Source organism: Eublepharis macularius, chromosome 1 (genome assembly GCF_028583425.1).
Source record: "Eublepharis macularius isolate TG4126 chromosome 1, MPM_Emac_v1.0, whole genome shotgun sequence".
In the NCBI taxonomy this organism is placed as follows: domain Eukaryota; kingdom Metazoa; phylum Chordata; class Lepidosauria; order Squamata; family Eublepharidae; genus Eublepharis; species Eublepharis macularius.
This window is the reverse complement of record NC_072790.1, coordinates 225,018,406-225,138,816: the sequence shown is the minus strand read 5'-3', so window position 1 is coordinate 225,138,816 and position 120,411 is coordinate 225,018,406. Positions and strand designations below refer to the sequence as shown.

The 120,411-nt window shown below is 48.7% G+C and overlaps 7 protein-coding genes across 9 annotated transcripts in view; 3 read left to right on the top strand and 4 right to left on the bottom strand.

Moving 5' to 3' along the window:
• The first annotated feature begins 5,650 nt into the window (after positions 1-5,650).
• On the top strand, positions 5,651-20,289 carry FNDC4 (fibronectin type III domain containing 4). 2 transcript variants are annotated; one of them, XM_054996713.1, is made up of 6 exons: positions 5,651-5,729; positions 14,305-14,420; positions 14,648-14,852; positions 15,487-15,576; positions 16,238-16,371; positions 20,037-20,289. In XM_054996713.1, exons 1-6 carry the CDS (start codon positions 5,651-5,653, stop codon positions 20,067-20,069), a joined length of 657 nt encoding a protein of 218 aa, XP_054852688.1. In that variant the 3' UTR covers positions 20,070-20,289. The 2 variants fall into 2 exon arrangements, with proteins under 2 accessions (XP_054852688.1, XP_054852681.1); XM_054996706.1 differs by having other exon boundaries at positions 20,034-20,289.
• A 3,013-nt stretch (positions 20,290-23,302) lies between these two features.
• On the bottom strand, positions 23,303-32,000 carry LOC129338780 (low density lipoprotein receptor adapter protein 1-like). The gene is made up of 9 exons (XM_054993269.1): positions 31,904-32,000; positions 26,987-27,129; positions 26,418-26,530; positions 25,337-25,451; positions 25,083-25,155; positions 24,583-24,677; positions 24,379-24,440; positions 23,998-24,029; positions 23,303-23,865 (listed from the first exon to the last, which is right to left on the bottom strand). The coding sequence occupies exons 1-9, from the start codon at positions 31,998-32,000 to the stop codon at positions 23,759-23,761; spliced, it is 837 nt and encodes a 278-aa protein (XP_054849244.1). The 3' UTR covers positions 23,303-23,758.
• Positions 32,001-32,222: 222 nt separating this feature from the next.
• Positions 32,223-61,687, top strand: IFT172 (intraflagellar transport 172). Its single transcript, XM_054989469.1, has 48 exons — positions 32,223-32,326; positions 33,140-33,283; positions 34,000-34,112; positions 35,855-35,894; positions 36,335-36,400; positions 36,588-36,667; positions 36,968-37,055; positions 38,255-38,469; positions 38,555-38,678; positions 38,870-38,965; positions 40,002-40,163; positions 41,140-41,193; positions 41,534-41,637; positions 41,737-41,822; positions 41,908-42,020; positions 42,128-42,295; positions 42,564-42,700; positions 42,931-43,038; positions 43,230-43,314; positions 43,625-43,717; positions 43,822-43,899; positions 44,036-44,284; positions 46,379-46,457; positions 46,665-46,785; positions 46,967-47,111; positions 47,195-47,284; positions 47,727-47,824; positions 48,044-48,179; positions 48,255-48,371; positions 48,900-49,042; positions 49,343-49,436; positions 49,532-49,596; positions 49,781-49,961; positions 50,592-50,701; positions 50,964-51,093; positions 51,371-51,469; positions 51,587-51,696; positions 52,101-52,164; positions 53,179-53,265; positions 54,095-54,211; positions 54,323-54,433; positions 56,160-56,279; positions 58,183-58,278; positions 59,734-59,793; positions 59,892-59,990; positions 60,212-60,365; positions 61,333-61,424; positions 61,598-61,687. Exons 1-48 carry the CDS (start codon positions 32,288-32,290, stop codon positions 61,685-61,687), a joined length of 5,250 nt encoding a protein of 1,749 aa, XP_054845444.1. The 5' UTR covers positions 32,223-32,287.
• KRTCAP3 (keratinocyte associated protein 3) lies at positions 60,625-66,110 on the bottom strand. Of its 2 annotated transcripts, none has more exons than XM_054989470.1 (6): positions 66,074-66,110; positions 65,318-65,502; positions 64,924-64,983; positions 64,257-64,448; positions 64,033-64,167; positions 60,625-63,851 (listed from the first exon to the last, which is right to left on the bottom strand). In XM_054989470.1, the coding sequence occupies exons 1-6, from the start codon at positions 66,099-66,101 to the stop codon at positions 63,756-63,758; spliced, it is 696 nt and encodes a 231-aa protein (XP_054845445.1). In that variant the 5' UTR covers positions 66,102-66,110; the 3' UTR covers positions 60,625-63,755. The 2 variants fall into 2 exon arrangements, with proteins under 2 accessions (XP_054845445.1, XP_054845446.1); XM_054989471.1 differs by lacking the exon at positions 66,074-66,110 and adding an exon at positions 65,647-65,955.
• A 4,181-nt stretch (positions 66,111-70,291) lies between these two features.
• On the bottom strand, positions 70,292-97,525 carry NRBP1 (nuclear receptor binding protein 1). Its single transcript, XM_054989467.1, has 18 exons — positions 97,322-97,525; positions 96,605-96,822; positions 90,428-90,550; positions 90,100-90,201; positions 89,906-89,995; positions 89,485-89,525; positions 88,785-88,879; positions 77,370-77,453; positions 77,120-77,178; positions 76,530-76,628; positions 76,304-76,436; positions 73,387-73,489; positions 72,972-73,022; positions 72,656-72,791; positions 72,511-72,564; positions 71,508-71,571; positions 71,370-71,425; positions 70,292-71,170 (listed from the first exon to the last, which is right to left on the bottom strand). The coding sequence occupies exons 2-18, from the start codon at positions 96,800-96,802 to the stop codon at positions 71,072-71,074; spliced, it is 1,587 nt and encodes a 528-aa protein (XP_054845442.1). The 5' UTR covers positions 96,803-96,822; positions 97,322-97,525; the 3' UTR covers positions 70,292-71,071.
• Positions 97,526-99,762: 2,237 nt separating this feature from the next.
• Positions 99,763-107,380, top strand: PPM1G (protein phosphatase, Mg2+/Mn2+ dependent 1G). Its single transcript, XM_054998745.1, has 10 exons — positions 99,763-100,005; positions 100,619-100,688; positions 101,434-101,519; positions 102,342-102,477; positions 102,952-103,406; positions 103,720-103,851; positions 104,121-104,355; positions 105,215-105,344; positions 105,610-105,712; positions 106,679-107,380. Exons 1-10 carry the CDS (start codon positions 99,886-99,888, stop codon positions 106,874-106,876), a joined length of 1,665 nt encoding a protein of 554 aa, XP_054854720.1. The 5' UTR covers positions 99,763-99,885; the 3' UTR covers positions 106,877-107,380.
• Positions 107,381-114,739: 7,359 nt separating this feature from the next.
• The window catches only part of LOC129325212 (E3 ubiquitin-protein ligase RNF19B-like), a 7,570-nt gene continuing 1,898 nt past the window's right edge, over positions 114,740-120,411 (bottom strand). The window contains exons 2-6 of the mRNA XM_054972824.1: positions 117,819-118,042; positions 117,415-117,565; positions 115,341-115,503; positions 115,064-115,178; positions 114,740-114,885 (exon numbers count right to left, since the gene is read on the bottom strand). Coding sequence (XP_054828799.1) covers positions 114,740-114,885; positions 115,064-115,178; positions 115,341-115,503; positions 117,415-117,565; positions 117,819-118,042 — 799 coding nt within the window. The remainder of the gene's footprint in view (positions 114,886-115,063; positions 115,179-115,340; positions 115,504-117,414; positions 117,566-117,818; positions 118,043-120,411) is intronic.

Sequence of the window (120,411 nt, the reverse complement as noted above, 5' to 3'; positions counted from 1 at the left end):
TGGAAAGCCAAAAGAGTGGGTGCCTTCCTGACCTGCTTAGGCAGGACAATCCTTAGGGTAGAGGCTACTACAGAGAACGAGTGTGTTGTTGATCTTGTCCATTTTCAGGGTGGCACCTGTAGAAGGCCCTGTTTACATGAATGAAGTTGTAGGGTCGGGGCATATGAGGGATTAAGGCCATAAAACACTTTGTATGTGATGGCCAGTACCTTGAACTGAACCCAGTAAGTAACAGGCAACCAATGGAGTGATTGCAGAATGGGTGTCATATGCACACCACCCACTTCCTGATATTAATCTGGTCACAGCATTCTGCGTTAACTGGGGTTTCCAAGTTGATTTCAAGGGGAGACCTATATAGAGCGTGTTACAATAGTCTAGACTTGACATTACTGTGGCATAGAGCCAGGTGGCCAGATCAGCAGAGACATGGTAAGGGACCATCTTCCAGGCTACACTAAGTTGAAAGAAAATGTTTTTGGCAGCTGCAGCTGCTTCTCCAGCTGTAAGGCATGGCCTTATATAACCCCTAAGCTCTTGTCAAGTCAGCAAAGCTCATCTGAACCCCATCAAAGGTTGGAAGCACGATGTCCATAGCCTCAGGCTTTCCAACCAGCATCCATCCTCCATCTTGTCAGGATTCAGTTTCAGTGTCTTCACTCTCAGCCATTTAACCACAGCAGCCAGGCAGTGGCTCAAGACCTCTACCGCATCACCAGGAGATTTGGATAGAGAGATACACAGCTGGGTGTTATCAGCATACTGATGGCATCCAATTCCAAAACTATGAATGATTTCTTCTAAGGGCTTTACATGGCGATTGAATAGCATAGGAGATAAGACTGCACCCTGTGGAACCCAGTAGGACTAATCCCATGCTAGTGACAACTGGTCTTCAGTGGCAAGCCTTCGAGACCAGTCCATACGGAACAATTTAAAACAATCCAAAGCACACACCCCACTTCCTGCTTCTACAGCAGTGGCTTCCTTCATTACACTAGTCCAGTTTCTGCAGAGATGATGTGACTGTTCAGGAAGAGGACATGGCTCAGTGGCAGACAGAGCATTGGCTCTGCACACAGACGGTCCCGGGTTCAACCCCCAGCATCTCCAGTTAGAAGAATCAGGTAAGCTGGCAATGTGAAAGATCCTCGCCTCAGAACTTGGAGAGCCACAGCCAGACAGAGTAGAGAATACTGACCTTGACAGACCAATGGTTTGACTAACAACAACAACAACTGTTCTTATATACCACTCTTCTGGACAGAGCAGTGAATGAAGTCGGTATTGCTATTATCCCCACAATACAGCTGGGAAACTGGGACTGAGAGGAGTGGTTTACCCAAGGCCACCTGCAAAGCTCATAGCAATAGAGGGAATCGAACTAACAGATGGGATGGAGGAGTTGACTTGCTGGTGAAGGAAGCTTGTTTGCACCTTTTAAAAAAGCCAAATTCCACAGCAGATAGGAGAGGTATATCTTTCAGGGGAGGGGATTCTGACATTGCAAGAAGGGGTGGCTTTGCTTGATTTCTGTGCTGTCTCTTAAGTGAGGGCCATTGCTCTAAACACATGCAAAATCATCTGTCCATCCATCCCCTGCCTTTCTCCCCAAAGAACGCCCAAAGCAGCTTATATTTTCCTCCTCCATTTTATCCTCACAACAACCGTGTGAGGTAGATTATGCTGAAATTGTGTGACTGACCCAAGGTGGCCCAGGTGAGAGTAGAACCCAAGTCTCCCAGGTCCTAGTCCATCACTCTAACCATTACATGGCACTGGTTCGCACAAATTGTGTGGGCACTGGGGATAGAAGGCTGTATCAGTTGTCACCAGTAACGTCACTAGCAATGATTCCAAACCCCAAAGCAAAAGGGTTGCTAGAGTGCACGCCAGTTTTATTTCAGAGGGCGTTGGCTTTTAGATTCAAATATCATTATCCTATCTTGTAATCCTCTTACTGATTGCCTGGAAAACATTTTTAATCACTCCTATAACTCTCCTTGATTCTCCGTGGGAAAGGCAGGTTATAAAAGAAAATAATAAATAAAGGTAAACTATTCTGGCAAATTCTGTACTGTTTTTGTCATGCTAATGGCGTTTGTTGTTTTGGTGTCCTCGCAACTGCAGAGCTAAGCTGAGCTATAAATGGTTTAAACATATAGTGACCCCCCGGACTTTCCAGGTGCCATGCTCACTTGTATCACAGCCAGGAAACAGCACCTACAATTACAATTACATTTTTTTCCACATCCATTATTCCAAGGACACTCCCGGTGGATGATTTTCCAGTATCTAAACGGGTTTGATGGTAGCAGAATTCTCCCCACCCCCTAGATGCTCCGTGGAACCTCAGTGAACCATTTCAGGTCAATGCTTCATAAGACTATGTTGTTCTGTTGACATGTCAGACAGATTCTGGCTCATTCCTAATATCTACAACAGGATGAAAGGAGCTGTACAGTGTCTTCATCACTAGGATGCTTTAAGCTCTCCGGAGCATCAGGAGGGAGGGAAAAAATCAAGCTACAAATGACTCTTTGGCAGTGTTGCATCGCTGCATAAGCAGGCAATTGTCTCCAACTCACTTCGCATTTTGCCAGAGCAGAGAAGCTGGTTTATTTGAGTAGTCAGCTGGAGGCATGGTGCCCAATGGAGGTTGGATACAGAGAGAGGCAAGGAAGGAGAGATGTCCGAGATGCTTTTTCCAGGAGGAGTTTTTTCAAAGAGCAAGGAGGAATTTGAGGCATCTCCTCCAGCTCTGTGATGGCTGTGACTCACCCAAGTTCACCCAGCTGGTCTCAAGCGGAGGAGTAGGGAATCAAACCTGGAATCATATGGAACAGCTTGCCAGAGGAAGCCCCCCCCCCCCAAGCACACACTTCTATCATTCCACAGATTGTGCCAAATGTTCCAGAGGACATATTTAGCAAGAGATCAGGATTACAGTAGAATGCAACAGTTCAGGAGGGAATGGAATTGTAGTCTATTGCAGCGTTTTATTCATCACTTTTTTTACCGCATTGTCTTTTATTTATATACCACCCTTCAGAACAACTTAATGCCCATTCAGAGCGGTTTACAAAGTGTGTGATTATTATCCTCACAACAATTGCCCTGTGAGGTGGGTGGGGCCAAGAGAGCTCTGAAAGAGCTGTGACTGACCTAAATTCACCCAGCTGGTCTCAAGCGGAGGAGTAGGGAATCAAACCTGGCTCTCCAGATTAGAGTCCTGCCACTCTTAACAACTAAACCCAACTGGCTCTACTCTTCTTTGATTTCGTCTTTAGTGGATGTCCTATACTGTCTGACTGAATTGCTTTTGATAAGTCCAGGTGTGTTAGCATGCTTTCTGGAAGGAATAGCAAGGAAAGACCCTGCCCACCTCAATGCCATTTTCCCACTGCCAGCCCCTCATGGGTGCGAATGATCAAAGAAGCTGTCTGTGCACTCATGGATTTGTGCACTGTGTACTCTTACATTTGTGAACAATGATAGCTGATTGTCTTATGCCGGTCACAGGTGGGGTGTGACCAGGGCTTTTTTTCTGGGAAAAGAGGTGGTGGAACTCAGTGGTGGAACTCAGGACCACACAATGATGTCACTTTGGGTCAGCTGGAACAAGGGGGGGAGTTTTTAAAAGTTTAAATTGCCCTCTGCAAAAATGGTCACATGGCCAGTGGCCCCGCCCCCTGATCTCCAGACAGAGGGGAGTTTAGCTTGCCCTCCGTGCCACACGGTGTAGAGGGCAATCTAAACTCCCCTCTGTCTGGAGATCAGGGGGTGGGGCCACCGGCCATGTGACCATTTTCAAGAGGTGCTGGAACTCTGTTCCACCACATTCCAGCTGAAAAATGCCCTGGGTGTGACACGGAGGGTGGAGGAAGAAAAGGGTGTGCTGGAAGGGGGGCTCAGTGGCAGATCTGGATTTGCCTCTGCATAATGTGCAAAATGGCCAAGAAATGCAGCCTGTTACAGACCACCAAAAAGACAAGTAAATGGGTTCTGCATCATATCAAGCCTACATTCTCTCTAGAAGCTAAAATGATGAAACTGAAGCTATCATACTTTGGTCACATCATGAGAAGACAAGATTAATCAGAAAAGACAATAATGCTAGGATAAAGGCAATAGGAAAAGAGGAAGATCCAACAAGAGATGGCTTGACTCAATAAAGGAAGCCAAGGCCTCCAGTTTGCAGCATCTGAGCAAGGCTGTCAATGACTGGACATTTTGGAAGTTGTTGATTCATAGAGTTGCCATAAGTCACATAACATATTATATATGCTATATATTTATCAATACTAAATATAAAAATATAATATACACTTGTTCAGTCTTAACAGATAAGTGATTCCTGCTTTTTATGCTAGCATAGAGAAAAGCAGTATGGATCTATTTTGTTACTGAGCCCTAAATAAGTGCAGTCTTGGTAGGTCGCCGAAACATTGTTTCTAGGGGAAATCAGCAATGACCATTCAAGCCTCCCATCCCTTGCATTTTCCCTGCTTCCAACAGCATCACCTCTGACAGGAAAGGTGAAGACCAGTGACATTGTTTAAAGAGCTTCAGAGGCAGAAATGTGTGCCAAAGCTTTGGAAAGACCCTTTGAAGTGACCCTTCAAAAAAGTTCAAGAAGAGACCAGGAGAAAAATGGTACTGAAGGAAGCATCACCCACCCCTTCCGCCAATGGGGGCCAGACATCTGCTGCTAGTCTGGCGAGCAAATGCAATTTGTTGGCTATAAGAAACTGCTGTCCTGTTAATGCTGAATTCTCCCACCCCCAAACCAGAAGCAAGAAAGGAAATGTGCGCTTTTTTAAATTGCTACAAAGGTGGGCCATAGCACAACTTTTGCGACGGCGGGCTGCAGAGATGTTCCTCTTATCTCTAAAGCCCAGCAGCCAGCCTAGGGGTGGCTCTGAGGGGGGAGGAGTAAGGCGTAGGAGAGGAAGAGCACTGGCTGGAATGTGCATGGGAGGCGCCCACCCTGGCACGGACTGGGGCTCGTCCCCGCGGGGTTTTCCTGGGTATGACTTCGGATCAGAAGCAGTCTGTTGAATGCTGCACCTTAACCCTTCCCTCCCGCGGCGGCATCAAGCTCAGCCCTGTGCAGACCCCCCCCCCCCACAACCTTCTGGTCTTTGGCAGCCCCCCCCCTCCAAAGCGCCTTGCCGGGGCCTGAAGCCCCCTCTTGTGCATCCTTGCTTGGGTCAGGGATCGGTGGAGCTGCCTGTGCTGGGAGGGGACGAGAAAGAGGCGGGCCGCTTCAGGGCGCCGGGCGGGCGGGGCTTGGCGGACCGGACTGTGCTTGGCGTGGCTCTGCCGGCGCTGCGGGACGCGGCCAGTCCCTCCGGTGGAATCGGGTCAGGTAGCACTGCAGCGGCTCGGCTCTCGGGGCGCTGGGCCGTCGGGGCTGCTGGGCACCGCGCCTTGGGGCCCGCCTGGATGGAGCAGCGCGGAAGAGGCGGCGGCGGCACCCCTCCGGGCCCGGGCGAGAGGAGCGCGGCGCTCCCCCCTGGCCCCGCGCGCCCCTTGCCTTGAGACCCCGACGCCGGCGACCGGGACGCCCGCCCCTCCCGCGGGGCTCCGCCGCCGCAGCCGCCGCCGCCTGCCCCGGCTCGATGAGCAGCTGCGTCTGGCCGCGGCCATGGCTCCGATCCCCGCGTACCTCAACCCGGCCGCCGTGCTGGTGCTGGTCAGCTGCGACCTGTGCCTCGTGCACGCAAGTAAGTGCCTCGCTCTGGGTGGGGGGCCGGCCCGGGCCGCTCCGCTCTGGGATCCGCTTCCCCGGCCCGACCCTCGCAGCCAGACGCGGGGGTCGCTGGCCTTGGTGCTGAAACGGGCTCCCTTGACTGGGAGCGGCGGGGCCAAGACCAGCCAGCCCCTGGCGCAAAGGGGAGAAAGGCCGGGGACGCGGGCGGGCGGCGGTTCACAGGCTAAGCCCCGTGGGCCAGGGGACTGGGCGACGCAATAGCAGGTAAGGGTGGCGGCTGCGTCACCGGGAGTAGCAAAGCCCCCGGCCAGTGCTTGGATTCGGAGCGGCCCGCACCTCGGTCCAGCCTCCCCCTCCCCTGCCGAAACCTGCCATGCCTTTCTCGTGAAACCCCAGCCAATTTCATTAAGGTAAAAGCCTGACTCAAGGGAAGACCGCTGCCAGTTCTCCTGGCCAGCTCTTGAGCCTGGAACGTCTTCCCATCGCCTCCCCTGCCTCTGCGCTCACTTCACACCCTGCAGCATGCAACTAAGGCCTTGACCCCCCCCCCACCACCACCACCGGTGTTTGGCAGCTGGCTGAGCCTGAGGGCTCTCAGTCGGTCCTCTGCTTGGTTTTGCTGGCGGGGGGTGGTGGTGTCTGAGAATGAATTGTTTCCATGGTTGACTTTGGGTGATCGGTATTTAAGCTTCCTACTCTCTCACACACACAGGCATGCACACAAAATCTCTCAAGTTTGATCTGCTTTGTCAGGGAACGGGCCAGAAATGAAAAAGTGGACAGCTCACTTCATGGCATCCGCACCAAGACCTCTGGGGAGCCAAGGCCTCATAAACAGGGAGCCAAGGCACTTCCACCCGCCCCCCCCCCAAATCAGCATAGCTAAAGAGCTGACTCTGCCAAAGGGGCTCAACCACATTTTAGTGCAGCTCTCAGAGGAACTTGTCCTGGTTCAATCAGAGCAGAACATCTCAGTGGTTTGTACAGAGAGTACTTTCCTCCACATTCTTAAGCCACAGTAATTTTCCAGTGTCTGTGATCATCTGAGACCACCAAGCCTCTTTTTGTTTTGACAGGCAAACTTGAATGGGGCCACTTGGCTCATCCCACTGGGGATCTGCAGTCACTGGCAAGGCTCTGGCAATGTCTAGAGTGTTGTGCTGATCTTCTCTGTAAATATCATGCAAAAGTCACTTGTCACTGAAACGGCCAGTTGTGTTTTGTAAGCATCTGGTTTCTGTGCCTATGTGCACTTTGCCTTACTGTATCTTCTGGGTACACACAGTTCAGTTTTGCCACAAGGACCCAGAGCAAAACTAAACATTTGGATTCAAACACTATATGTATGTATATCTTTGCATCATAAAATAATGTTAATATGGCCCTCCTTCTTCAACCAATGCTGGACATGTCTCCTGCTTCCATGAGTCGTAGATAGACATGGATCACTTGAATTTTTCCACTATCACCATCATCCGTGTGCATAGAGCTTCACAAAACAACAGAAACCAAGTATCAAGACTCTGCCCCAAAGAACTTAAACTGAATTTTAACAGAGGCAGATAGAGGGAGGATCAAAAGAGAGGGAAACTTGCACCATTAACCCCCCCTCCAATATTTTGAACTATTTATCTGTCATATTTTTATCTTCCAAGGAGCTCAGGGTGGCATCCATGGCTCTCCTTTCCTACTTTTTATCCTTACAACAACCCTGCAAGGTAAGTTAGAGACTGATGGCCCGAGCGTTTCATGCCTGAGTGGTGATCTGAGCCCAGGTCTTCTTAGGCTGACACTCTGACCTGACACCACCCTGGCTCACTATTGTAAAATTTATGCCCTACTCACACCCTTCCCTCCTTTTCTCGGCTCCCTTCCTACAGCTTTCTCTTTCCTTTTCTCTGTCTCGTCTCTGTTGACTACATCCAGCCCTCCACATGCCACCTTGAGCCTATCCCCTCCAAGGTCTAGTTGCCATTTCCGCCCCACTGTTCTTCCTCCTCTCCAGGACATAACCATCCCATCCATCTCCTGTAGCCCTTCCTGCATTCAAACATACCACTGTCTCCTCCTTCCCAAAATGCCAATTATTGACCCAGTTTCCATCTCCCAAATTTCCCTTCTGCATCTACTTTCCTACAGCATGCTCCTTAGCCCAGCCCTTCCCTTCCTCTCCTTCTCCTTTCTCGGCCACCTACAATTTGTCTACTGCCCTCTTCACTGGCACTGAAACTGCCCTCACCCAAATCCCTCCCTCTTCAGTGCCTGAGCCAAAGGACTCTATTCCATCCTCTTCCTCCCTGACTTCTCTGCGGTCTTCGGTACAATTGACCCTTCTCTCCAGCTCAACTCCATTCACACCCTAGATCTGTCGTCTTCTTCTTCTCTTCTTTACTTCCTGTATCCAGTCTATTACCAAGTCAAGTCACTTCCCTTTTATAATGCTGCAAAAATATTCTCCACCTTCTGCAAGAACTCTGGCTCATGCTCTGGTCATCTCTTGCCTTGACCACAGTAACCTCCTCCTCCATGGTCTTCTGTTGTCACCTTCCTCTTCACCTCTGACCAGCACTCCACCACCAAAATCATTTCTCTCACTGCTCTCATTCCCTGCTTAAAATCCTTACACTGGCTTTCTGTTCACTTCCAGACTGGCTGTGGCTCAACAGTACAAGATCCCAGGTTCATTTCCAGCACTTCCAGTTAAAAAGATCAGGTAGCAGATGATGTGACAGACCTCCGCCTGAGCCCCTGGGAAGCTGCTGCTAGTCAGAATAGATGATACAGACTTTAATAGACCAACACTCGAATTAAGTATGAGGCAGATTCATTTGTTCTTGTTACAGAGAGAGGCTGTGGTTCAGTGGTAGAACATCTTCTTTGCATGCAGAAGGTCCCAGGTTCAGTTCCTGGCATCACCAGTTAAAAGGATCAGGTAGTCGGCAATGGGGAAAACCTCTGCCTGAGACCCTGGAGAGCAGCTGCCGGCCAGAGTAGACAATACTGACCTTAATGAACCAAAGGTAGATGTTCAGATCTTGCACAGACTCCTCCTCATTCATTTCAAAGCCCCGCATGTCCTTTCTCCTCTTTATTTCTCCTATCTTAATATCTCCCTTCAGTCCCCTGAACAATAGTTGCAAATCTAAGAAGGCTCTTGTGCGACTTGTCGACACAAATCTCCATTGCTCGTCAGGGTTGGAGGAGGAGGCTGCCAGCGTAGCCACTTCACCGGCTTGAGATGCATGGACTGACACTGCCCCACATCAGCCACAAAGAATGAATCTCTCCACCACCTCCCTTGGGTAACCAACCACTCCTTTTACAAGCATAAAGGTTTTGTTTCCTGAAGCTTTGACTCATTTCCTTGGTGGTTTCTGTAGTGAGTGAGATCACTGGTCATTTGTCTTCTTTACGGCGGTTGATAAAATATTCAGAAGTATCTCATGCTCCTGTCTTTTTCTGGGCTGCAAATGTGCAGTCCCGCCTCCACACACTGCAAGCTGTTCCAAACTCTCCTCAAGAGCTCCCCAATGTTCCTATCTTCATAAAAGGACAGCCAAACCTGAAATACATCCCTCCTCTCTGCAGATTAGTCCAGTGTAAAGCTGAAGAGGACTTTAGTTTAGATCCAGCAATGATCCTAAATAATACAGTTGCACCCCAGAGAGAACACATGCTGTCACAGTGAGTGCCTCTGATGGGACTAATGCGTGGCCAAGATGTTCTTGTTCCATGTTGCTTTCTTTCGCTTTTCAGTGGGGCAGCCCTTATCCATTTTGCCATCAGGCATGGTACGGTTAAGGCACCATTTCCACCCTATGTCCCCAGGACCCCTGTTTCCTCCCCCAAACCCACCACACCATCCCTTGCATCTGGCTGTTTTTCCCCCCAGCAGTGCTAATATGGAAATACTTCCAAGAAGGTGCTGGAAATGCACATTCCACATTCTGTAGTTGCAACCGGGAGGTGCCTTGCCCCTCAGAACAGCCAGAAGGGAGGGGCCTTGGCTCAATGGTACATCATGTGCTTTGCGTGCAAAAGGTTCCAGGTTCAATCCCCATCACGCACATGCACGCACGCACACACACACGCACACGCACACATGCACACACAAAGTTTAAAAAGAATCAGGTAGGAGAAGATAGGAAAGATTTCCACCTGACTCTGGAGCCAGTCAGCGTGGACAGTCCTTGTTAGCTTAAGACTCTGACTCGGTAGAATGCAGCTTCAGGTGTCCCCACATTGTGGGAAGCTTGTGTGCAATGAGAAAGCATGCTCCTCCACCACTATTGTCATCCCCATATCTCAGGCAGTTTTTTAAAGGCTTGTTGAGAGTCCCTGGGGGGGAAATAGACAAAATCTGCCATCCTTAATGGCATCCAGAAGCCAAGCCCCTCTGCTTCCATCATGGTAAAGCTGCCTGTGCTTTTGAGTTCCAGTTGTTGCACCTTTCTCTCATTTGTGCTCCCGTTGCCAGAACTACATTCTGGTGTAGGCATATACTGTGTAGTATAGTTGTTAGACAGCTGGACTGGGGAGTGGGGAGGCTTGGGGTCAATATCCTATTCAGTCCTGAATCTCAGTAACAGTGCATTCCTAAGAACACTTCCCTGGGAGTAAACCTCATTGAATAAAATGGTATTTAGTTCTGAGTAGACCTGCTTAGGTCCCCCCCCCATAAAGGCAGCCTCTGCAGTAATGAAATCTTCATGCCAATTATGCAATGTGTGAAGAAACACTTCACACAGTTGCCCACCAGCCAGTATTGACAAGAGACGGCTGAGGGTTCTTAAAACTATTAATACCAATGGCAGGAGACTGGAAATGTACACAGGTGGCAATGAACTAATGACTGAAATGAGCAGTGGTGGGTGTTACTACTACTCTTTGCTGCTCTTGTGAAGTGGCAAGAAAGCCAAACCAGGGGAAGGTCCCTTTCTGCTGGCAGCCTTAACTTGGAACCAAGAGCCACTTGAATGTGGGAGGGAGGATGACAAGGGGCACAGCTTCTTCCTCTTGGCTGTCAGCTCTGGTTTCCACTTGACGGTCATCCAGCCTTGACTTACAGCCATTTAGATGACCTTCCAGATCTCATGAAGGCTCACACCGAACTCCTTAAGTGCTCCGTCTTTGGCATGACTTTGGCTGACTGCAGGGGTGTTGGCTCACCATCCCCGCAAGCGGCACATCCAGGACAGCTGTGCGGTTGGGTTTCTGGAAATGCAAGGGGTGCTCCCTGCTCTGAGAAATACAGCCTGGGAAGGAACTGCTTCCCAGTACTGAAGCAGCCGGGTTGTTAAGCTGTGGCTCTGCAGTCACTCCACTGGTTCATTTCAGGATTCAGTTCAAGGCGTGGGTACCCAGGGCTCACACATCTAAGAGGCTGCCTCTCTCACTATGCCCAACTACAACACCTGTGCTCGTCTGAGCAAAGCCTGTTGAAGGCGCTGCTCTGCAGAGGGGTAAGATCAACAGCTGCCCGCACCTGAATATTCTCTGTTGTGGCAGCCTCTTAGTGGAATGGCCTGCCTGATGAGGGCAGGAAGAATGCGACACTGAATGCGTCCAACAGAATTGTTCAGGAGGGCATTTCTGTAAAGGGAATAGAGCTGTACTTCAGCAGTGCAGTCCTAAGAAGAGTTACACCTTTCTAAGCCCATTGACTTCAGTTGTGCAAGAAGGGAGTAACTCTGTTTGGGATTGTACGGTAAATGTCTGAAAAAATTAAGCAGCTTATTGCACTGTTTATTTATGCATTATACTGCTTTTACTGCGTTTAAAATGGTTGTAATCCCCCTTGAGTCTCAACAAGAAAGGCAGAATATAAATGAAGCTGTTGTTACTATCATTCGATCCGGAGGAGTTAGCTGTATTACTCTGTGGTTGCAAAACAGTAAAGAGTCCAGTAGCACCTTTAAGACTAACCAAAACTAAGACTAATCTGATGAAGAGAGCTGTGGTTCTCGAAAGCTTATGCTACAATAAAGCTGGTTAGTCTTAGAGGTGCTACTGGACTCTGTTATTATCATTATTATTCTTGTGCAAGCAGGAGCATTATTAATAATAATATCAAAAGTAGTTCCTCATTTTACATGGGTGCCCCCTTTAATCAGAAGGCAGGGTGAGGAGCATGGAGAAACAGATTGGTGCCATAGACTTTGGCTCAATCCGCTCTGCAGGTTTCTGTTCATCCACCTGGTAGGCAAACAAGCTAACAGTTCAGCCCTGGCAGGTTTGGAAGCATGCACCAGGAGGATCCCAGCAGTCCCTGAAAGGCCGCAAGGAGGACACACTGCAAAGCTCCCATTCTGGTTCAGCAGGCAGGATTCGGCCTTCACTCTGCCTGTGCAACCCCTGGTGCAAGACAGAGAGAGTTGCTTGAAGAAAGAGCAGTGTTCACGGAGGGTACAGTCCAAGCAATTGGCACAAGGTGGCTGCCAGCACTGCGTTCATCCTTGGCATGTCAGCCAATAGTGCAGAGAGGGTCTCATTAGCAAATTAACACTGGGCCCAGGAGCAGATCTGAAGTCTTGGCTCTGGGTAGGGCAGGCAGGCGGCTGCTTGTAATGCAGAGAGATGAATACCCGGAAAACTAATCAATAGGGGGAGGTGGTCTTACCAGCCTATCTTTAAAATGATAGAGTTGGGACATCATGACTCCATGCACCTTCAAAGAGTCCTGACTTGGTGCACCTATTTGACTTCAGAAGAAGGAAAAAGCAAACGGAAGATGACAGACGATGACTGCTCAGCTTTCTTTTTCTTTCAAGTTTAATGGAAGCATGAGAAGGGGTAGTTTCAATAGAAGTAAAGGATTAAAGTCTCTCTCTCTCTCCTCCCTTCACGCCCTCTGTTCAAATCAGGCCACTATGCCCTCCATAAAATTTAGCTTTAAAATGTACTGGAGGATCTGTGATCTCCATCTCTTCTAATCTGACCCTATAGCAGGTCTGTCGGTCGGTCTGTGTTTGCTTTTCTCTCAAATGGAGAACAAAGGCTCGCCACATAATTCTCCCCTCCTCCATTTATCCTCACAACAACCCTGTGAGGCAGGCTGAGAGTGTGTGACTGGCTCTAGTTCCCTTAGCAAGCTTCCAAAGTATTGTGAGGATTTGAACCTGGGTCTCCCAGATCCTTGTGTGACGTTCTGACCACTCTGTTCCACGGATTCTCATTCGGTCAATAAAATTCCTCTGAAATCAAACCTGTATGAATATACTTCCAAAATGATGACTGATGGAAACAGACTGTCAGTAAATGTTAGTCCACCAGCCCTGAAATTCAGGTTTCTACTGATTCAAGTTCATAAAGACTTGAGCTCTGTTCAAATGGCACAATCAAACTGCAGACTGTGCATGGTGAATATAAATTTGGTTTATTTCAGGCTCTGGCACTCCTTCTCTCTTCCTCATTCCTTGTCCCATCGCACATGAAGCCATTGTTGAAAACTTCCTGGTCCGGGGTTGTGTATAGAACTTTAATCTGTTGTGATATCCGAATGTTGTTGCTTTCAGCACACTGGGTTTGTTTCTTTCCCAGTAACCAAGACTGTGAACCATGCTTCCATTCGGTTTTAAAATCCCAGTCACTGGGAAAGAAACAAATCCCAATTGGAAAAGGAATCCTGCATTAAGATATCAAATTAGTTAAACTGGAAACTTCCTAAACCAGGAAGACTTCAAACATGTCTCTGTGCATGGAAGGAAGAGGGAGGGAGCATACAAAACAAAACAGGTTACTGCGTCTCAGAAAGAAACACTAGTTTGTTTTTCATGTCTGAATGCAGCTCACTAGGTTTTCAGAGGTTTTTCATGCGAAGGACAGGATCTGCCATAAGCATAAAGAGACCAAAGGAAGAGACTGGGGATGAAACAAAAATTGCTTCCACATAGGGGTGATGCCCTGATTCCCTCCTATCGTTGCTATGAATGCAATATATCAATTACTAATCATTAGAAATTTAAAAAATGGCAAAACTCTTGCTGGAGTTGTGGGAGGAATGGCAGGTAGGAAGAGAAAAAATGCTGGATGTGGCTTTGGATGTTGGTGGGGGAGGTCCCACCCTCCCCCAAACCCCACCCTCCCCAAGCTTCAGCCCCAAATCTTCAGGAATATCCTAAACCAGAGTTGGCAACCTTAGGGAGTGCAAAAATCTGCACCTTCTCTCCACACTTTCCCCAAACCTGCTTTGGGCATGATATTTCCCCAAATGTACCAAAGCATATTTGGGGAAACTCACAGCAGAGCCAGGGGAAACCTGGAAGGTTGGCAGAAGCATGACTACATCATGTGCAAGCCAAAATAAAATCTGCTGGGGTTTGGTGGGGGGGGGGAGTGCAGAGCAAGAGTTCTGTGCAGAAGTAATCAGAGACCCCCAAATCCCCACATTCTGACTGAGACTGTAGTGAAACTAGAGATTTATTGCAGGAGCAAGGCTGAAAAAGCCCCTCCAGTTCTCAAGAGCCAGTGTTCCTCAAACTGGAGGACATATCTCAGGCCTTGTCAAATCTGGAGTGACTACCAAACACCTGAACATTTTCCAGCCGTGCCCAGAAATGACCTTGTCCTCCTTTTCTCCTTGGCTGCAGACAGACCTCCATCCCCTGTCAATGTAACTGTCACCCAGCTCAAAGCAAACTCAGCAACCGTCTCCTGGGATGTCCCTGAGGGAGACGTCATTATCGGCTATGCCATCTCACAGCAGGTAAGTCTGAGATCAGGACTGCTGCTCCTGGCTGGCATCACGCTGAGCCTCCACCTGTCTGGGCTCCTTGTTTCTCCAAGGCAGGACTCTGAAATCCCTGGGAGGACAGATGTGTTGTTGTCCAAACTGGGCCCCCAGGCGAAGGCCAGGAGAGGCTCCATCCCCCCAGTGTGAGGGTTTACCCGCAGCCTGGCTGGCCCCTCTGACCACCTCCCTGGCTCTGGCAGCGACAAGATGGACAGATGCAGAGATTCATCCGAGAGGTGAACACCACGAACCGGGCCTGCGTGCTGTGGGATCTGGCTGAGGATGCAGACTACATCATCCAAGTACAGAGCGTCGGGCTTTATGGAGAAAGCCAGGCCAGCAAGAGAGTCCATTTCCGCACCCTGAAACAGAGTGATCGCCTCCCGTCCAACAGCTCCAACCAGGGTAGGCAGAGCAGAGCAAAAATCTCCCAGGAAGGATCAATTCTGCCCCCTTCCCTCTGCCCCCCTCCTTCTTCAAAGCCCTGCTTTGGCATGCAGCACCTCTAACTTCTGAGAGGTTGGCAGTTTGATTGGGGTACATGTGGATCAGGACCTGCAGATATATCCATCCACCACCTCTGCACATTTCCTACCAATCCATGGAAGAGTCGTGATGGGAAATAAAACCTGCCACCTCTGGGGGCCAGGCCCACCAGCGCTTGCCAGAAGTTCTCAGGCAAGATAGCAGAGAGGGTGGAGATTAGGGTGGGGCTGTGTCTCAGTGCCAGAATATCTACTTTGCATGCAGACGGTCCCAGGTTCAATTCCCACCATCTCCAATTAAAAGAGTCAGGTAACAGTTGAAGCAAAAGACCCCTGCCTGAGACTCTGGAGAGCAGCTGCCAGTCAGAGTGGATGATAATGATCTTGATAGACTAATGGTCAGTGTAAGGCAGACAAGGGGGCTGCTTTTCCAAGCGTGTGGATATTCTACTCCCCAAGCTCCAGAACAGAGTCACAGAGGTAAAGGCTCTTCATAGCTGAACTGCAGTTAAGTACTGGCTCTAGCTCAGTCATGTGTCTCTGTGTTTGTACAGGAGACATCACTGTGGAGGGGCTAGACAAGGAGCGCCAGTTGCAGACGGGGGAGATTATCATAATTGTGGTAGTGCTGCTCATGTGGGCAGGTGAGTCCTCACAGTCTTATGCACCCCAGACTCTCTTTCTGTGTTTCTTAGTATCTGACAGAGATCCGTGCCATTGCTATTGCAGCAAGAACATAGGTTGGAGGCCAGAGATTATCTGGCCATGCAGAGAATGTCCAACAGCAACATATGACAGCCAGTGATCCTTCTTTACCCATCGGGTTTGACTAGTCACTAACATGCAGTGGCATTCAGGATATGTCAGCCCCAAACAGGCAGCCAGTAGGGTTGGATCCTTCAGTAAATGCCTTCCATGAAACGAGTTTCAGGTAGGTAGCCATGCTGGTCTGCAGTAGAACAGCAGCATTGGAGGCCAGCGGCACCTTAGAGACCAATCCTGAAGATCTTGTTAGTCCAGGTGCCACTGGACTCAGATGCTGCTATTCAGTGAATGCTGCACCCATATTGCTGTTAAAAGAAAAACCAGTTGATTGATATTAGCCTTTTCCAAAGCTGCTTGATAGGGGGCGTGGCAGGAGTGGCATTACATGTGATAGGTGTTTTCAAGGAGTAGACAGCTCAGCACTTAGGGCCAAACTATATCACCTGTTTTCTTTGTGCCTTGCCTGAGTTCACCCAATTCCTTGCAAGTGATGCTGTTTCTTTCTCCCCCTCCCCCTGCCGCACTCTGGTGGTGTCCTAGCGGTAATTGCGCTCTTTTGCAAGCAATATGACATCATCAAGGACAACGATTCCAACAACAACAAGGAAAAGACCAAGCCTTCTTCAGAACACAGCACTCCAGAGCGACCAACGGGGGGGCTTCTGCGCAGCAAGGTCAGTGGGCCCACGGGGTGAGGGGCAGGCAGAGGCCGGACTGTGTACTATGGGGCCAGAAATAGTACCCTGTGCAAAATGTGTAAGAGGAGTTTGTTTACAAAATTTATATCTCACTTTTCTGCCCAGTTAGGGCTAACAGGGAAAAGCAAAACATTATAAAACGCACCATAAAAACAATTAAAATCTAAAGTAAAAACACACATAAAAACACAGAATAAGCTACTAAAACAGAGGGTAGGAAAGAGAGGCCATTGAGGGAATGCCAGATGAAACAAGCCCTCACTTGCTAGTAGAAGACAGTGATGGAAGGGGTCAGATGAATCACCCAGTCTACGAATCACTTGGTCTATGAAGGTCAGTATTGTCTACTCTGAAATAATTTTGGCACCACCACCAAGAAGGCCCTCTCTCAGGTTGCCACCTATGTGATCTCAAAATGGTCCCCAATTGTACGGGGATGGAGACCAGTGAGGCTGAGAGGAGCCCTCGGGTGGGCAAAGCTGCCACATAACTACCCCTGAAATTGCTTTATATCCTATGAAGGTCAGTATTGTCTACTCTGAAATATCTTCCCCACAATTATGATTCTCTGAGGTTTTCTCATTGCTGCTGTGGCTGCAAATCAAGCACAGTAGCAACAGGACTTCCACCTGGTGGCTTTACCTGCCCCGCCTGTCCACGGCCAACATTGCCCCCACCCAGGGCACCACTGAAGGGCCACAGCAATGAGGTAAGAAAGAAAGGGGTACTTGGGAAAAGAAAGAACTCCCCAATGCTTAAGGGAGGAGAAGGGGAAGACTTTCTAGGAATCCAGAGTCTTGCATTTTAGCACAACAAGTGCTCTCTTGCTGAAGGGAAGCATTTGCTATGAATTCCAGTCAAGCAAAAGGTTCTAATGAAACCTTTTGGATTCCTAAAGAGGATCCCAGCTGTTGCTGGAGCCCTGAGATATAAACTGTTGGCCTAGATCAACAGGTGCTAGACAGACAGGCATGGACAGTAGACTGCCTGGCTTCTCAAGCCCCAGGAATTTGGTATCCCAAGTCCCCCTCCCCTCTTGACAGCCCTGGTTCAGGTTTGTCTACCATTCCATGTGGTTTTGCTCTGGAATATAATCTACAGTCCTTCCTGTAGTCTTTTGGATCTCTGCTATAAAGTATGCAAGTAGAAGACCTCCCAGAAGATGGCAGCACATGCAACGTATGGGAGGCAAAAAATATAAAGTAGTTTGTTAGCTCTTCTTGATGGATTTTTGAGCCGTTCAAATGAAGAATTAAGATCATATTGATCGCTGCAGTGTCCAGGAAATGCTAAAAAGGGAAGAGACAAGGTGATAAGGAACTCATAGCTAAGCAAACAGTGAAGTCCAACACTCAGGGCTGTTAGCCTGGAACTGTTAGAACTGAGAGTCAAGCTACAAGTGACGCCTGACACAGGTTGGACACTTGTCAGCTTCCCTCAAGTTTTGATAGGAAATGTAGGCATCCTGGTTTTACAGCTTGGCTCTCCATTACAGCTGCAAGACCAGGATGCCTACATTTCCCATCAAAACTTGAGGGAAGCGGACAAGTGTCCAACATGTGTCAGGCGTCACTTGTAGTTTGGCTCTGAGACTACCCCCTGAGAGGTAAGTCCGACTGTCCTGAAGAAAAATATTATGTCCCTTAATAGAGTTTTTATACATGAAAATGCGCAGCTGAAGTTTTTCATGGCATGGAGCTAAATAACACCACCTGGTAAATGAAACCACTAAGCCTCTATTAAAGAGACAGATTTTTTTTCCCTCAAGGCAGTTGGCGACCCTACAAGTCACGTGTACTTCCACAGAGCCAACTTTGGGCAGAAAACAAATTAACATAACATTTTTAATTTTGTCTTAATTACTATTGCTTCTCCACAGAGGCCTGTACTTTCCTGGTTCTCCCAGCTCCCTTTTAAAACACCGGCATTACATTTGCTACTTTCCAATAAGTGACAAATAGTATATTTTTTGTTAGGAGAATGCCAATTTCACATCTGAGTTCTACAAAACCCCTTGAGGGGATATGCCATCCACGTAATGATCCTCCAATAAATCTTGCTGCTAACAGGCTCAGGACTGACAAAAGGAAGTATTTCTTCACACCATTTATCATATGCTATCCCCAAACAGCATTCATCATCACAAGCATTTAGAACTGTTTCAAACTTCAGGGCTTCTTTGGTGCGGCCTGGTTTCAGAGCAATCCAGTAACATGTAATCAAAAATCACAAGGGCAGTCAGGCCAGTCATTTCACACATAACTGTTATCCCATCCTACAAGGAAACAAGATTGGCACTAGGAAAATCCACGGCATCTCATTCTGATTTCCCCCAGCTAAATGCAGCAGGCCGCCTTCTGCTAGATGTCCTTAAATATGCATTCCTGTTGGGGGGTGGCAGCAAAATGAAGAAGGGAGTTAACAAACCCAGAACTTGGAAGATGCTGAGGTTGTGAATTGGGATGGAGGGGTGGTGGTGGAGAGATTTCAGTAGATTCTTTAGGCTTCTGCATAGGACTGTCTTGCTGCCCAAGGAACTATCCCTGAAGCCTATTCAGCTTTGTTGGTTTCATAGAATTATAGGGAAAATTGCTACCAGACCCGAAGATGGCGATTGGCATTACCCTGGGCATGTAAGAAGGGGTCACCTTTTTACAGCTGCCCCTACAGTGTTAGTTTTATATTCTCTCTCACTTCTCTTCCTCAGTGTATTTTTAAAAGTTGCACCTCTTCTCCCCTGTACTTGGGCTTTCTGTCTGTGAGTGTATGTACTGCAAAGGAGTGATGAATGCTGAAACGGAGGAAGGGGCTTGGACAGGAATTCTAATTTGATTGACAGGGGCAGACCAGAGTGTCTGCCTTGTGGAATTTGCTGCCAGCCAATACAGCGATGGACCCGAGTGTAGAGGAGTTTGAAAGGGGATTGGATAGATTTACGGAGGAGAGCTCCAACTCTACTAGCCCTGATTACTAAAGGAAATATCTATTTGCACAGTGGATTGTGGCCATGTACTGAGGCTGTAAACCTCTGATTATCAGTGCTGGGAGGCAACATTAGGGAAGGCCATGGCCTCGCTGTACTCTTTCCTGATCCTCCAGTGTTTGGCCACTATATGAAACAGAATGTGTGACTAGATGGATTCTAGTCACGGGCGTGATTCAGTAGGTTACTTTTTATGTTCTTAGCAGGGGGAGTAGAACAAAGGAGAGATGTAGAAAGATCCCTCCACCGGCCATTTGGGGGCAGCAATTGCCACGACTTACCTCCTGCTGTTTCATAAGGTTGTGTGTGTTATGTGCCGTCAAGTCGCCTCCGACCTATGGTAACTCTATGAATGAAAGACGTCCAAAACATCCTATCATTAACATACTTGCTCAGACCTTGCAAAGTGGAGGACATGGCTTCTTTTATTGTGTCATGCCATCTCAATTTAGGTCTTCCTCTTTTCTTACTACCTTCCACTTTTCCTAGTATTGATTTTTCCAGAGAATCTTGTCTTCCCACGATGTGACCAAAGTACAATAGCCTTAATTTCTCAAAAGGTACCCCACTGCAAATCTGCTGGTTTCTAGGCTCTCTCTTTTCTTTTTATTTTATTTTTTTTTTATTTTAACAATACTTTCCCCCTTTCTTGCAGAAGAAAACACCATCTGTCAATATCATCGAAGTGTAGCTGTTGCTGCAGGCCAAGAGACTTCTAAAGACTCTGGGACCTCACCATGCTCCTGGCCTGGCTCCCCACCTGCATGCAAAGAATTCATGCTTCTTGCCCCCTATCAAGGGAATCTGCATGGAGCAGCTGGCGCAGGGTGCATGCAGAAGCCAGTCTCTAACCCCCTGCCTGACAGCCGCAGGAAACTCTGGCCTGTGCCGAGGCCCTAAGGAGCAGCCATGAGAATCCTGTCGAAAGTGGTGCCCAGAACCATGGACAGCCACTGCTTGAACAGTTGTTGGTGTGGCCTTATTACTGGCTGGTGTGGGAGGCCAGCACTGCAGGCTGCAGCCATTCTCCCTCTTCCCCGTTGTCTGATGGAAGCTGAAGGCATCACCTCCCCTCACCGCTGGACTCAGACCCACAAGTTGTGAAGTTCGGTTCGGCAACCCAAAGAAAGAAGCTGTGCAGCTGGCAAAAAAGCAAATGACTTCTGTTAGGGCTTTTTTCGATGTAGCAACTTGATGGGGCCGGTGCAGGATGCAAGGAATGGAGTGGTTAGGGTAGTTGAGAGGGGCTGTAACATGGCTGGCAGGCAGCTACTTCCACTGGAGAAGCTAAGGAAAACAGACTGAAGCTCTGAACACGTGAAACTGCCATATAGAGTCAAAGTCAGTATAGTCTGCTCGGTCTGGCAGCAGCTCTCTCAGGTTGCGGTCTTTAACATCACCTAATACCTGATCCTTTTAACTGGAGATGCTGGGGCTCGAACCTGGGACTTTCTGTATGCAAAGCAGATGCTCTTCCATTGAGCCACACCCCACACCCCAAGCCAGCTATCTGGGCTAGTTAAATCTGAGGCCTTGCCCTGCAAATGCTCTGAGGAGCTAGATCCAGTAACTTTGGGCGGGGGGTGGGGGAGGTTCCGCTCATTTCCAGGTCCAACAGAATAGGAAGAAAAGATCCATTTGCCCAGGCAGGTGAGATCCGGTACAAGCATAGGCACACCAGGGGCAGCGCTTTCCTCCTTCCCCTCCCCAGTAGCAAGAGCTCACCAGGATTGCAAGATGCTGCCACCTTCCTGTGTACAAAAAATGAAAAGGCTCCCATTGAGCTTTTTGTGCCAAGGGCTGTGGCTGGTGGCATTTCCTGGCCCCAGTAAGATTCAGACCCCAGCTCAGAACGACGAGCGCCCTAGCCAGACCCTCTGCCTCAAGCCCAACCTGCATCGAGGCCCTCTGCCACTCTGCCTCCTCCTGGGCCAGAATTCAGAAGACCCGTTCCACCCTCTCCCATCAGCCAGGGGCAGCAACATCTGGAGCGTCCCCTTACAGCAGTGCAACAGCCCAGGTTGCACCCCAAGGGTTCACCAATCAGCATTCCCTAGCCCCACAAGCTCTCAGCCCTGCCAAAAGACAGCAGGAGAATCAACCCACCCGCCCATGCTCTCCTTCGCTCTCCCGCATACTGCCAGCTGGAGCCAGGAGGCTGCTGGGCCACCCCCCACCCCACCCCAGGCACGCACCAGCATCCACCGTCTTCCAGTAATCCAGCTCTTCCAGCCCAGGGCCACAGCTCAGAGTGTTGCATGGTGAGGTGGGAGGGATAAGCACCATTGGAGGAGGAGAGTGGGAGGAGCGTGCAGACGTGCACAGGGCAAGCGAGGGAGACATTGGGCCCAAGCTCTCCCTTGCCTTCTGGAGGGCACGGGCACGGGCAGGGGATGAGAGCGGATGGGACCGCTGTTGCTCAGTGAGGTCCTTTTCAATAAAAGACTCTTCCGGCAAAGGCAACACCACTGCCTGTGCTCTGCTCTCCCACCGTCTGGAGCCTCCTTATCAGGCAGGAGGAATGTTGCATCATGTTGCGTGTATTACATACCTGATCGCTGGAGCTGGTTTGCTGGGATTTGTTGCTTTTGGAAAAGGAAGAGGCTTGTCCTCCTGGCTAACCTTTTGAAGCAGTTGGGAGCCACACACACGTCTCTTTCTCTACTCTCCTTGCCAGGCTGCCTGCCTCAGGCCCTTGAAGAGGTTCCCCCCACTTTAGGTGCCTCTCCTCTCAAAATTGCCAATTCAGAGTTAGATCCTGTTAGCAAAACACCAGAAACCCTCCCATGACCATCCCTACAGAATGCAGATGGACACTCCACTCTGTGCCCGTTTCAATGATCTGACAGCAGTACTGGGGCTACTCAGCCCTGCAGAGCAGAGACCCCACCCCTACCCTCCCTTGCGGAAGTGGCCTTGTGCTTCAGGCCCAGCCTGGCACTCCAGTAAGCAGGGCTAGGCGGAGTCCTTCAGGCCTTTTATCAAGTCGGCCATTAGGCCACCTAGTTCATTGTTTATTCTGACTGGTGGCTGCTCTCCAGGACCACATGCAGAGAACAGGCCCTTCCTAAGGCTGGCTACCTTCTTCTCGCCAACTCTGCACTCCACCATTGAGCTGGAGCCCTCTCCTCAAAGTCCCACCTTAAAGGGAGGTGCCCCAGGGCCCAGTCTGCCATTTCCCCTCTCCTGCTGGACCAGAAGGCAAGCCCCGCACTGCCCTCAGCTCCTGGGGACCTTCAAAGGACGCAAAGCCGACCCTCCTTGGAATTCTCCCCTTCTTCCTCATTTCCCCAGACCCATGGCTAGTTCAGGAGGATGCTCCAGATTGCTTTCCCTAGCAACTTATGCCAAATGTGGAAGAAATGAAGGGGGGAGGGTCTGTGGACATGTCTGCCCTTTCCCTGACCACCTGAGTGTGCCACCCTTCCCCACGTGGCCAGGCCTGGATTTTTAGTCCCCTTCCTCCTCGGAACAATCTGTTCTTGGCACTGCTCCCCAGCATGCCCCTCCTCTCTCAAGGCGTCAAGACTATGTTCCACTGCAGCAGGCCAGCATCTTCCCATTAGGAGAACCTCATGCTGCCGGCACTGCTCTAGCAGAAGTAAAACAGTGGGAGAGGAGAGACGGTTTTGTGCCAGGCAGGGAGGAGGAACACCCCAGCCTGGGAAGAAGAGAGAAGCCACATCAGCCAGTCCCTCTGCAACACAGACCTTAAGAGCTGGACTTGGGTATATTGACACCTACCCTCATCGACCAATCTGGACTGAGGGTACTGCAAGGAAGGGAGCCAAAGTACAACAGTACAAATAGTTTATTTCCCTTTAGAAAAGGACATTTAAAAACTAACATCTTTTACTACAAAGCTGCGGTTTGGCAGTGATGAGAGATGGGGGGACGGGGGAGGGGTTGCTGCCTTCCCACCGGACCATGTGAAAAGCAAGCGGCAGAGGCCAGACTTCCTCTGTACCCCACGATATACAGCTCCCTCCAGAAAGCAGGGGAAAGGGGATCAGGACTGATCTCCCTGCAGGGCAGCATGCCTCGCTAGAGTCAGGATGCACCCCTTGGCCTGCACGGATGGGGGGCCTTCGAATAAGACCCAGCACCATTATCGGATACTCCCAGAGGAATCCTGGAACACCTTTTGCCGCAGGCAAAGCTTGGTGCAGTCCCACTTCAGGTGATTCAGGCCAAGCCACAGAACCTCTGCGGGTGACCTGAAGGCTACTGACACGTCCTGGCCTGAGGCTTAGGGAAAGTAAGCCAATGCCAACCCATCAGGGAGCTGCACCTGGAGGACTGAGGAAGATTGGCTGGTCCTTCGTGTGCTACATACGAGTGGTGCTGGAGATGGCAAGGATAGCAGAGTCCGAGCCGAACTTAGAACAGCGTCCCTTGAGACAGATGGCTGTTGGGGTGCCCGCTTCCCTCAGTTGCCTCCAACTGGAACTGTGTGACTGGGGGGCTCCCAAAAGGATGCCCCACATCTAAAAGAGACAGAGATAGGAACAGAGGCATTGAGAACAGTGAGAGAGATGGCAGGGGGTGAAATGGGGGGGGAGCATGCCAAGGGATAGAAAATGGGGAGATCAAGCCAGGAGAACCAAACAGCTTTTTACCTGTTGTGGAACGGCCGCCTTCCTCCATGCAGCTTGGTGCAGAGAAAAAGAGACATATCAGAGCAGCAACAGAGGGGCGCCCACCCCACCTCCAACAAGGATGCCAAGGTGCCGGGTGGCCTTTCATTCACGCCACAATCCTGCAGCCACAACTGAGCACCACCCCAGCCAACTGCCAAACAGGGAGGCAGCTGCTTTTTTTATTTAGATACTTATCTCTCACTTTTCTTCTCAATGGGCACCTAAAGCCTCTCCCAATGTCATTCTCCCCTCCTCTTTTTTCTTCCCACAACAGCCACACTGTGACGGGGGTTATGCTGTGAGAGTGTGACTGGTCACCCAGCAAGCTTGCGTGGCAGAGTGTCCTGGCCTCTCACCTACCCAGAAAAGGATTCAGGGAGATCTCCTTCTTCTTCCTCCTCCTCTTCCTCCTCCTCGTCCTCCTAGTGCCACAGAAAAAGCACATGGCTGCAGGTAAAGCCCCAACCCTCCTCCCTAAGGCCTCAGAAAGTGCCTTACTGCCACCACAGAGCAACTGAGTTGCATACAAAGTATGGGGAGAGGAGAGCAGGCCGAATCCTGTACCTCAAAGTTTGTCTTAAAGGGGGGGCTGCCCACAGGTGACCTGCCAGTGCTTTCCATGGGGCACAGCGTAGTCAGTGGGAGTTCCTGCCTGGAGCCTGAAACGAGATCAGGGAAGAAACAAAGGGCTCAAGGCTTGCAAAAGAGCTCAGTGCTTGAGAGAGAGTCACAGGCTAAGCTAGGGGCGGGTTCACCCTGCTACCCCCATCTCCTTGTCAACTCCTGCCTAATAAAGAAGGAAATGCCTCTGAGCATATCAGGAGTGCCCTCCCCTCCTTCTTGAATAACTGGAAGCCTTTCTGGCTGTTTGAGATCAGGGAGCTAAAATCAAGCCCCCACTTCTGGGCTTTACTTGGCCTACTGGGAAAAGACAAGCCAGGGAGAATGAGACAGGAGAGAAGGACAGGACACGAGGGAAGATTAGAGGAGCCGCTGAAGTGGCATCAGGGCTCAGCCTCATGAAGGGAGGAGCCCCCCCCCCAAATGACAAGATGGGTTCCTACCTGACTGTGCAGCCTCCCAAAGATCCAGGGCTACCTGGAAGGCCTGTGCCACAGTCAGTGTCACGGCTTGGGCCTAGATGTGGGGACAGAAGATACAGGTGACTGATAAGGCAGCCGACCTGGAAAGGTCCTGGGATAGAAGAGGGGGCAGGCAGAAGCAAAAGGGCAAGCAGCAGCCAACAACAACAACAGATTTATATATGGCCCCCCAAGCCCCCATCACACAGGGGAATGCAGGCCAGATCAGAACTTACGATTTTCTTCTTGGGTGACAGAAAAGCATGGCACTCGAGTGCCCCATTCTGCGGGTTCTGTGCCACGTAGGCAAAAACTTTGTTCTGCAGCTTGTCTGTGGTACAATAGGAAATCCTAGGGGGAGAGGTCAGGAAGAGGTCTCACAATGCCTCCTGTGAGCATGTTTGCGCAAGCAGGGCAAATTGTCAGCCCACACTAAAAAGCAAGAAGGGCTTGTGGGCTGCAGTGATAGAACCAGGATGGGGGAGATTTGTAACATATGCAAGAGTCCAAGTGCAAAAATGACCAGTCACACACCACCCACAGCCAAGAGAACAGGAGCTAGCCAGCATGCATCTTCCCTCTCCTCCCAGCAGAAGGTGGTGGCAGCAAGGTCACTGCCCAGAAGACTCAATGAGAAGTCTACATTTGCCACCTCAGTCTAAACCACTGGTTGATCTGTTGATCTTCTCTCAACAGAAGATCTGGGGCACTGCGGGGGGATCAGAGATCAGCCATTCTGCATGCAGGGAGAAAACACACACCACCTTTTAAAAAAAACGAGCAGGTCAGATCAAACATGAGTCCAGTAGCACCTTAAAGATTAACCAAGACTACACCAGCAGCTTTTCCATTTCATCAAATGCACCTCTGATTCACAAAAACTTCTGCTGGGATAAACTTTATCGTGAAGGTGCTGCTAGCTAGGCTCTTGTGTAATGTTGCTACAGCAGACTAACACAACTGCTCCCCTGGAATCATCAGGTAGGAAGCGTGGGCAAGGACCTGTTGCAGAGCCCCACGTAGGCTCTCTTACATTTCTCCACTGGAAGGGAGGCTCATGTGTTCTGGGCCCTTCCCTTCATATCAAGTTTTGAGTTTTTTTATGAACCATAATTTGGGGGTCGTTGCACAAATACGACCTTGCTCAAGACCATGATGCCTCTGCCACTGGCCAGTGGTACTTCAAGGCTTTCAATACAAGGAGAACCAGGGTGACTGACAGGTGGCTCCTCATCTCTCTCTGGCTCCCTGGGCCATTGCCTGCCCACCCCATCCGCAGGAATTTCCCTTAAGGGGATGCCCTCTTTAGCACCACACCTGTAGATGGACACATTTTCAATGGTCTCTTTGGTCTCAGCATCCTGCAGCGAAAGGCCCCGAGGCGAGACAGTCAGAATCACCTTCTGGAATTTCTTGGGTCCCACTCGAGCCTGACAGGAAGAAGAGCAGAGAGATTGGTGGCCTGTGCTCAGCCACATGTTCCTTCACCAGTGATTCTAGCAACCAGCTTCAGCACTGCGTCAACAGAGTAAGGTGGGGTGGGTGTAGAGCCTGATCCCCGTTCTCAACAAGCTCTGGATCCAGGCTGATTTCATCCCCACAGTTCCCGGAGAAGGCTGAGTCTTCAGCCTCCCTAGTCACAATCACCCTCTACTCTTGTTCTCCCTATAAAGCAGGGCTATGAATAGCAGAGAAGACCAGCCAGATGTCACCAGAGGAGAGAAGGGCAGACAGGCAAAGGGGAAGGCAGTCCTAGAAGAGATTAAGGCCCGCTTTAGTGCTGTGGTGGTTCAACCCCACCCACCCCCAGACACACCCAATGGTGCCTCCTTCCACAAGCCTCTCTTCTAAGCAGCCACAAACCACCAAAGAAGGGTGTCTCTTACCATGGCAATAATCCGGTGGATAGCTGCAGTCGCCATGTCTTCCCCTTTAGGCTTCTCCACCAGTGTCATGCCCAGGTACTTGAGGGCAAAACCCATGCCTTCCAAAAGGGGCTCGCGCATGTCAGCCCAGGTCTCTGGGAGTTCTGCAACGGAAGGTTCACCAGGAGAAGTGGGGCACAAGGAATAACATATGGGATATTTGTACAATATTGACATATTTATACTCGGTTTTTCTCTCCAACAGAAATGCTAAGCTGCCTAGGACATAATTGGTTGTTGTGGATTTTCCGGGCCTGTAGGACATAATTGTCCCCTCCTTCTGCCTCTATCTTGACAAAAACTATGAGGCAAGTTAAGCTGAGAGAGGGTGACTGGTCTGAGGTCACCCAGCAAGCTTCCATGGCACACCAGAGTTCAAACTTGAGTTTCTAAGATCCTCGTCTGACTCTCTAATCTCTCTCCAGCACTGGGTCTCTAAATGATACGTAGATTTTTACAACGCTGCCCAGAGACCTGAATCCAGCCAATGTTGATTGTAACTTCATCTCAAAGAAATAAAACAAGTTAATTGTAACTCACTGAACCATTCTCTCATCCAGTTCCATCCAGTAGAACATAGTCAAAACTAAGTTTAGCCAGACCAGAGCCTAGTATCTATCAGTGCAATCCTAAGAAGAGTTACTCCAGTGTAAGCCCATTGATTTCAATGGGCTTAGACTAGAGTCTAATCAGTGGGCGTACACTGGAATAATTCTGTTTAGGAACGCACTGTAAGCATCCTAGGGGAGATGTATAATCTCTCAATTCTTATTTAATTAAGATACTTTTAGCCAGGGCTTTTTTTCAGGGGGAACACAGTAGAACGGAGTTCTGGCACCTCTTGAACGTAATCACATGTCTGGTGACCTGGCCCCCCCCGCCGATCCTGTTTCCTCGCTGCGCAGCTCAAGTGTTGCTACTTTCAAAGCTGGCAGCTTTTTTCAGCTGACAGGAGGGGGAGTCTGTGCCCATCAGCTGAAAAAATCAGTTTTTAAATTCTGGCAGCTTTTTCAGCTGAGGGGAGAGAGAGGAGAGACCCCCCCTCCTCCCCTCAGCTGAAAAAAGTAGAGGGGCATTTGAAAGCAGCAACACTTTTCTTGCCACAAGGAAAGTGTTGCTGCTTTCAAAGCCGGCAGCTTTTTTCAGCAGCAGAAAAGTGCTGCTTTGAGCTTTGGTGTGCTCCATAAAGATTCCCAAATCTTTAAGGAGCATACTGAAGCATTTAAGTATATGAATCCCAAAGTGGTTTGCCGCTTGAGAGTTCCACCACCGCTTTTCTCAGAAACCCCCCCCCTGCTTTTAGCCCGCTTGTCTCCTAAAAAAGGACTCCAGGTAGTTTACAATTTTTTTTTTTTACAAAATACTCCAGAATAAAATAAACAATTAAAATCTTCACATAAATAGAATCAAAACAACTTTGGTTGACCAGAATACCTTTATTGACTGGAAGGCCTATCAAAACCATTTGTCCTTATATTACTTTTGAAATGTTAATAACGTAGGGTCTTCCTGACCTGTGCAGAAAGGCTATTTCACCATATGGGTGTCACCACTGAAAAGACTCTGAAGCAGGCAGATACATACCCAACCTGCCTGCACGATGGCATGTTCAGGGTCAGACTAGAGGAGACATTTTGGTACACGATCGTCTCAAAGCCAAACATGATCTGTGGGAAACAAAGTTCCCAAGTGTGCTGTGGCCTGATGTGGATGGGGACCATGGCATGGGGGGGAGGCTTTTCCTGATCTAAAACAGTTCGGGGGGGTATTATTTGCTCCACTGGGGAGCACTGTGTGACCCAGCCTGACTTGAACTGAAATGTTTCATCTAGTTTGAGCCTAAGTAGGTCTTGGTCTGACGAGTGAAGCCGTCAACCTGCAGTATATCGTCAAAGAACTCTCAGATCCATTTAACTCTCTCAGTCAGGGTCTCCTCCTTGTTTCATAGGAAAATGGATAGCACCTCTACACCTGCTTGGAGTTAAGATAGCTCCAGGTTATTCTTGTCATTCTGTATGTAGCCGAGGTTCAAAGGCTGAATATGGGGACAGCTCTCCAAGCCCCGCCTTGGGTTCAGGACAGGCAACCAGGTGCCAGCTGCTTCTCCCTGGCCAAAGAAGGTTCGACCTCACGACAGCTGATTCAGAAAGGGGGCAGAGAGCACAACACAGCCACACCCCACGATGGTGCCTCTGCCTACAGCTCAGCCCCCTGGATCCACAGTAGGCAACCCTTGGCATGTGTGCTAAAGGGAGACGTGCCTGGCCATATTGTTCAATCCTGTAGCATCTGTTGCACCCAAAAAGCAGGGGTGTAACCAAGCCAGGCCAACCTAGCCTTCATCTTAATCCACTTCACTGAAGGGCCTGCCTGAGGAGTACAGGAAAGCTCCCACACTTCCATCATCCCCCTGTGTTTCATTTCAAGCGAAGCCCCCCATCAGCCCACCTAGTTCCAAGAGCCATTGGGCTCCATGCCCTCTCTGAGCCAACTCCTGCAGCCATCATTCTGTCTGGTCATTACAGAACTGTTGCATATATTTTTTTTAAAGAGCTAGCGCCTGAACTTCCATTCCTTTCAGTCCCCTTTTCCTTTTGCATTGTCCGTATCATATTGTGGGTATGGTTTTACATTGTGAATGGCCCTGAATGCAATAGCACAAAGGCAATATATACATGTATCAAATAAATAATTTTGATACTCTGGCAAAACCCACCCCTTCTTGCCTGCCCTTGCCCTATAAACTATAGGCAGAGTGTGTTGTGGTTCATGGGAGCCAGTCTGGATATGTACTGCTCTAGCCTTAAGGTAAAAATGTTGGCAAGAGCTGCTTACATGAATGATCAGCTGCATTCTGGGGCAGTTGGGATCTGCTAAATTCATTTACTGTGGGACAGAAGAGTGATACCTCTCTGTGACTCAAAGAGTATTTTAGAAACTGTTGGCAATTACTAATATATCATAGAAAGTAATAGAGTAGAACTAATATATGTTTATCCTTCACTTCTTCAGCAGCATGCTTGTAGCTGTTGCTAGAGCTCCAAACCAGAGTGGCATTTTTCCAAGCACCCACAAGACATTGCCCTCCAGTCACCCACATTCCAGATTTTCCTTTGCTTTGCTCCCATGTTTCCCAAACCTGCCTTACTACAATCTTTCCAGAGACATCGCAGTCCAAACAGATCAGCTCACTGCCCGGACAGGAAGGTATGCATTTCTGAAACTCTCACCCACATCAGCATCTTTTTACTGCCACCAGCCTGTTACAGCTGCCTCTTCCTCCACTGGGCCACTGGAGGACATTTGGCCAGCTTTACAAAACAATCTATATCACTGCAGTATTGACAGTGCTGATTTAAATGCTTGCAAAAAGCCATTAGGTGACATGGGGCTGGGGGATGGAGCTGCCAGGAGATGGTCAAGCAAAATGCATGGAACATCCATGTTCATTGGTGCTCTGAATGCGTCTGCACTTGAAGCAGCAATAAGCTCATAACAGAGAATCCTTGCTGTGTGGCTGCAGCTTTCCTCATTACTTTAATCTTTAAACAGAATATCTTCTGTATCTGTCTGCTCAGTGAAGTTTAAGTAAACTCTGCCCATGCTTTCCAGATAAACACGCTTTGTTTCCATCAGGGGACATTAACTCCTCAGCAATTCCTTCCCACCTTATCCTTCAGTTCTTCCCAAAAGTAAGCAACTGCGCATGAATGCTCTCTTGCTGAATGTGGGGCATGAATGTATCACAATGTCCTCTTTATCTGTGTCAGGCTGGCTTCCCTTCACCTGGGCTCTTCCCCCCCCCCCGCCTCACATACTTCACAAGACATAAATATTCATAGCCCAGAATGAGGACAGCCCTGATTTCTGGGGCAGGCAATTGCCAGATGTTCCTCATGCAGGAGACTTTCAGAGAATCAGCCCCAGCCTCAATGCGCAGTGAAGCTCATATTGCCTTGGGGTAGAGTGCAAACAGAAGGGAGATCCTGCCTACATTAGGAACCAAGTTCTGGGAAGCAGTTTTCTAGCATATTAATATTATGAATAATGTTATGCATATAACACCATCACTGCGCATGGTGCTTATACACAGCAACTTCCCCCTTGCAATTCCAGGCTAAGCCAGCCTGCTGTCTAACATGCCACACATGAGATCACAATGAGAAACACAAAAAAATCCCCTTGAGTAACCTGTTCCTTACAGGTACTGTGATTTCTGCCTTGGTCTTTGTTCCCCTTAAAAAGCCTACCCATAGATGAAGCTGCCTTCTGCCTTCTCAGGAGACGGTGCTGCCATCCCCCAGCAGGAGGCAACTCAATATTCCCAGCCCCTTTGGGTTTGCCTTCCTAGACTCCATATTAAAGTGTGTGTGTTGGGGGGGGGAGATACAGGAGTGGATGCAGGAACACCCATCAGGAACCGAGTACTCGAGCAGGCTGTTGCCTCTCTTGGAAATGCTCCTGTCCAAGACACCAGCTCTTGCAGGGCCCCTTTTTGATTGGGCCCTTCTCCAGTTTGCCCAGCCAAGAGGACTCAGTAGTGATGGCGAGGGGCTCAACAGGTGTACTACTGGCAAGACTGATGCAGGAGGCAATCACAACAGAGCCTGGTCTGAATACTTCGCCCGCCCATCTCCTCCTCTGGTAGCTGAGCAACAAAGCCGAGGAGGGGACGGAGACCCTCTCCGCTGGGCCCACACAGTCCCGGGAGAGAGGCCGGTGGGGAGCGCTCGGGAGGATGCTGCCGGCTCCGCATCCCGTCTCCCAGCAACCGCTCCAGCTGCCGCTCCACCCTCTGACCACCCGCCTCGCTCCGAACGGGGCTGCGGATCGGCTCTCCGTCGTCGCCTCCCCGTCTCCTTCCACCCGCCTACTCACGGTGCCGGTGCCGACGAAGGCGGGAGACGCCCAGGCGGTGCCGAGCCAGGCTGGGGCTCCTGAGCACCGCCCGTCCCGCCGCCCGCAGCGCCTCCATCGGGGAAACGAAGGGAAGAGAGGCTAAGCGAGGCGAGGCGACCGGGGCGGGGTTTCGGCCGAGTGGGCGGGACTTGTCTGGGAGGGCGTGGCTTTGTCTGGCTCTACAGTCGGCTCGCCTCCTTGAGGCGCATGCTCCTCTCCTAGCCCCGCCCCTCCTGTTCCCGGTGATTGGCTTGCTCTTCTTCGCGTCACCTCTAGTGTCATCAGCCGCGGTTCGGGCCCGGTGGCAGTTACCGGGGTAACGGGCGGGGACGCGACGCCGGACCCGGGCAGCGGGGTCGCGCCATGCAGCTGAAGCACGTCCGGACTCTGCTGACCCCGCAGGTGGGAACTGGCGAGGCGGGAAATGCACGCAACTGTTCACACGAGCGGCCGGGGTCAAACCGGCGTCCGAATGGGGCTGCGCGCGAGGGGCCACCAAGCTCTGCTTTCGAGTTGGGAGGATGAAAGGGAAGCCTTGGGGGCAAAGAGAGGCTTGGCGTGAATCCCGCCATAAAACTTTCAGGTGTGGTTCTCTGTGTAAGGGACTGAAACGGGTTCGGTTGTTACACATAATGGGTGATGAGAGGGGTCAGAGTTTCCAGCCTCCCTCTCCTGCGGTGCAAATAAACAAAAGTGTAAATAAATAGAATAAACAAGAACGATTTGAGGAAGAAGCAGTCCAAAACATAATCATCATTGATGTGCTGTTAATAATAATTGCTGCACCGCTACTCTAGACAGATTAGTGCCCCGCTCAGGGCAGTGAATAAAGTCAGTGTTATTATTATAGCACATTGATATGCTGCTGTCCCACCCAAGATGGAAGAACTCAAGTAGGAAAGTCATCAAGTAGTAGGAATAATACTGTTATTTAGAGTATAACACCAAAAAGGAAGAGAGGCTTATTGTGTGGAAGGGTTACACTAGACCTCAAAAGTTTTGTGAGCATTCAGAATGAATTCTGCCCCTTCCCCTCAAAAGAAACAAAATACCTAAAGCCTTTCAGAAAGAAGAGAGAATGAATCCACACTGTCTGATGGGTCAAATGAGCATCAGGTGTCATGTCCCGGTTCTAGGTGAAATCCAGCTAACTGGGTAATAGGGGGGGGTTGATGGGCCACTGTCATGTGTGGTCATTATCCTGCTTTCTTCCAGGAGGGGGCAGCCAAGGTCACGTGCATGTCCTGGGCCCCAAACAATACCAAATTTGCTGTCTGCACTGTGGACAAGGTGGTTCTCCTATATGATGAACATGGCGAGCGGAGGGACAAGTTCTCTACAAAGCCTGCAGATCCTAAGGTAGACTCCATGTTCTTCATGCCTGAGAAGAAATCTTGAGAGCGCGTTCTTCGTTTCCTCTTTGGGCTCACAAAGAAAGTAGCCTTGACTGTGAAGGGCCTGCCCCTTAAAAACATGAGAGATGACTGGGTCTCTCCCAGTAATGAATTTTGAGCCAGATATTAGAGTTTGCACTTGTGGATGTATGGAAAATACATATCCCAGTGGTAATAAACGCAATCCGAATGTATATACAACTAAATGATACTGGAAAGGCTTTAATCACACTAGAGTCATTAGGTCCGGTATTTGAGCTAAGGAGAATTTTGCACTAACATGCTTGGAAACAGGCTGCTCCTTCTAAGGACAGACCCTGGCCAAGGATCCACATGCTTTGGCTGGCCTTGGTATAATTTCTACTTGCTTCTGGGCCAAAATATTACCACTGACTGTCCCTCCCTCTCCAAGGGGGGAGCTCTTGTCGATGCTATTATCCTGAGCTTTGGAGGCATATTCAACGGGCAGTTCAACTACATAGACAAGTGGGGGGGGGCGCGTTGTTCCTGTCATATTTAGTTTCCTCCTACCCCAAGTAGGGAGGGGTCCTTGCTGTGGTGAACAAATTAGTCAATTCCTGCTCTGGTCTCTCGGGCCTGGGTCTATTCTGGGCTTTGTTCGTACTTCGGAGTGGAGCCGGTATTCCTGCTTTTATCCTCACTTCCTCTTTCTCTTTCCAGTATGGCAGGAAAAGCTATGTAGTGAAAGGCATGGTGTTCTCCCCAGATTCCACCAAGATTGCTATTGGGCAAACAGACAACATCATCTTTGTCTACAGGATCGGGGAGGAATGGTAAGGTCTTTTATATGGGGAAGGTAAGAGCATTCCAGAAGCAAATGGCAGGCTGAGTTCCAGCTGCAGGCCTCTGCTGTCTGGCTTGTCATCCATCTAGATCTAACTACAGCCAAAAGACATGTAGGTTCGGTCTTCTCTCTCCATGTAGCAGCGTCAGTCTTTTGAGAGAGCAGGTGGTTCATTCTGTGTTCTCAAAGTTGGGATGTAGCAGATCAGTGATCAAGATCTCTTCTCCTTCCTTTTTTAACTTACTAATTAGCAGCTCCATATGGTAGCTCAAACTATGGGGAAGTCAAGCTGAGGGACAGAATGTTTAACTGTTAAGGAAAAATTTCCTAAAGGTACTGCATTCAGGTTACTTTTCCCAACAACCATTGCCCACATTAACTGAGACACCAAAAATCAGTGATCCATAAAGATAATGAGTTTTATTATAACAAAACCCAGATGCATTGCCATGTTCCGACATATGCATATAAATAGTCACAGCAGAGAGTCATATATACTTTTTTTTACAGCTAATTGCTTACAGAATAAAAGATCAAAGGTTAACACAGGGTTTAAACAAACAATTCTTTGGAAATGCTGTCTTTAGCAATTATGACACCTAATGGGTCTGGATGACAAGACAGTAAATATTTCTTGATATAAACATATCAAAAGGTTTGGTGCCTTCCCTTACAGTTTGGCTGTTACAGACTGCTTTTCCAAGGCTATATTTTGATTAATGGAAAAGAAAATAAGATATGTTCACATTCTTGTAAAGTTACCCTCACTTTCTAACTATGAGACTGCTTAGCTAAGGGAGAATGTTCCCCCCAAATGCATGCAGGCCTGCTTCAATAGCACCCATAATGGATGAAAGATTAAAAATTCCCTAACTTATAAAATAAATAAATAACCCCAGTGGCTTCCTAATATGAGCCCTTTGGGGGTGGGTCTGGTGTGCGGGTGTTGGAGCAGGGCTGGCTTGCCTGCATGGACTTCTGTCTCCTTACGAAGAGCCTGAGCAAGAAGTCCCCCTCACCCTGCTTGTTCTGGGTGGCCTCCCCGTGTCTGCTGGGCTATGAAGGAGCCGTCCTCTGTTTTTGCCTCTCCATCTGGTATTCACATAAGTATTTTCTTGTGTGCTTTTTTGGATACTTTCTTCATTGGCTGTTATAAGAGGGCCAAAAGAACAGGCTGCAGGTGGGACTGAACAATTCTTAAAAGCAAAACAAAGCATGAGCTTGCACAAAAAAATAAATAAATAAATAAAAATAAAAAAATAAAATAAAAGAAACCTTTTCTTTCATGCCATTTCCCTCCCCAAAAGATAGATATTTGTTTTGCTTCTTCCTCAATGCTTTGTCCCCTGAAACTAATAGCAACTTGGAGCAAGGAGAGAGAGAATTAAATTAAGGCTAAAACTTGGGGATAAACAGTTGAGTATACCCCTCTTACCCCATGCAATTTCCACAATCTTCAAGGCAGTTCCATGGAGTTGCTGATGAGTTAAACACACATAGGAGATCCTAGTCACAGATCTCCCATATTGTACCTAGTTTGTAGCCTGGGTAGTTCAGTCAGGCCCCATATAGGTGCTTTTCTGTTAGCAGCTGCTCCATAACAGCTCCCTTGCCGTAGGCAGGGAGAAGGGACAAGCTGATCTTGATCAGTATTGTATCATTCAGTGGGAATCCCCATAGAAACTCTCCTGGAGGCCTGTGGTGACAGTAGTCTTTTTTCCTGTTGTGCAGGGGTGACAAGAAGGTAATCTGCAACAAATTCATTCAGACGGTAAGACCTTCCTGTAAGAGCTGATGGCTTTTGCTTTGCTGTGATGTCTGCATCCTCTTAGAACCTAGTATTCTGCTGTCTGCTAGCCCTCATGTTTCTCTATAAATAAGAGGTAGCATTCTGGCAGAGGGCAGGTGGATGTCTGTTTTTTAAAAAAAATCTTCCTAAGAGCGTTTGCAATATTCAGATGGGAGGGAAGGGGAAACTTGGCACTGAGCAAAGCAAAGTCACAGAACATGAGTTGGGCAGTCTCACTCACCCTGGCTGTTGTATCCTTTTGAGGGGATGTGGGGATAAGGGTCACAACAAGACTCCAGTCCTCAGAGAGAACAATGGTTTTTGAGCGCTGTCAGAGACCTGGCTACATCTTGGAGCTTTCTCTCCCCCAGTCAGATTAAACCATGCGCCTGACTGCCTGTTCTTCTTCCCTTCTCCAACAGAGTGCTGTGACTTGTTTGCTGTGGCCAGAGGAGAACACCATTGTCTTTGGGCTCGTTGAGGGCAAGGTAGGGAAGGTCTGAAGTGGCTGTCCACTTCTGGTGCAGAGGCAGGTGCTGGGGAAGAGCCCGCTTAAATTATTACACCAAGTGGTCTGTCTTACCTGGCTGGTGCACTAAGGCTCTCCTTGGACCAGAAGTGCCTTCTTTCCTGCCCTCACAGCTGACGAATTGACCAGATTTTTGTCTCCTAAAGGTTCGTCTAGCTAACACCAAGTCCAGCAAGTCATCCACTATTTACGCCACAGGCTCCTACGTGGTATCATTGGCCTCCAAGTGAGTGTGAGACAAGGGAGGAGAGAATCCCAGTTTACCACCATCTCTTTGGCCACCCCAGGAATGGCAAGCTCTGTTTTTTACCCCATCGACTTTCTAGCAGTGTAACACTGGTCTTAACGTGTCTTTTTTGCTGTACCCTATCCAATCTAGACTCCTAGGGTACTGAGCAATAGTAGCCCACTCTTTTACTCCTCTCCCCTCTTCTCCCCATCTACCAGTAGCCCATCCCAGCTGGAAGGCTGTGAAGATGAGACCTTCTAGGTCTCTCTTCTGATAATGTCTTGTATGCTTTTGCAGCCCCTCAGGGAAAGGAATCTTGTCTGGCCATGCAGATGGAGAGATTGTGCGCTACTTCTTTGACAATGAAGGCTCTGGGGAGTCCCAGGTATGGCCAGGTTCTTTCTTCTAAGCATCTCCTCTCTCCAGTCCAAGTTAGACCTACAAAACGGGGGGTTTGTGACATTCTGGGTCTTTCCAAAGGGGTAGCCATTAGAAAATGTTGGCATGAAGTTTGCTTCCATTCCTGGGAGTCACAATTTCCTAATGCTAAATGGAGTTTCTGGGGAACAGTGATTCTTTCTGTTGGCAAATGCATCAGTTGTGTGTGGTGCATGAGCTCTGGAGAAGCACCTCTTACCTGGAGCCTATCAGCTCCCTGACCTAAATGACAGTGTCCTGCCTGTTCCTTATGTGCTTAAGTTTGTGCCTGGTGGCAGGGGGGTGGGGTGGGGAGTTATATTCACAGCAAAAAAGTTGTGTCTCAAGTATAGCAAGCCCCCTGAACGGTTTGCTGCTGATCTCAAGCGCATGGCTTCAATACTACAGAACAATTTAGGTTTTTTCCACTACAGTTAAGAGTGGGAAGGAAGTCATAGTCCACAGCAAGTTTGTAGCATTTTTTTTTAATTACAGAGGGGGCAGTTACTGCTCTGGTTATAATAAACCCAGAGGGCACACAGTCAATAAGGGGACTGGGTAGAGAGTAAGAATGTGAGTCCTTCCAAGCTTTTCTGGTTTGTGGCATCACCTACAGCCATTTAACCACAAATCCCTACATGGAGCCCCAAATGAAATCGGACCATGGATGCTTCCCAGCAGAAAGCAAGCTCCCCGTTGTGCTTGCAATTTGTGTTTCTTGTGCATCCTATGCCAGAGAACATTATTGTGAGGGAGAAGAACTCTTGTTTGGAAATACTTACTGACACAGGCAGCGGGGGGGGGGGGGAGGAATTGGCACTGTTTTGTGTCTGCCACTGGGCATTTACAAAGTCCTCTGACGCCCTTCCTGACACAGATTTCATCTGCTTGCAGTATGAGATCAGAGTAGCTCCCAACAGAGATCAGAGTAGTTCCTTGGTCTCCCCTTTGGGAGCAGGAACAGTTCTATCTCCTGGCTGTTTTGTGTAGTCAAGAGGGTCAACAGCATAATGCTGCTTTTTGCCCAAAATGAAGTTATTCCATAGCATGAGACTTGTGTGGAGCAAATGTTCATTTGGAGAGACGTTTGGCACAACCTTGGCAGGCTGCTGTACAGCTCGGTCCCTGCCTCTCACCCCATTCTCATCTCTGGGTTTTTTTCCACAGGGCAAGTTGGTGAAGCATCCCTGTCCTCCTTATGCTTTGGCATGGGCATCCAACAGCATCGTGGTTGCTGGCTGTGACAAGAAGATTGTGGCCTATGGGAAGGAGGGCCATGTGATCCAGACCTTTGATTACAGCCGGGACTCTTCAGAAAAAGAGTTCATGGTAGCAGCTGCCAGCCCTGGGGGACAATCTGTAGTAATTGGCAGCTTTGACAGGTGTGGTTCTGGTGGTTGCTCTTTCGAGTAATCCTGCCCCCCGCTTTCCCCCTTGGCTATTCACTGCCCCCGTCTGTTCCTGCAGGCTCAGGGTGCTGAACTGGAGTCCCCGTCGGAGTGCCTGGGAGGAAGCCAAACCCAAGGAGATCCCTCACCTGTACACAATCACAGCCTTGGCGTGGAAACGGGATGGCTCACGGCTCTGTGCGGTGTGTATGACATTTACACGGCCCCGTTTTGTGTCTTGATTGTGCCTGGTTTGTGTCCCGCCCCCTTCCAAGACCTTCCATTCCATTCATGTGACCAAGGAGCAGGCTGGCAGCTTGAAGGCTGGACAGGAGCTGCTGAAGAGATGGGAGGTCTGGCCTGATGCCTTCTTGCGCTTTCCTTGCTCCCACAGGGCACCCTCTGTGGTGGGGTGGAGCAGTTTGACTGTTGTCTTCGCAGAACTATTTACAAGAACAAGTTTGAGATGACATACGTGGGACCCAGCCAGGTAGGTATGATTTGGGGTGCAAGAATGGCTGGGGCCTTCAGAGCACCTGATTGCAGCCAAGGGCAGTGATGACTGTAGATGGAGCGGGGAGGGAAGTTTGCCTGGGACATGAGGACCTTCCTGAGGCTTCTTCAAAGCACAGTGTCCTTGATGAAGAAATGAAAAAAAAAATGAAATAGAGTGGGACATTGCAAAAGATATTGTGGAGTAAGCAATCATAAAGCAAAAACAGTAAGCAATCATATAGCAACAGCTAGCTATTGGCAAGAACAAGCAGGCTCCCCAAGAGGGAGCTGCCCAGGACTGGGTTTGAGCTTTCTGTGAACCCAGATTTGCAGAAAATTCCAAGGGTGGGGGAAGAGGACCCTCCTGAAGGAGGGGAATCCAAAGGGCAGAATGGGATTTCCCTCACTTTCTCAGGCTCTGTTCATGTGTAACGCCAATTACAAAAACATTAGAGAAGAACAGCAACATACAACGAATCACAGAAATTAGCAGAATAAAATGTCTGTAGATGAGAGAGTTGTTGAGTAGCTGTTAGGTAAACAGATAGCAACAGATGTAGCAATTGAATTCTTATGTGAAAAAGAAACCTAAAAAGTCAACAGCAACTGCGTGGACGAAATTTTTTTTAACCTGGCATCAAATTTGGCATCTGGAGGAAGTTTATGGGGATGGCACCACGGCAGAGAAGGGCCTTCCCTTAGTGGTCACCTCCTTCACCTCCTGGAGAAGGGCTTCTGATGAGGACCTTAGTTATTGGGCAAACTTTTAAGGAAGCTGACAGTCCTTTAGTAAACTAGCCCAGTTTGAGAGCATTTAGGACCCTTCCTGTTTTGTAATCAAGCTTGGTTCAGGGCCTGTGGGTCAGGCAGGGCTGTAAAAGGCTGGTAAGATCTTCCTGCCCAAATTGCTAAACAGGCTTCTCCTGCAAGTCACCATCTGTGCGCCATTTGGGGTGGATGGGGGGAAGCATGCTTACGCTTATAGCCTGGCAGCGACCAGCAGTGATGTACTCTCTTCAAACATCTCCCAGGTCATTGTGAAGAATCTGTCCACGGGAGTACGAGTGGTCTTGAAATCCCAGTATGGCTATGAAATCGATGAGGTGAAAATCTTGGGGAAGGACCGCTACGTTGTAGCCCACACCTCGGACACCCTGATTCTGGGGGACCTCACTACCAACAAGCTTAGCGAGGTACTGCAAAACAGCACAGGGTGCAGCTGGCTGATGCGGCACACAGGGTTGTAAGGCAGTGCCTGTGTGTGCCAAGGTTCAGATCTGTGAGCACAGTGTGACCAGACCACAGTAGCCATCCCAAGTCCTAGATCTGTGCAGAAGCTCTCTGTATGATGCATCCTTCTGATAGTGTTCTTTCCCCTTGGCACTCGCCCAGGGGTTCCTGCCTCTCTCTTCCCAGGCCTCCCACACTGAACTGCTGCAGAAGAGGCAGCCTTTCTTTAGCTGCACTTCAGAACCTCCAGAGGCTCTGCTGGGAGTCCGTTCTCTCTGGTTCTGCTCTTCTTCAGCCCTTCCCTCAATTTGCCTGTTCTGATCAGCCGATGTGTTCATTCACACTGTGGCCCCCAGGCTTTCCAAGTGGGAGGGGATGCTCATACCTCTCCCTCTCAGCCTATCACAGTTCAGTGTTGCCCAGAACAGTCTTAGATTCTTTCCTATGGAACTGTTTCTGATTCCAGGATTGGGAAGATTGGATTGTGTTGGGCACAGTTTTGTGGGGCTCAGCCCAAACATACAGATCACATGAAGGAAGCTACTGAGTTCCTCTGCTCTGACTAGCAGCTGCGCCCCAAGGTGCCAGCATAGGTTTTGTCCTGCTGTGCTCCCCTTTTACATGGAAGTTCCAGCGATTTAAACCACGCACCTTCTGTAAGAATAGCACAGCCCCTTCTAAAAGTGGCTACCTGCTAGATGACCAGCCAGCCGCTTGCTTTGTGGAGGTGCAGTGCTCAGTTTGGGGAATTGTGTACAATACAGATCTCCAGAATGTGTTTGAGCAGCATGTGAATGGGAAGCACCAAACTGTGCAGTGTGAGAAGATTGCCTGGCTGTGCCACAGGGTATTCTGTCACTAAGCAAACTGGGAGTACAGCAAGCTTGGAGCGGCTGCGTTTAAGCTCATGTGTCCTACCCATTTTTAATTTTTTTGCAGGTGGCCTGGCAAGGGTCTGGCGGGAATGAGAAGTTTTTCTTTGACAATGAAAATGTAAGTTGGGCTCAGAAGGAGCAGCCCTGGGAATGTGTGTCCAGCCTGCTGCAGTATGTGGAACAGCAGTCCTCTTCATCTTGCCCAACTTTGCCTCTGGGAACAGAAGGGGCTTTTATTTATTAGCATCCTTTCTGCCAGGAAAGCAACAGTGTCAGGCAGTGAGGGCCAGAGGGATGTGTCTGCACCACGAGGCCCTTGGTGCAGTGCAGCAGAAATATAGAAAGCCTTGGGCATCGAAAGCAGACTCCCTGCCTCTCTCTCTCTTCCCCCTGCCCCCTCCCCCATGGCTGCTGCAATCCAAGCAGCAACACCTTCTCAGTCTGTCCCCTTGCTGTAGGTCTGCATGATCTTCAATGCAGGAGAATTAACTCTGGTGGAATACGGCAGCAACAAGATCCTGGGCTCTGAGCGCACAGAGTTTATGAACCCCCATCTCATCAGGTGAGCAAAAAAGTCCTTTTTCTCTTATTGGACCCTCCGCAGGGAGAAAGGTAGCTGGGACCTTGTCCTACCCTAATTTTTATCTCTTCTTCGTCCCAGTGTCCGCATCAATGAAAGGAGGCAGCGGGGTACAGATGAGAACAAGCGGCTGGCCTATCTGGTTGACATTAAGACGATAGCAGCTGGTGGGTGAGGCCCCTTCCTTCACTTCTACCCCTCACCCCTCCATCTTAGCTCCTGAGCCACATGGCTTTTCTTTGCCTTCCCCAGTTGACCTTGTAGGTGGCTATAATATCGGCACCATCAGCCATGACAGCAAGATTGACTGGCTGGAGCTGAATGAGACGGGTCAAAAGTTGCTGTTCCGGGACAAGAAGATGAGGGTAAGGCCCAGGGGAAGAGGCAGGGGTGAGATACGGGCATGAGGGAGGCAGGAAGGGCATGCCTCCCCTTCTCAAGCACTCCCATCATTCTTTCCTCCTGCCTCCAGCTACAGCTGTACGACATTGAGCGTGCCACCAAGACCACCATCCTGAGCTACTGCTCTTATGTGCAGTGGGTCCCAGGGAGTGACGTGGTGGTGGCCCAGAACCGAAACAGCCTCTGCATATGGTATAACATTGACACCCCAGAGCGGGTGACCATGTTCCCTGTGAAGGTAAGAATCTTCCGTCTAGTGGAGGTTTTTGTGGCTGCCACTAGGCTACCTATGTCAAGTGCCTGGACTTCAGCTTGGTGCCACATTAGTGTCTTACCCCCCTGGCTGATTAAGGGGAGTTTGGCGAAGAAGCTAGGCATCCCTCAGCCAGTAGACGGGAAATCCAGGTGGGGTTCACAGGTCTTGAGGGCTGAGTCATCCTAGGCCCTCCCGTACTTGCATGGTGGGTGAAGGACAAAACTAAATTAAAGGTTTTGGCTTCTGGCAGGGTGACGTTGTGGACCTAGAAAGAAATAGTGGAAAGACTGAGGTGATTGTGACCGAGGGGGTGAACACCGTGTCTTACATCCTGGATGAAGGGCTAATAGAGTTTGGTACAGCAATTGATGATGGTGATTACCACAGGTAAGGGAGGAAGAAGTAGGACAAGCACGTGTTCCTCAGTGGGAGGCTGAGGAAGGAACCACCAACCATCTTGCAGATCTTTATCAGTTCCTGCAAGTGAGGCCCTGAGGAAATCCCACAGAGTCCTTCTCTTTCAGACAGGCCAAAGCTTTATAGGAACCTCCCCTTCAGTCCTGTACCCTGCCTTGTGAGGGGTCATGATCTCCATCTTCTTTTGCTTTTTCTGCCAGGGCCGTTGCCTTCCTAGAGACACAGAATATGTCCACAGAGACAGAGGCTATGTGGAAGACGCTGAGCCGGCTGGCACTGGAGGCCAAGCAGCTGCACATTGCAGAAAGGTATGTTTGGGGAGGGTGGGTTTGACTAGTCCGACGAGACATCTAATGTCCCTTTGTACCCCAAAAGATTGAGCTTTATTAAATCTGATGGCGAGCTCTTAATGTCACATGTATTTCAGACCTCTAATAACTGCCTCTGCTTGTGAGCAAGCTGGCCTGTGGTGCCTCAGCCATTCCTGCTCTCTCCACAGGTGTTTTGCTGCTCTTGGGCACGTGTCCAAGGCCCAGTTCCTCCATGAGACCAATGAGATTGCAGACCAGGTGGCCAAAGAATACGTGAGTGGGGCGAAGGCCTGTGTCTGCCCTCTTCTATTTGTTCCCTTGCATGTAGATCTCCTTCCCCTCCTCTAATGATACCAGGAAGGGAGCCGCAGCTGCATCCACATTCTTCCTCGGGCTTTGGACCACAGTCTGTCTGAGCAGCTGTTCTACTCAGGGTGGCAACTACTTTGTAGCCATTGAGAGCCCTGCTCTTGTAACAGGTCAGATAGGGAGGAAGGCATCCATTATTCTGCTTCACGCTTCCACAAGCAGGGAGCCCCTGGCTACTCCCTGTCTCACTGGAGTCTGTCCCATTTCCTTTTAGGGAGGGGACGGTACAGATTATTACCAGGTACGGGTCCGCCTGGCCATGCTGGAGAAGAACTACAAGCTGGCGGAGATGATCTTACTTGAGCAGGTGAGACTGGGCACTGAGTTCCCTCACGGCCAACCAATCCCACCGTGTATGTTGCTGATACCCCTGAGTCTCTCCCCACCCCAATACTGTTTACCGTCATTTAGAATGCCGTGGAGGAAGCCATGGAGATGTACCAAGAACTGCACATGTGGGACGAATGCATCGCTGTGGCCGAGGCAAAAGTAAGATGGGGCTGGGAGTAGGAGGGTTTGCCTGGTCAGGCTCCATTGGTGGAGACTGACTCTTTGTCCCAGAGCTTGCAAGGGTGGCGGATCATTCTAGCTGTATCCACTGTGTGGCTTTCTTCCCCTTTCCTAGGGCCATCCTTCCCTGGAGAAACTGCGCCGAGGATATTACGACTGGCTGCTGCAAACACAGCAGGAAGAGCGGGCCGCAGAGGTACAGGAAAGCCAAGGGGATCTGCAGGCATCTGTTGGCCTCTACTTGAAGGCGGGGCTACCAGCAAAAGCGGCACGGTTGGTCATGGGCCGAGACGAATTGCTGGGCAACACCGACCTTGTCAACCGCATTGCCTCAGCTCTTATCCGGGGGGAGCTCTTTGAGCAGGTGAGGCTTCTGATAGAGATGGAACTGGAAGTGCCAGGGGTTGGGGAGCAATGCACCAGAAGGAACTACAGGGCAATGTCAACCTCATCATCTGCGTTGCCACAGTTGTTATCTGGGGGGGGGCTCACATAGATGGGGGTGCCCCCTGGTTCTGGCATCAGGCCTCCCTTTCAGCTTCATTGGTGTTAGCCTCCATTACCCATTTCAGCTCCGTTTTCCTGGGAACTGCAGCTAGCAGTCACGGGACTTCTGAGTTCTCTGTTTGCAATTTAATAGGATTGCCAAATTGCCAGCATATCCAGAGTTTATGTCATTTCTGGCTAATGCAGAACAGGTTGGTGATGAGAGTCAGGTGGGGAGCAGAAAATACCAAACACAGAAAGAAAATGGAGTCTCAGTAGCCTCTCCTTGGAGTTCTTTTTCAAGAGACTAGGAGCGTGCAGTTGTTGAAAAGGATTCAATATTTCTCGTACTTCCTTCAAAACTTTTTTAGAAACAGTGCAAAACAAAACCAAGGGAAACCTATCTTTAAAAAGAATGTGGGTGGAAGAAGCCCCAAAGGCTCCTCTCCAACTCCAATCCCCCCTAGCAAAAATATAAAACACAGAGAAACTTGAAATATTATTTTAAATCAAACCAGTCTGGGCACAGAGCATGGAGCAGGCCTTCCCAGGCAGGCAGCAGAGTAAATCCAAGGTTCAGACAGACCAGAGCAGCAGCAGCGGCATGATGCCCCTACAAAAAATCTCACCCTGAAATGGAGTCAAGCTGCACCCAGGCCTGCTTTTTATCCTCTTTCCTATGGTCAGAAGGCAGCGGGCTATGAGAGAATCATTGTGATTGGGTAGACAGACATATGATCTGCCTTCATCCCCCCTCCCTCTCATTGCCTGGGAAACCTCTTAAAAGGCGAGGGGAAGTTTGGGATCATTAAAATGCCAGCCCTGGATACTCTCAAATATTTCTGGAAATATTTGGGACCCCTATACCTCTCCAGATACCCGAATATATCGGCAAGTTATTTTTTGGGTATATATGCAGACTGGAAATATCCAAACACACATCCTTACAAGAGGCTGAAAACCTTTAGCTAAGACAAAATTGGGGATCTGATTTTCCATTCTCATTTCTTCTGTTATTCCACTTCTGTTCAAAAGAAAATTGATAGGTTTTAAAAAGATCAAATGCTACACAAATACAAGAATCTTCAAAATCAAACAATAAAACACAAACAAACCCTGTGGAAATAGCAGGGTCCCCAAAGTATCAGTTCTCAGTCACTGGGGTTAAGGAGCCCTCCTCTATCAAAAACTCCTCCCCTATCAAGAAAGGAAAGCCATGTGTATTCAAAAGTGATGTGTCTGATCTCGTCTTGTGTTGGCGGCAGGGGGATGGGTTGCTAAAACTGCCAATGAAATCAAGATAAAATGAAAAGGTTTACAGGAAGATTCTTGATAGACTTCCAGTTATGTGCAGGAGTTCAGCCTCAGTCTTCTCATTTCAAGGGACCGGGCTAGGCTTGTGTAAGAGGCTAATGAAAGAATCCCGTTTCTTCAGCTGGTTTGTAAACCAAGAGAACTGCAGATAGTAATGCAGTCTAGTCCAGATGTTGCCGTTTCTAATTTATTTCGTCTTGCAAGTGAACCTCTCCTCATCCTTTCTGAGTGGGCCTGACTAGTAGCAAGGAACTCAACAGACTAGTTCAGCCCTCAGGGTATCCCATTCTCTGCATACATACCTTTCTCATTCTTCTCACTCGCTCCTAAGAGCTCTAGGGCTGAGGTGGGTACTGATGTGGTTTTTCCAGGTGTGAAGGCCCAAGTGGCACTTGGTGGCACATCAGTGCAGCTGGGGGTGGAGTTATGATTTCCCAGGTGAGGGAACAGTGGCTTGGGATGCAGCAGGGTTCACCTGGACTCTGAGTACCAAAGGGACATATGACAAAAAAACCCTGTGAATCAAGTCACTGCAGACTTGTCTACATTAAAAGAAAGACTTTCACCTGCCTTTGAAAAAGGGCTGGTATTGCACTGTGGTCAGTTTCTCTTGGGAATGGATTTCAGTGATGGGCCCCTCCCTCTATCTGTCTCTCAGGCTGGGGAGCTCTTTGAGAAGACTCGGAACCCCCAGAGGGCGCTAGAGTGTTATCGCAAGGGCACCTCTTTCCTGAAAGGTATGGCACTGGGCAGGGGGGCTTCTCTAAATTTTACCCTCTTTGCACTACCCCATCCCTGTCTGTTCCTTTGTTGAGACCCTTGTTCTGGACCTGATCCAGGCCATAACTGAAAAATTCCGCCCACGTCCAAGGAAGAGCAAGCAGGCCAGTGTTCTTCCTCTTCCTGCCACCCTTAAGCATTTCTTGTTTCTTCCCTCCATGCAGCAGTGGAGCTGGCTCGCTTGGCTTTCCCAGCAGAAGTTGTGAAACTAGAGGAGGGCTGGGGGGACCATCTGGTGCAGCAGAAGCAGCTAGATGCAGCCATCAATCACTATATTGAGGGCAGGTAAAGACACGAGGAAGGCACCCTTCCTTGTTACAGTTGGCTGTGCTGTGCACTGTGGCACCTATTCACTGTATGGGGTTTGGCACCATCCCCAGATCCTTTCCTGTCCTCCTGGAGAGCATCAGGATCTGGCCACAGCACCTGCAAGTTTTGCCTTAAGAAGTGTGACCTCCTATTCTAGGTGTGCCATCAAGGCCATCGAGGCAGCCATCGGAGCACGACAATGGAAGAAGGCCATTTACATCCTGGACACGCAGGAGAAGAAAACGGCAGCCAAGTACTACCCCAAGATTGCCCAGCACTATGCAGCCCTGCAGGAATATGAGGTTAGGCCCTCCCTGCCCCCAGACTCCCAAGCACCAAGTGAGTGGCACTAAACGGATGGGTAATGTGGCACTCATCTCTCCAGATAGCCGAGGAGGTGTACCTCAAAGGAGACTGCATAAACGACGCCATTGACATGTACACGCAGGCCGGGCACTGGGAACAGGCACATAAGGTGAGACTCCTGTGCGTGTTCCTCTTGCGTGCACACAGGGCAGTGACTTGAGGAGACATGGGCTGCCTTAGATTCATGGCTTTTCAGTTTTTGATCTCTGTTTAATGATGCAGACTCTGAAGGGGGCTTACTGGTAAAATCCGCTATACAGTTACCAGTAGATGAAATTACAGGACCTAATGCAGGTGCGCCTGACTCTGCAGATGCCTCTCAAATGGAGGCTAACCCTGAATGCATTGAGGACGCTTGCTAAGCTGCACAGAGGAGATCTTCCAATGGTCTCTTCTCTAAAGGAACAACACTAATCTTTCTTTAACAAAAACCCAAAGCCACTTGGTCTGTCCTGCCCCACTGAGAGAAATGAGTGGGGGTAATTTAGATCCTACTTTGGGAGGGAGGCAGGAGAGATCATCTTGGCCTCAAACCCCGCATCTCCCCACAGCTGGCATCTAGGTGCATGAGGCCTGAGGATGTGTCTGTGCTGTACATCACGCAGGCCCAGGAGATGGAGCGGCAGGGCAGGTACAAAGAGGCCGAGAGGTAAGTGGTATCTCCGTGACTCCGTTAGAGCTGGACTTCTATCCCCCACAGATTGCAGGGATGCCTGAGGTTGCCCTGGCAGAAGTGCCATCAGCTTTGGATTAGCTTGAATTCTCCAGCAGTTGCCTGGAGCAGAAGGCAGCAAACTGTACACAAGGCCAGGGTGTGTGTTGTCCCTTGTTTTCTGTGGCTGTACTCTCAGTGCCATGTCTTCCCCAGGCTGTACATAACGGTCGATGAACCGGACTTGGCCATCACCATGTACAAGAAGTGCAAGATGTTTGATGAGATGATCCGCCTGCTAGCCAAGTACCACAAGCACCTGTTGAGCGATACGCACCTCTACCTGGGCAAGGTACAAGTTTGGGGGAGGGTTTTTAGGCAGGTGCAAGGTGAGCCAACCTGACAATGCGATGGGTTTTGCTTTCAGGAGCTGGAAGTTGAAGGCAATCTGCAGGAGGCAGAGTATCATTACTTGGAAGCCAAAGAATGGAAGGCGGCGGTGAACATGTACCGAGTGAATAACATGTGGGATGAGGCCTACAGGGTAAGGGCAGCTCCCAGAATGCACTGTACTATAGTGACTATAGTATAATAACTATATCTGAGAGCCAGGCACTGTTCCATTTGAGCCACAGAAGCATGGCTGTGTCACGTGCTGTATCTTAAGCTGCTTGAACAAGAAGCGGCCTTTGCGGGGGGTGGACATCCCTCCCCTATTCAGTGTTTACTTAGCATATTTATTCGTAACTTTTCGTCCTGAAAAAACCCAAAGTAGCTTACAACAATAATAAGAAAACCCACAGTCAGAATACATTAAATGAAAAACATATGTTTTAAATAAAACAAGCCCTTTGGTTCTTGCCCTTGGCTCTTCCCAGAACTTATAGCTGGAGACAGGAAGTAGAAGCAATAGCGCAGCTTAGAGGGTGCAGCTGACAGCAGTGACTGGTCCCTGTGCTGAAGGACTCACCTGCTGCCTGCCTGGGCCTCGGGGAGGACATTCTTGGATTGGGGGGGGGGGCGGTCTGCTGCAGAGTTATTGCCCCACACTCTTGTCTTTGGTCTGAGGCAGGTGGCCAAAACCCATGGTGGGGCAAACTCCCACAAGCACGTGGCCTTTTTGTGGGCAAAGAGTCTAGGTGGAGAGGCTGCTGTGAAGCTCCTGAACAAATTTGGACTCCTGGAAATGGCCATTGACCATGCTGCTGAGAACAAGTGAGTGTGGGATGGAGAGTCTTTTCACACCCAAGGATGTGCTTTTCCACTGGCATGCCCCTCCTCTGCAGGCACAAGAGGAGATCACAGAGTGCCTCGTTCCAGCCATAGGCTCAGAATGTCCCAAGGGGAGGCCCAGTGCCTGTGGCCTCCCACGATGCACTGGGCTTCTACAGGGTACTCCTACCACCTGCCAGCTTGGTCAGCTCGATGGCTGTGCCCTCCTTGAGCACCCTTTGCCCTCTGCTGGAGTCAGGCTACGCTCTTCCCCTCCTGCCAGCTCCTTCTTTTCCTCTGCAGCATGTTTGATTTTGCCTTTGAGCTGGCTCGACTCTCACTTAAACAGAAGCTGCCTGAGATTCATTTCAAGTATGGCTCCTTCTTGGAAGATGAGGTAGGAGCACTTGCATGGGTTGGGTTCAGGTGGGTGGGATGCTTTCAGTAACTCCCCTAGCACTGCCCTCTGTTTGTCTTTCTCCTGGTGAATAGGGAAAGTTTGAGGAGGCAGAAGTGGAGTTTGTGAAGGCCGGGAAGCCCAAAGAAGCAGTCCTGATGTAAGTGTGCCCTTCCCACTCCTCACAACAGTCTTCCTGGATTCTGTACTGGCTTCTCTCCTTCCTTGCCCCCATTTCTGGTCGCATCTGGCTATATCCACTGGGAAAGGGCCTGCTCCCATCTTGGGATCTCCTAGGCTGTTAGATGAGCTCTCTTCATGCCTGTTCCACTGCACTCCCCCAGGTATGCTCATGCCCAGAACTGGGTTGCTGCTCAACGGGTGGCCGAGGCGCATGACCCAGATAGTGTGCAGATTGTGTTGATTGGGCAGGCCGACGCAGCCTTCAAGCAAAAGGAGTTCCAGAAAGCAGAGGCTTTGCTCCTGCGAACTCAGCGCCTTGACCTAGCAGTGAAGCACTACAAGGTGGGAGAACCTGCATGAGATCTCTCAGCTTTGTGGCGGGGGTGGGGGTGATGCAGTGCCATGCCCAGTTCTGCTACCCAGAATGGGCACATCAAGGTGCCCCTTCCCCAGCCCACTCATTGTTCATGGACAGGAGTATGAAGCAAGGGCAGACTCCTCTCACAGGCCACCCACAGAAGGGTCTCATAGAAATAACTGGACAGTACTAGGATAATGGAATGCACAGGATTAAGTCTGTGCAAGTGGAAGGGCTCTGATCTCCTTTCCTGCTGCTCTCTCGACGATGGGAGCACTAAACAGGGAGCGGTGGAAGAAGGTTAATTACCTCTCACAGTGTGCATACATGCATCGCTGTTGCTCATTTTGTACCTGTCATGTTGTTCTGCTTTGGCTGATGGCCATTAGTGTGGTCATTTACACGCTCCCCATGTGGATTGTGCAGAACCAACATAGCAAACAGTGGCACATGGCTACCAAAGCACCCCAAGAATTTTTGGCACTGAAGCATAATCCCTCGTCTCAGTGTTCTTCCCCAGAGTGTTGAGCAAAAGGGACAGCTGCATCTTGAGCAACCTCTCTCCTTACGAAGGTACTTGTGATCATGATCCTATGCTCGCTTCACACCTTTAGGAAGCAGGCATGTGGAGCGACGCCCTGCGAGTCTGCAAGGAATATCTCCCTGGGGATCTGGAGGCCCTGCAGGAGGCATATGAAAGAGAAGTGGCAAAGAAGGGTTCCAGGTAAGGAACCCACTGGGAAGTAAGTCATGAAAGTGGATATCCTGAAGATGAGGGTCTGTAGCTCCCAGCACTGGGCCATCACCTTTATGAACCAAGAGCTTCCCAGTTCCTTGTACCAACACTAAGATTACACTGATCAAACTCTCCGTACCGGTCTCAATACAATAAGGCTCTGTGGTTAGGGGAGGGGAGGGCCCCACATCCACTGGAGGCCAGGAATACCAGTGCTGCTCCCTCCAGACACTTACCTATTGGTTGGCAGGGGCATTGAGGGGATCCTGGAGCAAGCACGTGAGTGGGAGCAGGCAGGCGAGTACTCCCGAGCTGTAGACTGCTACCTGAAGGTGCGTGATCCAGACAACAACGCCCGGATGGAGAAGTGCTGGATGAAGGTAAGCCGCCACTGTGGATTCACAGAGCTGTTCAGTGTTTTCTAATGCAATCAGTAAGCAGGTAAGATCTACTCAGATGGCATGCAAGATCATTTGAATCAATTGTCCCTGAAGGGTTTGAAGTCTTATCTCCTTTTCCCCTTGGCCTGTGCCTTGTAGGCTGTCCATGCCTCTTGTGTCCTTCTATGTTCTGAGGTCCTAACCAAGCAATGGGAAGTTATCATGGCATCCTCTCTCACTCTCATTTGATAGCTTTGAATCCTTCATCTCTTGGTAGGCAGCGGAGCTTTCCATCAAATTCCTCGGCCCGCCCCGGAGCATTGAGGTGATGCGGACAGTGGGGCCCCAGCTTGTCAGCATTGGCAAGTTCAATGTGGTAAGCTCTTTTGGGGGGTGCAGCTCATTGACCGGGATTTGTGCATGTGCCCATGCACGCCTACTTCTCCCCAGGTAGAAGGAGAGAGCTGCCTGCTGATTGCTTCCCCATTCTCAGGCAGCTGAGCTCTACCTCAGTCTGGATCTGATCAAGGAAGCCATTGATGCCCTCATGGAGGGGGAAGAGTGGAACAAAGCCAAGCGGGTGGCCAAGGAGCTTGACCCCAGGTAACTTCCCTTGCCTTTGAAGCTGCCTTAGACTGTCGTTACAGTGGCTCCTCTAAGCCCCAGTATTCTCTGCTGTGACTGGCAGCAGCTCTTCAGGATCGCAGGCAGAACCACAAGTCTTCTCCAGTTCTCCGCTTGTCACTGGAATGCTGAGCACCTTTTGCAAAGCATGTGCTCTGCCACTGAGCTGTGGCTTCTTTCTGCTAAGAAAGACAAGAAATTAAAGGCAGAAGTGTGTGTATTTGCGCACATGTGCACCTTGCTAGCTCCTAAGGACTTCACTGAGGTGGGGTGTATAGCTCTCGATACCACAGGGACTGTGGTATGAAGGCTGTTTGGCTCTAGGCTGCTGTGGATGGTATTCTCTGCCAAACTACAAGTGACAGGTGCTTCCTCTGTGGCAGGTATGAGGAGTACGTGGATCAGCACTACAAGGAGTATCTCAAGGACCAGGGCAAAGTGGACTCGGTGAGAGTGGGCCCGAAAAGAGAGGGCGGGTAAAAGGCACAGGCCAGTCATTTGTTGTTGAAATCTTTATGGTGGGATATCTGTTTAGACCGACACACATCATGTTACCTACGCTTATAAAAAAATATAAAAAATGTAATTAACAAGCTTTAAAAAATGCATTTTAAGTGGTGTGTGAAAACTGCTACTGCTCCATTAGTGATCACTAATGAAACATTAATAAAACCAGTGAATGGTTTGCTAGATCAGCCCATGTGGCTCAAGCAAGCAAACCGTGTTTCACGTTGCAAAAGAAGGAAGAGTGGCAATGGATCCATTAATGGAAACTGACAGCTGGGCTCTTCAGGGGTCTCGTGGAGGGTCCCTAAAGTGAGGCCTATATAATAGAGCAAAGGGTGAGCCGTGGCAGCCTCTGTGCATGGGCCTAAGACGACAGGCCTCGGTCTTGAGCAGGGGTCCCAAACATGATACCCCTGGGTGCCGTGGACCAGCCAACAACTTTCCTGGCACCCACTAAATGTTTTTAGAAAGTGGGTGGGGCCAGGCAGGGCTTTTGCCTAGCAAGGCATCTGATTGGCCATTGGAGATCTGATTGGCTGTGCAGATTTTTAAAAGGCTGCTTCGGCAGCATCTACTGCCATACCATAAGGATCTTCACTACATGAATGAATGTAAGCTGTGTGCATTCAAGACAATAGTTTTGTTCATAAATATGTTCATTTAAAAAGGCATCCTGTCAAACACAGCTTCGGCCTGAAATGATGGAAGTATTACTATTAACATTATGCATGGTCTCATTCCCTGCCGTACTGTGGTTGACTCCTCTTGTAGCAGTCATTTTGTAGTTGTGCTTACCATTCTGTGTTAGAATGCTAAAGGTGCCCGCAGGCTCAAAAATGTTGAGGACCCCTGGTTTAGAGTGTGGGAGGCTCAATTTGTCTCTTTGTCCTAGAAATTACCATCTTCTTGTGGTGCTGTGTATTTGTGCAAAGTGCTGTATTTCCTTTTTGACAGCTTGTGGGCGTGGACGTCATGGCTGCCCTCGACATGTATGTAGAGAGAGAACAGTGGGAAAAGTGCCTGGAGACAGCCGCCAAGCAGGTAGCCATGGGATAGCCCATGTCCCTCAGATCCATACCATATGCCCTCTCCATCCCAAAACAGCATGAGTCTAGTCCACTCGCTCTTTATCGAGGAATCAGAAAAGCTAGCCACAGGTCTCCTGTGCAGCAAGACAGCCTCAGATTTTCTAAATAAAATACATTTAAATCAATTTTAAATAAAGCTGAGGACACCTGAAAATGTTTGATGTCTCTCAGCGGTGTGGAACCAAGGTGTTCAAGAGTGACTGGTTGCGTTGAGTCAGTCCCTCTTTCTTCCCTGAAAACAATTAGTTCTGCCAAGTGGAATAAAACCAGTGGGATTTGGTGGCTGTGGGATTTGCAAAGTTCCTGGATGAGACAAAGGTCAGCCAAAAAAAAAGGGGGGGGGGCGGTGGTGGTTGTGCAGGAATGAACCCTGGGACACAAACTGAATCCCCAGTTTATGTTTTGACTTCAGGATGAATAACCAACCCCTGTACTGGGAGGGCCTAAGCTCACTGTTCCAGTTTCCAGTCTTCCAAAGCTCTGACCCCTAAATTCTTGGCCAGTCATGGCAGTCGGAAGAATAGTTTGGAACAGGGTGGAGGTGGTTATTGGATTTTACAAAAGTTTTCGCCCCACTAGTTAGCAGAAAATGGGGAAAAACTAAGGGCACAATCCAAAAATGAGGAGGTTGCTGTAAGGCACAACTGGCCCTCATGTGACCAGCCCTTTTTCTCAGTGGGAGGGTGAAGCACACCTCCCGTCTAGAGATCCCTTTGCCCCTTTCTTCTCCAGAGCCTGAGAGATTTACAAGGGTCCTCGCATCCGTCTGCTTGTTTTTGCAGAACTACAAGGTGTTACACAAGTATGTGGCTCTTTATGCCACTCATCTCATCCGGGAGGGAAGCTGGGACAAAGCCCTGAGCCTCTATGTCCAGCACGGTGCACCTGCCAATTCCCAGGTAATGGATGCCATCGGGGCTGGAGGTTACGGGAGCTGCTGCTCTGTTGGAGGCCCTTTACTTTCCCAGATGGTTGTATCCAGACTCGTCTCCCATTCCTTCCCCCTGCAGAATTTCAACATTTACAAACGGCTCTTTGTGGAGATGGTGAATGCAGCTGGCTTGAACAACGCTGAGGCCTACCGGAGCTGGGCTGACCTTCGGGATGTGCTCTTCAACCTGGTGAGTGCTGCAGGGGCCTGGCAGACCTCTGGTAGCTGAAATGTTCTTGTCGGTTCCTTGGATTCTTTGGTGCTGTCTGGGTGGAGGAGCACCGGCAACATGAGTTCTGTGGGTAGGGCCTCCCTGAGTTCCTGGAGCACCAGCTCCTGACCACTTCACTTCCAAGCTGTAGCCATGAGTTTTGGATGCTTGCCCTTGAGCGACTCAGCAAAGATGCCAGCACTTGGTGAGACAGCCTGTTTTTTCAGTAATCTTCAGGCATCCCCTTGACTTCAGACAACATTCACAATACAGAAAAGGCACATCAATCTTGTTCTCAACCGGAAAAGTTGGAAGGAGCTCTCACTGTTGAAAGCCTACACCCTGGAAATATCATTGGTTTTTAAGGTGCTACTGGACCCAAATCACAGTCTTGTTGTAACTAAAGAGAGAGACTTCTAGAGCTTGTAATGTGAACATTTGTGCTTGCGGTATGGAACTCTAGGAAAGGGTCTCCCTTCAGCTAACTGTAAAGGGTGACTTTCCCCTCCTTGTTGTCTGGGTCTTAACCCATTCCATGATCAAGAATCAAGATACAGTATTTCCTTGCAGTAACAGAATGGTGTGATTAGACAATCTGCACATTTCCCAGTGGGTGGATCTTCACCATCATCTTCTGCGTAGCAGATGTGTAATCGTCTGGTTTGATTGCTTTGTCTCTGGGTTCCTCTTCAAATGTTGTCTGTCTTTGAACTATGAGGAAATGGAGTCCTGGTGGTATCATGAGCACATGAAATGATGAAGGGAGCTCGGACTCTCAAAAGCTCATACTCTGGAAATCTTATCAAGATGGGTAGCCGTGTTAGTCTGTCTGTATCAGGAGAACAGAGCAAGAGTCCAGTAGCGCCTATAAGACTAACAAAATTTGTGGTAGGGTATGAGCTTTCGTGAGCCCCAGCTCATTTCTTCAGTTGACTGCTGAATTGCAACTGATGTCTTGCAGCTCAAGACAATACATCCACCTGGACTGAATTGAGACATTGATTTCCTGTCTCATTACCCGTGCTAATTTCTCCACACCCACTACCCTTCTGCATATTCCACCCTATTCAATCATGCCTGCCATTGTCATTCACTGGCTATTATCATTCACCTTGTGCAATCACTCCTCTCTCCAAAATACACGGACAGATGGACTCGCATTCTAGCTGTATCTGAAGAAGTGAGCAGTGGCTCACGAAAGCTCATGCCCTACCACAAATTTAGGTGCTACTGGACTCTTGCTCTTTTCTTCTAGAAATCTAGTTGTTCTTTAAGGTAACTGTTGGACCTGATTCTTAAAATCCTTGTGTTTAATGACATTCGGTCTGTATATAAAATACTGGACGATATCCCAAATGGACAAAGATGCTTTTGTACTGAGTCAGTGCAATAGTCCATCTAGCTCTACGTTGGCAGCAGCAGGCAGAGAAAAGACTTTCCCGGTGCTTGAGGTGCTGCTAGGATCTGGAATTGGGACCTCTGCTAGTGAACTGTGGCTCCTCCCCGACGTGGCTGGCCAGAACCTGCCTATTTCTGAGACGTCATAACATCGTGGCCTTTTCCATTTGCTTCCTTTTTCAAAAAAACGTTTCTTAATCTGAAATGACAGCTGTCTTCCAACGGTGACAGCTGTAGATGGCAGTTTTGCCACTGGTCGGTGAAAACCACACATGAACTAGCCTCCCTGTCTCCCTTTCCCCTCCAGTGCGAGAACCTGGTGAAGTCAAGCGAAGCCAACACGCCTGCTCACGAGGAGTTCGAAACCATGCTGCTGGTATCCCACTACTACGCCACACGGGCTGCAGCCCAGAGTATCAAGCAGTTGGTGAGTGAACGTGGGCAAGCAGGGGCTCATTCCTGGTCCACAGTTAGGTGCTGCCCTTGGGACCATGCAGTGAAGTCCCTCAGGGCAAGGCTGGGCTATTGTCTCTCCCAGGTGTGGGCATCTGGTTGGCTTCACCTGTAAGAGGAGCATTGTCTTGGCGTCAGAGCGAGGGTTCCAGACTTTAAGGTCCAGAGGTATTCACGTGAGCATAGCAAACAGGGGCCTTGTGGCGGCTTACAGATCAACACAGTTTCATTCCAACAAAAGTTTTAGGGGGCTTAGAGCCTCTTCTTCAGATGCAGTGAGGGGATCCTAAGTTGTCATTTTAAAAAAATAACAGCGGGTTCTAGGGACAATGAAATGCAGGAAGTTCAAGGTAAAATATACTTTTGTAAAATGCAAGTGTTATCGAGAAAAATACGAAGTCCATTCACTCCTTATGCTAAGCCAGTTTGCACCTGTCATGGGTGAGAAATCCCAAGTGTTTGTTCAAACCGGAGTGGGAAGGCAATGGGAAACGTCTGAGTGAATCCCAGTTCAGCCCGTGTGCTCTGGAGTCTCTGGGATGGATCCAGACTAAATTTTCCATCCGTGGAACAGAACTTTACAGCCTCCTCCCTCCCACTGTAGCTCCCTAGTCTGACATAATGCTGCTCCTGGGAGATAGGGGGCGCTGAAGAAGGACATGAGGGGGTTCTGCAGCAGGAAGCAAGAATCGATAGAAATTGCCAATTTAATCTGGATCCAACTGTCCCCAACAGCTTGCAACTCTAAGCCTGCTTCTGTTCAGGACGAGTGTGACTCCTTTCCCTTGTCAAGTTGGCAGGAACCTGTCTCTGGGGTACTCCACTAGGGTTCCTTTGAGAAAAGCCAACTTAGCAGGCTGTTTCAGACCTTTCCCCATTTAGGTCCACCACAACCACCACTTTTACTTTGGATTTACTTTCATGTCTATCCTTTTGCAACCATCCAGTTACAAAAGTGCCTGTGATAAATCCTGCAGTCCCAAAGCACTTTTTAAAAGACCTTTTCCATTTGCTCTCATTTCTCTGCTTGCACAGCATCATTCTTGAATAAAATGCTGAGAGAACTGTTGGCCTCGTCTGTATTGTCCTGAGTTTCAAGTCTGGCTCTGACCATTCCCTCCCCCAGGCAGAGGAACACAGACAAGCTCCAGCATCTGCTTTCTCCACCTTAGGGCGGGCGGGCAGATCTCCGTCACGCTGGAGCTCCCTTTTCCACCTGATGAGTTAAGCTTCACCGCTCTGTTTCACACACTTTTGACATCCTTTTAGACCTAATAGAAGAGGCCCCCCCACCACCACCCTGCCCCCACCATAGCCACTGGCATTGCAGTCTCTTTCATATCCTTTTTGACTTCAGTGGGATGGGGCCTCAGTCTAGGTTCTAACCCAGTTAACATCGGACATTTTGAATGCCATCCCCTTAAGAGGATAAAGCTCTGTCAGAGGAGCATCCTTGAATGAGGAAGTAGGACATTGAAATCCCGGTCCTCCTCAGGCAAATAACTCCCCCCCCCCGCTCCGTTCTCATGACACCTTCCCTGCATCTAAGAGGAGTGGTGGAAAGAACTAGCGCCCCAAATGCCCCTCCCATTTCCTCTTTTTAAGCCTACCCCTCCCCCACCCACTCATTCACACAAAACGAGAGACTCCGCCTGTTCCTTCATGTTGTTCTAGAAGACCTTGCCTGGAAGTACTTGCAAGTTGCATCCTTTTTCAGGGCTCAGTGTTAAAAAAAAATTGCTCTTGAGGGCAGCTAGATCAAGCTGGGTGAAATGAGAGGGGCCTTCCCTCCAGCGGGGAATGGGGACAGGAGTCCCTGTGGGAGACTGGAGCCGGAGGACCAGTGCTGGGGCTGACGCAGGATGCTTGCCTCCCAGGACACTGTGGCAGCACAGCTTTCCATCTCCTTGCTGCGCCACACGGAGATCATCCCTGCAGACAAGGCCTTCTGTGAAGCCGGGACCGCAGCCAAGGTGAGGGGGGGCTGCGGGGAAGAGGGCTGTCGAGAGCGCGAGTGCCTTGCGTGAAGGATATTACAGGGTCACTTCCCAGTGCCTCCAGTTGAAACCAAGACATGCAACACTTGAGACCAAGGGAGTTCTTTGTGCTTGCCCCTAGGGTTCTTAAATACGAATTGGGATCTTACCCCAGTGCCACAAAACTTGCCCTGCTCAGCCTGCTCCATCTGCCTTTTAAAGAGATGAGAAGGGCGTACCTTCAGGGTCAGAGCTGCAGCCAAAAGAGGGCAGAACGGGCTGAACCTGGCTTGGTTGAGGCCATCACCCCTGGCTGCTGGGTCCTCTTGCTGCACTTTCTGCTATGGTGCAGTCTAGGGAAATGTTCAGCTCCCTTCAGTGTCTAGGGGTGCGCACACTGCACGGTGACTATGGGACTGTCATGGGCCCACTTTGTTGCAGCCGTGCATCTGCCAGCCTTTTGCTCATCTCCCCTTCCCTTAGCCTAGGGACTGGTACCTTTATTAGAGCCCAGCCTCTGAATCTTAGCCCCTTGGTGGGGGAAGGGGAGCTGAGGCCATTGCTATCAGACGTGGCCTTTATGAATGCTTCTTCCCTTGGCCTCGTAAAGCCATGAAGGGCTCTGCACTGCTGCACCTCTCTGGGAGTTCTTCCCAACCTCCATTGCCCATATCCAGAAAAGAGCGGCACCTCAAGAGTGCACAAGGTCCTAGCTGATGGGCAGATCTGGACTGGAATGCAGAGCCAGTGCTGGAGATGGCAGCATCCTGTCCTGCAGAGAAAGGGTGTTGGGGATGCTGGGCCAGCATCACAGAAGCTCTAGTGAGAGGATCCTGCCCAGTTCCACAATCTGAGTGCAAAAGGAGGTGTGCTTGGACAGCTGCAGATGCCTCTGTACTTCTGCTTTGTCCCAGAAGTTAGCATTATACTCTAACTCTGAGAAAGAATTCTGCCCAATCCTGAGGGTTGGATTGCTGCCTGCACACTTCCTGTTCAGTACAGAGATGTCTTGGGGGCATGGCTAAATGGGGACAGGGAGTGGTATTACAGAGGTATAAAAACAGAAAGGCCAGCTTTGTGTCTGTGTGTGGAGGGGGTGGAGTTTGCCATCCACTGGCATCTCTGTAGCCACTCTCACGTTTGATCCTGCCAGTGCCAGGTACAGCTTGGACTCTCCTGCAGGCCATTGGGAGTACAAGCCCAGCTACTTCTGCAAGGAAGGCTCTGGCCAGGGAGGAAAACTTGGCAGCTTTTTGCTTATAAGCCAGTTTCAGGCTCTGCTTGCCTGTGTCTTGTAACTGGTGCAGAAGCAGGGAAAGGTGATTTTCCGTTCTCTTGGCAACCACATTATCAGTGGGATGCAGAGGCCTGAAACAGATCATCTTGTTGAATGGGCCCAGCCCAACCCATCTACCTGTTCATATCACCTTCTCTTCTCCACCTCATTTCCAGGCAGTTGGCTGGGAGAACATGGCGTTTATCTTCCTGAACCGTTTCCTTGACCTGACTGATGTGAGTCTTGCCTGAAGACCCTGAGCTAAGGCAGGGGTGGCTGAGGGGGGTGGCTGGGGTTACATTCCTTCTCATCTACTCGTGTTCATTCTCCTAAGGCCATTGAGGAGGGCTCCCTCGATGCTGTGGACCACTCTGACTTCCAAAATACTGACATCCCATATGAGGTGCCTCTGCCTGCCAAGCAGCATGTGGCGGTGAGTCCCTTTGTCGGGTGTGTGCCCAGTCATATGGTGGGAGGGATGAAAAAGAATGCTCTCTCAAGGCTGAGGCCACTGGGATCCAGGGAGGAAGGGTGATCCTTGCCCCGGTCCCACCTGCTTGCTGACACTCCCACCACAAATAGTCTCCTCGCCACCCTGCTGCTGCACATGCAGCACATTCATGCCTGCTGAGAGGGCTTGCTTACCTGTGGCAGGAAGAGCAGCGAGAGGAGATCCGCGACTGGGTGCTCACTATGTCCATGGACCAGCGGCTCGAGCAGGTGCTGCCACGGGACGAGCGCAACACCTACGTGGCCTCGCTAGTGTCAGTGAGCACAGGCGTGCACTCCCTGCCCTGCCTCATCACAGGTGAGGAGAGTGGGCGGAGAGGCTGGGAATGGAAGCAGCACTGAGGATCGCAGCGAGGGTGGCATGATAGCAAAAGGCTGTCTTGGAAAGGACTGTCTCTGCCCTTGATCTTTATCTGACAAGACGGGAGGCACAGGACGTGATTTCTGATGTTTCACCCCAAAACATACCTACCTATTGACTGCATCCTTCCTGGTCTCATTCTTAAGTTCTCTTAGATGCAGGGCTGCTGCATAATCAATCACTTAAAACTTCAGGATTAATTTAAAATACACCACACATTTATTTCAGGGTTAAAAATCGCCCTTGGAACAGGCATTCTCTTTCTCTATGTAAATGGTACTTTCTGAATTTGTGTATAGGCAGAGCCAAATGCGGGTGCGTCATCCTGCCCCTCGAGCAAAGAGACCTGAGGTGTCTCCTCTCTGCCGCTTAGGTCCCTGCCCTTCCTTGCTATAAGCTGAGTGCAAGTGTACACATTTAATCAATACACAAACCAACTGCAGAACACAAGTCCACTAAGTTTTCTTTTAACTGAGAGCCCTCCTTAGCAGATAATATTTTGGACTTGATCAGAGTCCTTGTTGAAGACCCACTTTAGGTATTTGGTATGAGCTACAGATGGAGAAGAAAGTTTTAAAGACATAACCAGCATTTGCTAACTGCTCATCCTCATCAAAGGAGGAGATGAGGCTAGTCTAGAAGAATTTGCTCGTAGCTGCTAGGCCCTACACCGTTTTCCTTCTAGCTGCTGGCAACTGTGACTATTTGGTCTCCAGCAAACTTGCATAGGGTCGCAGGCTCAGTCATGCGCCCAGCATAACCAGCACATAAGGAAAGTCTTGCCTCCATCCCAGCCAGAAAGGAGAGGAGAGCATCTTCTCCTCAGCTCCTGGAGGTCAGGCCTCTACCTCAGGAGAAGCAAGTGGGCATCAGCAGTCCTGAATCTCCCCTTCCCCATTTCCAGGCTACCCTGTGCTGAGGAACAAGGTGGAATTCAAACGGCCCGGCATGGAGGCCAACAAGGAAAGTTGGAACAAGTTTCTGATGGCCGTCAAGGTGAGGGTGGATTGGAGGGGAAGGTGGGCAGGCTGCAGAAAGCAATGAAGCAGGGCAGGAAGGACAAAGCTGGGTCCCTGTACTGTGTCCACACAGCCTACAACAGCATACCACAGGGTGCTGGCCTGGCCAACTCTCTCGTTTGCCCCGCTTTTTTCTTGCTTCCCTTGCAGATGTCGCACAGTCCCACCTGCCAGGATGTCCTCAAGTTCATCAACCAGTGGTGTGGAGGACTCCCCAGCAGCAGCTTTTCCTTCCAGTGAGCCAGGGTGTCCTACTCCACCTCTGCCAGAGACTGTTCCCTTCCAGGAAGGGGCCCCTCCTTAGGAATGTATTCTCCGTTAATTAAACATATTCTCTGTACAATTCTGGTTCTTGTCTTTTGTGGGGCAAGGAACCTGCCACGCTTACCCTAGCTGCTCCAAGTATTGTTAGGCAGCCCACAGGGCTTATGTTTACTATGGTTGAAACCAACAATCAGTGACTTGGGAGCCATGTCTGACTCTTTGGTCAGACCTGAGCCTCTTCTGACTGCCACTGCCCAGTACAGCTTGTGGTTGGCAGGTGGTTCGCACCTTGAAACAGCTGCCACTGGAGAGACTGGAGGATGAGTCAGCTGCAAGCCTCCCTGAGCTGTGGGCTCCATGCTCGGGCTAGAAGTATAAGACCCGTTCCATCCAACTGCCCCTTCCCCCTCTTCTGCATCCTCTCTGCTCTCATCTCAACAAATTGAGAGCAAACTGGTCATAGAGAAGACAAAGTAAAACCACTACTATGGCAGCCATCTGAGACAAGAGCAAGCTGGTCACAGTGGGATGGTGGTTTTATTCTCTCCTCTCTCTGGGCAACTTGTTTTCCTCGGGGTGCCTACATCATCTTTCGCTGTCACCTGACCTGTTGTGACCCATGCTGAGGAAAGATCAAGAACCAGAAGGCAGAAGTACAGAGCATGCAGACTTCGACTCAGCTGCAAAGAGAAGTGTCCCAAAACTGCCAGCTGGCTGGCTGCTGCACGGGAAGCCTGAGAGCCTTTTACTCCCACCCCACCTTCTTGGTCTCACCCTGATACAAGGCAGGGGGGCCTAGGCCATATTCTCAGCTAAGCTGCAGGCTCTGAGCTAAGCCTGCTCTGAGACAGCCAGCAGCCTTGGCTTGTAGCCTCCCTTTGGCCTCCTGCAGTGGGAAGCCGGAGTGCCCGTTCCTTCCATCTCTGCCTCCCCACTCTCTCTCCAGCACATGGCAGAGGAAAGAAAGGCACTTGGCTCATCCTTTTCCCCTGCAGAGCTCTTGACTGGGGCCAGTAATGCTGAGAATTTCAGATTTCTTCTAACTCAGCTACACATTTACAAAGTGTATTGCTTTGTCTTCTGTCCTATACATGCTTATCAGAGAGTGTCCCATTGAACAAAGTAGGCCTTACTTTTAAGGAAACATATGTAGAATGATACTATGAGTATCTTCATAGTCCCCTAGTTTGGGAGGCTTTGAATGTTATGGCCTCTCTATCCTATTCTGGGTAAAGGTAAGAGGAGCTCTTTGGAGGTCGGGATAAAATCATTAATATAATTTATAACTTAATCATATTAATACATAATGATTATATTACGGTTGTGGCAGCTGAATGAGGTGATAGAATGGGGCATATCACTCTTGAATACTAACACACAAATCTTGCAAGCAGAAAAGACAGTATGGAGTGAATTTCTACCCACCCTGTCTTCTACAACAATAGAGTTCAACTTGAAGGGAGCTTTTAACATAGGAAAGCATTTTTTTAGCTTCTCGACTAATAAAAAGTAATAAAGAACTGGAAAGCTTGTATGCTGTTCTGGGCCACACGTCTGGCTTGACCCTTCCTCTTGTTCCAGATACACAAGGGCTAGCTGAGGTTCAGTGGTGGGGAAAGACAACCCTACACAATTGGGTATCCTGGTAATTTAAAATTTTATAGTGCAAAGGGAGGAGACTGGGGGCTGGCATTACCCTATAGATCTGATTTCTTGTCATCTACAGCCTTAAGACGGTTTATCTTCTTGGTATGCATTTTTTTTTAAAGTTTGCATCCAGAACCCTGCAGGTATCTGCTTTAGGAATCCTCTTCTTTGAGTGGCTGGGCTGTGGGTTGGCCGACTCTGGAAAAATGGCTTCCTCATGTCTTTGCAAACAGCCTTTGAAAACCTTGACCTCCCCTCCTCCTCCTCTAGTCTAGCAGAAAGACCCCCCTGGAGTAAGGCAAGGTTAGGAAGTAGCCCGGTCGGCCATGCCTTGAACACAAGTCTATTGGAGCCCTCCCTGACCATGGTTCTGGTCTCCTAAGCATCCACCTCTTTCCTAGATGTGTCCCTCGGCCACTTCAACCAGCAGCTGGCGATGAGGCTCGCCTTTGCCTTCCTCAGCAGCCTCCTCCCGTGGGACTGTCTCCTGCAGCTGGAAAGAGGGAACAAGGAGAAGTAACGAGTCAAGCATGGGGGTGAATGTGATTTGGGGAGACCATTGCGCCGTCTCCAGCACACACCAGATCTTGGGACCACAAATGGGAAGGGGGGCTTAGTTGAAGAAAACAGGGCAGGGACCATTCCTCAAAAGGGGAGCCAGAGGACTCTCTTACCGGTACCACTTTGTAGCAAGCAGCGAAGGGACCGATTCCACGAAGGGAAACCGAGGCTATGCAGCACCAGGCCGAGAGGCCTGCCTCCACGGCTGCCATTATCAAGGAGGCAAGCCAAAGGACAAGAGCTGTATCCTGTGGGGCAGAGGGCTTTGCGTCAGATGGCCGAGCCAACGGCTTCAAGGTGAAAGGCAAATAGTAGTGGGCATTAGGCATCAACTCACATAGATGCGGGTGGTGTCAAAAGGGCACTCGGTTATAATGTGGCCATTCGCTGGAAGCGCAGTACTGTTGCATCCAGCAAGGAGGCGGCGACCACCATTGGCAATGGTGAGAGAGACGGCGACTGCCAGTCCCACACAGCAGGCTCCTGAGATCAAGGTATTTGCCAGAGAAACCACAAACAAGGTCCAAGACTGGAAAGAGAGGGAGAATTGCAGGGATAGGGAAGCGATATATTAGCCCTGGAGTAACTACCAGCTGGGGGAGGAAGCTACTCTGCTGAGCATCTCTATGCAAAGATCAGGGTATAAAGGTGCTACCAGTAGAAGGAGGGAGCCGGACGGGGCCCGAGGCAATCTGGGAGCAGGTGCTGCAATAACTGGGTCTGAATCCACCATCTTTCTACACCTGTCAGGGATAAGCTTAGACGGTTGGGCAGAGCTTAACTGGAAAGTGATGTGAGCATGCCCAAGGAATCAACCACACCTTGAAACGCAGAGTGGCGTCCTGGGAAGGGCTGGCAGCTGCTGCCTGGGGAGCAGCTCCTGGCAGAAGGCCTGCTAGGCCAGGTGTGGCACACACTGCCTCAATGCATGCTGCAAGGAGCAAAGTCAGAGCAAGAGGGGGAGTGGTTCCAGGGAAGCTTCCGGGCTAAGAATGGGCACTCACCAGAGGGCGGTGGGAGAGGTTCCGGGACACCAAAATAGCCACAATGCCTGTAGCAATGCTCTAGGAAAACCAGACAGGAGGCGGGTCATTGGTGCAACCAGATGTAAATGTCTCCTTGTACCTGGACACAGCTGGAGGGGCAGGGCTGCCCCACAGCTTCAGATCCTGCTACAGGGTCAGCCCCCAACCCTTCATTTCACCACCATCTTTGCCCTCAAGAAGTGCCTGGATATGGGGGAGCCATATCAGGACTTCTCATAATGCAACACACTTGGCTCCTGTGTTGGCAGTGCAGCATCTTAGACTATCTGGTCATTTGTTGTCTGCCCCCCACCCTTTGGATACCCCATCAGGGGGAAGGAGAAACCCTAAATTCTCTTTCCTGATCACTCACCAAAAAACCAGAGACCACAGCAATGACGTTGGCCACAGCATACTCAGAAGTGATCGTGTGGTCTGGCCGGGCCACGTGGCGCAGGACAGAGCCGTGCACAATGGCACCCAGCACCAAATTCAAGTGGCCAATGACCACCAGTGCGATGCCACTGCTCATCAGCCGCTGCAGCCCATGCCTCACGTCTGCCAAAGTTAGGGGGAGAGAGATACGAGTTAGGGGACAGAGCCAGAGTTCCAGGGAGAATGCTGGGGGAGGGGGGGGGGAGGCAGAAAGAAACCCCAAGGGAGCGTCACCAAGAACCAAGTTCTTCCAGCAATGTATCAAACCCAGAATCCGGAGCTACAGCTTAGGCCAGGGGATCCGTGCTCGAGTTCCAGAACCGGCTGTTACTGCTGTTTCCTTTGTGTCATTTTCCTAATCAAAACCCTCCATCACCCCCCGCCCCCGCCCCAAGCTCCTGCGTGCCCAGAACAGGGGGAACGGATCTATAACCTGCCCGCGGGCAACAAGGCAGCGATCAGAAAGGTCCTAAGTAAGGTGTCGCTTGGCCTGGGCGGGCGAGGTTGCAGCGACTTGGTTGGGAATAGGGCGGCGGTTTCAGCAAAAGGCTGAAGAATTGGGGGCGTGGGGGGAAGCAGGCCGGATCAGCCCTTTTGGGTCCCTTGAGACGGGGCGGGACTTGCGCTTGCGGGCAAGCGGCGGCGGGGGGTCCGGGGCCAGGGAGGTTGTGCTGGGGCGAGGCAGTGCGCTCACCAAACCCGCCGCGTCCGCCGCGCCGCATCCCGCTTCCTGCCTGGCACCGTCGCTGCACCCGCCCTCGAGGCGGCACCAACCTAGCCCGGCCCTGCCCAAGCAGGTCTGCTGCCTGGCAGCGAGTCCGAGCGCTCTCGGCTTGCCTGGCAAATGAGCAGCCGTCGTGGGGAGAGGGGTGATAAAGGCTCTTGGCTTCCAGCCCCGTCGTGTAGACTTGGAGCGGAGGTGGGGCACGCACATATATTTTCCTCATCCCCAAGGAGCTGGGCGATCAAACCCGAGAGCTGTGGCTTTCTTGCTGCGTCTTGCCGCCATAAGGGGAGTTTCCAAAAGCAGCCGCGGGAACTCATTGCCACTTCGGGCATCTGTCGCCTCTAACTCCCCAAAGCTTCTGCTGCAAGAAATGATTTTAAGGTGCCCTTCCGGTCTCACTGCCAGGAGACAGCACTTTGGGCTTCTGCCGACTTCCCTCAACGAGGCTCCCACCCGCAGAAGCCAGGCTGTAACGGGGCTTCGCTCACAGACAGCCCGCGTGCATCCAGAATGTCTTGGCTACGGAACGGGGAGCACTGGGATACGTACACCTCTCCTTTGCGTTCCCTGGAGGTTCCTTTGTGAGTAAAACTTTACAGGTGCCCTGCTGAGCAGGCCAGTGGTCCATCTAATCTAAAATCGCATTACTCACAAGAGCCAACCAGTTGCCGGGAAAACCAACAAACGGAATAAAGGACAAGGTCTCCCGCCTCCTCCTGGGTTTCTAGAACGGTTATTCCCAGGTTTATTGCCTCTGCTTGTGGAGGTTCCCTTTAGTCATCTTGGCCAGTAGGCACCGGTAGATCCATCCCAGTGAATATGTCTACTCTCCTTTTTAAAGCCATCTGTGCTATTGGCCTCATTACTATACCCACTGCCAGCAAATTCCATAATGGAAAAGTGGAACCAACCTTCTGCCCCTACTGCTTCCTGACAGGGTACTGCTTACTGAATATCTTTATGACTGCACCAAAGAATGCAGCTGGATACTTGTGAAAAGGGGGTAGGAAAAGTGGGGAAGGGGGATATGGAATGTTAGGAAGCGATGTTAAATGCAGCTTAATTCCGCCAGGTGTTCGGTGGTTGAAGGGGGTGGTGCCATGTCGGCCTCCCACCTTTGGGGTGGGGGGTTCTCTCCACCATTGCACCTTAATGTATTTGGTTAATTTATTTTATTATTGTATGTTGATTTTAGAATTATGGGTTTCTGTTGTTTTTATTGATTTTAACTGATGTTCACTGCCCAGAGCCCCTGAGGATAGGCGGTTTATAAATTGAAGTAATAATAAATAAAATAATCGGTGAGCAATAGGTTTGAGCTAGATCTGAAGTTTGCTGGCAGAGCATCTGCTTTGTGTACCTGATGAAAAGACTCCCTGAGAACTGAGGCTAGTGCCTGTGTGTCTACTTATGGACTTCCTGGAGTCATAGCTGAAAACAAGATGTTAGGCCGGATAGTCTTGGAAGCTTTCCTTACCCATGAGCCAGAACAGTACTGTACTCTACTCTTCTTTCAACCAGCTTTCCCACTCTCTCTTCTGGCCAACAGTCACTCTTCAACATTTGAAGTCCTTCACATTATGTCAGTAATCCTTACAAATTACCATGAAGTGGATTGGTGTTATTACTAGCACATTTCCATTGTGGGGAACAAAGCCAACAATGGCTTCCTGGCCAGAACCTGGTTTTTCCCAAAGGCTACTCGCAAAAGACAGAGGAGGGCTAAGAAGCCAGTTCTCAGCCCATATGAGGTATGCTAGCATCCCCCTTCCTGCAATCTCCCCTTCCAACCAGACTGGTCCCTGGGCTAGTTAGAAGCCCCCCTAAAGGAGGAGTGTTCAGGAGCCTGACTGCCGAGCCGCAATTCTGATGGGGAGGGGGACTGTTGAGTTCATGGCTTTAGTCACCTGCCAATTGTCCTTAGCAAGCCAGGCCCCAACCCTGCAAGGAGGGGAGGGGACTGAATTGCACCAGCATACAGAACATATTAGAGCCAGTAGATGGCCTGTGCCAAAGAGAACGACTAGGGAGGGGATTCAAAGTAAAACTGCAAATATGTCCACTGTTGCTATAAAAACAGCCAGTTCTAGCAATCTTTTCTAACAAAGTACATTACAGCACTAGAAGCGCAAGTAAAATACAGGGTTTGGAGTATCTATCCATCCAAAAGGCAAGCAGGTACATTTGGGTATTTGTTTTTTTTTTAGCTCGGAGCAAAGACTACAGAAGCCAGGGACTGATGTTTAGCTAGCTGTACATATGGCAGAGACATTTTGTGTGTCCCCCTCACTACACTGGAGGGAGGAGGGGATCACAACAAAAGAAACGACTTCACATAAATACTTAATCCGGAGGATTTAGATTTACTATCCCAAGACAGATCAGTGGTGGTGGTCAAACTAATCCAAGTATGAATAACCATCCCAGCAAAAATAGAACCCCCATGTAAAAGAGCTACTATACTCCACAATGACACGTGCAAAGGATATTCAATTTGGGGGGGGGGGGGTCCATCTCCATCACACATCACTTGTAACTTTCCAAGACATCTGGCTGGCCACTGGAAGGCAGTACTGGAGATCCTTGCTCTGGATCCACCAGGGCTGGTCTTTCAGAAAGATTATGAAAAACGGGGGGCAATAAGAGCTGCAGGGAGGTGTCATGGTTCCCCTGTTGAGTTCTGCCTCTGCCATGAACTCATTAGGTGGCCTTTGGCAAATCCCCTACCTTCCAGGGCTAGATGTAAAAAATCACAAGATGATGAGAAGAGCATTGGAAGTGCTATATAAATTGCAAGTATCACCTATCTTTTAAAATGGTTTTTAAAATACTTTCACAAGTAGACTGTATGCCTTAAGCCATTGTCTGGTGCCTCAGAGAGAGATCTTGATTTCTCCATCTTTGTATTAGGATTTGAAACAGGAGTTTGAAAACCAGCTGCTTTGGGCTAGGATTTCTAGTATTCCAACTGCACAACATCCCAGCCAATCCAGACCCCACTTTCTGTGCTGCCTCTCTTTTTCTTTCTCCTGCTTTAGGCCTATCTGTTAATAAATCAGGTCATTGCCCTAGCTGTGCTCTTCTCAAACATAGGGTTCTACTTTATCACTTAACAGTAGGCTTGCAGTGCTAAAGAGGTCTAAACTCCTCCAAGGCAGTCATTAATAATTCTCCTTCCATCACTGTTACTTGGCCTATATTTAGTGCTTGAAGTTTAGACTAAGTACCAGCGACATTTTCCCACCTAAAAGTCCAGATAACCTTTAGGAAAGCTTCCCAGTGCTTTGTGAAAATAAGCCATCACACCTAAGATCCAACTCTGAAAGAAAAACTCCTCACAGGCACCTGTTTGTGACGGGCTCTGAAGTGCCTCTCGGCGCCGTCAATTCTGCAGGCCTAGAGCCAAGAGGATGCTGGGCATTTCCCACAACCCCTGCACTGGATGGAGGAGGAGGTGAAATACAGGAGACTCGGAACTTGTGCGCATGTTGCCTTCCCTGCGTGTGTTCTATAATCCCCTAATAATTCAGAAAAAAAAGGAGAGTAACTGGTACAGAATCCAGCCACCAGAAAACCTACACTTTCATTAAAAAGGGCACACTTCCTTGATGCTAAGAGGGATTTAAATGATGAACAATTACTGGGGAAACAAACATCAGAAGAGAATAGTGTCTGAATGCTGTGCATACTTCTTTTCTCTCAAGCACATATGCCTGACCGGCTTGTCACAGGCTGGACTGCTTCTCTTGGTCCCAGGAAGGGTTATCCAGACTGTCCTGGCCCTACTTTGCCCTCTTCCCTTCAAACTGAGCAGTGTACTCTTCTGCCTGTTATAGGTGTGCAAAACTGCCACAGTCTTTTACTGAGCATTCCCCATACGTGGAAGCTGGACCTGGGCAAGGTGTTTTCTTTGAGCCCAGCTGATCTCACAAAGTTGTTGCGAGGATTAACGGGAAGGCAGGAAGGAGGACATACTATCCAAAGATCTTTGGTGAGAGAAGAAAGTGGCAAATTAAGCCATTACATTAAAAAAATCTAGAACTAGAAGTTAAGATTCTTATCCACACTGCCGGGGTCCAAATACTCTTGGGAGGAGAGCAATGAATTAAGCCGAAGTCCCATTACACCAGCCCCCTTCCCAAGTTCCAGGCAAGGGCAAGCCAGTCACAAACAGGTTCCAGTTGCTTATTTACAAAACAGTTTATTAAAAATAGGAACAGAAATGACATTTGGAGAGGCCCCAGTGCAGGAAAAGGGAGGAGGCACATTTCACTGCCCTACTGGGGTGGGTGGGTGGGTGGAGGAGGGAGGGCCCAGCTTGCAGGAATCATACTGAGAAGTCAGGAGAGGGAGACTGCTCCATATATCCAAAGTCATCCAGCCCTAGGCGGTATCCTGGTCTCCCCCACTTCCTGCCTTTCACACCCGGAGCCTTACTGCTGCTCCACTTTCATGGCTGGATGCCCCCCCCCCCCCGCCGGACCTGGACAGGGCCTCACTATTGTGCAACCTGTACAAGAAGTGGAGTCAAAGGACAGCATATCCTTGTTTGTGAAGCAACTGTGGATTGGGAAACAAAAAGGAGTGCCTGTGGGTCTGGAGATAGCATGTGGGCTGGAATCCAACTTCTTCCTCCCTCCCTCTTACCTTTAAATAAAGACAGACATCTCTGTGCTGTGCAAAAAAAACTCTGTACAATTCAAGCAAAAACAAAACTCCATGCGTGTGAGCCTGGGGGAGGCCATTGGCCATAGGGAAATAATACTGATGAGGCACGCAGCCCCCCCTTTGCCTTGCCCCCCTCCCCTCCCCCCAACGGTGGCAGCGATTGTCTGCAAGACCCAGCTACAACACATGCGGGAGGCACAACCAAGCATGGCGTCGGTGGAGGCGGCAGGCCTCGGGTGTTATCCTACACAGATGCAGAAACGCAGAGCGGGGACGCCAAGGGCAACAGGGAGGCCCTTAAGACGACACGGTGACTGCCGCCAGTGCCCCATTCCGCGAGTAGAAGAATTTGCTGAATGCCTCTTCAAGTAAACAGCTTAGGCGGCTCTGATCGGCCTGCATAGGAGAGGAAGAGGAGAGTGAGGGTCAGGGGGAGACCCATCTTATGCCCTGTTTTGTGTGTATTACAGTTAGGCTAACCCCCGACCAAACCAAAAGGTAAGATGGATTCAGCTACCAGGAGGAAGAGGAGTAAGGGATGCAGTACAAAAGGCACCAGGGCTTGGGGGGAGATGGATGAAAGGGGAGTGCCTACCTCACTGATGAATCCCAGCTGGACCAATTCTGCTGCCAGTTCCTGGATATTGTCATCTGGAAGGGGCAGATAACAGACATATGAGTGTTTGCTAGTCCAATCGCTCCCCTCCTCCCCTCCTCCAGATCAAATACTTACTGGGCAGCAGGTCACAGCTTAGGTGTCGATTCAATTTGTCTTCCAGTTTCAGTGACAGCGTTAACTGGTGGGTGGGAGAGGAGAGAAAGAAGAGAGAAGAGTATATTTTTCACAGTCCTTGTCCTGGGGACTTGCCACTCATCCCACCTTATTTATTTATTTATTTATTTAATTCAACTTATACCCTGCCCTTCCCGAAAGCGGGCTCAGGGTGGCTTCCAACAAATATACTGTTAAAATACAATAAAAACCTTATTAACGCATTAATACATTAAAACTCAGGCGCCATCAGACAGATCAGCTACTGCAAAATCATCATAAGCCCCGGCACCACCATGATGTAACTCAAGGGCAGCTGCAAAAGGAGAGTGTGGCAGTCAGGAGGGGACAAAAAAGCTGGCCCCTGGTCAAAGGCCCGATGGAACATCTCCGTCTTGCAGGCCCTGCGGAACTGTAAAAACTCCCACAGGGCCTGGATCTCCATTGGGAGAATGTTCCACCAGGCTAGGGCCAGGGCAGAAAAAACCCTGGCCCAAACTGAATCCAGCTGAATGTCCCTAGGCCGGGGTCCACCAGAAGCTGCTTATCCGCAGAGCGCAAGGCCATGCGGGGGACATAATGGGAGAGGCAGTCACGTAGGTATGCAGGTCACAGTCCGTGGAAGGCCTTAAATACTAAGACCAGTACCTTGAACTAGATCCGGAACTCAACCGGGAGCCAGTGCAGCTGGCACAACACAGGGCAAATATGTGCCCTAAACAGCGTCCCCATGAGGACATGTCCCACTGCATTCTGAACCAGCTGTAACTTCCAGGTCAAGCTCATAGGCAGCCCAGCATACAGCGAGTTGCAGTAGTCTAGTCTAGAGGTGACCTTCTTGTGAGTTTATACCTGTCATGCCCACCCCAAGAGCAATACAGGATATTCTGGGCAGTAGCAGGCCACCCCAGGTCAGTACACTGTCCCACCCATCCCCAGAGCATGAGGGAGGCGAGATACGTACATGATGTTTCATGCCCTCCTCCATCGACTCAATGTTACACTGCATCAACACCACCTGGGAACAGAATGAGGAAGGAGGCCATGAGCCGAGATTCACAATAAGTCGTAACTCTGCATGTGTGTGAGAGAGAAAACCAGCCACTCACCTTTCGTGTCTCCACTTCAGCAGGCTCTGGCGTTGGTGTCTTAACTGATGGAGGCGCAATGGGAGATTTCACTACCTCTTGCTGTGGCTGTTGAGGTCGCGGTAGGCCAAAGGCAGTGAGAGGGTAGATGCCATTCCTGTGAGAGGAGGAGGAGGAGGAGGAGGAGAGAAGAGTTTGCTCACACAAAAGCAAGAAATGAAGTAGTTGACATAAGCTCTCTCAGGGTCTTTTTTCACAGGTGTAGTGGCCAGCACAAGGAGAGAAGGAGAAGACACCTTTCCCCCCCGTCCCCCTATGTTTCCACAAAATCTCTTACCTTACGTCCTCCAAGAATTTGTCTAGCTCCAATGCTGGGGATTGGGAGAAGCTGTAGGTAGACAAAACGCCAACTAAGTGCGGCAGGCCTGCAATGACTCCCCACAGGTTCTATGTCAAGCCTTCAATTCATCTGTCCACCACCTCAAAGTGATTTGTGTTTTGGACTAGGAACTGGGAGACAAATCCCCATTCGCAATGGAACTCACTCAGCTTAACCTTCCCAACAGTGCTGTTGTAAGGATAAAATGGAGGAGGGGAGAGAACCATGCCACACTTTAGCTCCTAGTGTGTGTGTGTGTGGGGGGGGGCGTTAAAAATGTGCTAAATAAATAATTCAATCAGATGGACAATGATTCCCCCCACTCAGCCCTCCTTTCTGAGACATCCCCCAACCCCTCACAGAAGAGCCTCACATCATGCGGATGCCCTCGCGGTCAACATGGTTGATCTCAGCCAGTACAGCGCTCATGTCCAAGTTCTTGGTCATTTCTTCAAGTGCATTCTCAGGGATCATGTCTGTCGGGGCAGGAAAAACTCTGTGTTACATAAGGCTCCATAGATGGCCCTTCCTAGTCAGCAACCCTAACAGCTCAAGCATTCTCTCTTTTCCAAAATGGATGGGCAAACAGCTGGTTAAGGACAGAACAAGGGAAAATTACTGGCTATTCACGTCTTTGGCAACATATCACCATCATCCTATGGACTCTTTTCATATTCATGACCAGGAGTCACAGTGTATTTTAAAGCTCCGGTCTGGACTTCTTTAGCTATTACAATAGGAATCATTGTGTAGGCTCCAGTGTATTGTGAGGAGCCAATTATTTTGTTCAGCTCCTTTGTTCCTTTTTGGAAATATTTTTTGTTATATAATTATCGACGCCTAATTTCTTAGGCAGATAAATGGTGTATAAGTTGTGAACTTTCGCTATTGGTTCAATATACGGGGACGTTGGTCTGTTTTTTCTTGGTTAAGGACAGAAAGCAAACAGTAAGAGTGAATGGAGAGTTTTCATGATGGAAAGAAAAACAGAGAGCCCCACTAGTAGAGTACCTGATTGGTGCTATTTAGTTGCTTATAAGTGATTCTAAGTTAGGAATGACCAGTGAGGTGGCCACAAATGCCAAATTATTCAGCATAGTAGAAACGCAGGTGGATTATGAACAGCTCCAGAATGTTCTCTACAAACAAAGTGGACAGGTCACAGAATGGAAAATGGGATTCAGTGTAAGAAAGTTTACAGAGATACAATCTTCACATATACAATGATGGGATCTCAAATAATGGCAACTAACTAGGGAACATCTTTGATACTACTAAGAAAGGGTCTGAGGACACAACAACCAGCATCATAATTCCTTCACAGAAATCTATGGCGCAATCACATGGGGAACAATGTGCATAACTGTGGATCCCCCAACTTAAAAAGGGTATCAGAACTTCAAAAGAAGAAGAAAGAGGGCAACCAAAGTGTTCAAGGGGAATATCTCCACAACAAAAAGCTGAAGTGTTTGGAGCTTTTTATAGTGAGTGTTAGGTTTTATTTTGGGTTTTTCATTTTTTTTTTTAACAATTTGGAGTTATTTGTAAATCTGGTAGACCCAGGTTTGAATCTTCACTGTGCAGTGAAGTTTGCTGGGAAAGCTTGGACCAGTCACACACTCAGCCTAACCTACCTCACAGGGTTGTTGTGAGGAGAATGGTGTAAGCCACTTTGCCCCCATTGGGGAGAAAAGTGAGGTGTAAATGAAGAATAATACATCAATAATAGTTTGCCACTTTATGTATGTGCTGCTCAGAGTGGTTATCGTTAGCCTTGAGACTACTGAGACTTTTATCACCATCCAGGTCCTTAAAGTCTGCATCGTCACGGGATGGCACATCATCCTTTGTGTAAGAGGAAACACATCCCTCCCCCCGCAAATGTACTGCCAAGATCAAAGTCAAAGGGAACGCAGCTCCCCATGACTCAGCTTGCAGAGGCTGATCAAGTGTCCTTCAAGCGTGTCCATTTTGATATATTTGTGTTGAAAGAACCAAGAAAGTACAGGATCTTCTCCAACCTTTTTACTAACTTGGGCTAAACAAAAGCTCTTTAGACAAAATCGGCTACAATAAACCAAAGGCTGCAGAGGGAGCTCCCTAAGACATCTGAGGAACTACAGCACCGCACAGTGCACAAGAAATCAGTAGGTGACAGTTACATGAAACTCCAGGGAAAAAAAAGCAGCCTCAGGGAAACAGTTTTCTGTCTTACAATGAACAATGTAATTCTTTGACTCAATACACCCAAACTTTTAGACACCACAAGCAACTTCTAGGACGGGGGTCTCCAACCTTTTTAAGCCTGTGGGCACATTTGGAATTCTGACAGTACGGTGGAAGCAGTCTTTAGTCACACAGTGAAGATCCTTGGCCTGTGGAAGGAGCTTCTGCCAAAACAATGTTTTTGAAATCTGCACAGCCAAATCTTCAATGGCCAATTAGAAGCTATGCTTTGCAAAAGCTCCACTTGGCCCCACTCACTTTCTAAAATCACTTGGTGGGCACCGGGAAAGGTGTTGGTAGGTGCAATGATGCCCCACGGGCACCACATTGGGGACCCCTGTTCTAGAAACTTCTATAAAAGAACCTTAAAATTACTGTTTGGGGTGGCCATCTTGGATTTTTCATCTCACAAGTGTCCTCATGCTTTAGGAAGGGCCCCCCCTTGGCCCAGAGCACCTCCAACCTTCTAAGCTACCAAAACAATAATCAGACCTCTGCCCCTGTAATTTGGTCATGGTATTCTGTGTTGCCCCCATCATGAAAACATGAGGTCCTGCAATGGAACTGACTGGAATAAAGTCTGAACAGGTAAGAGAACTATTTGCTTCTGGAATTCATTGCCACAATATACAGTTGTGGTGACTAATTTGGATGTTTTTAGATTAGACCAATTCAAGGAAGACAGGTGTTGGGGCAGTATGTCCTGGAATTCTGGGTGCTGGGAGATACACGGGGGTGGGGGTGGGGGGGTTTCACGCCTTGTATGCCAGTCTCCAAGAGGAACAAGGGCGGCGGCTGTTCTTTGACACAGTTTACTAGTGAGATATATTAGTGGGATTCAAAGGTTAAGATTCCTCTGCTTAGGACATTTCAGCTTATCACAGGAAAGGGAGTGCTTCTTCTACACACAAATGCATTGTTATGAACTGCCGTAAAGGCCTGTCCATTATCCAGGCTTTGAGATGGACAGAAATTGGATCAGTGAAATTAATCCTTATGCTACTATGAAGCTTTCCTCTAGGCAGCACCCAGACCCCAGAACTCTCTCTGCTTGATGTACTTACGCTGATGGCCCACAATGCAGTGCGCTGCCAGGAGCTTCAAGGAGGGCACTTCAAACAGGGCCTGATGAAAGAGGAGCTCGCGAGCTGTGGGACGCTTACTTGGCTGCAGCTCTAGGCACTTTTGAATAAACTCCTGAAAGGGAAAAAGGTTACAGTTTGGGCTAGGTCCTTGGAAGGGGACCTTATGTTCACGCACACAAGGGGAAGAAGCATCCCAGATCCTTACCCGTTGCAAGGGGTCCTCCAGCAACTGAATGGCATTGTTAATTGCTTCTTGGGGCACATAGGACGATTCACCATTTCCCTGTATTTCCAGCACTGCCATCTGTAGGCAAAGAACTACAGTTCAGATAAAGACGAACTACCTACTGGCCCTAAGAGGGTTATTTGCCACTCATTGTGAAGAGCTGCATGCATCAGCCATGACAGAGTAATCACAACAAAGAAAGCCTTCACATCACCCCAGTCAGCCATTCATTCACATATTAAACTGAGACTTCAAGGGTGAACCAAAAGCAGCAACTCTCCCCCAAGCCATTTTCAATTGATAGTAGGAAAGAACTGTATGCTCTTCCTTGCTGAATTATGTTTTTGATCTCTCCTACATCCGAAGGGGAAGGGGCAGCCAGAGACTACAGGAACCAAACAGCAGGACTACACCACCACATCAAACTATGAGAAACACATGAATACTCTGGAACAGAGTCCAGGAACAAGACTTGGAGTGGCATTTATAAGATGAGAGCATTGCCAGCATGCTGCGAAGCTGTGTTCTATACATTCATATGCATACCCCTACAGATTTCTTCACCTCACCTCCAGTGCACACATCCCAAAGGAGTAGATATCCACAGCGGTGGTCACATGTGCAACTTCTGGAACACAAACAGGGACCAAAAGTGATAAACAGAGAGAAGGAGAACAAGGAGATCTGAAGTTTTACCAAGCACATTCTATAGCAAAGAATGAGTCTGTGGGGCAGCAGGCACAGAGCAGACAGAACAAATGCATGGTCAACAGGTAACTGCAGACCCCCAACCACCTTCCGTCTCCCTCCCCTTCATACCGCCATACTCTGGAGCAAAAAAGTGCAGGTTCTTCTGCTCCTCACGACATGTCTTCACGTGGTTGTTGATGGTATCTGGGGCAACTAGAAGAGAGGAGAATCACAGCTGATCAGATGTGATGCCTTGCCTCCCTGCCTGGTGTTGTGGAGTTCCTCCTGGTCCGTATCTATAAGGAAGCCTAAAGGATGACAGGGCACTACAGACACCCCACTTCCCTCGCTTGCTGGCAGCCCCAACAGCAGAGGTGCAAGACAAGGAAGAGAAGGTGGACCCAGCTGAGAAGCAAATGAGGAATAAGGAACAAACAGCCTTGACAATAAGAGGGAAGCCTTACTCCTTTTTCCCCTCGGTCATCTCCAACTCCACAGGGCTAACCAGCCTGTCCATCAAGAGGATACAAGCCTAAGTGGAAACTGGCCCACAATTTGTCTTGCTGGAGGACAGTCAGGGACATTGCATAAAAGCAGAAGAGGTAGTTCCTGTCCTATCTGTATAGTTCTCTTTGCATATCCACCGCTTAGCATACTGTACCCATTGCAAGGGGGATGGGACTGGCACTAACACAAGGCAGCTTTGCCTGGGCTCTGCAGCAAAGCGGCTACTTTTTTAGAAAGGCAGGCTCACACACACACACACACACACACACACACACACGGCCTCAAAAGCTGGAGATACATCCTGAGCTGCTGCTGGCACTCTGCTGCCTACCTCCAGGCCCCAAGCTAAAAAGTATCTTCCAGGTCTTTCCACACAGACAGGACTTCAATCATAGTTAACCTGACTTGGGGAGGGGGGTGAGAGAAAGGGAAGAGAGAGACACACACGAAGAGAGAGAAACAAAGAAACCGCCTGCCATTTTTTTCTCCTGGAAAAGCTCCAAGGAAAAGAGGGAGAAGCTTCCCTTTCTGAACTCAAGGTTGTTTGGCTCAAAGCCTAAGCTCATGCTAGCCCTCCTATCCTAGACCCCTCCCCTCTTCACCAAAGACCATTACCAGGGCTTCTAACAATTGCCTCAGCAGGGCAACGCAAGACATAGGGCAGGCCTCAATCAAAGCATGACAGTTACAAAGACAACAATACCACCACACGGGCAGCGACTGACCAGCATCTGAAAGTTCTCATTATAGACTGTCAGCCTCCCTGAGACTCAGAAACCTTCCTGAGAAAGTTGGGGAAATGAAAAGATGGACAGGAAGGCCACTCATTGGAAGAAGGCATGGCATGAGAGGGAGGAACAAACTTAGAAGCCAAGGTACCTATAAGGGAACGCTTTCTATGCAAAAATGAAAAAGCTCAGAGGGAAAAATAACCCGGAAGGATTCAGAACTTCCTCATGTTTGTAACTAGGCACAGGGGGGTGGGGGGCAAGTTAGGGATAAAAGTGGAACAAAATTGTAATAAAGTATTTTGTGTTTCAGAACAGCAAGTTAAACACTCTTCAAACTTGTGTTTTAAAATAGTATTACAGCCCATTCAGGCTATTCATTCAAAGTTAATGGTGAATTGTATGGCTACTATAGTTGACTAATGTACTAAGCAGGCAGCACTCCTATAACCAGAGCGTGGAAAAGTGGAGATATTGGGTGGAAAGTTTTCCAGCAATTGATTTTTCTGCAGAAAAAATTCCATTTCTAAAGACTGTTTCATAAATCTAGCAACAATGCCAATACAATAATGAAGGAAGCTTCACAGTTTCAGTGCTGTAATTAATGTTTTTCAGGTGATTATCCCAAGGAACAGAGAGAGAACACACATGTAGGTTTTATCTATTTGTAAAAACGGGAGGGGGGGGAAATAAAACCATAAATACATATAATAATTCAAATTTTAAAAAATCAAGTTGTGATTTCACTTGGTTTTGACTTGAATTACACAGTGAAAGCTAGAATTCTTATTTAATGTACACATGGTGGAATGGATACTGTAACCACCAATCTGATATGGAACAAACAAGTAATGCTACAGACAATAACAATTAAACTGATGTGCCTGAGTGATCTCTGTGGAAGATAGTTAAATTCTACTAAAACAGACAAGCAGACAGGACAGCCACAGCATTTGATGCACCCTTGTTTGGGCGTGCAAAACTTGCAGTGCAATCCTAAGAAGAGTTACTCCAGTCTAAGCCCATTGAAATCAATGGGCTTAGACTGGAGTAACTCTTCTTAGGATTGTCCTGTTAATGTATCATCAAGTGTCCTGTGCCTTTGTGCTTCTTCCTTAAACAATGTGACCCTGAACTGTCTTTAAAATCTTACAAGCATTATTCCAATTAAAAATAATTTCCACATAAAGATCTGAATCTTTTGAACACTTAAGCCATACTTTTTTTTAACAAAGGACTTGTTGCTATTGAGGAAAGCTCCATCATTAATGGAACAGAACTGCAGGATCCAACCAAGAATTATGTTATTGACAAGATTAGGTGGTTAAAGTCTCCCTGCTTTTTTGCCCAATGTAATAATACACCTCTCTGTCTTGTATAAAGCTCTTTTAAATCGTTTCATGCCTATTACGTGGGCCTAGTTTACTTTGAACCACAGAAAGTTCCTGAAAGGCCAGGAAGGCATGGTTTTTCTTCACTGCTTCTAGTTTTTATTAAATATTGCCATCCCCCACATTGTCTCTGTTCATTTCAATATGCAGCTGTATCTTCAGCCATGGCAGTATATCTTGCTAGTCATCTGAAAGAACAGGTTTTGATACACCCTCTCTCGTATTTTTTAAAATCTTAAATTCTGATTTAATTTTCTTAGAGTGCTATGTTATTTAACTTCCAAACCCTTACTACTTATTCAGATTCAAACAATATTTGTAACAGAACTGGTGAGTGATCTGCATAACTAAATCAACACACTGTATTTCTGATGACTAGTGCAGTATAAATCAGAAAGGAATCAATCTGTGAGTGAATGTTTTAAGTACTAGAAAAATACATGCGCTCTCCAAACAACAACAGAACTGAAAATTTAAATCCCCATTCAAACACCCTCTTCAGAGCCTGGATTCCGCTTTCCTTTTTGTGACACAACTAGCAAGCTGTCCAGTACCACATTTATAGCTCTCCTCTCCAATTAATCTTGCCTTAGTAAACTCATGACAAGACTCTTTTTCCTTTGCATCAGGGACATAAATTCATTCAATTGTTATCTGCCTGTGTTGAAATATTTCTTTCAACTGTTTGTTGTTCAATATCCTTCTTGTATTATCATGGATACTGGACTGAACATACTGCATGGTTGAGCACATAAACAGAAACTCAATTATGAGTTACTAGGTGTCATGCCATTTTCTAATATGAGTTTCCCAAAGCACAATAATATCCATCTTTTTTTTAAGTCTAGTAATTTTACACAACTGGTTCATTTAACAGCTACCATATTTATAATGAAAAAGTATTAACATACTTGATGATACAATATTCAATGCAAGATAACTCTATATCTCAGTGCTCTTGCATTCTTTCCTGAAGTAATTTCTGTAACTTCCCTTACTGATATTGTCTTCTAAATTGAGTCGCTTCTGTAGTCAGTTTCCCCATCTGACTAATTTAACTGCTTTGTCATCTAACAATTCCATGCTTGGCAACTAAACCGAACAATTTAAATGTAAAATTCCCAACAGCTATTCCCAATTATTGGTCTTTAACTTGTCACAAATGTTTAAGTTCTTCCTTTTCAGTAATTTAAAAGGTGATGTTCTTTTGTTACACCAAATTTGTATTTTTCCAATTTAATCAACAAATGAATAAAAGTAAAATGTGCATATATAACATTCTCAAATGCATTAACCCCATTCTGAGCAATTTTAGAATTGCGTAAGCACTATGAATCAGAACCTTATAAATACTGGAACCTAGAAATCCTAGGAACAGATCTTTCAAAAAGTAAATTATTCCTATCAGTCTTGCTGTTTGATCTTCTTTTAAAATGTTTCTACTCTTATTTAGACTTTCATTTTTATCAAGGTCACATATTCTGTCATTTTTGTCACATGGTTCCATTTACCCTCATTATTTTCTAATGACAGAATCCTTTGTTTCCTTTTAATTCAAAAAGGCCTCTAGATGGTGTAAGACAGCTTGTTTTCTTCCTTCCTTTTGTTGGTAACAAGAGACGTATTATAAAACCTATGTATTACAGCACTACCTGAACCCTTCTGGGTTTACAGAGCACCACTAAGTGAGCAATTATTTCCTTCTACTTGCAGTTCTTTGGATCCAATATTTCATACTCCTTAAACAGTAAAGTTAGTTTTTATTTCAATACATCATGAAGATGCCTTGTATCAAGCTAGACCACTGGCCTATTAAGGCTAGTACAGTCTGTCCTGTCTGGCAGCAGCACTATGGGTTCTCAGGTAATATGTCTTTCATATTACTTGCTACATGATCCTTTAACTGGAGATTCTTGGGACCTTCTGTGTGCACAGTACATGTTCTACTACTGAGCCATGATCTTATCCCCCCTCAGGAAATGTTGCATATACTTTAATTTCCATTGTTTCATGGCTTTAAACTGTCTGGAAAGTTGAACATCTGTAGGTGAAGAGTCAGTCCTGTGTTGTGGATGGCATGTCACATTAGTCCCTTCTGCAAACATAGTCATGTGTGGCCATGCCCAAGAGGCCCTTAGATTCCCACAGGCAGCCACCAAGCACAGATCTCCTCAGGAAGGAGAGATTCCTGGTGGCCAAGACAGTCCTACCAAGTTCTCCCATGGCTAGCCAGCAACCACGGAGGAGAAAAGGGGAGAGAGCAAGGCTGGCACTCTTTCAAGATTAACAACTAGTGAGACAGCATCTTCAATGGAAAGCTGGCCAATGCTCAGCCAGGTATAGATAACCTGCAGCAAAGGCTCCACCCATGAAAAGGCCCTGGATGGCAACAATGTCTCTGTCAGGGATGCATAAGTGCTATGTAAGTACAACTGGCACATCTGGTTCATGTACAGGATGAGAAGTCTTTACCCCACCACCTCAAGGAAACCTCTTCAGTCCCCACTCCAGGGCCACAAGGACCAGAAGAGTTTTTTCCCAAAACAATAAGACTCAAAATGCAGAACTGTGCACTCATACAGAACAACAGCCCTACTGAAAACATTCCATGCACACCACACCAGCCAGAGCAGAAGCAGCCAGGCAAAGCCTCCTAGACACAGCTACACGTCTCAAACCCATGTGGGGGAGTTTGCCAAGTGGGACTTTCCTGCTTCCCCCTGCTCCTGCAACCCAATCAGCACCGGCCAAGTTTTGTTTGTGAGGTTAAATGGACACCCCAACCTGAAAATAGCATAAGAAGCCAAGTAGGTATTTGCTGTGGGAGGAGGGAATTGATTCTGCAAACAGAAAGGCTGTTCTATTGGAGGAGCTATATGATGGGAGACATGCTACTGGCTGGCTCCTTCCAGTCCTTCCACCCTGGGAAGATACCCACCAGCTTTCTACTTCCTCTACCGCCATAGTTCTGGCCTCCACCTCCTACACTCCACTGACAGCATCTCTAACAAGGGGGGAGGGGCTGGCCATGCAAAGGGCATCTTTCAAGCCCCCACTCTTAGACCCACCTCCCACTCACCCAAACTTGACTCTACTAACCATCTTAACCTCTTCAGCACGTGTCAATGAGACTTTCACTGCCCTACGGTCACCATCAGCATCTCTCCCACACCCAGGCCATTTCTTCCCTGCTCCACTTCCAAAACACCTCCTACCTGAAGGGCACAGCTGATAAATTCCAGATATTTGCCTCCTCTGGCACATCATTTTCTGAGAGGAATATATTCTCAGACATACCACTTCCTGACCTTGGGATGGACGGAGGCACACATTCAAGAGACAGACATCTAATATGGTGAGATCAGCCAGTTTGAATGGAAGCAGAGGTGGCCTTCCCCTTTTCCATCTTCCCACCACCCAATAACAGGACACAGCAGCATAGCAGCCCCTTGCATGGCAAGCAATGGCTTCCAAAAGCTTCTCAAGATGATCACTGCAGCAAGAATCAGCACAGCAGTTCCAGGACGTGAGCGTTAGAGGTTCTCCAGTCCAGCTAGAAACCTCCCAAGCATCTTGACTAGCCCCTCCTCCCCCACCTAGGCCAGCCACAAATAGGACAAGTTCAAGCAGGCTTCCAAGCCGCACCACTGCAATTCACCCAAGCTCCCCTTGCCATATGGCTGCAGGCTCAGGGCACCGTTTATTTTGCAGCCAGTCAAGGGGTTGGAGAAGCCACAAGCAAATGGCAAGCAGAGCCCCAACCACAGCCAGAGGGGAAGGAGGCAGCGGCAGCGGCAGCTCCTAAACCTATGAGGAAAGCCCAGGCCCACATGCAGGAGGCAGCATGCAGCAGGGGGAAGGGGGCTAGGAAGAGACTAGTGCAGCCTAACATTTTTGGAGGGGTGGGGGGAGAAGACAAGTAAGGCATTCAGGCTCCTCCTCCAGTTAGGAACTCTAGAGGGTAGAGAAATCAGGAAAGGGTAGAGCTACACTAGAGAGAAAGTCGCACACGCCAGCCTCACAAGCAACACTGGAGGAGAGGAGTTTATATATATAAAGTGATGCTCTCATATATATATATATATATATTTAAGGTTACAGTCACGTCACAGAGCAGAGAGAATTGCTCACCATTAGCAAAAATCCTATGAAAGACTGTTGGCGAGAGAGAGAGAGAGAGAGAGAGAGAGGAGAGAAAAGAAGCAGCCCATAAGAGGGAAATTAACGAGACAGAAGTCTGTAAGTTGAGTTGATGAACAGCTAGCTAGTCCTTCACCTCAACCCAGACACCATGGTAGTAGTAAAGGGGTACAGCTCCTTTCCTGTGCTGGCACCACCAGAGTGGGGAGAAGAACAAGGAATAGAGAGGGGAAAACAGGGCAGGGGCTGGGACTCTCTGCCCCTTGAAGGGGCAGAGAGCAAACCCACAAGTGAAGCCAGGGCTCAGCACCCAGAGTTCATCCTCCTCCTCCTCCTCTTCCCCTCTAAGAACGGTGGGCACATTCATCCATGTTTGATCTAAGACAAACCATCTAAGGAAAGTGGGCAGCTTGTGTACCAAGACTAGTAGCTATCCTGTGTGGCCAGACACCTACTTACTTATTTACAGTTCCACTTCGGCAAAGACAAATGTCCTTCCTCCCCATCCCATTGACTGCTCAGGCCAGGAACCCTCTTTCTGTTGGCTTTTTCCTCCCTTTAAAATATTTCATCCCTCCAAACACTGGCATATCAAGTTTGCTGCTGGATGAGCTGCCCCAAGTAGACAAACCAAGAGTCAGCTTAGAGACAGATGGTGACTTCTATTGGCAGCAAACTACTAATGGGGGAGAACAAGAGAAGGTTCCTTCCCACAACTCCTTTGTCTCATGTTATCAGCCCCAAGACAGAGCCCCAAAATTGTCTTGTGAACCAAACCTGCTTCGTTTCCAATGGTTCACTGGAGTAAGGAGATCTGGAGCACTGACTTTCCCCATACATCCCCAATCAGCCACACGAGAGGGCAAACCCTGATGCAAAACTACCTCATGCTGGGTAAATCCCAACTCTAAGAAGTCACCTAAACTCAGTACTGGAGCCAATGACTTGGGGAGGTGGGGAGAGAAAAGGATTAGAGCAGATTCTCTCTCCGTTGCCTGACCCCCATCCCCACTGGAATACAGAAGTTCCCGCACTGCCTGACATTCCTAGAGTCCCCTCCTCCACCCTCCGAGACACCATCAGCCACCTCACGAGAGTTCTGGTCCTCACCCCCTTTGCCTCTGAGTGCCTCACAGGCAGCCTCTTGGTGCTGTTGAGCTGTGGGAACCTCCTGGACGGTATGACCTTCGGCCAGGGCTGCAGAACCCCCTTATGCTCCATCAACTGACTGGAAAGGGGAAAAGCCAGACCAGCAAGAGGCAGATCTTCCAGGAAGAATTGGGTAGGGGAGGGAAGACATGGAACAACAATCTTTCTGAAGAACAGCCACTTAAGGCGGGATATTAGGACAGAGATCCATAAGGCCAGATTTAATGTGATCTGACCCTTACATTTGCACTGGCACACTCATTCACATCCAGAGCCTAACCTGCTCCATATGTAGAGGGAAGCAGGTGTCCGAACAAGCCACAGTTTCCAACAGCAGGCACCTCTCCCTGACATTTCAGATCCTTTTTCAGAAGGAAAAAGAATTGCAGATCTAAGGTCAAGAGGCTTGTTCTTCATGGTTCTCAAAAGAGAGCGAGGAAATGCACTCCAACCTGACGAAAGGGTAACATCTAAAGCAGCGACTTGCTTGTCTCACACTATAAACGTGGTTGTGGGAAGGCAGGGCTTGCTGATGAAATCAACACAGACACTGATGGAATATAACACGATCATCAGGAGAAGAATGCCATTGCCTGTCCAAGTCAGGCAGCCCAGCAGGAGTTGAGCCATTTCAAAAGTCAGGAACAAGTTCATCTCATAGACTGCCAAAACCTAGAGAGTGTTCAGATAAAATCACAGAACGCCCCACCTGGTCACCAAGACAGCGAGATTTTTTTCAGAGGCAGCTACGACAGGCCCTGCCCCCATCAAGGATGGAACTACAAACTTCAAGTTTACTTCCAGAAGAAATTCATGCAGCCTTCCACAGTTGTTGACACACGCAGCTCTCCCTCATCATATCTGCCACCCAATAAGCAGCAAGCATTCTTCTGAGAGAGACTTGGCAAGAGCCATTCTTTGCTTTGGCACTGGAGTACAATGACTTTACCTTTCCGACAGCAACGCAGAAGATACGGATCTTAAGAGCTCCAGGTCAAACAGAGCTGGATGAAGGAGAGAACTGGGCCCATTAGAGAACCTCCACAAAATTTCATTAACTTCAGGTGACAGAAGGGGAAACACTGCCAAGGTGGCCCCTACCCCAGGCTGGCATGCTCTCAGCTTTCAGTCATCACAGTATTTGCTGTTCCTCCACATGCCCTTGTGAGACAGGTGCTGTATACTTTCCCGTAACTAGCCACTGAGTTTGTTCAAGAATCCAGTTGCTATTCCAGCTAGACAGGTCCAGCCAGTGAAGTCATTCCAAGTTCTTGGTCAAACAGAAGTGTTGCTTCCTGCTTTAAAAAAAATGGCCCTGGAAACTCTGCTATAACTGATCGGGAACAGCACAAAGCTGTGATTAAGAGTTTTTGTAAGAAACTTCATTTGGAGATCCATTTTCTTGCTTCCGAAAACAATACAGTTGCATATCATGCTTCTGCTTTGCTAGCGCATCATTTATGAAGTCTGAAACTGCACTCAATCACTGCCCCTCAGTGTCCCACCCGAAGCCTGGATCTGCCAGTGAGGCCACTACACAGCAAATCTGGTGTTCTCAATCCATGCACAGAACCTCAAAGCCCAACCCAGACCGCTTCCTTTGCCAAAGGTTCCGTGCTTGGCAAATGGAACTGCTCCCCTAGAAGAAAAAGTAGGCATGCAACTAGTAGAAAGGGAAATACACTCCTCCTGCAGATGAACTACCCTTAAATATATGGATCGCAAGGAGGAAGGCTCTGCATACAGAGGGCTAAAACCTTCTCAACTCAATTCCATGTGCAAGTCCTGAGCTAACACTCCCTTCCCCCAAACCTGGCATTCAAGAAGCAGAGGACAGAAGGCTGGTTGATCTGCTGCTGGGTTTGGAAATCTTTCCCGAAGAGCCGTATGCCTTTTTATACTCCTTTTGTGAGGATTTGGTTCTGGCCTTCACTTCACAGAACTTTGAGCCCTTTTACATTCCGCTTCTCTTCAGAGGTAACACATTTAACTTACGGAATTCATAGTTTCAAGGCAAGATAAGCACTAGTGCAGAGAATTTTTTCAAAAAAACAGGCATATCAACAAATGTGAGCCATTCTATCCAAGGATGGAATAACCATGTTCAGAAGCCGTATAGCTTGGGTTATCAGATACTGCAGACAAAGAACAGGCATAAACTTCACAGAGGCATCTTGTTAGAGACTGTATGCTCAGTGATGATATTTTAGCTGATCAAGTGTGGCAGTATTCATGTTCATGAAAGATAGTGGCAAAGCTCTTGGGGACTAGGCTTGGCATTTCTGCAAACCTGCATGGGCTTCCTCATAGTCATCTTGGGACACAATGGCACAAGGACCAGTAGTCCTTAATGCACCGCCCCCCCAACACCCACAGGAACAGCACACTACCATAGCCCCATGAACACTTGCTTATCTTGGTAGATGTACAACAGAATGGCTTTGTGCCAGTTTCACTGCCATGGCCCCCCTCCAAAATCCTATGAATTTTAGACTGTCATGGTGCCAAGAATTCTTCTCTGAAACATCTCTACCCCCACCCACTTGCCAACACCCCTCTCCGTTCCCTTTCCTGAGAAGCACTGCTAAGCCAATTTGTTGTGTTGTGAGAATATGACATCTGAGCAAATGCCATGAGCAACATAAGGCAATTTTATTTCCCTCAGACCACATCCAGCTCCCTTCTCAAACAGGAAAGAAGAGCTTTCTATCTGGCCTGCCTCAAATGTCAAAGAGAATCCAAAGAGGATTTCCCAAGAATCAAAGCAATGTAATCCATTTTACTAGAAAGGATCCACAATCAGCCACTACAGAAGAGGCACAAGAGGGAACACTGAAATCAAACCAGCTGACAGTACCACATGACAACAAAGAACACTCTGCTTGCTAAAAGATTCTCAAGGCCAGGCCTACAAGGCTGAGGACATCCCAAGCTGCCCTGGCAACTGTCTTTGCTCATGAAGAAGCCCAACAACTCCAGCCACTTTTCCCTTGCCACCCCATCAGCCAACACTCAGCCCTGCCAGAGGCTTACACAGAATGACAAAAACACAAGACTGGCATGGAGACCGCCAAGAACAAAGGGCACTCCCCTGAGAGCCCAGAGTGCCAGCCCCATGCCCCAGATCTCCAGGGAGATGCTACCTGAAGGACAGAGATCAAAAGATGGGCACTAGATCAGAGATGAATCACAGCAGAACATCCTGCCTCTCTGCCAAGAGGGCTGAGCTGCTTGGCTGCCAAAAGCACAGGACAAAGAGGCTCAGCATTCTGGCCCCTCCTGGCTTTTCCTATAGAGCAGGAAGCAGAAGGGATACTGAGGCAGCCTGCAATAGGAGCAGCTCAGGGCAGAGCATCCCCAGGCAGCACAGCTTTCCAGGAGGTTTCCAGAGATCAGCACCATTTGCTATAAACAGAGGCTCCTGTCACGTCACAGAATCCTACAGGCAGCAGGTGTGTTCCAGGTAGCCTTTCCCTTTGCTCTCACCCTGCCCAGGGTTGATATTGGAACCTGTTCCAAGGACAGGGCAGACAGCAAGCCAGGCTTTATGATCCAGCAGCAAAAAGGACCAAATCCACTTTACTGTCCAAACATCCTTGTTGACAGTGAGCACCACAGCAGAGGCTTACCTGACCCAATTTTGATCAACCCATTATGCTGGATAAAGATGGTGTCACAAGTCAAGTTTCCATGGATAATAGGAGGGTCACAGGAGTGGAGGTAACTGGAAAGGAAACAAAGAATGAAACTAGGCTGAGTTCCAGCTGGCAGCAGCCAAGCTAGATACACCAGTTTCAGAGAGGTCACGTTGCACTGAAGTGTGTGAATCTCTCACAAACCCCAAAAGGGTGGAGAAATCAGCTATCCTTGGCCAACATGCACACGCACAATATCCAAAAGGCAATAACTGAAGGGGAAGAGCAGGTCAGCAAGCAAACAAGCAAATCACATTATAAACCCTGGAGAGCCCTAACATACCCCCATTCTCTGTAGAACACTATGATGCTTTCAAAGTGAGGCCCTAAGACAGAATCTTCCAAAAACATTTTTACTGGACTAGCACACCAAGCCACACGGCATCCCCTTTGTCTATGGAGATCACCATGCCACAAAGAAAAGGATTAAATTCCCCCAAAGACCACCTGTCTTTCAATCATTTTATACTCTCAAGAAATACTCCACAAGCTAGTCTAGCCAAGCAGACAGCGAATTCCAGTCGTTCTACTAACTTCTTGGATAGATGGGTGTGTGTATTCATCTAGGCGCACACAGTTGATTCCCACTATGACGACACTGGCAACCCAAAAGCTTCCCATACACTTTGCATACCTGAGAGCAGAAAGGATTTGGGTACACCAGCGCTTCCAAGCCTGCAACACAGATCAGAGAAGTTAATCACCAAGAAGCATAAAGCAACTTCCCCTATGACCGGTTACAGAAGCTTAGACCCAAGGGCACAATTCAGCCAATTTCTCCCCTTATTTCTTGTCCCCAAATATTTCTAGGCTTTCAAACCTTGGATGTTTCCCCCTAACCAGACCCCAGGAGGAACTGAAGAGACATGCCAGCCTCCTGCTGATTATCCACCAGCTCCCCCTCAGCTCATCAAAAGATCTGTGGCTACTAGCAGGCAGAAATAGCTGCATGGTGCTCCTATCCAAGGGCTACAACAGCCCTGGAATGGACAAACAAAGCAAGCATGGTTTATGGCTAGCTGCAGAAAGAGCTTGGGGGGAGGGGAAAGGGTCACCTTTTCATTCATAGTCTTGTGGTTCTTCTTTGTCTTCTTCAGAAACTGCTTCAGGCTGCCAGAGGACATGTACTCAGTAATGAAGATCACCTTACAAAAGGAAGGAAGGTTACTACTTGCTGTTTCTTCAAAAGCCCAATAGAACAGTGAGCAAGTGATATTTTGGGTGGATGGGTGCGCATCACTCCACTTACCCTGGCCTTGTTCTCCTTCACATCAGCCCAGTACTTGTGGAATTTCACAATGTTTAGATGCTCCAGCTGAATTAGATTGTCAAAGACAGCTTTGACCTTCTCCTGCAAGCAGCAAGCAGAGAAGAATGGAGTCACCACTTCAAAATGGACCTGCCACCAGCAGGGCGGCAGCACAATTCCAAGCCAGGCCTGTAGTTCACCCCACCCTCTCACAACCAGGGATGCAGGCAAGCCAGTCTACTTTGCCTAGCAATCTTCACAGACCTCCACTGCCCATTAAGCTTGAGCCACAAGTTGTGGCTCCTATAGGAGTACCAGTATCACCCACCTCCTGAAGCTTAAAATTCTTGCGTTCTGAGAACTGCACCTCATTCCACACAACTTCCACACCTTCTTCAGTATCCATTGCCAAGTAGGCACTGTCAATTCCAGGAACATTGCGCTGATTTACCTGGATAGGGATGAGCACACACGAGAGTAGAGACTCAGATAGCTACAGAAGGCTGGAGCTACAGCCTGCATCTATATAAACTGCACTCTTCAGTAAGAGGATTGTTGAAATTGGCAAATGGTCAGACAAACCAGATCTAAAGGTATCTTTCCCAGTAATCAGGCAATGCTACACTTCATCAAGAATCAGCTCAGCATGAAAGACACGGTGAATGGAAATGATACAGCCAATGCAAGAAGCAGCAGCAGAAAGCTTGCAGCCTAGCTGAGGCAGGTTCCATTATGGCCCAACAAGCTGGGAAAGAAAAGGTTTCATCCAGTTTGGCATTGTCACCGCTATGACACTTCATAACAAACCTACAAGGCAGCACCTGAGACAAGCAAAGGTGGAAATGAGAAAAAGAGGATACTTTGGAACTAGACTCTTCAATCAGAACAAGGAAAAGTAAACAGTCCAGGACACCACTCCCAGGGGAACTTGACATGGAAGCTATCCATTACTCCAACACCTGGGACACAGTCAAAGAGGCTGCTGTCTATACTGGGACTGAGTATGGAAGCCTTTCCCCCACCCACCCCCCACAAAGGAATCCTAGCAAAGATACCTCTTCAGATTTAAAGGGAGAGGTCTCTACTAACAAGTAGATTAGTAGATTTACCCCTTACTCCAGCAGGAATACAAGAACCCTGCTACTGCCAGAGCCAGGCTTCCTTGGAAATAGCAGAGGGGCAAGAAGTGAGCTAAGGTACACACTAATAACAGCAAGACTAAGTAACTTGCAGGTTTCTTGGCCTTGACACCTCAACCTTCAGGATTCCACAGTTAGGAGAAAAGAAACAAATAGGACTTAACTTCTCACTGAATGTGGTACTCCCAAACAGGGGATAGGGTAAGCAGCCTACAGTGAAGAGGCTCCAGACTCTTTCCAATCCCAGCCACTGCCCTGTATCCAACCATTCCAAGCACAGGACATGGCGTTTTCCTGCATTCCTCTTGTTTCTGCGACCCTTTCCAACCACAAAAGAGATCACTTCCAAGGTCACAAGACCCACACAGAAGAACAGCCATGTGGATTGGAGGTACGCAGTGAGAAAGGACATGAGGGTGATACTGCACCTTCCTCTTTTGCAAGCAAAGCTCTATCAAGTCAAGGGATCCAATTCATTTCTTTGTTCTTCCTCAATCCAACCCAACGACTCACATGGCTAATTCTTCCATATGGATCCCACAACCCCAGATTAATCTGAGGGAGGGGGGTGGAAAGGACTACAGGAACAGAAAGAAACACAGGAAACCTGTGCGCCTTCCATTCACAGATGGTTGGATACAAGCCAATGTGTGCAACTTGCCCCTCCACTCCAAAACAAAAACCCCCCCTCTCCAACCAGCATTGCCTTAGAAGAAAGATCACATGGGTTTGAGGTCAATATCATGACCCAGGTGTGGATTTTTAAAAGACCATGACGCCAAAGTCTGAACACTTCTGACCTCTAACTGTGTGGGATGCTTTAACCTGCTGCTGTTGTAACTCTCAGCACACAATGTACCCCTGCTCTAGCAACCAAGATCTGGCAAGACAATGCTTAATCAGTTCATTCTCCTTCAGTTACTTTCTTTAAAATGTTAAAAGTTACAGAGCACAGTTAAGCTTTTAATTCTGAAGGATACACAAGAGGAAACAGCAGCCCCCATCTAAGCTGGATTTAAAAAAAAAAAAAAGCAGGAAGCCAAAAGGCTAAAAGGGAAATATTTCTCAAGTGAACAGCACACAGGTGCCAAGTAAGATTATGTGAAAAAAAGAAAGGGGAGGAGGAGAGGACATTTGGAACCAGCAGGGGGGAAAACCTCACATTGCCTAGGAGATCAAACTGTCATTGAAGCTTCACCAGGACTCAAGAGGCAGACCAAGAAGCATTTAACTTAGGTGTAAGCCAAGAAAACAGGAGGTCCTCAGCAGAAAAAACCTTTTTGGAAGTACAGGGCTCCCCCGCAAAAAAACCTGTTTCATGCTGGTAGTAAAAATAAAAAAACAGCCTCATCAAAAGGACTGGGAAAATGTTCCAAAATCACAGGCACCACCAGCATTCAATGCTCAGGTGCTGAAGCAGCCAAGCAAACTGCCTGTCTATGAAGCAAAGATTTGATCAAACGCAGAACAGACTATAAAACCTGCCTTGTTGGATTCGACTCTGAGGCTTCACCTAACCCAGCAGTCCTTCTCCAACAGCGGCATCCCAAATGCACCTGTAACTGGAGAGCTATTGCTGCCTCTGAAAGCGGAGATTTCACTTAGTTATCATGGCTGATACTCTATGATTGATCCATGTTCTGTGGATTCAGCTGATCTTCTTAAAAGCCACATACACTTGTGGGGTCATTGGTCCACCTCATTTGTGGTAGCAATTTTCCTAAGTTAATCATACATTGTGTGACCTAAATCTGGCATGAGTCCACTGGATGACAAGAAAAACTACTGGAAGGGGGAAAAATAATAATCTACTCTCAATTACGCTGCTCAGAATTTTATACGAGTCTCTCTCATGTTCCGTCTGACCCTAGTTGCCCCTTCCCATTCTTTGCTTTTTGTAGAAGTCACAATGAAGCCTCCTTATAAAAGCTCACTCTTTTTTAAACATAATAATTTAAGGCTGATTGCAGATCTGAACCCAGGTCTCCCTGGTACTAGTCCAACACTAACAGGTACAGCACAACAGCTCTTTAACCTAAGTTCCTGGATCATTTGTTTGAAGTCTGATGATTCAGCCAGCTGTGGTTGTTTACTTCGTGTAAGTGCCTGTGTGCACCATGCATATGCAGACAGCATGTCTCTTCCAAGAGGACTGTTCTGTTCTTTCTTTATTACAGTCAGCGACCAGAGAGGAATGAGATAAAAACGACCAGAATATAGCATATATAAAATACAGCAAGAGTGTAGCAAGACTATATTTGGATAGCAAGAGAACTGTGAATAAGCAGCAACACAATCAAGATCAAGGCAATTTACATGACCCACCTGGGCTGCAGTTCAGAAAGAAGAAAACAGACAGTGAGGCCAGGATTCCTACCTGTCAGAGAGTGAGACACACAGGCAGTGCAAACACTGTCCCTGCAAAGGAGACCTCCTTGAAGTAAGTCTGCATAATTCTCTTACCTGCAGAGTAAAACTTGGCCAACTAGTTCTAATCCATTTGTGAATTTTTACAGCAACCCTATTAGGGTTTGCAGGTCCAGACCCTGAAAGGGACCCCAACAACTGAGGTTTTGGCCATTATATGGACACAATAACAGGAGAAATGGCACCTGGAGAAATTGTTATTCCTGGCCTTTTTTCAAGTACAAATTCATCTACGGATGGAAGTCATTTCAACACTCTTCTCCCTGGGCTCACAGGTCCACAACTGTTCCGTTTCTTTTCCAGTCACAGTTCTTTCCTCCGTGTCTAAAGTGCACAGCTCCACCACTCATTTTTTTTGTCAAATCTCCACTACTCTTCCTCCTGCCTAGTCACTAGGACCTGCTTCATTCAGCATTCCAGAAGAATGACACATTGGGTGATGTGGCCACCTGAGCTGCATCATGGACACATTCCCATATAGCAACATCTCTTCTCTTGATGAGATGCCACTTCCTCTAGTGATTAAACTACAGTGAATCACTCAACCAATAACAACATTTACTATTGTAGATCTGAATGCAAAATACCCAAAAATGTTTAACACCACATAAATGCATAACCCAAAAAAGAGAAAGGAAGAATAATGATACGACTTGGAGAACCACTGTGAGGTGAGGGAATCTAAAGGTGCAGAGTCAGGTGGCAAAGCAAAGCAAGAAAGCAAAAAAGAGAAAAACCAGACTTGGCACAGCCAATACAATGAGGAAGCTTTAGAAAATCTGTTTCAGGGGAACAGGGAAGGCAGTGAAGGCTAGAGTGAGTGTGCCAATGAAAACTCAACTAGTCAAGACACTGGCTCACTCTGAAGATTCTTCACAAGAAGCATATTGTTTCCCACCCTAAGACATGGGGGAGGGGCTGAATAATCAAAGAAACAAACAAAAACAAGATGCTAGTGAAGCGACTCAATTCCACAGCCTCTGGACCAGCTAATTTTCTTGAATTCCCTCGTCTACATTTGCTTTGAGATTTCTGCCTTGAACCACCTTCCCAGGTTCTTTAAACCATAACATCAGTTTTAGCGCCTCCCCCCCCCCCCCACACACACACACTCGACGATATGGGGATAAAAGCATGGTTTACATGCTGTGTCTAATATACTCTGTGAACCATTGGACAAACGAAAGACAAAAAAGAGCAGGGAAAGCAAAACTTGCACAGTTGACATAAAGATTGATAAAATATATATGAAGTACTCTCAGCAACTTAAACAAAGTGGCTCCTAACTTTCTTGCAGGGGGGTTGTGAGGCCAGGAGACAGACCTTGGTCAGCCAAGAAGCTCGATGGCGAGTCTGGGAATGCCTCTGTATAACATGCAAAATGGCCATAAAATAGGCTGTTATGGAGAGAGAAAGTAGTGTGACATTACATTGCAAGTGAGTCCCAAAGACTACATTAAGTTTAGAAGTGGGTCCTAAAAGTATTCTAAAGTTTAGAATCAACTTAAAGCAAACTATTTGTACCATACTGAAGTTAAATTATACTTTTAAAAACCCTACACAAAACTGCCACTTGAGGACTCATGTAACAGTAAAGATTCTTTTTCAAAACAGACAAAAATAAGGAAACTTATTACAAAAAAAACCCCTTGGTTTAAGAGTAAAGTTACCTAAAAATTAACTCCTATAACGGAAACGTGAGAACTGTTAAGTAAAAGCCTTAACTTCTATGCCATGTAAGCATCAGGCACACTCTTACGATGTCTATGTGCACACACACTTCCCATCTCAATCCTCTTCTGCAAGTTGAGAGAAGTCCAAAACACCAGGGAGCAGCGCAGAAACCCCAGTTCCTTAAAAATATCCAGACTTCTCCCATAGTTAACATTTCACAGAATATTTATTCTATTGCTGTCCTCTTTAACTGGATTCTCCACTCCATTACTAGGAAGACTAAACTAAAGACAACAGAACCAGCTGGAAAGCAGTCAGCGATCTTGAGCTCTCATCAATAGGGATAGTTTTAAACTAGATAAAAGGGACAAGCCCACAATTTGCTAGGAGGTTGGACTACAGAATAGGCCAGAAGTGAGAGAATTTCTCTGCCTTCATCAGTTCAAACACAGAAAAGGAGCAAGAAGAAAGCAAGCAGACCCTGAAATCAATGCAAAAAACCCCACTGACCAAGTCAAAGAGCAGTCCACACAGACTTTGATACTGGTTCTGACATTCCTCTAACAAGTTAAGAGCAAAGAAACAGAAGTACCCAAACACTACTGAGGAAGGATGGGATGGACAAGAAGCTGAAAAAAAGAAAGGGAAGAATTCCCTTTGACAAGAACATACAGGACTGCCTCCTGCTACTTTAACTCCAGTGGCAGCTTCAAACCTATTATTTCTGTAGTTGCATGTCCTCTGCACAGATGCATCAAGGCTCAGCTCCTTCAGTTTCCCTCAGGCTCTCTCTCCCCTAAGTATTTTAACTTCTAATGTGCATGGAGAAGGTTCAAGCACCCACCCAGACAGAGGCTTTTTTTGCCTACTGCTGCATGCACATGACAAAAAGAACTTTTCACCTGGCACAGACCTTGCTTTCTCATCCTCATTCTCCTATATGACAAGCTGTGTTACTTACTGACATATACTGGCAATCGATGCACTATAGACCCTCAAAGCATTTATTTAATAATGCATTATAAATGGATCCTCATCACCACCACCATTGTGCAATGAAACTCAGAAATACTGCAGAACTTTGTGGAGCAGCTTCAAGAGATTTTAGCAGGGAAGAAGAGAACATACTTGGATCTTTTAGTTGTTGGGACAGATCCAATGTCAAGATCGCAATTAGGAAAATACAGCAGCAGGAGAAACCAAGCTGGCCCTCTTTGCCAGTTTGCTATCGCTTCCCTCCCATGCCCATCTTCCCCACCACCAACCTCTTCCCTCCTCTTCTGCCACCTTCCACAGGGCGACTCTTCCAGGATCTCGGACTCGTCCTCACTCTCCTCCTCTTCCTCCTCTTGGGGGGCAGCAGAAGTAGCCATGGGCGGTGACAACGAGGCCAGGCCAGGCCCCGAGTCCGGCTTCGTGTCGGAGCCGCTACTGGGCACCTGCTTGGCTTCTCCTTCAGACATCTCGGGAAAGGCTCGCAAACCTGCTCGGAGGAAGTCGGAGAGAGGCCGGCTGACTGGGCGGCGGGGAAGGGACTGGAGGGAGCTCCACCAAAGTGAAAGAAAAGGGTAGGGGGGAGCCAGCTGTTCTGGGCCGTGGGGGGCACCAACTGGGAAGGGAGAGGAGGGGGAGCGAAGAGTATTTACCCGGCACGAGCCACAGGGGAAAGGAGGGGCCTGTCACCACGGCAACCCCTCCCAGAGCGCCCCCCGGGCTGCGTCACGAGCAGCTGTCCTCCCTCAGCCAGCCCCCTGTGGAGAAGGGAAAGCCAGAGCCGCCCCCCAACTCACCCACTTCAAGAGGGCGCGGTCTCATAGGGTGAGGGTCAGCCAGAGTCCCCCTCCCTCCGCTCACTGCCAGCGCCATGGAAACGCGGGAGGGGGCGGGGCAGGGGCCGAGAGCTGCCCCACCCCTGAGGCTAAGCTGCGGCCTACCCGACTGCCCCCCGCCCAGGCTGAGGGAGAAAGGCCAAGGAAGCTTACCGAGCACAGGCCCGTCTCCGACGACGAGAGCCCGAAGGCGAGTGGCAGCCTCCGAGCCGCGCACCCGAACGCGCTGCGGACGGAGCGACTGGACGGTGAGAGGGAGGGGCTCCGTGCCAACCAATCAGTGTGCGCCCTGGGAGCCCGGACCAGTTCCCGATTGGCTCGAATGCTTGAGGAAACCTATCCTGTCGCCTAATACCTGTCAGTCTGTTGAGTTTGGGAGCGAAAGAGCGAAGTGCGCGCGCGCGGGCCGTGGCAAAGGCGGTGCCTCGAAGCGATGGCGGTGCGCATGTGCTAGATGGTCGGACTCTCTGGCAGTCCCCGGACGTGAAATGAATAAGATCCCTGCCCGTAAGAAGAAATGCATCAGTAGGGGACTGTAAACTTTACTATTGTGTACTGTCTGTTGCTGTGATCCTGCTGGGTGGTTTCTGTACTGTGTAATATGGCTCCGTTTCAGCGGTTCTTCAACTCTGTACTGGATTTCTGTTAGTTTAAATCTTTAAACATTTGCATTTGTGTGCCCTTTTACATTGTTTATTAAAATGTCTTTGAAATGGACTGTACTGACTTACAATGTCTAATCTGCCTTGAGTGTCAGTGGAAAAGGTGGACTATAAATAAATAAAACATCAGGGAAAAATGAATTTTGTGGGCCTCGGCCTAATAACGCTGTGAGGGATGGAAAGCATAACTCTTGGCTATTGCCCAGTTGATCACTGAGGAGAGTGCAAAATCTCAGATCTCTGTTGGGAAAATTCATGCTGGCCGCTGTCAATGCTTTATGGGGTTCAGTGCTGTGTCAGGCAAAGATAGAAAGGTTCTGAGTATTACACATATCCAGGAGAAAGCTGCCTGTGCTAAGGAGGCAATTAACCACAGCAGTGTACCTTATGGAAACCAGCACAGAAGTCTGGACATCACCAGAGGCTGAAGCTTCCTAGGTGCAGGTTATCTGCCAAAGTGACTATAGTCAGGCAAGAAAACACAATGACTCCAGATTCCATGACACTGATCATCATTGCCCTGGTTGCTCTAGTCAGTGAGACTGAAGCTTTACTGCTTGCTATTCTGCAGATATTTCTGCCTTGTACAGATTTTGTTACTGTGCTGACACAGGCTGGCTTTTTCTACAAGATCTTAACTGCCAGAATGGAGGTCATTTTGCTGATATGATGGGATCGGGGTATATGTGTGCACAGCTCCATGCCTCTCAAGTCCCAAAATCAGAATATTTAGAAGGTCTGGCAGGGTTACTGTGTGCAGAATATACCTCATTTGTGATAGGAGAGGAATGCTATGCATAGAAGCAGATGGTGGTGATTTTTTTCAGGGGGGAAACAGCATGGGAGGAAAGGCTGAAGGAGTCCTTTTTCTCCTGTTTATCTCTTCTTTAAGAAAGCGGGCCCAGCAAACTGCATCTGGAACAGAGAGAGAAAAATCATAGAATATTTGGTTCTACTCCTGGTATTTTGTGGCAGTTAGGTGAGATGACAACTCCTAAAACTTCTCCAGACAGCTCTGATGGTCTGTTAGGGGGAAAAAATCCAGTAACATAATTAGGACCGACGAACAAGTTACAAACTTTTTTGAGTTCAGCAGAAGACTACTTGGGCTTGATGCTAAGCCAAAAGAAAAGAAGGCCAGGAAAGAAAAAGTGCTGCTGTACATGCTGGAAAGCTCATCCTGTTTTGTTTGGGGCAGTTTTGTCTCTGCTTAACATCCACAGCCTTCAGCAAAGTTCTGCCATTCTCACTCTTTTGTGATTTTTTTTTAAAGTTGGGCTTAATAACAGTATTCTGGTACTGTTGTTGTAATCACTGTATCTTACAGACTTACAATGTAATCCTAAACAGAGTTACACCAGTCTAAGCCCGTTGATTTCGATAGGCTTTGACTGGAGTACCTCTGTTTAGGGTTGCACTGTTAGTCTAAAGGAAGCTAACTAATCAGTGCAGAAATAATATATTTTCTTGTGAATTAACGGCTCATCGCTTCCTCAGCGCCTCTTCTATACCTTGGAGCTGAATGTCTCTGAGGTCGTGCAGAGAGCTGCTCCGTGCCTCCACGGGTTTCTCACCCTGCACTCCCTCAGAACCTGGCAGGCAGTTTACATTGGCCTGGAGCCCACTTCGCGGCCTTCCTACGTTGCCTGGCAACCAACGTCAAGCTGTCTCGTGCGCAAGCCCGCCTCTCCTTCGCCGGAGCTCTATGGTCGCCACTCCCCCATCCTCTCTCCGTTTCCTGCCCTTTTGCAACGCTCCACTTCCGGTCATCCTTTCTAGGTAATGACTCTGCCCATTTACCGCGCGTATCTCTATGGCCAGGGTCTTTGTTTCCTTCTCGAGATTCCTTTTCCGCCTGCGGCTCCCTGGCCTTGGCTTCCGGTCCCCCTCGTTCCTCCTGGCGGCGACTCTATGGTGCCTGGTTCCGCTTCCGTCTCCCGGTCTCCCTCCTTCTCTCGCTCGGTCCGCTTCTGCCGCCGCCGTGCGCGCCTTCCCTCCCTCCCTCCTTTCCCCTCGTCCCGCTCGGCGGGGCCTGGTTCTTCCCTTCGGCCGGCCATGGGGGCCTACCTTTCGCAGCCCAGGACGGCCAAGACCTCAGGGGACGGCGGCGGGTCGGGGCCGCGCCCGCTGTACTTCGGCTACAGCGCCATGCAAGGCTGGCGGGTCTCCATGGAGGTGAGGGAAGGAAGGCCAGGGGGAGGGGGCGTGGCCGGCTGGCGCCGAGCGGGAGCTTCATGAGCAGAGGCGCCGCCTGGCCCTCCTCGCTCCGGCTTTTCCTCCGGCTCACTGCGGCGTTCCTGGGGCTAGGACCCTCCCCTCGGGGCTCGCGTCTTCTGCTCTTCGCCCGGTTTTTGCTGGTTTGATTTGCTTTCAGGAGCCCAACCTGCTTCCCAACTGAGTTTTCATTACCCCTAAAGGAGGTCTTGGAGAGGTCACTGCTGCATTTGGTGCGCAGCTCCTGGTCTCCAGCCCGAGACTAGTCGTGGTTTGCTTAGTCTTTGCGTGCATTTAACAGAAGCGTCAGCAGTTGGTTTTGGCCCTAGAATGCCGTGAGATTTGTTCAGTGTGAAGCAGAGAATGGCTAGACCAGGTGCTGAATGTTGCTGTCTGTTCTGTTCAAAAGGTCTCAGATTATTCCTGAAGCAGTCTTATTTGGGAAAGTGTTCCTATACATTTAGCATGTACCAGCAGCTATTCCCTGCTTTGTTGTTTTGGGATCTTCCTCAGTTGCTACATTACAAGAAGCAAATGTTTTTTCTCTTATTTGCTGATTTGCCTTCTCTTTCAGGACGCGCACAATTGCATTCCTGACCTGGACAATGAGACAGCAATGTTCTCCGTCTATGATGGTCATGGAGGTAAAAGATCCTGGGAGATGGTTTTGCTTTGTACAACCAGCAGTTGGACATATACAACGATGTCAGGGGTGTGTGTGTCAAATGTAGGGGTGTACATAAACATATCTGAAACTGATTAAGAATGAGTCAGACTATTTGGCTCTTGTAGCCAATACTGTCTCCTCTAATCTGTAGCAGCATTTCAGGACTTCAAGCAGATAAAAACTTTTCCCCAGTGCCCACCATCTGAGATCATTTAAATAGAATACTGGGCATTGAACCTGGAACCTTCTGCATTTAAGGCAAATATTCTACTATTGAGTCTGCCAGTGAGGGAGAGAGAGGGCTGGTGAGCATGAAGTGGCAGTGGGAGGGAAGAGTACAGTATCTTCCCATTCAAACTGAAACCAGTTTGCACTGGGCTAATCTTGCACTGCTGTGCTTTTGTCCTTTGTCTCATATTTCTGCCTCCGCTCCTTGGCAGAGAGGCCAGGGCCAGTGGCCACAGACACTGGTAGCATATCCACTGGCTTCTTTTGGGGGTGGCCATTTTTCATTAGCTTGGCAGCCTGTCTAGTTATTTTCTGTTGGGCACACAAGATGACTCTTAGCATGCTTTGGTGAAGAAGTGGTCTCATTACCAGAATGATCACCAATTAGCTTCCTTCTGCCTAGATGAAGCATTTTCCTTCCTTCTCTGGGGTTAATTGGTTCTGAGTTGGGGCTAGGGCAAACAGGCTTCTAACTGCTCTTTCCTGGAATCCAGGGGAAGAAGTTGCTTTATATTGTGCCAAGTACCTCCCTGAGATCATCAAGGACCAGAAAGCATACAAGGAAGGCAAGCTACAAAAGGTAAGCCTGAAGAACTTGATCCAGCAGCATCCTCATTTGTGCTGCCAGCAGCTTTTCCTTACCATTCTTCTGATTTTATGGCGCAACGAGCTGGGCATTAAGTTCTTCCAGACTTGTATAGTGAAGCCATTATTTGTGGGTCTTGACTTCAGAATCTGAGACACAAAATGGTTCAGAGAATCTTTAAACACCTTTAGAATTATTATTTTTTTGCTTTGCTTCTGAATTAGAACCACCTTTTTCACCTCCAAAGGGTAACTTTCAGCCATAGCACTTTTAATGTAAATAGTAAGCAGAATGGGGTTAGTTGACTTGCAGAACTTGATATTTCTTAATGGCTATGAATCCTCGTAGTCCAAATTTTTGATTCATTGTTCCTGATGCCTTTAATCTTGCACGGGGAAACTTTTTTGCTTGTGTTACTATCTGTGTCAAGTTGATGTTGTTAATGTTTTTGCCTGCTGATTTTGAGTGGCAATATGAGCCGCCTTGAGCCATTGAGAATGGTGAGAAAGGCAGACTGAAAATATTTGAATAAATAAATCTGTTTCCTGAGTCCTAGAGCAGTGTGGCCAAGTTGTACTTTAAGTAAGAATTGGCTCATGCTGGCGTAGCACCTAATCCCCCTTGAGGGATTTCTGGGCTATCAGTCAGAACAGTGCTGTGGAGGTCCCAACAGAAACTAAACAAAACCAGCGACAGGACTCTAGGAAAATACAAGAACTGCTTGGCAGGATCAAAGTAAAGGTCTGAGTGCAGCACTCTGTCTTCAACACTGGCTAACTCCCCGGGGCTCTCTTCCACACTGGCTAACTCCCACAGGCCCTTGAGGATGCCTTTTTGGCCATTGATGCCAAGCTGACGAATGAGGAGGTTGTCAAGGAGTTGGCGCTGATGGCAGGGCGGCCCCGACACGATGGAGAGGAAAAGGAGGAGAAGGTGGCTGATGAAGATGATGGTGAGCAAAACAGCAGCTCACTGCTCAATAGTGGGCAGTTTGAGAGTGAAGCCAAAATATATCTAGACTCAATAGGGGGTGGTGGTCCTGTTGAGCAGGACCAGAAGGGGTCCTGAGATTTGAAGCCTGCCAGTGAAGGTGCCTGCATTCTCTCATACACAAATGAGATCAGAGGGGTGTCTTCATAAATACAAGATGCTGACTTCACTTGAGCCCCCTGACCCCCAAGTAATTTCAGTATTTCCAACTCAAGAGACTGAAACACTTTGGGGCCTTAAACAATACAGGGCTGGTTGAACCTAATGGGGAGGATGGGTGCTTGCAAGTTCTTTAGTGTCTCCAGGTCCTGTTTGGGAAAAGTTATCTATTTGCTTTGGGGAGGGGGCAGGGTGGATGCATGTTATTTTTGTATTATATAGCATGAGAGGTGCAAGAAGCCTGATGTAATATTGACAGTCAAACTCATCCCTTCAGTGGACAACGAGGAAGCTGCCTTACTGCATGAGGAGGCAACAATGACCATTGAGGAACTGCTCACTCGCTATGGCCAGAACTGTGTCAAGGGCAAGCTAGGGCCACCAGTGGTAGAGCAGGGCCCAGAGGATGCACGGGAGGAGCCGAGTGTGAACGGTGAAGCAGGTACTGAGGAGCTCTCAAAGCATCACCAGGAGGAGGAGAAGAATGGCAAGTTATGCCCTGAGTCTGCCACCAGCACCTCTCCTGGCCCAGATATGGCTGGTGGAGGGGATGCCAACACTCCCCCAAAAAAGTCGGCTGAAGGAGCAGCCCCTGCAGCAGGTGAGGCTGAGCCTTCCTGCTCCTCCGCAAGCAAGAGCCAACGAACTGCCAAGTCCAAGTTCTTTGAGGACAGCGAGGAGGAATCTGAGGAAGCGGAGGAGGAGGAAGAGGAGGAGGAAGACGACAGCGAGGTAAACTCTAGCTTCAGTTGGCGAGAGACAGAATCTTGTTCTTCCACAGATGGGTGCGGAGAGGGAGCTTTGGTACTCGGGATGCTTTGCTGATAAGTAGATGGCCCTGGTTTGCCTTGTGGGAGAGACATCTGTTGCCTACAGGACCGTTTGTTGCCCTCTGCTCAATCTGCTTGTTTTTGGGGCTTGAGGAAATGTGGTTGGCCATGTGAGAAAGCACCCCCCCTTCAATGAAGCATCCCCCTTCATTGTTCTTCACTCAGTCTGATTGTTTTTGGGGTGGGTGGGTCTGGGTTGTTCTTATCTCTGCTAGGAATGTAGTGAGGATGAAGATGGATACAGCAGTGAAGAAGGAGAAATGGAGGAGGATGAAGATGATACAGAAGAAGCAGAGGAGGATGAAGATGAAGACATGATGCTTGCAGGCATGGAGGGAAAGGAGAAGGTCAGTAATGGAGTTGGGGGAAGGAGGGGCATCTGCCACAGTGCCCATGAGAAGTTGTGGTCTGAGCCAGGGAGCCTTGCTGCTGTTGCTACATAGGAAGTGCAGCTTGGGAAACAAAAAGAGAAGATGTGCTGTATTATGTGCGACCCTGAGGACAAAGTGAGGGGCAAAAACAGCTGTCTGCCCTTGGCCTAGCTCTAGAAAGCACTCTTGCAGCCAGCCTCAGCTCCTGTACCAGGGGCATGTCTGATGCTCTTCTTTGTTTGCAGCCTGGCTCAGATAGCGGTACAACAGCAGTGGTTGCCCTCATCCGCGGCAAGCAGCTCATTGTGGCCAATGCTGGGGACTCTCGCTGTGTGGTGTCAGAGGGCGGCAAGGCTGTTGACATGTCCTATGACCACAAGCCTGAAGATGAGGTGGAGTTGGCCAGAATAAAGAATGCTGGTGGGAAAGTGACCATGGATGGCCGGGTGAATGGTGGCCTCAACCTCTCCAGGGCCATTGGTGAGTGTGCTGAGGTGCCAGACCTGCACTGGCCTGGGCTCCCGTATCTAACGGTGCCTTAGTTTCTTTTACGCAGCTGTCCATCTGCCATCCTTCCATCCATTCTGCCCTGACCTGGGGCTATGGAAGTGGCAGCACGTTAGCAGGGAGAGAGTGGATGCTATGTCAAAGGGAAAATAGGAAGAAAAGGCCTTTCTGAGTAGACCAAGGGGCTGTCAAGGCCAAGATTCTGTTTCCAGCTGTAGTCAATGAAGTTCTTTCTTGGAAGCGCCGAGGGTTGGATTCAGACTAACGTTGCGGGTTACAGAAGGCGGGACAGAACTTTTCTGCTGCAGCCCACTGATCTCCCTGAAACGCTGCTGCTGGGGAATAGGGAACCCTCAGGAATGGCATGAGGGGCAAAAGGGATCTGCAACAGGAATGGGAAATTAGTGGAAATTGCGCCTCCCCTTCAACAGGTAATTTAGTCTGGATCCACTCTAGAAGCAGGGCGTGGAGGGAAATAACCTTCCCCTGCTGTATGTTCCCCAGCAGCTATCATTCAGATTTATTCTGCCTTTGAACAGGGAAGATCCATTTGATCACCATTGCTATACCTGTGATTGTCACATCTCCTTTCAAAGCCATCTGAGCTGGTGGCCCTCACACACATGTTATCATAGTGAATTTCAGCTTTTCCTTTTCAGCCTTTGCTGAACAATATATCTGATGTGCCAAAGTCACTGGAGGCGGGGGGGGCGGGGCGTGCCCTGGTGCTGTGTCTGTCTCTGTGCCATAGTCTCCTTCCTGCCTCCTGAGAAGTGTCTTCAAGGACAGGAAGTCCCTCCTTACACACCTGTTCTATGCTTCTCTACTCCAGGAGATCACTTCTACAAACGCAATAAGAATCTGCCTCCAGAGGAGCAGATGATCTCAGCGTTGCCAGACATTAAGGTGCTGACAATCAACGATGACCACGACTTTATGGTCATTGCCTGCGATGGCATCTGGTAGGTTGGGGGCTGGGCAATGGCAGAAGCTCCATGACTGGGTTGGGAGGGGGTGAGGAATAACAAGATTTTTCTGCTGGTCTTTCCCATCTCACCTTTGGTTCCATACTGACTCTGAGTGTCTTCTGTTGACTGCTGAGGCTAGAGAGGGGATGATAATAGTAACCCAGGAAACATGAGGTTGTGAAGCTTTGGTGGGGTGTAAGATTAACGCAGCACAAAAGCCCTCTGCTTGTTACGACCTTCCCCTTCTTTTCCTACCCAGGAATGTCATGAGCAGCCAGGAGGTGGTGGATTTTGTCCAATCCAAGATCACTGAGAAGGACAAGAATGACAAGCTGCGATCCCTTTCGTCCATTGTAGAAGAAGTGAGTCCAGGGTGGGGCTGGGAGATGTGTGAGTGAGAGCTGAAATGCACTTGTTTGCAAAAAACTTGTCCATCCATTCTAAGCAGCTTCTCTGACAGTGTTCCCAATTCTGAAATGTTTTTAAGATGGATAGCTGTTGTTACTCTAAGAGTCTTGTGACACCTAAATGTATTGTGGCAGAATTGGAGCCTGTCTTGTGAGCTAGAGCCCTTTCTGCCAGTTGAGTATTATGTCACCTTCAGTTGTATGCGTGCGATTGTAAAGAGGTGAGAAAAATGATCCACATGTATTTGCATGGTAATTGTAGCACACCAGTCTTCTGAATGGCTGGGCCTCCCTTTGTAATCCCGTCTCTTCGTATATATTTCTGCTGACTTAAGGAGAAGCACTTTGTGCGCCTGACGCAGTGTACTCTGACCCATGAAAGCTATTTCCCAGCTATAATTGCTTCTCTTTCAACGGTTTTTTTTTTTTCAAACGCCAGATAATAAAGTATGACGTTTTGGCAAGTTGTTATTGGAAAGTCAGAGCTTTAAACGATCAGTGTTGTCAGGGTATGGCTGGGATTGTAAGTGGTCATATCAGTACTGCAGGGAAGGTGCTTGCTGTCTGTTGCCATTGTTGGGCTTGGGGAGCACAGGAACCGGGTGGTGGTAGAATCAATACCAGGGGTGGGTGCTCCAGAGGCATTACAGTCTGCCAGTCACAAAGCCTGGCGTTGTAGGTCTGTGATCACTTCTGTGCCTGAAAAGGACACTGTACCCTCAGTCTCAGCTCACCAGGTTTGCCGTGGACTACCTGACAAACTATTGTTACATTTGTGTATTCAAGTCTGGCTGAGTACAGGCACATCTTTGTATAACCTAGTGGAGACCTGTGCGTCATGCATGATCCTGCTGGAAGGGAGTCCATGGACTGTTTAATAACGGAACAATGAGGCTCATTCTCTGCTTTCTCTCACCCCAGCTCCTGGACCGCTGCTTGGCTCCTGACACGTCAGGTGATGGAACAGGCTGTGATAACATGACCTGCATCATCATCTCATTCAAGCCCCGCCCTGGCCAGGCCCTCCCTGCTGAGGGTGGCAAACGGAAACTTGAGGACAACACGGCAGCGGCTGCCCCCACGGAAGAGAGCTGCAGCAAGAAAGCCAAGCAGGACTAGCAGCTGAGTTGGGCTGGGAATTGCCCAAGCTCTCACTGGACTCTTGTTTTTCTAAGCAATGCTGAACTCTCGATGCCCGATTTAGGCCATTTTTTAGCCTTAGGGAGGCCCAGTTCGTCTGTGTCATTGCAGGGGGGGGGGTGGAATGGGGTTCATGTTGGTCCCCTGCTGTTCTTTGAAACCATTCCAAAGAATGAATGGCAGGGAGGGGCAGGGCCTGGTCAGTGGCCAGAAGCCTCTCCTCCACCCACCTTGCCCCGCAGCGTCTCCGTGTGGTTGTTGCCATTTCCGTGCCTGTGATGTTTTCTGTCAGCAGGAAGCAGTTGTCCATTGTGGAGGTTTCGAATCTGCACCCTCCCCCCCTTAAAGCCCTTCTGGTTTTATTTGTGGGACTAGCTGCCCTCCCCCCCCACCCCCACCCAAAAAAGAAATTGGCTGCCAAGCCTCCCTCTGTGTTGTTCACTTTCAATGAAATTTTTTTCAAACTAAAAGACCAAAAACTGAGCGGTGACTCTGTGCTTTTTGTAGGGAAAAGTTTTCGTGAAACGTTCTGCATCTGTTTCACAGGGAAAGGTGTGGGGTGGATGGCTGATGTTCTCAGGCTCCTTCAGCCTGCCCCTCATTTCTCATGCCTCCCAAATGCGTACAGACTGCAAGATGTACTGTATTTACCTGAAAGAAAAATGGCCGTCCCCCAAATGCTGTCCATAAAAAGTTTTATGATAACACAACTGGGGAAAAAAAATAAAACATCCTTTGGGGTAAATACAGTATGCGCTTGTGATATCTTGGTCCCCTGAATATTGCAGTGGTCCATCTCCAGCATTTTTAGGTAGCCAACAGATAATCACAAATGTGACCTGCTGGGAACATTATGAAACTAGTTTTCCAGTAGCTGATCTTTTAGACCCTTGCTTCTGAGCAGATCATAATTCTTTGGGCATTGTGACTAAAAGCTATAGATAAAGACTCTTCACGGCTTCATAGTGAAGAACACACAATTACCAGCACCGCGTTTTGTAGTAGGGGATTTTGTAAGGTAACACTAAATACTTCAGCCTTTCTTTGGGAGGAAAGTGCTTCAATGTGGCTGCCTTTTCCTAACTCTGTGATACCCTGCTGTTTGTGTGTTCTGAGGCGTGACCAGAACTGTAGACAGTATTTCAAATGTGGCTGCGCTTATAGATACAGGCTGGGCGTGGGACTAGGGCACTAACGTTCTTTATTTTCATTTCCTTTCTTACTAAACCCTAGTGGGGAATTTGCTGTTTGTACTGCTGCGCACTGAATCGTTGTTTTCACTGAGTTAGCTACCACAACCCCTAAGATCTCTTTCCTGGTCAGTTACCACCAGCGTGCATGTAAAAGCGGGGCTTCTTTGCCCCCCACATGCATTGTTTTACACTTGAATCTCATTTGCCATTTCGTTGCTCATTTACCCAGGCTGGAGAGAGCCTTGCTAGAGCCGTTTGCTGCTTGCTTGGCCCAGCAATCAGCAACAACCTGAGTTTCCTTGATGCAAACCCGTCTGCAATTGCTAACTGGTGGCTACCACTGGACTGCCCCTCCAAGGTTCTTTAACTGAGGTAGGAAGCCGAGCTTTGGGATTGCTTTAAGCGTCCTGCCCTACTCAGTTTGCAGCAAGTAGTCCAAGCTTCCTTACGCTCAATGTCAGAGAGGTTTGGGGCAACTCTCTTGACTCCTTTTCACACAGTGGTGAAGCTCAGCATGAGCTCAGGGAGGTTGCCTGCCCTCTCCCAAGATTCCTGCATCTGCCACTGGGCTTGGAAAGCAGCAACATATCATAGGTTTGTGATGATGCCACAAGGACCAAGAGAGTCCCTGCCCTCCTCCAGCCTCTTCAGGAAAAAAAAATAGCCTACCTGCATGTGGTCCACTGCTCACCCTGCATCTAGTTCACTAATAAACTAATCAGCATCATGCTCAATGTCATATTTCAGAGAAACCACATAGCTTGCTTCTCTCCTTTATGAAAACCCCCTTTATTCCTATGTGTCTGTAACTTGCACACCTTACCTTCTCCTTCCTGTTTTTCAGCCAGTTCCCAGGGCAGATCTGGCAGTCAAGCAGTTTGATAGCAAATGGGCACTCCGAGTGATCAGATGATTGTGGGGGGGGGGGAGGCCTGTCTTTCACACCCTCAGGGCAGTATACCTAGTTCTCCACTTTGAATCCAGGTTTCCCCTGTCCTGGTGTGACATGCCAACCACTGCACCGTACTGGTTCTCCGTGTCATTCTCTTTGTGGCGGAATTTGGGGCATCTATAAGAGTAGTGCTTCAGAGAGAAAGCAGGGCAATTATTGCAGCATCAAAGAGAGGGGTACCTGGGTCCTTTGCTAGGTGGAGATCCCTAACATTTATAGAGTGAATCCTAAAAGAACCAGCCCTTTTACTCATTAACTCCTGGCTTAGATGTAACTATACCTCTCATTACAAGAGTTCTGCCTCTTTTGCACCCACCAACCTCTTTCCTTACCCTTTCCATCTTTGGAGCTGGCTTTTTGGTTTGGAATTTCTCCTGTAGTCTCATCCCTCTTCCAAGGGACATATATAGGAAGTTACCTTGCATTGTTGAAACATTCTAGCCCGGTTTACGTCTCCCCCAACATTTCAGGGAATTCTGCTAGTGATCTTTTAAGAGGAGTTGTCAGGTTCTGAACCCAAGACCTTTTGCTCCAGCATTGACCCTCCTGGCTGCGGGGTGGGTAGGGGTTCCATTCTCTGAGCAAGTTCATTCCCCCAATCTTGATAGGTAACGCATGGGAGTGGACACCACAAAATGGAAATGGAGGGTTGAGGGGGTTCTTCTGTTGGCTGCAGATTTATTGCCTCAAAGCACCAAGTTCTCAGCTGCATTTGAAGGCTGGGAAGGGACTAAAGATGCAAGGCATTGGGGGAGTGGGGGGCCAGCGTGGGCTGCAGACGTAGCAACATGTGGTCGTGGGTCCTTGGCATCCTGTGTGGCTTCTGGGTGAGGTTGCTTTATTCTATTGTCGCTCCTGCCAGACTGCAGCCATCACTGGTGCAGGCAAGAGAGTCTGTGGAGAAGCTGTGGCCTGATGCCGCACTGCAGAGGCTGCGCTCTGAAGAAGCCTGGGGCTCCACTTCCACCTCCACCTCGAAGTTCAGCCCATCCCTGTGCAGGATAGAGAGCAAGAATGGCTAGGATGGCAAGCTCACCAGTAGCTGAGATGGGCCGCATAGCATCCTAGTTCAGAAGTGGTAGGTGGCTTTTTGCCTCCAGCTGGGACCCCTTGGGCTTGTGGGATGAGTGACCCAAGGACATTTCCTCCCATCGAGCCTGCTTTGAAATAAGGTACCTCAGGAGCCACTGAGTTCAACCTGTGCAATAATGGGAGGACAATCTAGATGCTGTGCAACAGCTCCCTCTTCTCGCTTCCCACATCTGGCCGTGCACTGTTCAATCAGGCACTTTTGCCTGGTGCTTCCTCTGCCCTTGCCCCTGATCCAGACTACCCAAGCACCGGCCATACTGACCTGTAAGAAGCTTCCTGGCCTTCGCTCAACATGCTGCCAGCCAAAGCTACGGTGCTTGCGGACTGGCTGTCTTGCTGCTTTCGCCGCGGCTCTTCATGTTGGCTATAACTAGTGCTATGTAATGAGGCAGCCATCGTTGCAGCAGGCAAACTGCCAACTTCAGCCACCATTTGAGTGGGCAGCACAGACAGCAGCTCATTCACTGGAACAGGCAGATAGAGAAAGGGGTGAGGAATAGTTTTTATGTGGCACTGAGAAGGGCATTCATGCATCTGGGCCATATCTGCAACAAGAAAGACGTAGGGGTAGTTATGCTGCTAATACTGGGGAAGGGCTATGGCTCAGTAGTACAGCAGCTGTTTGACATGCAGAAGGTCCCCGTCTCATACCCAGCATCATCAGTTAAAAGGATCAGGGAGCAGGTGCTGTGAAACATCTCTACCTGAGACCCTGGAGAGCAGTTACCCTTCTGATTAGACAATACTGACCTTAATAGAGCCATGTTTGGACTCAGCAGAAAGCATCTTCATGTTTTCATCATTTGAGCACCCTTTTCTCCACCCCACCTCAAAACCCTAAGCCCAGTGCTACCAAACATGGGCTTCCAAATAGAGGATGCATCTGAGAGGTAAGGAAAGGCCATGGTGGTTCATAGCAGTTCTCTATTTGGTGAGCAAGGCTAACTTAGACATTTTTCATCCTCAGAAATACAATCGGTTGGAGCCAATGTTTGTGTGAGTGGAAAGCACTTGCAGGGACAGATAATTCCTTTCCAAAATCCTGAATTGCCACTGCCAGGAATGATAGGACCATGCCCCACGGGCAAAAACCTACCAAGTGAGAAAGGGGAACTGGGTTATATCACCACCACCCCATCTTGTTCTTGCACCTAGGAGGATATACAGCCAAGCAAGGACTCCACTGGTACAAGAATGGGGAGCTTTACTCGATTCCCTGTCCTCACCGAAGCCTCCTTGGCTGGCAGTATTTTGCTTTAGGGGTCCTAGGCCCTTAGCAAGTCCTTTCCAGAGCCACAGAATGCTACTCTCAGATATGGCAGGAGAGGAATGATGCAATCCTGAGCAGAGAGAGGAGTGGTATTGAGGCTAGAGTATAGGATTAGGACTTGAGATCCAATCTCTCAGCCTCACCTAATGTAGAGGAGGGAACAACGTGACAAGCTACTTTGGTTCTCCACTGAAGGGGAAAAAAGAGGGATATAATTAGCCTGATCTTGTCAAAGACAGGACCATCTCTCGCCCTGTGTTCCATGGAGAATGCTCCAGCCAGCAGAAAAACAGCTACTGGTAATCCCTGGCCCCAAGGAAATTTGCCTTGCCTCAACCAGGGCCAGGGCTTTTTCGGCCCTGGTGCCCACCTGGTGGAACTTTGGAAACCTGAACCCAGTGGGACCTATTGTCATTCTGTCAGGCTTGTAAAACTGATGTTCTGCCAGGCTTACAGGGGTTGAGATGGGTGGTTTCTCCAACTGGCCTGCCGCCAGTAGAAAGAGGGGTACATGTTGCCCTCCCGATTTAGGTTGTCATCAGGTGGATGGCTACCCTGCCCCACAGGCTGTGATACTTAGAAAAATGGGGATGCACTGAGTGTACTGTATTATGATGTTTTGATATAATTGTAACTGCAACCACTGTTTTTATGTTTACTGTCATATTTTGCTTTGCTCTGAGCCTGCTCAAGGGGAGAGAGGACAAAAAGCCTAATAAATAAATAAGAAATAAAAGCTAAGCAGAGTCAGCTCTGGATATTACTTGGATGGGAGACCTCACTTTTTAAAACCCATAGGAACCAATCCATTATATGTCTGAAGATGAAAATCATAGGATAGTTTTGCATGAATATCTAGAAAGAGAAATACCTAATTCCCTCAGAATTTTAATCAGAGGGAAGGAAAATGTGAATTTGTAGAGAGCTGAAGGATCACTTTGATTGTTTTCTCCTTGGATGAGGCAATCGGCTTTCTCATCTGAGGATTGCAGGGTTAATTTGAGGATTATTCTGAGCTGACTAAAGTTTTTTTGCTTGAAATGTTTAAAACAACCTGCTGAACATGTATCTGTTCAGTGGAGGAAGACTTCCCCCCCTGATGAAAATGATAGCAAGGTGGCTTTGAGAAGGACATCCTAAGGAAGGGGAGAAGGAGGACACGGCAGTGTCGAGATCATGTTTCGGTTAACGTAGCACCAAGAAACAGCTTTTGTATGAGTAACATTAGTTGGAAAAAATATTACGTCTGGAGACAAATAGCAATGAAAATGAACTAGGAGTATAAACAGTGTCTTCGCTCACATGGAAGCAGGAAAGAAGGAAAATGGGAAATACTGAGGAGGATCCAACTACCTTTTCCACTGGTGAAAAAGGGAGGAAGGGTCGCCTCTGGCCACACAGAAAGGTTATGGGGGGGGGGTCATGAGACCTGCATGAAGAAGAGCCATGTGGGACAGGGACTGTAGCAAAAAAGGGCAAGATTGAGTGAAAGGTTGGTTGGATCCCCACCACTAGCTGGAGAAAGAAAACAAAAGGTGTAACGGTTTGCGAGTTGCAGTGAGAAGCTGGAAGAAAAACTGAAGAAAAGGCATTTGATATTGTGAGAATTGAAAAGGACAAACCGGTTATTGTATGTTCAAGAACTGCTGACAGGACTACCTAGACCTGAGTTTCCAGGCGGTATCAATCTAGAACTGGGCTTCCTGTTTGTCTTCGCACTTTTCACATATATTGACCAACAGAAAAATTAGCGGTTTTTCATAGCATAGGAGCAAAAGGGGCTCTCAGTGCTCTCATCTGTGAGGTTCCTTTCCTGTAGAGCAGTCTTATGGACATGGCTGCAAAGAGAATTCTCTAAAGGTGACATCACAATCAGTGAAGTGCTGCACACTTCCTTTCAGTTCCTTGGAGAGAGAGTTAGTCTTGTGTCAGCCTTCCATTACTGAATGCAGGGCTTTTTTTCAGCAGGAACGCAGTGGAACAGAGTTCCAGAACCTCTTGAAAACGGTCACATGGCTGGTGTCCCCACCCCCTGATCTCCAGACAGAGGGGAGTTTAGATTGCCCTCCGCCATGTGACCATTTTCGCTGAGGGCAATTTAAACTTTTAAAAACTCCCCCCTTGTTCCAGCTGACCCAAAGTGATGTCATTGTGTGGTCTTGAGTTCCACCACTGAGTTCCACCACCTCTTTTCCCAGAAAAAAAGCCCTGACTGAATGCAATACTACAATATACACAGGATTGGATCCAACTATTCTGTTTAATTACTGATAGCAGAAAAGGCATAGAACTGGATCCAGCAATCTGTCAGCAAACAATTTTAAAGGTTGCAGACCTTTTTCACATTCTCTTCCCACCGGCAGTCCTTTTCTACCCTGGAAACTTGATTTGTGGTACCCCATGGACTAACATCCCCATCAGTTGGGAGCCTGCAGAGGGGACAAAGTAGGGGACAAAATCACCATTTTGCCTCTTCCATCTGCACGGAAGAGGAAAGGAGATGTTGCCCCCTTTCTCCCCACTGCAGCATTCTGATCCCTTGGGGCTATTTGTCCACATGGGTCCTGTGGACCTGGGAATCAACTATGCCAGGTAGGAAAGCATGACTGCAGGGAAGGGTCTGCAGGTTGCTGGATCCAACCCTTGTCTCCTGGTGCTGGTAGAAAATTCTGTTAGCAGAACAAAATAATAGAATCTAACCCTTTGTAAAAATAACAGCAACAGAACTGAACTTACCCAAGTGACCTGATATTTCCTACCTTAAACTCGTGTAGCAGAAGCCAGCAAGACTGTTAGGGTTGGGCTATCCCTTCTTTTATTGCTCATGTACATTTTGCATGCTCAGGCTTGCTAGATTCCAAATAGGAAACTTTAAGATCACCTAAGAAAACCAATTCATCTTATGAAACTGACAACCTTGGACAGTCCAATGGAGGATGGCTTTCCTCAGTGCTGAAAAAGCCTTCAATAGGTTTTGCTATTCATGTTAAGAGATGCATTTTGTCCTTCCTGTGAATCTGTGACTCTGTATGGCTCAGTTGAAACCCACAGGCAAAATCTTGACAGAAGACCAGTTTTGTGATGGAGAGGACTTATCAAGGTTGTCCCCTTCCACCCGCATCTGTGTAACCTGCCTTGAGTCCCAGTGAGATAAAACATAAATAAATAACGTTTGACAGCACTTCGCACAGATACTAGAACTAATTATTTCATTAGAGGTAGGTTAGGGGGTGAAGGGAGAGATTGTGACATGCCAACAGTGACAACGCAATCAGTGACTCATCCACTGGAAGTCTGGGCTTCCCTTTCTCCTCCTGCTTAGACGCTTCAATGACTCACGTACATTTGGCAAGGTTCTCCAGCTCCACTGTGCTGAGCTCCCCAGCTTTCCTTTGGGTGCCGCCACACCCCCAGCGATTCCGGCAGAGAGAAAGCACCACCACTCCATACACATAAGTGAGCATCAGCGGCACCCCAACCCCTGTAAGCAGAGAGCCTAAGATGAGAACCAGCGATTCCCACCCATTACGCAGGCCAGGCTAGGAGACAGAACGTGGCCAAAGGGGCAGCAAGGTTGCCATTTGCCACTCCGTGACAATGCAATGGACAGCTTTGGGAATCCAATACCCTCTTCCAACGCCAGCCCTTTTGGCACTTACCAACAGTGACCGCTGTGATTACGGGCGACACAAAGAGGGACAGAAGAATACTGCTGGCCACAGACAGACACTGCTGGCAGGCTGACAGTTTACTCTTGCGTCCGTGGCTCAGAACCTTGAGGGAGTGAAACGAGGGTAGTATTGAGGCTGGGTAAGGCAATGCTAAGTCGAGAGAACCCCTCAGCCGTCCCTCTGCCACCTTGCCTGAGTGCCCACAAGAGCATTAAAGTGAAGATCTTGAGAAGTTCCTGCTGGGGAGTGCAGTGAAATTCCTTACCTTCTTTCCCATATAGATGGGTATCCCTAGTGTGATGACCGGCACAGCAATGCCAGCAACAAGTGAGATCACCATGGGAGCTCCCAGCACCATGCCCAGCTGCCAGAGGAGCTTGCGTGTCCGGGACCAGGGCTTCTTCCCCCAAAAGGTACATCCAGAAGGACTAAGGAGAAGAGGGCTGGTGTCAGAAGCGAAAGCGAAGATGACAAGAAGGCCGGCAGTCTTACTGAGAACCCTGCGACTTTGAAAATGTCTCCAGGCCTTGCCCCACACACTTCATAGAGGCGCTATTTCCAGGTTTTGAGGGCAGGGTGCTCAGGTGACCTGCCCCCCTTCTCTGCTCACCACCAATACCCCCAAATAATCCCCTCTCGCTTGAGCACCATTCCCCTGCCTGTTCGCGGCTCCTCCCACCACCCACATTCATAGCCACTTGCATGTCCTTTCCTCAATGGCACTGGGTAGTGTGTGCAGCTGGGAGGGCCACTGCAGTGATGGTCCAGAGCCCCATGTGTACCACCCGCATGCTCTTCCCTGGCAGTGCTGAGCAGCTACAAGCACAGGAGGTCCAGTGTTTGCGAGCAAGCACGTGAAGGAACAGCACTCAAGCGGGTAGCAAAGGTGGTATGTGGGTGGGGCTCAGTGGCAACGGGCTTGGCAGAAGCCCCACTCAAGGAACGCTGATGCTGGTCCTGCTTCATGGGCTATTGGTGTAGCTGTAAGGGTTAGAACCTTGAGGTCCTTAGGGCCCAGATTAGCAACGTGGCAAGAGAATCGTCATCTGTTCTCACCGTTGGCAAACCATACAAATGCATGTGATCCCAATCCAGGTCAGAGTCACACAGGGAGGAAGAGGATGTCTATATTTGTCCATGCTTGCATGGTTTTGTCTTTGGACGCGCCATCCCCATCCAAACTAACATGGCCATGTTTTGGAAGGTAGAATTATAGGTATCTTGTTTCCCATTCTGGGGCTCTTAACGGCACAGGGAAGGGGTTTCTGAAAGGCCAAACCATGTGGCACTGGAAGGATTGACCCCCCCCCCTCCCCAAATGACCTGAACTGGGCTGAATGTCCCCAACATTTACTTTTAAGATACTGGGAGATCCATGACTTCCACTGTGTTTAATTGGCTCCTCAAGTTGTGCAGTTAATAACAAATTCTACTCTTCTGTATGCTTGTATAGATTGTCAGGCACCAGTGAAGTCAGCACTGCTCCTGCCCACCCACCCCCACCCCATAGCATTGTGGGACACCCTTCCACGAGAGATCCATCAAGCCTGCTCTTGTTGTCCTTTTAGGCAAACTTTTTCCACCCAAAGTTGTGTGATAATCTAGTTCAGTCAATTTTACACTCCCGCTGCCACTGTTAATTTTTATAGGTACTGTTTTAAAAATTATGGTTTGGTCATTGTTAAGAATTGTCGAGTCCAGTTGTTGTTAAAGTCTGTTGAAAGTCATTTTGACAGCCTTTTACCGGAGAAAAGCAGCATGCAAGTTCAGATATGAAAACATATAAATGTTGGCTTTGTTTTTAACATCATAACAAATCAAAGACCTGCTGGATCAGACCATTCATTGGTCCACCTAGTCCAGCATCCTTTTTTACATGGGACCAATGCGTTGCTCTGGAGGGCCAACAGCCATGGTGCTTGATGCAGCTGTCACGGACTACATCAGGATAGATCTGACCCTGCTCGAGCTTCTGTTTCCTGAAGGGACCTGGGACAAGATGGGACTGAGCAGGGCTTTTTTTTCAGGGGGAATGCAGGGGAACGGAGTTCCGGAACCTCTTGAAAATGGTCGCATGGCTGGTGGCCCCGCCCCCTGATCTCCAGACAGAGGGGAGTTGAGATTGCCCTCCACGCTGCTCAGCGGCGCGGAGGGCAATCTAAACTCCCCTCTGCCTGGAGATCAGGGGGCAGGGCCACCAGCCATGTGACCATTTTCTCCGAGGGCAACCCACTGAGTTCCACCACCTCTTTCCCCAGAAAAAAAGCCCTGGGACTGAGTATGGACTCCATGACCACTGCACCATTCTTCCCCCTCCCCCTCTGGGAACCTGCTACCACCTGAGGAAGTGCACATCTGTGATCTCGCGCAAGCAGAGCCAGCAGAACAGGCACCCACAGACGGTGCAATTCATGCGATTGCAGCTCCCATCATTGATCTTCATGATGAAGGCACCACAGCGGGGACACACCTTGATGGTTTCGGTGTCTGCTGGCGAGGCAGAGAAAAGAAAAGGAGTGGGATTATTAGGGAGAAGCGTCTCAGAGGGACCCCTGGCAGAAGGCCACTCGCGGAAAGGGAACTGCAATGCCCTATCGGAGGAGCCCAGCTTAGCGAGAGAGGTGCTGGACTATCCCCCAAATCCTAGAGATGTGGGGCATCCTGGTACAGAAGGAGAGGATGCCACTGGAGTAATCTGGTCCCATGGGCACTTTGTGCTGGGAGAACAGAGGCGGGTACCTACCCTGCTGGCCTGACTCACCCCGGGTAGCCTCTTCCTTCTGGATCAGCTGGGTAGAGAGCTCCATTGCCCCTGCAGCCTGCCGGTTCCATTCCCGGCAGGCTTGCTCACAGGAAGCGTTGGGGTGCCAGGGCTGCCGGCAGTGGTAGCAGAACTCCATTCGGCAGTCCTGACGGCCACAGACAAGTCGGGGACATTCAGCACAGCCGTAGGCAATGACCGCATAACTAAGGGAAAGAGCAAGAGGGAAAGGCGTCAGCTTAGGATCAGTGCTTCAACTCTTAGTCGACTCTCTGTGTCTTTTTTCAGCTCACCCCGAGCTCCACTGTTTCCCTTCAAAGATACCAGTGGAACCTGCTCTTCGCTAGACCCAAGCAACAGCAGGAGATCAGGTTCCAGATACTCCAAGGTAAGCTAGAGACTAAGAGAAGATTGTGATCTCCTTTCATGATGGGGTGAGAGCAAAGGCCTGTATCCAACCATACTGTACCAAAGATTTAAGGGCCCTTGCATCTTCTTCAGTGGGTGTAGCAATTTCTGCTAATTCCCTTCTCCTGCTACATCCCACTGAGCCTCCAGAACTGCTGATCTGATGGGTCTGAAATTACTGTCCACTCTTAAGAAAGTTGCCCTTAAGTCTTGAGAGCCTGTGCTTGAATGCAGGCCAGAGTCACTAAGACTGAGCAGAGGGTGGGGCACCTTGCCTTTCTATGGGTCAATTCAGGTGTGACCCACAGCCCAGCATGTCTGGATCCCTGGTAATGACCAGGCAAGAATGTTTTATATGGGGGAGCTGCTCCTGCACTGAGCACTGCCATAGCTCTTCAGGATGCTTAATAATACTAACAATATTAGTATTCTCTTAACAACTTCTCTTAAAAAACAATAACAACAACAACATTCAATTTATATACTGCCCTTCAGGATGACTTAACACCCACTCAGAGTGATTTACAAAGTATGCCATTATTATCCTCACAACAATAAACACTCTGTGAGGTGGGTGGGGCTGAGAGAGCTCCAGAGAGCTGTGACTAGCCCAAGGTCACCCAGCCGGCTTCAAGTGGAGGAGTGGGGAATCAAACCCAGTTCTCCGGATTAGAGTCCCATGCCCTTAACCACTACACCAAACTGGTTTAGACTTTCTTTGAACGGCAGAGCACCTATCATCTAATATCAGGAGTGTTGGGCAGAGGTGGATGAATATAGGAAGGCCAGTCGCATTAATCGACTGTAGCACAAATGACCAAAAATGGTCTTTCTTGTGGCTGGCCTAAGCTAGGGACAAATGACTGTGGCCCTGTGCACATCAGACATCAGGCACTGTTGGCCAGTGACAGGCAGCTCTTAGGATTAGCGTGCACCAAATCCAGCAATGGAGAGCGTGTCAATCAGATGTCTCTTAACATTCTGCTGCATTAACAGTGCAATCCTAAGAAGAGTTACTCCAGTCTAAGCCCATGGGCTTAGACTGGTGTAGCTCTGCTTAGGATTGCACTGTTTTTTAGAATCGTAAGGCTTACCCAATCCAGCACAGACAGAGAGATGCTTAAACAGTACCTTACCCTGTTGATGTTAAATTTACTAAAAAGACTGGCCCAGAGTTATGTAGAAATGAGGTCCCCAGCCATTCCCACCATGGAGCTTGAACACAGAGCCACGTTTAAAGCTTTGACTTGTTTCTGGTGAGGGCAAGTGAGGAGCAGGGACTGGCCAATCGCATCTATGCTTTTTTCTTCAGCATGGGGAAACCCAACCAAGCTTTTCTAATAATATAAACCAAGCTATATGCTGCAGTTGAATCAGACTTCAAGGCTCGGATCCTAACCTTTTCTGCTTACAAAAGGCACTTTCACCTGCAGAAGGAAGAGGCTTGGGGCAATTTCTCCTCTTCCATTGCAGTCTCCCACTATGCCCCCCCATCCATGCTGTTTCTGGGGCTTCACTGATCTCTGAGCATCCAATTTTGGGACAGAAGGCACAGCCAGTTATTGTGGAAGGAGCAAGGCAGAAAATTACCCACCATCTAGTGCAGCTCCACTTGTGCTAGACAGGCTCCAGTCCCTAGTTTTGTGGGTAGGTTGCATTTACATTCTTATATATTCTCTGCCTAATTGTCTGTACTTCTGTGGCCTTCATAAAACACACAAGTACTTGTGACGTTTTGCCAGGAAGTTCTAGATGGGAATTTAAGGTGTGGTCAGAGGAGCTGGGTGCTTTCAGGGCCCAAAGAGAGGAGAGCAAATGCTCTTGAGTGCAACCTGAACACATGCTTTGAAACAGAAAATAAGTCAGGTAAGACTCTTTTTAACTAGGTCCTGTGTGCTGTGAAGTCCCAGAAAGGGGAGAGGGACAGAAAAAGAGAGCTCTTTGAGATCAGCTCTGATCTTACACAATGCTGATATGCCTTGCATTTGTAGTATTATGAAATCCATGTGGGTTGTGTAGGAAAATAACCAGAGAGATGAAGGGGAGGGGCTATAGCTCAATAGTAGAGTATCTGCTTGGCATGCAGAAGGTCCCAGGTTCAATCCTTGGCATTTCCACTTTAAAAAAAAAAAGACCAGGTAGTCGGTGACGTGAAAGACCTCTTTAC

Bases quoted from the DNA above. Each gene is read 5' to 3' on its own strand.
- KRTCAP3 (XM_054989470.1), bottom strand. From the start codon at position 66,101: ATGCGGCGCGGCGGACGCGGCGGGTTTG. The intron at 64,449-64,923 runs GTGAGTGCCCAT...CTCTCTTTCCAG, and splicing joins ACCTCTCCCACCGCCCTCTG to TCTTGGACCTTGTTTGTGGT. The intron at 64,168-64,256 runs GTGAGTTGATGC...TCTGCCCCACAG, and splicing joins TTGACACCACCCGCATCTAT to GATACAGCTCTTGTCCTTTG.
- FNDC4 (XM_054996706.1), top strand. From the start codon at position 5,651: ATGGCTCCGATCCCCGCGTACCTCAACCCGGCCGCCGTGCTGGTGCTG. The intron at 14,853-15,486 runs GTAGGCAGAGCA...GTGTTTGTACAG, and splicing joins GTCCAACAGCTCCAACCAGG to GAGACATCACTGTGGAGGGG. The intron at 16,372-20,033 runs GTCAGTGGGCCC...CCTTTCTTGCAG, and splicing joins GGGGGCTTCTGCGCAGCAAG to AAGAAAACACCATCTGTCAA.
- PPM1G (XM_054998745.1), top strand. From the start codon at position 99,886: ATGGGGGCCTACCTTTCGCAGCCCAGGACGGCCAAGACCTCAGGGGAC. The intron at 103,852-104,120 runs GTCAGTAATGGA...CTTTGTTTGCAG, and splicing joins GCATGGAGGGAAAGGAGAAG to CCTGGCTCAGATAGCGGTAC. The intron at 105,713-106,678 runs GTGAGTCCAGGG...CTCTCACCCCAG, and splicing joins TTTCGTCCATTGTAGAAGAA to CTCCTGGACCGCTGCTTGGC.
- IFT172 (XM_054989469.1), top strand. From the start codon at position 32,288: ATGCAGCTGAAGCACGTCCGGACTCTGCTGACCCCGCAG. The intron at 48,180-48,254 runs GTACAAGTTTGG...TTTTGCTTTCAG, and splicing joins CGCACCTCTACCTGGGCAAG to GAGCTGGAAGTTGAAGGCAA. The intron at 50,702-50,963 runs GTAAGGAACCCA...ATTGGTTGGCAG, and splicing joins GTGGCAAAGAAGGGTTCCAG to GGGCATTGAGGGGATCCTGG.
- NRBP1 (XM_054989467.1), bottom strand. From the start codon at position 96,802: ATGTCTGAAGGAGAAGCCAAGCAGGTGCCCAGTAGCGGCTCCGACACG. The intron at 76,629-77,119 runs GTGAGGTGAAGA...CTTTGCCTACAG, and splicing joins TTGGGATGTGTGCACTGGAG to ATGGCAGTGCTGGAAATACA. The intron at 72,565-72,655 runs GTGAGTGGCTGG...TTCTGTTCCCAG, and splicing joins CTGAAGTGGAGACACGAAAG to GTGGTGTTGATGCAGTGTAA.
- LOC129338780 (XM_054993269.1), bottom strand. From the start codon at position 32,000: ATGGAGGCGCTGCGGGCGGCGGGACGGGCGGTGCTCAGGAGCCCCAGC. The intron at 26,531-26,986 runs GTAAGAGACACC...TCTTCCTGTCAG, and splicing joins TCCACCGGATTATTGCCATG to GCTCGAGTGGGACCCAAGAA. The intron at 24,441-24,582 runs GTACAGGATTCG...CTGTGGCACTAG, and splicing joins CCTTTAAGACAAACTTTGAG to GAGGACGAGGAGGAGGAAGA.